Source organism: Nannobrachium achirus (assembly GCF_963921795.1).
Source record: "Nannobrachium achirus genome assembly, chromosome: 11".
NCBI lineage: Eukaryota > Metazoa > Chordata > Actinopteri > Myctophiformes > Myctophidae > Nannobrachium > Nannobrachium achirus.
Window position 1 is genome coordinate 39,165,754 of NC_137820.1, and position 144,179 is coordinate 39,309,932.

Here is a 144,179-nt window from a genome sequence, read left to right on the forward strand (position 1 = left end):
GCGTCATGATGGCTGATTTTACACTTGGTTGCATGCTGAAAATAGACGATCTACAATTCTTTTGGGAAAAAAAATACAAGAAACACGGCATCTTCACATAAATACTAAGAGGGCAGTATGAAATCAACCGAAACAAGGATGGGTGTCTTCAAAGAATCTATCATGGTTAAAATGGAGTTACAATGGGTTTGTATATAAGGGGGCGTGTCTGATAAAATGAATATTAAATACTGTATTTAAATACTGAATCAAGCAACTTAAAAACTGTCTGGGGTGTTCAAAAAGCCTGATTAGATGATAAATTTATACTTTTTTTAAAGTGAAATATCCCTTTAAGAGCAGGGTGTTGGTGATGCTGGGATACATGGAAGTGCATGCTGGGCTGCGCACGCACACGCACACACGCACACACACGCACACACACACACACACACACACACACACACACACACACACACACACACACACACACTGCCAGTGAGAAGTGAGACAAAAATGTATTCGTGTTTTCTTGCTGAATATGCAGTTGTACCGACACAAGTCACTAAACAAGTGAGCACTGCAAACAAATATTTCCTCCCCGACTCTTCTCTAAGAGCATTCGACACAGTCAAAGAAAGCCTTCGGTTTATGCCAATTTAAAGTAATAAATAAAGTTCTCCACATTGTTGTTTGAAGGCCATCTGGTATACCTTTACTTCTGAGGAAAGAAACGCTGCCTCTTGTAATTTGCAAAATGCAGGGTAACATCACAGGATAACAAACATACTGTACATACATATAGCCAAACACAACGCACTCTATATAATTCACTAGAGTTGTGATCCCTTGATGTCAGAAGGAAGCACCATATTACTTTGTTTGTTTATAAAGTGCTACTTGCTAAACTCCCTTTGTATTCTGTCTGTCATAATCTCAAGTCACTGTACCAGATTACAGTTTATTGTATATGTTCCTCCAACTACGCATGTTATTTGGATAGCAAATTTAGATGTAGTTTTAGTCAGACTTTTTAATAAAATGTCATCTAGTTTTAATTTTAGTCATCTGAAATGTTTTAGCTTTAGTCTAGTTTTAGTCGACTGAATGTCATAAGATTTTAGTCTACAGACTTTGATTTTATCGACACAAAGGTATTTTGGCAGGCCTTGATGGCGTCGCAATGGCTGATTTCACAGTAGGTTGCATGCTGAAAACATCCGATCTACAAGCTCACAATGCGTCGCCATTGCAACGTATTGTGAGCTTTGAGATCTTCTATTTTCAGAGCGCAACACTTTACACAAGTAACCAAACATAAACTGGATCACTTCCCCACTATTTCCTCCCTAACATTTTAGTCTATGGTAGTTTATATTTGTAGACATTTTTCTTTTTTTTTTACTTTTACTACAGACTGGCCTGGACACAGAACACCATGTATGGGCATAACGATCTGCCCAACGGGCACTCCAACAACACTTCTGAGACTCCTACATTCAATCCCTCATGTACTGTGCACACCCCCCGGGCACAAGGACGTTGTCACATATACTGGCCAGGACACGGAACACCATACAGTATGGGCACAGAACTTGAACAGTATAATATTATAAAATATACAATAACCACTTTAGCCCTATTTTATACCTAGGATATTTGAAAAGAGCCAATCTACAAGCTCACAACGCGTCACTTTTATAGCTTGCTATTTTCAATAAATATCGAAAATGTTTGGAACATTGGAACATTTTGAGATTCATTTTTACATGGATCCTTGGCAAAACCTTTTCAGATGGGGGGTCCGCGGCCAAGTTACATGGGAGTCCTTGACCTGAAAAAGTTTGGGAACCACAGATTTTAGGCAGCAATCAGAGCGCCCGGGTTTCAAGTTCAAGTTCAGGTCAACCCTTCTGCTCCATGATTTATAACTCCACAGCGTCCACAGGCCAAGTAAACCAACATCATCAACATCAGCATTCTAAAAAAGGGCCTTTCAGCAGTTAAGAGGCACATTTACCCAGAGTGCTCCTCTTTACGAGCGGGTGGTCTTTTAGTGGAACGGCTTCCTGTTTCACACCTTCTGCCTAAAACAACAGAACCGGACCGGTAGAGTCAACACACAGCCGCGCACACTCACTTGCACATTACGAGTAGAGTACACGCATGCACAACACACACACACGCAGGCACAGACAAAACCCATGACAGCGGGCCAAGCCACAACTCACTTGGGCATGTACCCTTCAAAGTACCTCATTGGGTTGGTCGACCCGGCCACCCCTAGAATTCAGAAGAATAGACTTCAATATCTGCTTTAACCACGTGAACTCTGGCATGATCCCTATTTTTTGGTTAGTGTCATTATAACTGTTATAAAATGTTAAAACAGCAGATCTACAAGCTCACTTGTGAGCAACCTTGAGCGAGTACATCGGCAATGCTCGCTATTCGATGCTCGGCAAAGTATAGGAGGCTTAAGTGGTTAACGATAGTAGAAGGCCTTATGATTTGGAATAACATCTTGTTCGCCAAACCGACACCAAGGAAAACACCGCAAATTCCTGGAACTAACGGATTCATGTAAGCATGCATTAACATTGCACGATGAGGGATTTTGGAGTAAACTAGACTTTTTAAATGGTTAATAATAAAAAAACTATTCCCAGTGATGGTGGTGGAGGGGGTTAAGACCCCATGTACTGTATGAACCAGAATGTACTTTATTAGCACTAATAAATGTCAAATATCAAATCCCACCAGAGGCTATTATTCACTCTCTGACTGCAAACTGTGTAAGGTCAGTTCAGATGCTACAGCTTATGAATACAGTATGAATCCTGCCTGTCTGGAATGGCTGGATAAATCTTATATGAATTGATTTGCTTTAGCATTCCATTACAGTATGTGGTTCTCAACCAGTGGTCCGAGGACCACCAGTGGTTCTTGATGGGGTTCCCGGTGGTCCCCAGCTAAATGATGGAGTTGGTAACCAAATGAGCCCTTATAGGTCCATTTGGTTTCAATGTACACTCTAAAGAGTTAGATTATTGTTAAAATTCTGAATGACTTATAGAGCATGAAATTGTGGACAAATTGTATCTAATTATAACAAAATATTAAGTCTTGGGTCTGAGAGGCTAAATCTCATCAAATGGTGGTCCGTGGCTCAAATGCTGAATAAATAAAAGGACCTTGAAAAGGGTTGAAAACCGCTGTCTTAACCATATGAACCCTAGAATCTCTAATCAGGGTATCAACAGGCAAATGTTCTGTGAAAATAGCTCACAAGGCATCCCGTTGCAATACGTGTGCATGTAGTAGGTCGCCTATTTTCGGTGAAGAGATTTGTTGCAGAGGGTAAAAAAGGAGGGGGCCCAAGTATAGACCCCTGGATGACCCCTGTCAATTATAGGCTATTAAGTGGTTTCAAAGCATTAAGTGAACTTTGGCAGAAATTGGGTTGTAATAGCTGTCTGAGCAGCATGATACAGTATAAGTTCCACAAAAAATTGCTACATTGCTTCTGTACACATTATACAATATTACTAGCTATAGAGGTTCTAACAAAGTTCAAATCAATTCAATTCAAACTGTATTGGAGACTTGAATTGATGGATATTTTTTAGTTTTTGTCGCATTCCTAAGCCAATAATTTGAGGAGACTCTTTGGGCCCTATTTTGACCGAGCTCTTGACTGCACTCCCTATCAAATAAGATCAAGCTAATACATGACTTCGGCTCTTAACAAGCGCACATACGGAGAGCACAAAATCATGGTAAGACCACTCGGGCATTATGTGTGTGTTGCAGCAGAGAGGCACAGCTTATCAGACACACAGTAGTTCATTGTTTTCTCTATTGATATCACTGCTGAGCAGTGGTGTGTTCTAGAATTTTTTGGGGGGCATAGTACGCTCCGTGGCTATTCCTGTGGTCATGGCATACGCCAGTGCATAATGCCTCAGATACACTACTCTGAAAGGTTCACGAGGGCATACGCTCTTTCACTGCTGCTGAAACTGTTCATATACTGTAAACAGAGGTACAGTATGTCCCGTATTTGTTTTCCAATTCCCTCAAGGTTGCTGAACTTGCCGTCAGCATAAACCCAGTACTGATAAAGAAAATGCAGCATGTTGTTGATGCACAAGTCATCAGTTTGGTTGTGTTTTCCACAGATATGGGAAGTAACAAAGTACAAATACTTCGTTACTGTAACGAAGTACATTTTCCAGTACTTTGTACTTTACTGAGTATTTATTTTTCTGGGTACTTTTTACTTTTATCCGTTACATTTTAACACAAGTATCTGTACTTTTACTCCGCTACATTTTCAAAACAGGCTCGCTACTTTGGTTTTAAATGAATGTTGCGCCGCTGCACGGCAGATGAAACGAAACAATAAAATACTCAAGTAGAAATACCAGTACGCATTGACGTAAGCGTCGCTTCAGGGAACGCCAGCATGTTATGCTATGTTCTGTCGTAAGACGGTGGTGCGCATCGAAAATAGCCGATCTATAAGCTCACAGCACGGCTAACCGCGACACATTGTGAATTTGTAAGTCTGCTGACACCATTTCCACATGTAACGTCTCACAGCCAATCAATGACTCCTATTTCACGCGTCCCTCTCTGTGATTGGATGGGATACAGCCCGGCTGTTGTTGTTTTTACTCAACGTGGAGAAAGTTGGGTGACTGAAAATAGTTGTTATTTATTACGTTTCTGTTGGGAAATAAAAGCTAATAATCTGATTTAGGAACGCTGTATCTGCCTTTGATTACAATGGCAGCACTGATAAGTTTAACACCAACAAATGGGTTCAGTGGCGATTTATGGAATATTTACAACAATCCTGAAAGGAAAACTGCACACAACACAAGGCAGAAGGAGATGTGCATGATGAAGGCTTACACACGCTATTTCTACAACGGTAAGCTAAAGGCAGTCCTTATAAAGTGGCTTGTTTAAGCCATTGGTTTTCAAAGTGGGGTCCGGGGACCTACAGGCGTCCTTGAGGGAGTTCCAACCCAGGGGGTCCCCAGCTAAATGATAGTTAGGAACCAAATGGACCCTTATGGGTCTGTAGAGTGTACACAATTTGAAATGCACCCCCATGCAGCTAAATGCTACGTTTTTAAACAAATGGACCATGGGTCTGTAACTCTCACAGTGTACACTCTCAGAGTTAAATTAACATTGCTTTTACTCAATAAATGGGGGTCCGTAGCCTAATGCATGTCAAACTGGGGGTCCTTCGAATTAAAATGGTTGAGAATCACTGCTAGAGCAGTGATGCTTGGTGGTCCATGGGCTAATAAGTGTCATTTTGGGGGTCCTTGACATGAAAAAGTGGTGTAACTTGGTGGGCGCTGGTGCCTCGGATCAAGACAGTCTTGTATCGAGGCTGGCTTTGGATTGTTATGAGTAAAACATGATTTTATTAATTTTTTGATGGGAGAACGGATGCTGGTCGTTCTCAGCAAGAGTATGTCAGTGACGCGTGATTTGGAATTGCACACGCGTTCTGGGCAAACCCCGCCCATGGAAGCTTTTGATTGGCTGAACCGGCGCTAGGGAGCGCTCCTTTTTGGTCGCTTGGACCGCACGGAGGTGCGTTTATCGTGGGCTTGCCCAGGCCTTACGGCCTGGGCATAAATATAACGATTGCATTCACCACGGCTTCGTAACTCGCGCGGCGCTCCGCTGGCCTTCGCGGCCAGCGGAGCTGGCCTCCGCTGGCCTTCGCGCCGCTTGCAATGTCGTGGACAATAATCAAACGCCTCCGCCCAGAACTCATGTGCAATTCCAAATTAAGCGTCAGTGACAGAGGTTGGTTGTTTGAATTGAGAGGCGGCCGACGTCACAAGTGAATGCTTGAAATCAACAATACATCTATTTCTTATTATGCCTACAGTACAGTATAATGTATATTATACATTTGGCCATTGCTTAGAAAGTACCAGTCATTTGGATATAAAGCTATTAAGTAATTTTCCTTTATTTTGTTTGTAGGAATACTTTTGCCTTCTGTGTGTACTGTGCCTGTCTATGAATAGGATGGGGAAGATGTACGCTACTGCATTTTAACATCATATGGTGGTACTTGGAGAGACAAATATTTTCTGAGTGGTACTGGTAAAAAAATAAGGTTGAGAAACTGATCTAACCTATTCTATTTTCTGAACATGCAGTAGTTTGTGTTAATTACAGTATGTGTACAAGTGGACTATTGTGTTATCCAGTATGTGAATCTTTAAAATTAGATATTTTATGATAAACTGTTAACGGTCATCATAAATTGACTAACTGAAAGTAACTAGTTACTTTTAAAATTGCAGTAATCGGATTACGTTACTGACTACAATTTTTTGGGGATTGTGGGATATGTATAGGCCTATACATTTTTTATATAAGTGGTACTCAGTCTAAAAAGGTAGAAAACCTTTCACATCATAGTTAGGAAACCAATCCTTGGCCAGTTTTAAGACGTGTGTTTGGTGGGGATCTTTTAAGTTTAATATCCTTCAAATTCTATTGGCTTTGCACAGAAACATACGGTAAAAATACTTTTACTTTTACTTTAAAAGTACTTTTCAAAGCCTGTACTTTTTACTTTTTACTTGAGTAATTATCTGAATTGAGTACTTTTACTTTTACCAAAGTCGTTTTTTTCACAAGTACTTTTACTTAAGTACAGAATGCAAGTACTTTTCCCATCTCTGGTTTTCCACCAGTCATTCTTCATGTAGCCGTCGATTAAAACATGTGAGAATGCCTGCCCTCCAGTGTTAGTGTTAGTGTTTAGTCTTTTGAATAAGAATGATCATTTAGTTTTAGTCATATTTTAGTCATCTGAAATGTTTAGGTTTTGCTCAAGTTTTAGTCAACTAAATATCTTAAGATTTAGTTATAGTCACTAAATCTACAGTCTCCATGGGGTAAGTAATCGATCGAAAATACGTTATTTTCTGGCTGAACTATGCCTTTAAGAGAGCCTCACAGTCACACGTGTGCATTCCACCCGTTATAAACAAGTGACTGGCACCATGCCATCTAGGGACCTTAAGTAGAATCCTCAGGGCATCATTTTGGGCCACTTTAAGCCGCTGCATGCTGCCTTTCTTGTATGTGACCACAAGAAAGCCACATGGGAGTGCAAAATGCTTTTAAAGTGCACACTTGACAGGACCTGAACACATACTGAACCTGCTAAGCAGCACATTAGCCTGGGCATAACGTTTGCGGCACTGTCTAGAGATATGTCTTTATCATCATAGAGATTATCAGTGAAAATGTGGCCAAGGTAGTTTCCTGAGCAACAGAAAGATGACTGTCACATAAACGAAAGCCTGGGAAGGCCAATTTCTTGTCCTCATGGCTTCCCACTTTCATGACACTCTTTTTTTCCACTGTAAATTATGTAATGACCATTGCCATAATTTGAGCACTTTCAATAGCTGCTGTAGCCAGTTGTGTAAAGCCACTACATCTCAGTTCCAAATATTTTACTTTTCGTCCACTACATTATTTGAAAACTTTAGTTACTAGTTACTTTGTAGATAAGGAGTACTTTTACTTTTGGTACTTTAAGTTCATTTTGATGGCAATACTTTTGTACTTTTACTAGTACATTTTGAATTCTGGGCATTTACTTTTAACGCAGTACAGAAGGGTACATTGCAGTATTGATACTTTTACAACATTTGAGTACTTTTTCCACCACTGGCTGTAGCCCTCCACTGTATACTATGGACTCAGTAACGACCAGGTCATCAGTGTGAGTGAGTGAAGTGAGTGAAACGTGAGTGAAGGAGTAGGAAATGGAAAGCAGGGCTGTCCTTCACACGGACAGATGACTTAGGTCAACATTCACATCCACAACATGCACAACTGACATCGTCATCGGAGCAGAACAGGTACAGAAGACCCCTCTCTGGGGTTAAACAACACGGAACATAGAATCTCTACATTTTACACCCAAAACTCTCCCACGGACATGTTAGCAAGGAAGGACCCCTGGCCTGGACCATAATTTCGGAGGGTAGCAGTGTTAATTTTGTCGACTAAAACTATGACGAAAAATGTTCATTCACTTATCTTTTTCCTCTGACAAAAACGTAATAAAAACTTCATCCAGTAGAACTAAAAGGCAAATCATTTTATGTTTGGTTGCGCTCTGAAAGTAGCAGATCTAATAGCTTGAGCTTGTAGATCTGCTATTTTCAGCATGTAGCCAAGTGTAAAATATGCCATTACAACGCCATCAAGGCCCCAAAAATACATATTTGTCAGAAAGATCAACTATAGATTTAGCCGACTAAAGTCTCAGGAGATTTAGTTGAATAAAACTAGACTAAAACTAACACATTTCAGATTACTAAAATATGACTAAAACTTTATTCAAAAGACTAAATCAAAACTTGCCATCAAAATTAACACTGACTGGAGGGCAGGCACTCTCACATTTTGTAATCGCCGGCTACATGAAGTATGACTGGTGGAAACACAACCAAACTGATGACTTGTGCATCAACAACATGCTGCATTTTCTTTATCACTGGCTTTATGCTGACGGCAACTTCAAGGGAATTGGAAAACAAAGACAAGACATACCTCTGTCTATATGAACAGTCTCAGCTGTGATATCAATAAAGAAGACAGTGAACTACCGTGTGACTGATAAGCTGTGCCTCTCTGCTGCACACGCACACTCGCACGCACACAAAGGTGAAGATTTTTCAATATCTCCCCAGCAGCTAAATTGGATTTTTTTTTTTCTTCTTGTTTTCTTCAACTTCAGCAGCCAAGCTCAGCCTGGGAGTGGTTGGTATTCTGTTGTTTATCAGCAATCATATCTTCTTCTGTTTGGGGACTTGGCAAGAAAAAACCATACCCACAAAAAAAAAAAAAAAACGAATCAAATGCAGGTGACACGAAAGTGGGGGTCATAAATCTCTCTTCTCTCTTTGTCACAGAGCAATCTGTACTTGTCATCTTGTGTTACTGGTCCCTACAAAATAGCCTGCTTTCCCTCGCCTCCTGTCGCACAAGATTGGATGTTGATGACACTCGAGTCCTGTATTAGGCTATACTCGCCGCACCCACCCACCCCCAACCACCACCCCTGTCATCCATTAGCAAGGAGGAGCAGTCACGGCTACTGTACTCCCACTCTCAGACAGGTGAAAAGGCCCGATTGTTCCTGTCAATGGGTCCTCCGCTGGAGTAGCATTAGCGTGGCAGACAGTCTGGCCTCTGTAATGTATGAAGACGTTTTAAAACAAAGCATTACTTTTTCTTGACGGTGGTGAAAATCCATCAGACATTTTCAACAGCTCTGGGAATAGCGTGTTGAAAAGAAACTGGCCATTATCAAGTTATGCAAGTGTGCTGTATGTCTGAGGGGGAGAATGTGCTTCACTTTTTCAGCTGACTCCGAGCTAAAGTGCGGGCAGTGGTGGAAAAAGTACTCAAATGATTTACTTAAGTAAAAGTATCAATATTGCAATGTAGAAATACTCTGTAAGGCTGCAGCCACACCAAAGTACCTAAGAGAGTGGATTTCCTATTCCGGTAATGCAGGGGTCTTCAACAGGGGGTCCGGGACCCCTAGGGGGTCCTCAGAGTTACTACAGGGGGTCCTCCAACTCTTTGTGTGATAGAAACCTTTTTTCTCCCTTTTTCATTGCGACCGTAGGGAGCTACTTACTGTAGAAACCTCCACCGGCTGTCCGTGGCTGAGTCAGTCAGTCCGTCCGTCCGTCACACTTTTGCCCTGCTCATATCTCCACAACCGTTGCCCCCATCCATGCCAAATTTTGCACACACACTCCTTGACTGCCAAACTACAACCTCCAAGGACCCCCTCCAAATGACCACCCCAACGGGGCTGCTCACGGGGAATTCCCGGGGACCACCGACTCCTGGTGCTCCAGAACGGATGCAAAAGTGGTGGCGCCCCCAGTGGAGGACCCCCTGCCACTGCAGCGCACATAAAATGCCGTAACTCGGGCTAGGAGCGTCCGGGAGAGCCGGGGCCGGTACCTATTCGTCCGCCAAGGCAACGCGGAGACCCCACCCCTCATTTCTCACATGGCCCTATTGTAGCGCCACCTTCAGGCCGATTTTTAAAACACATTTTTGGACACTGCTCCTACAGTTTTTGCCCTAAAATCACGAATATCACTACACAGCATGTCTACACTCATGTCATCAACATGGATCAGGAAGACTTTGGAAAAACACATTTTTGCCCTATTTGTGGAGATAAGCCACCTACGGTCGCTTATCTCCCGATTAGGGAGTCTTACTGGTATTAACCACTTGAACCCTAACGTCCATATTCTGAGAACTAGCCAAAAATAGCAGATCTACAAGCTCACAATGCCTCACGCTGCGAGGCGTTGTGAGCTATTGTCAGCTATTTTCGGCAAAGAGGCTTGGTTTAGAGGGGAAAAAGAGCAGGCTAAGTGAAAGGTCAAGTTTATTATGTATTGACGGTTCAAGTGGTTAAATATCTGAAAACACAAATTGACATGAATCCAAAATACACTGATGATTGTGCGGTCAAACGATGAAACTATATGGAATCTCTGAAAAGGTTGTGGGGGTCGCTGCTTCATCTCTCTCTCAACTAAGGGATCCTTGGCCTGAAAACATTGAAGACCCCTGCGCCAATGTATTTCAATGGGAGCGGTTTCATGCTCATTCTCATTGAAATGCATTGGCGGAATGGGGAATCCACTCTCATAGTTAGTTTGGTGTGGCTGCAGCCTTACAAGTAAGCGTCCAGAATTAAAATTGTACTTGAGGTATAAAATGTTTGAAAATAGCAAATATACAAGCTCACAACGCGTTGGAGCTTGTAGATCGGCTATTTTCAAATAGCCAAGATATAAAATAGGGCTATTTATGTATGTTTAATAATATTATAATTTATAACTGCAAAGTTATTAGTAACTGAAGTTTTCAAATAAATGTAGTGGAGTGAAAGTACAACATTTGGATCTGAGTAGAAGTAAACGTACTGGAAAATGGAAATACTCAAGTAAAGTACAAATACCTAAAAATTGCAAGTACAGTACTTAAGTAAATGTACTTAGTTACTTTACACCACAGAGTGCGAGGGCTCCATGGGTGCTCTTGGCTCCTCAGAATAGGGAGTGGGAGTGTTTTAAGTTTCACTACAGTTTAATCTGTGTGTTCATCTGGTGTTCAACCAAACACACATGGGGCAAATTCGTGTGGGCAAACTCAGGAGATATTATGTTTTTGCAGCGTAACTATTTTGGTAGCCGTGAATGCGTGAAAAGAAAACAAAGAAGGAAACTTGCCCTGCCACCATTCTTCTTCTTCAACGTAGCAGGACAAGACTGACTGACTCACTGATCAACTGTATTCATTCATTGGGAGACCATGAGGAAAACAGCTGGTTGATGGAAAACATGGCATGAGTCATGTATTAAGAAATACACTGCAGCCTAAGAGTACAGTAAAAGTGTGTGCACGCGCGCGCGCGCACACACACACACACACACACACACACACACACACACACACACACACACACACACACACACACACACACACACACACACACACACACACACACACACACACACACACACACACACACACACACACACACACACACACACACACACACACACACACACACACACAGTTTTACAAGTAGACGTCCGGTTTTGTATGTGTCTATGGAGTTAACATTACTTACTAATAGACCCCAAGCTGTGGTTATAAAATCTGGCAAATTTGTCTTCCTTGTGTATTTTTGGTTACTTCCTGAAAGCTGAAAGCCTCTGAGTCAAAAGGCCCGATCGAAAAATACTGAGTTAATGACATCATAAACTCAGCACCCCTTGAACCGATGCAGGATGAGAGCTGTTTCTCAAAAAAAGGTGGACTTCACAACAACTCTGTTTGTGCAATTCAGCAAGCGGCTTTAGTCTAATTTTAAACAGCAGATTCAACAAGTTCACTGCGCAGACATTAATCTATAGCTTTAATTGTGTTTAAAGACAAGCTATGGTCGCTCCACACAGTCCATTTCACTGAACAAGTCAGCACGCCAATTAGTTTTTGTTTTCCCAAAGCTTACAAAAGGTAATACATTACATGGTGGGAAGACCATAACTGCCTTTAAATGTCAGCCACACAATCCCCTTAATCAGACACTCCATTGGCCCTATATTGTCCTGGCAGACAGAAAGATTACCACTTCTCTGACAAAGTGGATTTCAGCTAAACCTCTAGAACTCTGTTTCATGAAGAGCTAAGCTGCAGCTCTCCAGTATTGGCAAATCCATTTAGGAAATAAAATGAACAAAGAGAGGGAGAGAAAACTATTAAGGACATATTAGAGTGTTTTCGTTTAGTTTTTTTCTTTTTTTTAAGCTGGAGATGAGGTCTGAAAATAGATGCTGTGTCGCTGGCAAAATACCGCTGAACCTGTTAATTAATCAAACAAGCATCTATCGTACTCACAGCCATGCTCTTGGCAATTAAACATATATATATTCGATTTGACCATTAGCATGATTAAAGTCATCCAACCTGACCTCTGGCCAAGCCTGCCTGGGCGAAGAAAAAAAGAGAGAGAGATCAATTACACACAACTTTTGCTCCTTGCGCTCAGGGATAGAAAAGCTATTATTGTTTGGCATTAAAAGCCACAGGGGAGCTTTTAATAATGATTCTCTAGGTCGTCTAGGACAACAATAGCTCAATAGCAGTTAGATACAGACTGAATCAACTTTAGTCCATCAATTACTCATTGACATGCAGACCGTGCTCTGCAATTCAACACCATTTGCATAATAGTCTGCATAGTAGATTGCTCACAACCCTGTGCAATGAAAAGGACAGTGATTACACTTTGGTGTAAAATGTCATGTACAGACACCAATTATTGTGTTGTCCTGGACTTGCATATATAGCAGGGGTCTTCAATGGGGGGTATGGGACCCCTAGGGGGTCCTCTGAGTTACTGCAAGGGGTTCGCCAAATCTCTGTGTGATGGGGAACATAAGCCGAAAATAGCAGATCTATAAGCTCGCAACGCTATTTTCAGAGAGTTGATGTGGAAAAAGAGCATACCCTGCAAGTACAGAGCCAACAGTTACATTGACTAAATATTGAGGGTTTAAAAGGTTAAACATTAACATTAACATGAATCCAACATATTAATACGTAATAGAAAGCATAATGTATGTCGACCCTGACCGCTGGCGTAGCGGTCCATGCACCTAGGCTCCAAAGTAGCCTCTCTCTCAGGTAAGGGGTTCTTGGCCTGAAGAAAACATCTGAAGACCCCTGATGTATAGCATGGATAAAGAAAGACAGGACATAAAGAGGGGCCTCCCAATACACAGGGTGTGAGGTTATATTTATGCCCTTTAAATATATGGGGCGGGTGGGTAGAGGAGCAGGTAACACTGTGTGTACACTACACCGACCACATAACAGCAACATCCCAGGTTCACTTCAAGAGGAGGGACACTTGTATGTCCTTCCTCTTTCTGACCTAGAACAAACATGGGAAAGTTCTCATTCTACTCTACTCCTCTGCCACCAAAATGCGCAATCATCATCATCATAACCTTTACTTTAACTCAAGAGTGCAATTGAGGGGAAAGCTACATACATTTTCAATGTAGCTGAGATGGAACACAATGATCAACAGGAATATACATTTATATATAGTGGACAGAACACTCAAAGAATTCAAAGAACTAAAACAGATATTGACAAGAAAGTATTAAAGCAGTTACAATCTAGAACAAAAGTGTTGGAACCTTTGCCCTGAATTGACCCAAGGAAGGCAGTGGCTCATTCCAAGCAGATGGAGCACTGACATCATCCATTAAAGGACGCGTATCACTGGTTTCTTTCAAAGTTGGCCTGAAAAAACTATCTATCAGGAGACCACAAAGGGCGGTGAATGTAAATTCCAATCGAAAAGGAGCCGTCATTCACTACCGCCGTTTTTCCATTTTCTCCTTTGTACATGTGTTTGTATTTGTTGATGACATGTAGCCTATTATTGTTCAAATGTTTTATGCTAATGTATGTTGGTGAATTGAGCATAGGACCACAATGAAAACAAATCCCCAGGACTTTCTCTTGTGTTATCCTTTTATCCGTAATGTCTGTACCAAGTGCTGTTTTACATTTCTGACTAATAGTAGTATTCAATCAATCAATCAAACCTCCGTTTGCTGTCTGTCTAGTACAACCCTGCCCCGAAACCTGTCCATGCATATAAAGTCACGGTCTACTACTACTGTTAGGATGCAGTGATATTCAGGGTCGAAACGCGATAAGGCATGTTTAACCCCCGGGTTTCCCCAAGGGAGGGCAACACCCAGAAAAACATCCAGGGGAGCCATTGAAGACATTTCGCAGAAAGGACACAAGATCTGCTGTGACCCAAAGACAAGGGGTCAAAGACCACTCTTTAGATGCACCTTTCACCTCCTCACTCCGGACAAAAAACAGAAGGTCAAAAGTCTGTTTTACAGTGGAGGAAAAAGTACTCACATTTCTTGGGTGAAATGGGTTATGGTGCCCACACACCAAAATCTCATTGAAATGCATTGGCGGAACGCGGATTCCACTCTCATAGGTATTTTGGTGCGTGTGCACCCTTACAAGTAAAAGCCCAGAAGTACTTGAGTAAAAGTACAAAGGTATTGGTAACAAAATGTACTTAAAGTAACAAAAGTAAAAGTACTCACTGTGCACAATGTCCCATTTTTTAGTTTTCAAAATCTAAAATACAAGCTCATAATGTGTCGCAGTGCGACACATTATGAGCTTGTAGATCAGCTATTTTCAAATGGTCGAAATGTATATTGGGCTGAAGTGGTTATGTATGTTTTGTAATAATAATCCAAATCTGCAAAGAAACTGGTAACTAAAGTTTTCAAATTCCTCCAATCTCCTTTGTCTTAGTTCTACTTCATCTCCACATCACAAGTTCACGTGTGTATTCTTTCTTTCCCAATGTTTTTGCAGTTTCAAGAATAAAGGCATAGTGGTAAAGAAATACAGGCACAATGTCAGTTAATATACAATGTCGAAATAGAAATAAAATTATACGGAATGTGCACCTCGTGGAGACAACCTTTGCCGTTGCTATAAACAGCAGCCGATACAGAATCACAGTCTCTTGTGGCAGGTGGGAGACATCCTTTGGCAGCAGATATCAAACATGTCAAGTACAGGGTAGCAGCAGTGTATTCATAGTCATGTACAGCAATGTGAGTTCTTTCTGCTAAGTGTATGTGGGCCTCATACCATGTGCATTTTGTGATGCCGTTTTATTGGTATCATACATGACTGTTTCCCAAACATCGGTCAGGATCCATTTGCAGATTGCTTCTTAATTGAGGTAATGGTCTTATTCATGAAGCCAAAGTGCAGTATGAAGTGATTTGGCAGATAATGGCATTTGGTTGATTATTGTTATCTTAACACTTTCGACCTGGTGCCCCTATTTTGGTCTGACATCATAGGTGAAAAAAACAACATTTCAACAGAAAAGCTAAACTAGCACCTATACAAGATCACATTTGTAGATGGGCTATGTGTCTGGATGCCACTGTCTGGCTATTTTAACTATTTATCATATGACAAAGTATATGGTTTAAAGTGGGTAATGGTGTTGAACAAGTGCCTATGGTGATGAAATAGGCTAAACGTACAAACACCTCACAGGCGCACGCACGCACGCACGCACGCACGCACGCACGCACGCACGCACGCACGCACGCACGCACGCACACACACACACACACACACACACACACACACACACACACACACACACACACACACACACACACACACACACACACACACACACACACACACACACACACACACACACACACACACACACACACACACACACACACACACACACACACACACACACACACAGCTTCAGGCACAAACAACAGGGTGTGAGGTGAGATTACCTTCTGTAAGCTTTCTTTAGTCTGGGATTTGCTAACCACTCAATAGTGTACACTGTGCATCCAATCCCAAAGTCAACATTTGCTCAAAAGGTAGTCTGGTAGCTGGGGTTACACCACAGCACTGCTAAATCCCTGCCAACCTGCTGTGCTTGGAAGGTGCTTTGCCCAGCCTTACCGGCCCATATATAAACATCAGTCTGAAGTAAATACCATTGATATTTGGACAATAATGTAAAACAACTTCATCATTCACATTAATAATGTTCCCATTTCGATGGAGGACCAACATGGAAGTCTTTCACAGTTTTTAACCCAGCAAGCACGGTCAAGACCTGGACGAATCAGTGACATCTCGATTGGGGCCAGATCAAGTCAAACCATGACTAGTCGGATCTGGCCTAGAATATCACCTGATTTCAACCAACATAAATCCCCACAAAAACGGACGTAATGGATTAATCAGAGAGGGTCCGATCGAGTTCAGATACATATCATAACTATTCAGTCCCAGAATGTAACCTTATACAGTATGCTCATATTTCAACATTACAAACAATAACAATAATCCTATATCCATATCCATATGACGTCCTGGTAATGACGTCAAGATCATCCCCATATGGGCTGTGATCTGGCCTAGTTCTCAACGTCACCGGAGTCACCGGTGACAAGAGAGAAAGGTACATACTGTAAGAATCTCTGGATGAAATCATTCACAAATAGCATTACAATTCCAGGGACATTTCACGACGAGGAGGCCCAAATGCCAATGTCATTGGGTAAGGCGTGTCTTTTTCAAGTGCTGGAAGATACAGTATATTTGTTTGAACTAATCGGGTCCTTCCAAGACATCAACTCAACAAATTACACAAACTGTAAAATCAGCGTCCGGATTGAGAGGCCCCATTGACCAGACCTGGGGTATTTTGGGTCAATTCCTTGCAGTTTGTTGCTGACACAGTACAGGTCAGACACTTAACAATGGCCAGTACAGTATGACTGTATCTCTCTTACCTCAGGTGTTTTGTTTCGTTGCTTGGGTTCTTGCTCTGCACAAGTTGCTGTCTGTGATGCGTTGCTCTTCCCTTCTTCCGTTTTTCTTGAATCACCCTTAATCAACAGGAAAAAAACAAAAAAACAAAAGCGGTCTTAATTTGACCTCATATTATATTCAGTTCAATTTAACTTAAATCCAGACTCATAGGTCGAAAAACAACAGACTGACACAACACAAGGACACACAATATAGAAATGTACTAAAATATATAATGACATCTGTTCCAGTGATTCGAACAACAAGAGGAATACATTGTGTATCAGATTGTGTAGGTTAAAGCCATTATGATAAGGTTTTTTGAGTCAATTAAAGCCGACATACATTTGTAGCCTACATGAAATTCCTCACCACAACATGAAAGGTGGGAACATAACCGTCACAGACTTGCACTTGTCATTGGGAGCTTAAGCAAGATTCTGAATGATTCATTAAATGGCACCATAAGCTTTTAAATTGTTGCTTTTCTGCATTTTCAGCCTATTATTTTGACTGATGCCAGCACATGTCAACCCAGCTTTAATCTCATTTAGCTAATTATTGTTTATTATAAGATTCAAGATTCAAGAGATTTATTCGCACATAAATTATGTATATGAGTAGGCTACTACATGCATTGTTAAAAACTTAGGTTGGGGGTGGATGCTCCACAACATACAGAAATTTAAACACTATTGTGCAGTGGTTCTCAATCTTTTCAGGCCACAACCCCCTTTACCCCCAGTCCCCAGTTCAAATATGATAATATTTGAACTGGGGACCCCCCACACTGGCGCTTGTTGAAGCATTACATGTTGTTTGACTTGGTTCCACAGATAAAAGTTTTGAATGTGAAAATAGCAGATCTACAAGCTCACAACTCCTCAGATCAGCAATATTCACAATTGCTGCCTCTTTCTCACATGATTGGACAAACTGGCCAATGTTTTTTATAGCCTAGTTTAGTTTGTTGATTACTTTTGATGCGGTAATGGTCTTATATTTCTTTTCATTTCTTATTTTATTTTTGTATTAAAAAGGTCCTTAAATCGACACTTCATTGTCATCTGAGGACCCCCCCTAGAAGATCATGTGGGCACTGGGGACCCCACCCGCACCTGCCCCTGGGGGTCCCGAACCGTAGGTTGAAAACCAAAAAATGGCCAACATAATAAAAGTTGTAGTGAAATGCAACATAACATCTCATCCCTCTCTCTCCTTATTTTGCATTGTGTTTTTACGACTGTTTTTTTTTAGATGATATCTTCTAGTAGTAGTCTGTCATTCAATGTTATACGAGTCCAAAAAAAGGATCTCAATTGAAGCAAGCCATTGAAACAAGCCATAGGCTTTCTTGGGTCAGGGTGTATCCTTTTAGTTGACCTTGTAGGCTACCAGCAAACTGTTGGCCTATGCAAACTTCAATCAATCAATCAATCAATCAATCAATCAATATCTCTCTCACAACACACACACCTTGTAGTAGCCCGTGACCTGCTCTGCGATGCTGCTGATGTTCAACATGTACTGGTGCAGCTTCTGCTGGTACCGCAGGGCGGAGAGCTGCGCTTCTCCCTGCAGAGCCGACACCTGGGCGAGAAGCGCTTGCTCCCTACGGCCCCACCTGAGCCTCGCCATCCGGGCTCGGTGCTCCGCGGCCGCGCTCCTCTCCTCCAGCGCGTCGGCGAGCTGACGGAGCGCGTCCACGCAGCTGTGCTGGGCGATCGTGTCGTCCCGGGGCAGCAAAAGTCCGCAGCCTTTTTGACAAATGCCCACCACGTCTCGGTCTCGCTTACTGTTGTTGTACTTGTCCATGATCTGTTGTTCTTCTGGGTTCAACACAGCCTGGCACACATGCGTCTCCTGGTCCCCGCAGCAAGGATCCGGGCAATCAGCGCACATGTTTTGGCGAGTCGCTCCCTGCCAAATTCTGATGTGCGGCAGCTGGCTGATGGTGCGGTAGCCTACACTAACTTGAGGGGAAAGTTGTTTTTCAAGTCAGATCGTGTGTAAATAAATAGCCTACTGTCTGTATGTAGATAATTTAGCTTAAACGGTCTGCACAGCCCAGGTTTCCCCGTGGACCTCAGCTCAGGCACCAAATGAATGATGTTTGTGTTTCACATTCACAAGGGGAGCGCTGGCTGGCTGGCCAGCAAACTTCTGTCTACTAGGCTACTTGTTCACTTCACTTCAGTTTTGCAGCCTTTCTTCCCTATAGCAGTGGTGGGAAAAGTACTCACATTTTTAAGTAAAAGTATCAATACTGCTATATAGAAACAATTAAAAGTCCGGAATTCATAAAGTAAAAGTACAAAAGTATTGGTATCAAAATAGGCTACTTAAAGTACCAAAAGTTGAAAGTTTAGGCTGCTTTTTATGCAGGAAGTTTTGAAAAATAAATCTTTTGAAAATAGCAGATGCAATGCATTGTGAGCTTGTAGATTGGCTATTTTCAAATGGCCAACATGTATAGGGTTGAGTGATTAATGTGTGTTTTGTAATAATAATAATCCAATTCTACAGTAACTAGTAACTGAAGTTCAAATAAATGTAGTGTAGCTAGTAAAAGCACAGTATATATGATGTAGGTCTATTAGGAGTAGAAGTTACTGGAAATTGGAAATAGGCCTACTCAAAGTGCAAACTATATGCCTCAAGGGGCTCTCAATGCCGATGCGGATAGGGTTAAATTATCACCCTATACACTTATGAAGTATCATATTTTAGGCTTTTGCATCGATGACATATGAGATATGAAACCCAATAAAGCTCCAAATGTGTGTAAAATGAAATGAACTGGGTATAGTCTGTGATGTTCCATAATCACCAGTAGAGGTCGCCTGTGTCCTCACTTATGGACAGTGGCCAGTCTGGCCACAGACCAAAACAAACTTGGGCCTGTAACACATTTGATTTACTTTGCAAATCAGCCCACAATCCCATCACACCTCACAATCATGCACGGATACACTTCAAATAAATATCTCCTGTGTAGGCTACACACTCTCGTTGATTCATTTCTGATCTGTAGGCCTATTTGTGCCTGGCTGCCTGCGTATAACTTCTACAGTGATGAAAAAAATTTGAGCAAGTGGTCTTTGGGGAACTGTCCTTCAATGGATCGCTATGGCTAAGCTCTGTAATACAATACCTTTCACGGAGACTTTCGTTTAGTAAGCCACCCCTGCATGCTGGTCTTACCGCCTGACAGCATGAAGTACTGCAGGCACCTCTGAGACAGCATCACATTTCAGGGCTCTAAGTCGGTTAGTCTGACTCCCCTGTGGTTTTTACATTGAGTTACATCACTCCAAACTGTGTTGTGTGTTGTCTGGGCTGTCAAAGAGAGAGGGCCAGGTGCAGATTTACTAAGAAAATACCATGATCTTAGCTGGTAGCCCTATATGTTCCCACCTGTCAGTAGAAAACATATGGTCACAGAGATTAGAGGAAAAGGCTATTCTTCCTGAACCTGTGCAAAAATAACATAACCTATATGTTACAGGCTATGTTACGGCTAATCAGCTAATGAATATGCCTACCCAATAGGCTACATATAGTTTATAAGCTGTCTGCAAGTAAAATCTGTCTGATGTGATGTCAATGTGTCTCACAGCAGGGGCCAGAGGTTCTTAAACTTTCTTGGCTCATGCGCACCCCTGTAAATAACTTCTTCATTCACGGCATTTATGTCATATTACGGTACATGAATATGTAGGCCTAATGCATCTTTCCCCTTAAGATACAATATGTCTGGAGGACACCTGAGACAATATCTGTTTACCATTACAGGACCGCTTGAAAATAACTTCATGCTGGAAGTAACCACTTGAACCCCAGCATATTCTGGGGGTAACGTTCACCAAAAACAATAGCTTGTAGACCTGTTTTTGGTGAAGAGATTTTGTGTAGGCTAGTAGATCAAAGAGGAACACACCAAGTACAGTGCAACTCAGGTCCATTTTATTAAGGATGGACCTGAGACTGAAGTGACATTGATGAATTCCAAATATTATCAGAGTATTCTGAGGCACCCCTGGACTTGCATCACGGCACCCACTTTGATAAATCCTGCAGGCCTATAGGCTAAGTGTCCTCCTCCTAACTTGAACAGTGAAAACTATACTGTAAACTCGACAGCTGGCTGGGAAATCAGTAGGATAGCGCAGCGTTATCAATGTCACAGATCACCCAGGTCTATGACAAAGGCCATATGTGCGCCCTCGATGTGTTCCCTATGTGAATTCATGTCCGCTAACAACCAAAAAAATCCTTTGATCAAAATTCAGCTGCAATCTGATATATCTGACCCACTTACGTGGGACATATATTGATCTCCTTGTCGTCTGCAGGGCACAAGATAAGGGCAAAATCCTTTTTTCTGGGCTAAAACAAAATAAAACTAGATAGAGCACCGTTCTTATCTGTAGCTGGAGGACAGATTAAAGGGAGAGAGAGGTTTTTTGTTCTTGGGCTGGAGATGATTATTACGATTAATTTGCATTGTGGCTTCCCAGACAAAATCCATTATTTGAGAGGCCTTGTAGACGGCAAAGTTGATAATGGACAGCGTTCATAAATCATAAATGATGCTCTTGTCTCTTGTCATTTGATACTTGGTAGCCTAAACACAGTTATGAATATTTTAGAACTGTGGGCTTTCAAAATCTGAAGTTACTGTTCTGTTGAAGCTGAAGTTGAATGCCAGGGCTGTGTTCATCACAGACAAAGTAATTCAATGTTACTATGATGATGGCGTTTTTTTGTTTGTTTGTTTTTTAAGGGTGATGGCTGGCCAGAACAGGCCATGGTTCTGATCCATGTGACATCCATGTGATATATTGGGCTCTATTTTGATTTTCTTAAAAAGTACCAGCTCTTATGTCCGACCACCAAACTTTTCGTCAGAAAGGTCCGGTTCAACTACAAAATGACATCACGCGCATCTTACGAAAAGCATTACCCTGAATAAGAATTAGAGCTCGGAAAGCTGCACCTCGGAACTCTCCAATGAAATGTTCGGTGTTCGGAGACAGTATGGACAGGCCTTAAAGTTAAGTCATAAGAGCTGGTACTTAAGGCAATCAAAATAGAGCCCAGTAGTACAGTATGTAGGCCTACTACTATCCCTAAGCAGCATTGGGCAGGAATTAAAAGACAAAGTACTGCATCTTGAGGCGAGCTTTCCTTAAATGTGAAAATCTATTTAAATCCAAGGTGGGGAAACCTCTCCATCAGCAATTCTTGAGCCAGACGCCTCAGACCCCCAGCAGTCTCAACTCCACTGGAAGAGTGCTCTGAATTTGATATAGTCAATTCTTTTAGAGCATTTGACCACATCTATTTCTGGCACACGAAATTGCTTTGCATTTAAAAAAAATAAAAATAATTACAGTGTAACTGAGTGTTTGAAACATTCTGCGGTGCGGTCCAACAGGGCTGGACTCTGATGAAGATGCCAGATCCGGCATCGAAACATTAGTCCTCTGTCATGATGATATAGAGCCTAAAGGTCACCCTTGAGACGGTGACTAACACCTGGACTCGCTCTGACTGGCTCCAAGAGTCATAGTAAGACACAATGATACCTTTTTCATTTCAAGGACCCCCCGTTTGACCTGCATTAGACCACAGAGCACAATTTGATACAACTTGTATCTCTGGAAGCTGACTTTACACAGTCAAATCCTCAGCATTAATTGGTGGTGCCGTACTTGCCGTACGTGCCGTACTCTGTTTTGTAAGTGTCTATTACTCTAATAGACCCCCAAGTGTGCTTATAATATGCAAATATGTCTTTCCTGTGAATCTTTGGTTACTTCCTGAAAGCTGAATAAAGCCTCTCAGTCAAAAGGCCCGATTGAAATACACCGATATAATCACATCATAATATCATTCCCTCCCCTTTCTACTATTCAACAACACAGTGGGTGTGGAAAACTTCAGCTGGGTCACTTAAAAACATAATGTTAACACTTTCTGTACACCTTTTTGAAGAAAAACTAAATCTTCCTCCAAGTAAAGTATAATCATAATACCTGATGGTTATGTTGTAGGCGGGGGTAGAAAAATCACGGCACCCCATCTTTAACTCTGAGAATGTACATATAGATCTATGAAACTAATTTGGTTCTATTTAGAGTTTTGTAGAGTTACAGATCCATGGATCCATTTGATTCCTAAAATCAACATTCAGCTGAGGACCCCCTGGAACCCCCTCAAGGACCCCTAGGGGTCGCCAGAGTGGACCCCAAGTTGAGAACCAGTGCTGTACCTTGTGATTGATTGATTGATTGATTTTGATTGATTGAAGACTTTATTAGAAGTTTGCATAGGAAAAGGTACAGTTTCATGACGGTACAGTTCACTGGTACAAGGTCTACTAAAAGGAGATCCATGAAAAGACTAAGCTTTCCTGAACACACACCAAAGCAAAGACTCATGGCAACCACAGTCATTGACCACTACTTTTCAATCTGAATTACATTATGACTAACTGTATACCTTGGGACTTACCCGCAGATGTACTTTTGAAGTACACAAGACTTGCTTCCAAAGTTCATTCAGGGTACCAAAAACATGGATCTCTTAGGCCTACTCATTCCTGCAACACACACATACTGTATATTTGCGCACATTATTTACTAAGAGCCACAATAAACTCAAAAGACTTCCTTGCCAATTCTCACCTGGAATGTCTTAAATACTTTTCTTCTCAGCATTACCACCATTGATTAAGGGACAAACATCTTTATTGAAGGATCTAAAACCTTGTTGATTCTTTCATTATTGATAACAGGATTTTCTTCCCCCCCAAGTATACGGAAAAAAGGAGAATAGACAAGCTTCAATAGTTAACTACACCTTTATTGTTCCTTTATGTCCAGCCAATGAGAGAGTCCAGTTTCATCCCTCTCAACATGTGCTGTTCATTTCCAGTGAACCACTGAAACATCTGCAAACATCTGCAAACAGCCAAACCCGCTGCACCAACACTCCAGTGATGTCGTCATACCCCGACCATCATAATGCATGAGACTGTGGGACTATTTCTGAGCTTGAATGAGTGACACCCCTTTAAGTCAGTCTATGTGGGGTTTCCAAAAACTCCATATTTGAGTTAACTGGCTTAATGAAAGCTGATAACGGAACATATTAAAGGGATATTCCACTTTCAAAAAATGTTTTGGTCATTTTATCGTCTAACCAGGCTCTTATGAACACCCTGAACAGTTTTCAATATTTAGATATTTGATGTAAATGTTATCAGGCCTTCCTCCTACAGGGCCCCTCCCCATACACACCCATTGTAGCTTCAAACTCCATTTTAACCATGACTCATACTAACCTCCTAATACGTGAGCAGGCTGTTTTTTCGATAACTTTTTAATAATCTTTTATTTTATAGTTTTTTCCATTTTCCCAAAGAATTAGGAGGGTATTATGAGTCACCAGAAAAATAATGGGTGTTTTTGATGAATTTATCATGGTTAAAATGGAATTTGAAGCTACAATGGGCCCTGCAGGAGGAAGGCCTGATAACATTTACATCAACTATCTAAATATTGAATCAAGCAAATTAAAAACTGTTCAGGGTGTTCATAAAAGCCTGATTAGACGATAAAATTAGCAAACGTTTTTTTGAAAGTAAAATGTCCCTTTAATGAAGGCTGCTAAAGCAACATATTAAGAGATATCTACATCGTCTCAGTCTCGGCCATCAAGGGATGTCACTCAGGAATGTAATGTAGTTCAAACAGGAAGCTGAGAGGCTGGTATGAGTCGATTTGCAAAATAATGGAGCGTTTACTGAACCACTTTTTATGTCTCCAATGTCATGCATGTTAGAATGTAACGTAAGTGCCATCACTTCCTTCCAAAACGACCGAAGTTCAAGGCGTTCATGCTTTTGGCAACTCTTCCGATGATTTGTCGCATGATGGGAAACTGGGAAAGCACTTTGTGGTGGATGTTTTGATATAATCGCACAATGTAGAAGCATGGCTAGCATCAGTCGCACAAAATATGAAATATATATTCGGAGCAATTCCAAAACGCAGCATTGTTTTTCTTTTCCACTTTGGGAAGGGGAGGGGCGGGGGGGTGATAAACCACTAAAAACCGTGGGTCATGATGACATACAAATATATTAATAAACACAAACAAAAACAACATCAATTCATAATGGTTTTATATATCTCTGATCACATGAAACTCTTGTGTTAATAAAAAGAAGGGAAAAAAAAGAAAAAAATATAGGTGCGACAGTATGAGCTTTGGATGGGTTCTTTACAGTTTACACACGGATGGCTTTGCGTCTCTATCTCCTGTTTTGCACATACTGTATACCAGTTTATGAAAGAAATTATACATCGTATATTCATGTTATAGGAGCTAGGCAGGTTGTGTTAATAGAAAACATTACGTAGCCATCGATGCGCACGGACACTGCACAGTTACGGAGTGTTATGAGCATCGCTACTGTTCACTGTACTGTACTGTGTACTGTTGTTAATAGAGACACTACTGTAGAAGATGGATGAAAAAGAAAAAGGTTTACAGTAAATGAAATGCCGACATTCTTTACAAAGCACCAGCTGGTACAACTGAGGCCCTAATGATACAGTCAAAACAAAAGTATATTCAAATCAGTAAGTAAAATTCTAGCACGGAATATTTTCCCGTTCTCTGAGACAAAACATTTATGTCCATGACTAACACAACACTGAAACAAAAGCTCAGGTTGCAGTCATGATCATCATCTGCACAACTGTAAAAATGTATAACCACTTGTGGCAAAGCGATGCAAATAAACCAGTCACGCCGTTTACGGTATTTTTGCTCTGCGTTCAAAACTATAATGTCGGGTATACTTACGAGCTCATTTCCAGTTTTCGGTTTGCCATACATTCAACTTTACAAAGGTGGATATGGGGGTGCGGAAAATTATAGTTTATTTTTTCTTCACTTTTGTCCACGGAAAACCATTTAAATTATAATTCCAGCTAAAGAGGTCTGCATGCACACACCTATAGTGGTATTCTGTCAATCCAAGCGCATGTTATGATTTGGAAATAAGCTTTGATCTGCATGTAAACTCTATCTCTTACTGAAGAAGTTAAAATGACAATAGTATATTAAGATAGCAAAACCATATAAATTATTGCATATTATATTATATTAGCATGACATACAGTACATTACTCTTTTTGTCTACAATGCTCACTAATAAAACTGAGTGTCTGCAGATATTTGCTTTGACTGTATCTCTAAAAACGGAGTGTGCTTCATTTTGAGAGAGAGAGAGAGAGAGAAAAGAAAAGGAATAAAAAGCCACTGAAATGCTAAATAAGGACAAACACGTAGAAATTTCATAAACTCATATACGCTTATCCTTCACAACTATAACATCTGTTTAGCTTATACTATGGAATGCAATGTACTGGAAGATAGATTATCCAAAACGTCATACATCAAATGAAACCCGACGCTTCCCAACCCGTCTGCATCTTAAAGGAGAGGTTTTGCTTCTTGATATAAGAAACCCTGACCGGCAGACCGGGCCACAGCTGTGTGCACCTATACCAGTGGTGTAAAGTAACTACATAAAGTACATTTACTTAAGTACTGTACCTAAGTACAATTTCAATACTTTTAATTTACTACTCCACCACATCTCGGATCCAAATATTGTACTTTGATTCCACTACATTTATTTGAAAACTTTAGTTACTAGTTACTTTGCAGATATAAATGATACTGTAACATACATGAAACACCTTATGTAGGCTATTTGAAAATAGCCTACATGAAGTTATATAAAAATAGACGATCTACAAGCTCACAATAGTGAGCTTGTAGGTCTGCTATTTTCAAACATTTTGTACTTCTTCCAGACTTTTACTTGTAACCGAGTACTATATTGCAGAATTGATACTTTTACTTAAGTAAAAACTGTGAGTAGTTTTTCCACCACGGATCGATACACACTCACACTCTTTTGTCCATTTCCTAAGAAGGAGACGTTGTGAAAGATAAGAGTAAACGTTTACATAAGGCATATCGAACAAGTTGACAGAACTCCTCCATCACTCTTCCGAGAGATGTTTTTGTAGATATTTAAATAAGGGATATCTTTGTCCGTTTTTTTCCAATTTCTTTTCTTTTTTCTTTTTGTTCTTTGACTGGTCCCCCCCCTCCCAAACAATACATATTCCACAGCTTGGGGGGTTGGTTTTGGAATACGGTTGTTTTTTTCCAGGTTGCAAGGTTGGTGGGGACCGACGACATAATCGCGGAAAGAGTGCGAGTCCTCAAAGGCATGGGCCTTCCAGAGTCTCCCCGATCCAGCTGACCGCCACTACATTCAGAGGTCCAGGCAGAGGAGAGCCACCAGGAACAGGCAGAGCAGGCTGTGTGACGCCACGGTCACCACGCCATTACCTGGTCAGAGACATGAAACAACACAAACACAGTTACTACTCCAAAAAGCTCTGCAATCCATGAAGAGGAACTAGCATGGCTTTCCCCTCTGTAATTGAGAAGGCTTTCAGACAGTTTACACTGGCACCAGAAGAGGGCCATGTGAGAAATCAGGGCTGGAGGTTATGATTTGCCATCCAAGGAGTGTGTGTGCAAAGTTTGGCATCGATAGGGCCAACGGTGCTAGAGATAGGGGCAAAAGTGTGACGTGACGGACAGACAGCTTTTCATAGTAACTTGCGACCACATTCTTATTAATGCTAACCAATCTGACAGTTCAAATGGTTCGCTGACAACTTAAACCCTATAGGCCTATACAAGTACATTTTTGTATAATTGTGAAAATAGAAATCTATAGCCTCAATGTGCGTCGTTGTGACACATTGTGAGCTTGTAGATATCCTATTTTCGCCTCATTTTGACCTATTTTCACAAAAGGTTCACCTATCACAACGTGCCCAGAATAGGAACTAAATAGGAACTAAAAATACAAGATCTCTTGACTTGGACCACCGCAATCCATCACACATGAAGGCCATATCTGGGTGTGAGATGCAATAATATTATACCCCATCTGTGTGGAGAACACCTTAAAATGGCCCTCCATCTGTCAATGCCACGGCACTTGAATTTTGAAACCCCCCAGCGGCTTAAATTCCCGTCCCTGAAAAAAATGAAGCTGTCAGGTGGGTCTGGCCCAAACGATAAGGGATAAGGATACCTCAGGGGGGGTTCCCAAACTCATCAAGATCAATTACAGAGGCTTAAGACCACTCTCTAGACGGCGAGCCCGCCAGTCGGCCCACTGGACAGTGAAGGGATAAAGCCAGTGGGCCATCACTAGGTTTTAGTCATGGACTAGACTAGAGGACCCTCCCCCCCCTTCTTAGCTCTCCAATCTAAGCTATGAAACATAAAGTGACAGCTCTGCTCTGGCCCATGAGGACCCCCTGACAGGGACAAATGACTCCCATCGTCATCTTTAAAACTGGTATAATCCCCCCAGAGAATGACAGAATGTCATGATCAGCTTCATGGCTGTGACCAGTTCCGTTCTGTCTGTCTGTCCTTCATTTTTGTGGTGCCAATAATGTGAAACCAAAATGTTCACATTATGTTCATTTTAGCTTTACGTCGTTTCTGTCGTGTGGAAACATTGTATGTCCAAAACTGGTAGCTAAAGTAGCCGATCTGCAAGCTCAAAATGCGTCGCATCGCTTGTTGGCTGCTACTCTTGGTGCTTTTGTGTGACACTGTACTGTGCAGTAATTATGAAAAAAAAAAAAAAAAGATGAATGGGATTAAAAGTGTTTCAACTTGTCAGCCAAATGAGATATGGGCATATACGTGATATTACACTAATAGTACATGTATACCTGTTCTTGAGGTAATTGTTTAACACCCAAAATCACAAAGGCTAATTTGACCTTTGGGATACATACATAAGTCGGTGTATCCATTGGCTTTGTAGGGCAGTGTAGTATGATTAAGTTGGGCTTTAATTTATGAAGAAAAAAAAGAAACACAAAAGAAAAAAAGTTTCCTGCACAACAGCAACAATATGCTTAATAGCAACAAGGATTTATCAGAAAACATTTTTTTTTTGCAGAATCGGCCTGGGGTCTTAAGCCTGTATCAGAGTCGGGTCTGCGGTGGAAGGCTATCCACCGCGGTGTAGTGCCGTGTAGTCTTTTTGAGCGTTAACGTTGTAGTTTTATGACTCAAAAAGACTACACGGCACTACACCGCGGTGGATAGCCTTCCACCGCAGACCCGACTCTGATACGGGCTTTAATGGGTTAAGATGGGACAAGTGGTGCACCATAATATCTGACCTGTGATGTGTATTTGTGCCACGGCTCCGTCGCCTCCCTCGCTGTGCGCCCGGATCTCCACCACGTAGTTTCCATCTGTGGGCATGGGGAGGTCAATGGACCTCCTGCTGGTGGTGTACAGCATCCCTGTGCTCTTCCCCTTCTCCCTGTAGAGGACCTGCTCACGCACGCACGCACACACAGGACAGGACAGCAAAAATTAGTGCAATTTAAAAATACATTAAAGACTAACCCTGAATCTTGAATTATAAGGTGTGTGTCGGGGTCACACACCAAAAATATAGCCAATCTATGGCCTGGACCACCGGCCTAGAGGTCCGGGCATCTAGGCTCATAAGTAGCTCACATTGCATTGCATGGCAGCATTGTGAGTTTTGCCCAACTAAATATAAATCAACAATAACTTTAAACCTAACCTCTAAATCAGGGGTCTTCAACAGGGGGCCCGGGACCCCTAGGGGGTCCTCAGAGTTACTACAGGGGGTCCTCCAAATCTTTGTGTGATAGGAAAAAAAAATCTCCTTTTTAGCCAGATTCTTAACACATTCCCAGCCAATTTAAAATATGGATGTGCGCTAATATTGCCAGGTAATCTATCTATAAATGCGAGAAGTCTCTGCGTGTCTGTAATCCGCGTATCTCGAGAACCGTTCGTCCCACCGGCTTCAGATTCGGCACGCGCGTTCCCCGCCATGGCACGGAGTGCAGTGCCGGGTCTCGACTCGACCCGACGCGCGGTTTTCCCGAACCGGCGCGAAACGTTCGGAATCTCCTTATGCGGGGTTGATTGTTGACATCAGGCTGTTCCGGAGGAAATCGGCGAAAGCTCTGACTCATTGTGACATCACTTCATAAAAGGCTCTGACATCACGTACGCCACATGAGTCAACAAAAAATCTCTGTGAGTGTGTATGTATGTATGTAATCCGCGTATCTCGAGAACCGTTCGTCCCACGGGCACGCGCGTTCTCCATATATGGGCATAAAATGAATGCCCCCATATATGGGCATAAAATGGATTGCAGACAGACAGATACAGATATCTCCATATATGGACATAAATGGACAGAGGCAAACAGATGGTCAAAGATCTCCATATATGGGCATAAAATGGACGCAGACAGACAGATACAGATATCTCCATATATGGGCATAAATGGACACAGGCAAACAGATGTTCAAAACGGGTCCTATGACAACAGGTATAATGAGGTTTGCATTAAAGGGGGAACCGGCACTGTGTCTGCAACACAGTGCCGCACAGACAGATACTCCATATATGGGCATAAAATGGACGCAGATAGACAGATATCTCCATATATGGGCATAAAATGGACCCAGAACTATAACTGCAGTGATCTCCATATATGGACATAAAATGGACGCCGACAGACAGATACAGATATCTGTCTGTCGGCGAAGGGCGGCCCAGCTTCTAGTATCATTAATTTTTCAGATCAACATTAAGTGGCTTTAAATGGTTAGAGGCTGTGTTGATTGTTATGTGCCAATAGAGTGCGCCAAACGATAAGCCTTTCAACACACATCTATACTCAGTGTTGTATAAAGTACTGGAAACCCATACTTAAGTAAAAGTACCGATATTCCACTTGAAAGTTAATCAAGTAAAAGTAAAAGTCACCGATAATATTATTACTTAAGTAAAAGTATGAAAGTAGCTCTCATTAAATGTACTTAAGTATCAAAAGTACATAGTGTTAAAATGTACTTAAGTATAAAAGTAAAAGTAAAAAGTACAAGTACAAGTACAAGTAAAAGTACAAAAAATAATTTCAAAATGCCTACAAAAAATTAAGACCAAAAATTGACAATTCTCAAAGTGTTTTATTATTAATAGGTTCAGGTTGGAACATTCAGTGACCCCTTGATACCAGGGGCACAAGCACACACCTACAGTAAGAACAAAACATTATAGCACTGGGGCACCAAGTTCCCCAAAGCTATTTGAGATGTTTATAGATTAGACTCTTTACACACCTGCTTCCGAATAATTAATTATATAATTCCAGTTCACTGCGCATATTATGTAGGTGACAGGTCATTTCAATTAAGATCTCACTCCAGTCTGCGCTTTTTCTGAAAAGAGTCAAGCAGCTCCCTATAGTTTAAACTAGGCTATAAAATGACACAATAGGCTATAGAATGGATCTTCAGACAAGAAGTTAATTGTGAATGAAAACGTAGGCCTGTGCTTTCTTATTGTCACCTCAAAGTAAACGCTGGATTATTATTTCTTCAAATTGACTGGATTCAACCTGGATCACACAAGTAATGAGGTAACATCCAGCATATGCGTGTGAGCCATACTTTATGCGTTGGCGCATGCTTAAAAAGAACAGATCTAACTAACAGGATGCTATAGCTTGCAGATCTGTTCTTTTTTAGATCTTTTTTTATCTGTTATCTTTTTTAACCATGAGTTCTGCACCGCACACGATGACATCTTACTGCCGTCCCAAAAACAACGTGAAGAGTTTGACTCATGCATGCACGCCTGACAGCAAGAGAGCGAAAAGAGAGAGAGAAAAAAAATCCTAATCCTTGAAAGAAAAGCCAAGACATTTCTGTGTTGTGGTCGTTTGGATGGAAGATGTGCGCGCAGTTCTCTCATCCTCCTCCCGACCCGTGTTATACACAAGACGGTGACCTTACTTTTATTTGCGACAGTATTTGTGTCAAAACAAACAATGATCACCGTGTTCGGAGAGCGACCCCTGGAGTCACCGCACAAGATGGGTCACCAGTTTCCATGTAGTGCCGCACCGCAGCGCCGGCTCACAGGGAGAAGAGTGATACAGTATGAGACTGCTATGATATTAAGATTTTCGATTTGTAGCGAGTAACGAGGTGTCCAATTTTAATGTAGCGGAGTAAAAGTACGATTTTTTCCTTTTAAATGTAACTAAGTAAAAGTAAAAGTTCAGGGTTGAAAAAATATAAATAAAAGTACAAATTCTCAAAATGTGTACTTAAGTACAGTAACAAAGTACTTGTACTTCGTTACTTTACAACACTGTCTATACTTGTCATGGACGGAGTAAGCATTTGGCCGGATGCAGCCTGTCCATCCGTTAACATTGGGCTAAGCTAACCCATTACCGGGGGTACGTGTGCGCCACGCGCGCGCTTGATGGTCGAAATTGTATGATGGCCCATCGGCTGGGACATGTATCCACGCCACAGACACTTCAAACCGGGTCAAAATCGGCCGTAATGACGCAGCGTTATGTATTGTAGTGTGTATTGGAACCAACGGCTAACAATGGGGATTTTACACAGAGGAGACCTGTGCTAGCGGTGACGTCACGAACCTATCCTTACTTTTCACGGTAACTCGTTACCACCATACAAGGTAGGCAAGACCGTTTATTCATCAAAAAATATCCAATAAATTGCTTAAAAATAGCCGATCGACTTTAAAGGGGAAGACCACCCATTTTCAATATTAAAATATGTCATTAATATACCTTAGAGGAGTTGTGTGGAAATAGAAAAAAAGTTCCCCCCCTTCTGTGTTGCCTAGAACTGGAGGATTGATTTTGGAGTTTGTATTGTAAAGTACAATGTGTGATGTCATCAAGTTGTACTTTACAATACAAACTCCAAAATCAATCCTCCAGTTCTAGGCAACACAGAAGGGGGGGAGCTTTCTTTCTATTTCCACACAACTCCTCTAAGGTATATTAATGACACAGTTCAATATTGAAAATGGGTGGTCTTCCCCTTTAAAAGTCGCTTGGCGTCAAAGTCCCTAGTGAGGAAGTCGATATAAAAGTCGACGGGCGTTGAGTGAGTTAACCAGATTCTGAGAACTTTAGCCAAAAATAGCAGATTGACTATTTTTCGGCAAAGAGGGGCGAGAAAGAAACAGGGCGAGGTCACGCTGAAACAACAGAGACTGACACAATATGTCCATATATGGACATTCCAAGATATGGGCGTAATATTGATGACATCAGGGATCTCCATATATGGGCATAAAAGGGACAAGGACAGTAATTTGCAAGTGTGGTTGCCATGACGCAAGTCACACTTGCAAATGAACAATGTCTTGGCCATATATGGAGCGTGACATGAGGCGTGACTGACTGTCACACATGAGCTGCAGGTTTTCATAGTAAATGTGACTTATGGTTGCAATAACTGCAGACTGGCAGTAGAATGAAGTCGGGAGATCAGTCAGTTGGAAGGTGTGAAATAAAGCTGCTGAAAGCACCCGAGAGCTGACACTGACAGACGGCTGCTATGGTGCTAAAAATAACCGCTGCTATCCAAGGATCGAAAACAGATTCAACACTTTGCAACTGCTGACATGCCTTTATTGATAGGTACTGTATACTGTAGACTAACAGGAAATGGGGACTCGCACCCTCAACACGCTGTCAGGCTGGATTACAAGCCTAGGTGCCCAGACGGCTATGCCTGCCATCCAGGCCAGCTACATCTGTTTTTAATCATACAACTTCCATTTCTCTTTTGAGGACCAGGAAAGTGGTCCGAGGCACCGGTTTTGCAACACCCGAATGTTTGTCTGTCTGTCTGTTTGTCTGTCTGTCTGATGTCTGTCTGATATGTAAACCGCCGCCATGGTAACAGCCGCATGCTGAAACAGTGCCCAGATTTGGAGATGACTGACATCACTGATACATCTTAGATCCTAATATCCTACAAGCCGATACTTTCACCTCAGTCAGTACACACCACAACAACGGGCAAGGACTAGTTCATATATATTCCCTCTTTGTTCTAAATATTTCAGACATTTCATGCCGCACGCACGCACGCACGCACGCACACACGCACACACACACACACACACACACACACACACACACACACACACACACACACACACACACACACACACGCTTGCAGACCAGAAACCACAGTACATTGAACCTACCGTAATTGCCGGACTATAAGCCGCGGCTTTTTCCCCATGTTTTGAACCCTGCGGCTTATACTACAGTGCGGCTTATATAAAGATTTTTACAGCAAACGGCCAGTTAGTTAGTTTTACAATGGTCTTTAACAAGGATTTATATATAGATTTGTACAGCTAACAGCCACCAGGGGCGCTCTAGCGGGAAGCAGGAAGGACACCTGCGGCTTATAGTCAGGTGCGGCTTATATATGTAAACATTTGTTTTTTGTTCTAAATTTAGCTGGTGCGGCTTATATTCAGGTGCGGCTTATAGTCCAGCAATTAGGGTAATACTCTCCAGGGGTTGATAATGAAGTCAGAGGGTAAATGCAATGAACTATACCCACCTTGTAACCATCTATTGATGACTCGTTTGCCAGGGATTCCACATGTTCCCACATGATGTTTACGGACTGACCCTTTAACTTTTTACCAATTATTTTGGGGGGCCGACTTGGAGCTGTCGGGAGAGAAGAAAAAGAAAGACTCATGAAGTACATGTGTCTCAATTTCAATTCAATGTTCCATAATGTAACTGTCTAGCACACCTCTGTTTCTATACATTTATCCTGATTCATACTTACTTGCGGTGCACACGCTAGGGCATTCACCAAATATTCGAATATCAAAGTCACTATTCGACGTTGTTCACCGAAGTCGAATATTCGCTTATTTCTTTTATTTTTTTTGTTTTCTCTTTAAAAAATATATCGTTTATAAAGCTTGGCTAGATAGGAAGTCATAAGAATGAGTTGTCAATGCCCCTGGTGGATGAATTAATACATATTTGAACTGGGGACCCCCACCCTGACAAGCACTTGGAATTGTAGGTATTAATGTGACTCGGTTCCACAGATAAAAATTGTGAAAATAGCAGATCTACGTGCTCACAACGCCGATCTGCTATTTTCACAACGTTTGCCTCTTGCTTACTTAATATTAGTTTGGCCAGTAGAATATTCGACAATTCGAATACTTTGAGGTCGAATAATTCGAATACTAAAAATCACTATTCGTGAATGCCCTAGCACACGCACACACACACGCACACACACTGCTACTTTGAAGGTGACTCACGGGCTTTCTTGGTGTAGATCTGGAGATGCTGGCTGGGCGGCCCGTAGCCGGCAGCGTTGTAGGCCCGGACCTCGATGAGGTACAGGGAGTCTGGCTTCAGGCCCTCCAGCCTGGTGTGGTTGTCCTTCCCTGAGACCACCGTCCTCTGGGCCCCCGCCTCGCCGTCCTCTTGTCCCTTTTTCCAGCACTTCACCTGGATGCACGGGTACAAGCATAGCAGTGGTTTTGAGCTTGTGGCCCAAAAGAGGAATTAGACGTTTGTCCGGGACCCAAACTAGTGAAAATAGCCGATCTACAAGGTCAGCCTGTTTTACCATTCAGACAAGCCCGTTCAGAAAATCACTGAAATGAAAGGCAAGGCTTAGAGTTAATGAATGGGGTTTTATGAAATTTCTTAAGATTATTCTTTTATTTATTAATGAAATTGCTAAGAAAATCATTGCTTCTTTTTAATCATGACATTTTTTTAGGAATGTTTTATGAAAAAAAAAAAAAAAAAAAAAGATACATGGTCTGCTAAGAGGATTTTAGACCCAAGAAAGCCTATGGCTTGTTTCCATTGGAGTCCTTTGTACTCAATTCATCGAATACATACATCGAATACCACACACACAGTATACAGTATATTGTAGGTAAAAATCTTTATTGCAAGACATTCACCAAGACATGGCTCTCTGACAAAAGTCAAAATTGACCTTGAAAGGCAAAACTGTGTCTTAGAAGACCTTCTCAGACCGTCGCACACATCAAGAAAATAAAAGGTTGCGTAATATGATTGATTAGTATGACCAAGCACAGTCTGTTGCCAAGAGACTTTAATTAGTCCCATTTTAAACAATAGACTAAACAAGCTCACTGCGCAGACATTAACCTAAAGCTTTAATCACGTTTAAAGACAAGGTGTAGTCACGTCACGGTCCATTTCACTGAACAAGTCAGCACGCCAATTAGGTTTTGTTTTCCCAAAGCTTACAACGGTAATACATTACACGGTGGGAAAAGATCCTAACTGCCTTTAAATGTTTACTAGGCAGCCACACAATCCCCTTAATCGGACACTCAATCCTCTTGCATCGTCCTGGCAGACAGAAAGATTACCACTTCTCTGACAAAGTCTGGCAATTCTGTTTCAACATTGAAAGCAGTGTCCAAACAAAGCGAATGGATACACTTTGTGTGCGGGGGAAAAATATGGTTTCCAAAAATATGGGTTCCCAATTTATGTTCTACACAGTACTGCAGGGGGTACTTGAGAGAAAATGGAAAATGGAAACTATTTTACTGTTATGTTTAATGATAAAACAATGACAAATGTATGTGAACGTGCTGCTCTGTAAAACTTCAAACCAAAGTAAGTAAGAATTACTGTTACTGAATAGAAAACAGGCTAGTTACTTTTATTTTCAACATATTGACATAAAAACTGGACTTTTGATGTCAATATTTTCACGTCAAAATGTTGTTGTTGATTAAAGGGGGTACTTGGATTCAGCAATCAGGAAAAGGGGGTACTGAAGCCCAAGAAGTTTGAGAACCACTGTTCTACAATATTATATAAACATATTAAGCACATACGTGCCACGCTGTGAGCTTGTATATCTGCTATTTTTCAAAAGCTAAAGTATAAAATAATTAAGGCCCCCTCCACTTTGGGCCCTAACAGTCCCACTTTCCCCCCCCTGTGACGCCCCTGAAGGGGAGGAAACAAACCGAGTTCCAGTTTCTACTCAAAAAAGTGAGGTGGCGCCCCTAGAGGCAAAAAGAAAAGGTTCCCAGATTGGACTGACCTGGTAGCCGTCTATGTTGTTCTGAGGGACGGGCTGCCACCATACGATGGCCTCCGTGGCAGAGAGAGCTCTGCCCTCGACGATGGCAGGGCCTTCAGTAGGAGCTGGAGACACACATGGAAGAAATATGAGCCTTTGGTTTTACTGAAGCAGTGCTCAAAAACACAAAATTCAGAATAACCGTAATCGAGTATATCGTTGTCGGGCGGAAACCTCGTATCTCCAAGTTTCTAATTTGTATGTTTTTTCGTAAAGTAAAGCCCTGCTTCATCACACAAGGCTGTCGCACAAAAGTAGTGAAAATAGCAGATCTAAAAGCACACAATTCGTCTATTTTCACTATTTTAAATCATTTTTAAGATGATAAACATACACTGGTAACATACAAAGTTTCCACCCAACAATGATGATATTTATCATAGAAGTCAGACTGAGACAACTGTTATTGAAGACAGGTCCCTAAGAGGGTGTTGACTGATATACTGTATCAACTCAGTCTTACAAATTACAGTAAATGTGTGAATAATACACAATGCAGTCAGGATGTACTGTATCTAATGGATCCATTAGGCTGACTGTAAAGTAAACAGTCCAGTGTTGTTCTTGGTTTGTGTCTATGTTTGTAGATGCTGCTAATGCACTCATTCCATACACAATGGTGAAAAGATATTTTCAATAATTTACAGCTCAAGAAAATGGTATATACATTGAGGGTGGGTTCCTTTATAAAGGTCTAAATTGACCCATACAAGTCTGTAACTCTAACAGTGTACAAATGAAACCAAATGGACCCTAACAGATCCATTTGGTTTCATTTGTACACTGTCAGAGTTAAGGGACAACCTTGACATGCGACAGTTTGAAAAACACTGCTATACTGTATGTGCATGCACACACAGTTGCACACGTTTTATTTGAAAAGAGACACCACGACCTAGACAGCTAGCTCACGCGCTGTGCCTGTTTTGGTATTTATTATCTCCGCCGTCTGTCAGTGGAAGTTAATAAGTGGGCTAAATGCTCTGCATCCTTGGGCAAATTATCAGCTTTCTGGTTCATGCTACATAGATCATGATAATCCCCTTCCAGCTGAAGGCAGGGGAAGCAGGGGAGGGGAGAGGAGGTCGACGGAGGGGGAAGATGGGTTTGCATTCAGGGGGTATTAAAATTCCTCGCATTTACACAAGGAGAATTGCTATTGAGTGGATGCTACCCTGCAGTGCACGCGCATCGGTTAAGTGACCTGACACTGACAGATGGAATAGCAGAGTGTTGGCATATTGAAGAATCCCTCAATGTCTCCCTTAATAAGACTACGGCGACCAGAAATGCCAATACGAGATCCGTTTTGGCACTCTTTATCTGCTTATGCTTAAATACTGAAAGCACGAGGCATAGCGCCTAGTCGAACAACTGTAAGTGATTGCATGCTGCTAATGCATTAAGTTAATATGTAATGTGTCTCAGACGTACAATAAATGTTTTTTCTTTTAATTGCTTTTAATTCCAGCACTGCACGCCACAGCTTGCACACTTCCAAAGTCGAAATGTCCATTACGGTTTATTACTGTTCAACACAGACTATAAAAAACAAAAAAAACAAAAGACATTTTCAGGTGTCCAAATGGTACTTTTCTTTGCTTCATTTGTATGATTTAGTTAAAATGATCGTTCTGCTTACAGTGTAAGTAGAACGACCATTTTAACAAAATTATACAAACCCACCCACACCTATGGTGAGGGTGGGTCCATACCAGAGGTGGAAAAAGTACTACATTTTTCTTTTTTTTACTTAAGTAAAAGTATCAGCAATATAGAAATACTCCAATACAAGTAAAAGTCCAGAATTAAAAATGTACTTGAGTAAAAGTACAAAAGCATTGCTATCAAAATGTACTTAAAGTACCAAAAGTACAAGTACTCATTAGGCAGAGTGTCCTATTTCAATAAAAATCTTTTGAAAATAGCAGATCTACAAGCTGGGGGTCGCAGCCTGAAAAGGTTGAGAACCACTGCTTTACACCACTGCCACAGTCCTACGTGTGGGAGGGTGGGTCGGTACTCACCGTCCTGTGAAGAGTAGATTAAGGCCGGCTGGCTGTAGGGTCCCTCTCCTTTACTGTTGAAGGCCTTCACTTTGACCTGGAACTCCGTGGAGGGGGGAATGGAGGCGTCCTTGTGGACATAGCGCCTGGCCTGGGGGTCAGCCACCATCACCTTCCTCCACTCAAAGTCGTCGCGGGGCTTGAAGGCCAGGATGTAGCCGAAGTCGCTCCCGTAGTAGTACTGCGGCTGCACAGGCTAATAACAAGATTCAATAACTTTATTGCCATGTCAAGTGTCAACGTAGTTGATAGGAATTTGTCTTGGTTCACTAAAAACAAGGACAGCTAGTGCACCATATACAAACATTAATAAACACAAGAAAAGTAAAACACAAACGGCAAACAATACCAAGCAGCATAGAAAGAGCATACAGTTTGGTTTAAAGTGCTATATCGTCACTGTCTGGCCAAAAACTCTTAACTCCATTTTTGAGGATTTAGATTTTTTGGCATACATCAGGGCTATTGAACACCCTTTACATCTGAGAAGTGCTTAAAATAATACTGAACCAATGGAAAGTAGTAAAAAGTGTTTGGGACAAAACCTCCTAACTCCACACTTTCTGCCAAACCAGCTAACTCCACCCGATTGGCCCTATCTTTTTTTCATAAATATGTGCTATTGAACACCCTAACGTCTGTGTGTTGGTTAAAATAATAGTGAACCAATGAAAAGTAGTAAAAAGCCCTTCGGTCAAAACCTCCTAACTGTACTTGAGCTCATTTTCCCGAAAAGTATCATTTTGGCGTTAGGAGGTTTCGGCCCAACAGCAGAGATATACTGTACATATTGCAACATACAGTACATGCATAATGAGTCAGTGTACGTTCAGATGTCTATTAGCTAAGGTGTAGGTGCTGTCTCTGAGGCGAGATGTTTTGCTCTTGATGCATCTCCTGCCTGATGGGAGGAGATAGAAGAGGTAGTGTGCGGGATGAGAGTTGTCTGCTACAGAACACTATGAATGAACACTGGGGGAACCATCAAGCGATTAGCAAATCCACAAAGTAAGGACTCATTACCACAGTCAGTCGTTTGCATAGACTGGAGCGTGACTCTATACTGCTGAGCGTTGTCTTAACCACACAAACCTTAGAGTCCATGGTAGTCAACGAACATTTTTCATCATAGTTTTAGTCATTTAGACAAAATGAACATTGAAGTACAGTATAAGTGGTTAAAGCACTAGTTCACCTGAAAAATTACTTTTTTTTCCTATTGATTACTCACGCCATGACTTGACAATAAAACTTTTTTTTTCTTTTTTGTCACATTCCTAAGACAATCATTTGATTACAATACATTTACCCCCATTGATTACGGATGGGGACCCAAATGCATTTGGGTGCAGGAATGTGACAAATACAGAAGAATATAATTGAACTCAAGTCTCCATGGCGTGAGCAATCTATAGAAAGAATGTGGGGGTGAACTACTCCTTTAAAACATTATGACACTTGACCCGGCTTTGGTTGGCACCGTCTCTGTCTCTCCCTTTATCGTGTCTCATCCTCTCCTGTGCCGACTACTTTGTGAGCTCATCGTCACTCCATAATGTCCAGGGAGACGTGCCTGCATGCGTCAGGCACCGCCAACCTCTAAAGACACATAGCCTCATCTTCCAGCTGCTAAGGAATTGAGCTGCGGCCGGGCCCTCTGCCAAGCGAAAGAGGCTATTTGACCATGGGCGCTATAGCAATCCATAAAGGGGCGTAAGCGAGGCAGATGGAGGATAACGGCTCAGTTCTATCACTGTTTTGACTGTGTTTATGGCCGTAGGGTGAGAGATTATCCACAGGCATGAAAGCCCTTACAGCTGTTTTTGTGTGTGTTTATTTTTCAGTTGTCATGGACACTCTGTGGTGTGATGGGTTTGAATGTCCGCTGAGGAAAATGATTTGCCATTACAGTAGCTTTTAGCTGCTGCTCTAGACAAGTCTCTAGACACGACATTTTCTCTCTTTTTTTTTTTGGAGCGGTGTGCTAGCACAGCTCCCTTTGTGTGGCTTTGTGTGTCCAAATTGTGTTGGTCAGCACGGCGGCATCTGCGCATGCGCGGACTTTTACCGTGTGTCCAAATTGTGTTGGTCAGCACGGCGGCATCTGCGCATGCGCAGACTTTTACCACACACACACACACACACACACACACACACACACACACACCCGTGATAGCCGCTAGAGTGGAGGCTCACGAAGCATGCAGCCACCGTAGCGAGCCACGGGCAATCAAGAATTGACACATGTCAATATATAAATTGGTGAAAAAAAAGTCAGGGACTATTCTATTCTCTTCCCCCTGCCACGGGAGGTTAATGTTGTCAATCTGTGGGTCAAGACCCGCAGAGAGGTCCCCAAAATATGTATATTCAATATTCAATTATATATATATATATATATATATATTTACCTGGAACTGCTCAAATTCACCGCTCCACTTCGAACCGAGGTTTGATTTTTTTGTATTTGTTTTACTACAAAATTGACCGAAATAAACAATCTAATTAAACCAGAATTTCCGCACTGTCGTGCACGGTGATGATCTTCAGAATTTTCATAATTGTATTTACTTAAAACCTTGAAAAACACAAATCCTTTTTTTTTTTTATCAATTAGAACAAAATAAAAATGCCTATATTAATTATAGCACCATTAGAAAATAACAGCACCAAAGATAAAAGTTGAAGTGCAGGAAATTACAATGCCACAAGAAAATAGATTAATAAAACTATAAGAAAAACCAATGACAGTCAATACAATGTACAATTGACTCAATAGTATCAAAGAAATCAACTTATTTGTATTAATATTTTTATTTATGAAAATAGGCTTATCTTATCTTATATTATTTATTTATTTCATTATCTTAGCCTCTTAACTCCCGGAAGATATAGTACGGGCACTCAACAACATTCACTTTGAAATGAGGCGACCTCAAACTTCAGCTGAAAAGCAGGATAGCGTCTTTTAGAAGCGGGTTTTAGAAGGGGTGAGACATGTCTGGTCAACTAAGTTTGTGGCATTTCCCCCCCCCCCCCCCCCCCCACACACACACACACACACACACACTGTCAGAAAGAGAGAGAGAAAGAGAGAGAGAGAGAGAGAGAGAGAGAGAGAGAGAGAGAGAGAGAGACACACACACACAGACAGACAGACAGGCCAGACACAGAAGGGGAAAAGTGGAAAGAAGAAGAAGTTGCACCAGACGTACCGTCCACGTGATGGTCAGCTCCCTGCTGGTGCCGCCGCCCCCGCCGATGTCCGAAGGAGCCACCACAGGAACTGTACAAACGAGACAGCAAAACGTCAGAAGCTCTGAGCCGCCACATGTTGAGAGTCCACACGAACGACAGCCAAACCACCACACACACATAGGCCCATATACCCCTGAACCCCATGGCAGTGGTGTAAAGCAGTGTTTCTCAAACTTTCAAATGTCAAGGTCTTCCCTTAACTCTGACAGTGTACAAATGGAACCAAATGGACCCGTTAGGGTTCATTTGGTTCCATTTGTATACTGTCAGAGTTACAGACTTGTATGGGTCAATTTAGACCACCATAAAGTAACAGTAAGTACATTTACTCAAGTGCTGTACTTAAGTCAAGTTTTTAGGTATTTGAGGTATTTACTTGAGTATTTCCAATTTCCAATACTTTTACTTCTACTCTACATCTCGGATCCAAATATTGTACTTTTACTTCACTACATTTGAAAACTTTTGTAACTAGTTACTTTGCATATATCAATTATAATATTCTAAAACATACATAAACCACTTTAGTCCTATTTTATACCTTGGCTATTTGAAAATATCTTCAAGCTCACAGCGCGTCGCATGTCTTGTGTGTGAGCTTGTAGATCTGCTCTTTTCAAACATTTTGTACTTTTACATTTGGTACTTAACGGTAAGTACATTTTGATGCCAGCACTTTCATACTTTTAGAGAGAGGGCGAGATCATTTAGCGACCTACAACTGGGTTGCAACCTGGTCGGTAGTTTTCACCGACTAGGTCGCTAAATCTACCGACTGGGTCGCTAAATCTACCGACTGGGTTGCTAAATCTACCGACTGAGTCACTAAATCTACCGACTGGGTCGCAAAATTTACCGACTGGGTCGCTAAATCTACCGACTGGGTCGCTAAATCTACCGACTGGGTCGCTAAATCTACCGACTGGGTCGCTAAATCTACCGACTGGGTCGCTTAATTTACCGACTGGGTCGCTAAATCTACCGACTGGGTCGCTAAATTTACCGACTGGGTCGCTAAATCTACCGACTGGGTCGCTAAATCTACCGACTGGGTCGCTAAATCTACCGACAGGGTCGCTTATCCACCGACCGGGCTGCTAACCCTAACCCTAACCCTAACCCTAACCCTAACCCTAACCCAAACCCTAACCCTAACCCAAACCCTAACCCTAACCGTCGGTAGATTTAGCGACCCAGTCGGTAGATTTAGCAACCCAGTCGGTGATTTAGCGACCCAGTCGGTAGATTTAGCAACCCAGTCGGTGATTTAGCAACCCAGTCGGTAGATTTAGCAACCCCAGTCGGTAGATTTAGCAACCCAGTCGGTAGATTTAGCAACCCAGTCGGTGATTTAGCAACCCAGTCGGTGATTTAGCGACCCAGTCGGTAGATTTAGCGACCCAGTCGGTAGATTTAGCGACCCAGTCGGTAGATTTAGCAACCCAGTCGGTGATTTAGCGACCCAGTCGGTAGATTTAGCAACCCAGTCGGTAGATTTAGCAACCCAGTCGGTGATTTAGCAACCCAGTCGGTAGATTTAGCAACCCAGTCGGTAGATTTAGCAACCCAGTCGGTGATTTAGCAACCCAGTCGGTAGATTTAGCGACCTGGTCGGTATTAGCGACCAGTCGGTAGATTTAGCAACCCAGTCGGTGATTTAGCAACCCAGTCGGTAGATTTAGCGACCCAGTCGGTAGATTTAGCGACCCAGTCGGTAGATTTACCGACCCAGTCCGTAGATTTAGCAACCCAGTCTGTGGATTTAGCGACCCAGTCGGTAGATTTACCGACCCAGTCGGTAGATTTAGCAACCCAGTCTGTGGATTTAGCGACCCAGTCGGTAGATTTAGCAACCCAGTCGGTGGATTTAGCGACCCAGTCGGTAGATTTAGCGACCCAGTCGGTAGATTTAGCAACCCAGTCGGTGAAAACTACCGACCAGGTTGCAACCCAGTTGTAGGTCGCTAAATGATCTCGCTCCTACTGTACTTTTACTCAAGTACATTATGAATTCCGGACTTTTACTTGCGACAGAGTATTTCTATATTGATACTCTACATCAGGGGTTCCCAAACTTTTTTGTCTCAGGGCACCCTATAAATATTGTTTTAATCCGAGGCACCCCTATATTATAATTTTCACTCCCAGCACCTTACATTTATAGAATATCGTCGTTGTTGGGTCGAAACCTTGTATGTCCAAAACCTTTCTTTTTGTATTTATCATCTATAAAATGTACTAAACTAGTGAAAACAGCAGATCTACAAGCACACAACGCCTCGCATCGCGAGGCGATGTGTGCTTGTAGATCGGCTGTTTTCACTAGTTTTGTGCGATAGAGGTTTCTGCCCGACAGTGACGTTATTTTAGTGATTATGTTGTGAGGAAAATGTTGAGATAATAGCCATTTTGGTTAGAACTGACTGAAAATAACTTTGTACTTCAAGTTTAAAATTATACTATTTCTTCAAGTGTCCAAATAAATTCCAAATATTATCAAATGATCTTGTGGCACCCCTGGACTGCCGTCGCGGCACCCCAGGGTGCCCCGTCACCCCAGGGTGCCCCGTCACCCACTTTGAAAACCCCTGCTCTACATTGATACTTTTACTTAAGTAAAGTATTTGAGTACTTTTTCCACCACTGCCCCCTGGCACCGACTACTGCATTTGTTAAATACAATATCAATGTCCCGGGGCCCACGCCAGACACAACACCTTAATGTCCATGTGGGAGGGAGGCTCACCACCACTGAGGGGAGAGCGAGTCAGGTCTCACTCCCTCCTCCCAGATCCTCACATGCTCTCGGTCTCCACTCCTGGCCCAGGATTATTGTTTTAAAAAGAGGTTAAACCGTAAGCCTGTGATTTCCATTTTTATAATTGAATTTCAGTGTACAATTTCAACCAAAAAGTGCTCATTTGTCGAGGCTCATGTGGTGCGTTTGGCTACCGTTGTGTTGTGTGTCGTACCGTAAGGACCTCTCTATGGAATTTCTGCAGACTCATTCAATTCGAAACGGGGATTTCTCATTGAATATTCAAATATTCAAATGGAAAACTAAATCAGAAAACTTTCAGAATTCTGGCAAAATACAATAAAAACATTATTAGAAATAAATGAAAAAAGTTATCGAAAAAACACCAGCTCACGTATTAGGAGGGTAGTATGAGTCACCAGAAAAAAGAACTGGTGTTTTCAATGAACCTATCATGGTTAAAATTTGAAGTTAAAATGGGTTTGTATAGGAAGGTGTCTAATTTATGGAATTTCTTAGATTCTTCTTTTATTTACTAATTAAATGCATTTGCATTTATTTATTTTTTAATTCATGAAAGTTTTTTTGAAAATGTTTTGAAAAAAGGGGCACGGTAGCGCAGTTGGTAGCGCTGTTGCCTCACAGCTAGAAAGTCCTGGGTTCGATTCCCACTGGGGAACGCTGTGGGCGCTGGGTTCCCTCCTCCGCGTCATCAGCGCCCACACCCTAGGTGGGGTTGGCAAAAGGGCCTTTCTGTGTGGAGTTTGCATGTTCTCCCTGTGTCTCCTAGGGTAGACACCCTCACAAAAACATGCAATAATCCTGGTCTCTATAATGCCTCCCCCATGCCTCCCCTCGGAGCGCCTGATGGAGGGGAAAGGAACTGGTTGGAATAACGTGTTCCTTCCACGTGCTACATCCAAACGGGGAAACTCCCCCCTGTCGGGTGAAAAGAAGCGGCCTGCTCACTCCTCATGCACTGAAGGAAGCATGAGCTCTGTTCAGGGCTGTCCCCAGGCATGGCAGAGGGAGAGCAGTGCCCAGGATTACAGTTTAGGCAATTGGCACTGGGTGAAAAAATGGGTTACAAAAATCGAGGGATAAAAACTATTTAAAAAAAGAAAAGAAAATGTTTTGAAAGAATAATATTTTTTTTTTAAATGTAGGAAACAAAAATTAATGAATATACCCACGAATGGGTCGCGACCCAGTGCTTGGGAGCCAGTGCTTTACACCACTGCCATACAGCATATTTAACCCAACTTACCCGCATCCAGGGTTGTGATTTTGGGCGAAGGGGTGCTGGGATCCCCCATGCCCAGGGTGTTGGTGGCCCTCACCCTGAACTCATACTCTGTCCAGGGAATCAGATCCACCACGGTGGCTTCCTCTGCGTTGCCTTCAACGTCCACAGGAGCTACAGCGTACAGAGAGACACGGTCGTCAGTTTTTTTTTACAGCGCCAAGGTTTCAGGGTAGAAATACCACCATGTGTTAAAAAAAGTATACGGTACGAGTTGCAGTGAACCAGAATTCGAGCGGAGAAATATCCCTGAATCAACAATGATTTTTTCTATTTCGGGGAGATAAAGCGCTATATTCTGAGCGACTTGTGGCGTCCCGAAATTACATTTGACCCATCTTTTTTAAGGAACGCCAGCCAACCACGCACTGCAGGGCCTATCTCGTGTTCTGACTCAAGTTATTATAGCACCAGCTGAGCATTAAGGTAGCTGGAGGTTTATTTGAGCAGCCCAGTGGAGCGGAGGAGCACAGGCACGTGCACACATATACATCAAAGGGGGCTTGAGCCCTTTTATCCGCCTGTAAAAAGTGCCCTCTCCAGGCCATGAATGCAGTTTTTACTATGGTGAAAGAAATGCAAATGCCATGTTCATGCCATACCTGAAGGCAGCATTCTAGAGAATTGCCTTGTCAAAACAAGCATCGAAAATAGCCCACCTCCAAGCTCACCTCACTGGAGGTCGGCTATTTTCGATATTTTCACCAAAAGGCCCTTTTTAGAAATGTCAGCCCCTGCCTCTCTAACATTCTCTGCACGTCCCTCGAGGAGCAGCACACTCACATGTCATGGCGTCCCTCCACACCTCCTTGGTAAAGGAGTCCCTCAGCTGGATAGTATATTTGGAGATGGGGCTGTGGTTGTCTGCGCCGCGGCTCCACTGCAGCCTCACGCTCTTCTCTCTCCTCTCGTCCACCCGCACTCCCCCTGGGGGGCCCGGGGGCCCTGTGGGGAGGAGGGCAAGGGGAAAGGGATGTGGGAGGGGGGAGGTGTGAAAGAGTGAGGGGGGAGAGAGGAGAATAAACTGTCAGTTAGGGACACGTTTCTTCCATAAACACTGTCTGATCGACAGCGAGTGTTTACAGTATGTTAGCTGTGGCAGCGGTGCCGTCATATCCCAAAGAAGCTGGTGAGGAATTAAGAGGCTACAAAAGGGCCTGGACCACTGGCGTAGCTGTCCGGGCACCTAGGCTCCAAAGTAGCCTGGCAGCACGCTGCGGGTTCGAGCCCCGATCCCGACGGGCTTTGCTGCGTGAGCCTGCGTGTCACTCTCCATCTCTCTCCCCATTTCCTGTCAAACTACTATCCTATCAATAAAGACCCAAAAAAGATTTCATGCTCAGATGAAAAGTCTCAAATCTTAATCACCTATACATAGTTGACCGGGTTCCTCAAGTCTTTTCCTATTTTCCATTGTACACCAAATCTCTTTGCCGAAAATAGCTGATCTACAAGCTCACAACACATCGCAAAACAACACATGTTGCAAGCTTGTAGATGAGCATTTTTTCTGCAGAATGTTTGCCCCTGAATTAGGACACTCAGGTTTCATGTGGTTAAACTCACTTTATGCCTCAACACACCAAAAAAAAAGACAGCTACTGTACAGTATGTGATGCATATCCAAACACAGCACTTCAAACCTCTGTAGGTTTGACTTTTTAACTCAACCTCTTTAAAAGACATCAGCTGAGATTGATGGATTAAGGCATTAGAACCTGGGTCACATTGACATACAGTATATTAACTGAGCCTGAGGCGTGCAGATTTCCTTTTTTTTTTTTTTATCCAGTGTTTTCCTTGGGAGCTTTCTACTCTTCTCACTTCTTCTTGTGGAGTTAAAACGATGGCCTAATAGAAAACCCAGACGTGTGGGGAGGGTCAGCAGTCTAAACCCACAGCCCCCACTAGAAATCAGCCAAGGATTTCCTTTTTTCTTTTCATTTCTGTCACAGAATACAAATCTGAAGAACTAAGGCGATTAGACATAGAGTCAGAGGGGCTGCCGCTAAGACTCCACTCCGCTTCCCTGAAGAGAAGTTGTAGCAGTAGTAGAAGCACACTAAAGATTTTCTTCCTTCCGAAAAATCCGTCACATCACTGTGACGTATTAAGTATTGTGCAGATGTTCTATGTATCTGTGTGGACTAAACGCTATACGTACCGGTATGCTGACTGGTGGAAAAGGTACTCAAATGTTTTACTTGAGTAAAAGTATCAATACTGCAATTTAGAAATACGCTGTTAGGGCACGGTCACACCGAACTTTTATTCAACCTGAGGGACGATTCTGCCAATGCATTTCAATGGAAATGGATCAGATTTTATTTTATTTCTTTATTTTCAGAAATCCACAAATGGCAGCAAAACGCTCCATTCCCATTGAAATGCATTGGCAGAATCCTCCCTCAGGTTGAATAAAAGTGCGGTGTGACAGTGCCCTTACAAGTAAAAGTCAGGAATTGGTATAACAACAGGGGGTCCTCCAAATCTTCCAATCCTTTTTATATTAACAACTTGAACCCTAGTGTCCATATTCTGAGAACTGTAGCCAAAAATAGCAGATCTACAGCTTGTAGATCGCTATTTTCGGCAAAGAGGTTTGGTGTAAGGGGAAAAAAAGAGCACACTAAGTACATAGTGAAAGGTCAAGTTATTAGGTATTGACAGGTCCAATACCAACATACACTGATGATTGTGCTGTCAGACGATGAAACTATATGGAATCTGGGGGTCCCTCCTTCATCTCTCTCTCAGCTAAGGGGTCCTTGGCCTGAAAACGTTGAAGACCCCTGTAGTAGAAAGTACTCATTATGCAGAATGTCCCATTTCAAGTTTTTAAATGTATAAAAAATTGATTGAAAATGCCGATCTACAAGCTCACAATGCATCGCATTGTGATGCATTGTGAGCTTGTAAATAGGCTATTTTCAAATGGCCGAAATGTATATGGGGCTGAAGTGGTTAATGTATGTTTTGTAATAATAATCAAATCTAGGAAATACTGTAACCAGTAACTAAAAATAACTAATCATTTCAAATAATTGGAAAAGTACAATATTTGGATCTAATTTGTAGTGTAGAAGTAGAAGTAAAGTTTTGTTACTGGAAATTCTCCAGTAAAGTAAAAATACCTCAAAATTGTACTTAAGTACAGTACTCATGTAAATGTACTAATAAGCTGTGCCTGTGGGCTTAAAAATAGACAGACAGAGTGAGACGAGCATCGACTGTCAAGTGCATGCCAGGCTTTTCTTTTTTTGTCAAGAATGGCATCTTGACAAAGCACCGTTTCGCAAATCAAATCAAAATCGCGTGAATATTTCGTGCTATTGACAGACAACCCGGGAAGAGAAGATCACAGAGCACATATGACTCAATCCTTGCACTGGTTCCAGACCGTAACTGTACACTACCATAACAACACGCCCCGGCCATATGAAAACAGCTCTATCCCGCCCTATATCTCAAATCCCCCTTACTAATAATAAGCTACAGGTGCAGGCCGTGTTCTTGGCCGCAGGGGCGTCACAAGGGGGGGGGGGGAGTGGGACTGAGTTACTAGGGCCCAAGGTGGAGGGGCATGTCTTCAGCTATTGAAAAATAGCAGATATACAAGCTCACAGCGCGGCACCGAGTGACGCGCTGCAAGCTTGTAGATCTGCTATTTTTGAAAAAGTCGTGAAAATGAGTGCAAATCTTTGAATATAATGTATTTTTTAAGCGAACATTTATAACTCAAATTTTGCTTCTGGGGGGGTCCCCCACTCCCTGGAACTAAATATTTTGAGATGGTGGTCCGTGGGCAAATACATATCATTTTGAGGGTCCTTCACATGAAAACGTTTGAGCACCACTGACATAGAAACATAGATTTTTCCAAAAAACCTTAGAAGGATTTGAAATATTCAAAGACTCACGATTTTTAAAAAATAGCAGATCTACAAGCTTGCAGCGCTGCACTCGGTGCCGCGCTGTGAGCTTGTATATCTGCTATTTTTCAATAGTCAAAGCACAAAATAATTGAAGTGAATCCCTGTACCCCAGGGCCCAAAATTTGGTGCGACACCCCTGGGTCTGCACGTATCGGATTCGCTTCCTCATCTCGCCTTGTTGATAAATGGCCGTCTTTCATCTCTCCCCTCTTTCCGTTCCCGACTGTTGGCAGTTGGCACTCCATTAGGAGGAACGGCCCTGGGGAGGGAGGGGGGGCCCGTGTTTTGGTTCCACTCTGGGAAAAACGTCACAGCAGCAGCAGCCGCCGCGGAAGCAACGTTCGTTCACCTGGCTGTCTGTCTGTCAGCGCCTGATCTGAAAGCGACAGCGGTTGCCGCGGCGACGAGGGTAGGCGGTACATCGCAAAACTGCAGGGGGCACCGCAGGGATCACCGGCCACCGGATCAGCCAACTAGAGCTCTTAGTCGTGCTTGTCTGAAGAGGTCCATTGTACCGCTAACACTGGGCTACTTTCAGGGCCCGGAGGGAGAGAGGGTTTAAGTCAGGCACTCACTCGTCAGGATGTGTGGAGGGTGAAAAACAGTAGGAGCAATGATGAATCATCCAGGAAGTACAGCATATAACAAGCTGCACGGTGGAGGGGCACGGTGGAGGGAAGGCCTTCGGAGTGTGTGTTGCTGGTGTTGGGTTCATACTTGTCGACATCCGCACGCGCGGTTGCGGGGGGGGGGGGGGGGGGGGGGGAGAGACAAGTAGCGCAATCAATGGCATGCCATGTCAAACGGGCCGTGGTGAGAGATGGAAGATCTCTGGAGGCCTTCCAAGCCTGCTTGAGTTGTCACAGCAGCAGCCAACACATTTCTGCTGAAGAGTAATGTGAAAATGATAGCCGCAGTACGCTGCCCCCAATGGATTTAGTCTTATCTAATCTGACACGATATGTTCAGTAATGTTCAGTCGTTACAATAACATCCCTTTATTAGTGTCAATGTCATGTCTTTTCTTTCTACCACATTATTAACCCTATGACCATGTGTGTCTACATTCCTGTTGAGTGTATACGAATGAATGAGGCTGACATCATTGGTTCATTTCACAGAATTCAGAAAACAATAGGGTTGGCCCAGACCCTGGCTTAGCGGTCCGAGGCACCTAGGCTCTAAAGTAGCCTGACAGTGCACTGCGAGTTCGACTCCCACTCCCGACGATCTTTACTGCATGTCTCTCTGCATACTCTCACCAACTCAGTGGCCTTGTGGTTAGAGTGTCCGTGTCTGCCCTGAGACTGAGAGGATGAGGTTCGATCCCCGGCCCAGGTCATACCAAAGACTCCACCAAAAAAGGGACCCAGTGCCTCCCTGCTTGGCACTCAGCATCAAGGGTTGGATTGGGGGTAATAGTCCATGGGCCATACGAGATGTCGGTATCCGAAAGGTGGCAAAGGTTACCATGCATTTTTGAAAAGCTCTATATCTGTAGATTATATTTTGATAACCCTTTCTGAGCCACAGCTAAATTGGTGTTATCAGCTGCTAGAGTTGGTGTCCCATTAATGTTACAGGAAAAAAGGAAAAAATGTATCTGCTTTAAATAGCATATGAGGGGTCAAAAAACTAGGGGTTGGTCATGATTCTGAATCCATTGCAAGCATTTGTTTTGCACGAAAAACATTCCTTGGGCTAAAAACAGCCCCACAAGACTATGGTTTAGTGATGAAAAGTGAGTCATCACTTTTCACACTTTTGTGTGGGCCGTTTTAACCCAGGGAATGTCTTTCGTGCAAAACAGACGCTTGCAATGGATTCAGAATCATGAAAAAACCCTAGTTTGACCCCTCATATGCTACTTAAAGCAGATTCTTTTCCTTGATAACACCAATTTAGCTGTGTCTCAGAAAGGGTTATCATACGAAAATATAATCTACAGATATAGAGCTTTTCAAAAATGCATGGTAACCTTTGCCACCTTACGGAATACCGACATCTCGTATGGCCCATGGACTTTAAGTCCCTGTGACATACTAGCGTCATGTCCAGGGGGTGTATTTGTACATCAAGCTGCCTCGCGCTAGTAGACGCTACAGAAACAGGAGATAAGCTCCTGCCCTATGGGCCACATGGCTCTGTAGGGCTTACTTACTTACTCTCGCCATCTCTCTCTCCCTGTTTCCTGTCCATCTCCACTTCCCAAAATAGATAAAGGCAGAAAAGCCCCCAAAATATCTCCAAGGTTAACTTAAGGGTGCCAATGCACCCTTAAGTTAAACAAGCTCAAACAAGCTCAAAACGCGCCGCGATGCGACGCGTTTTGAGCTTGTAGATCGGCTATTTCCACTATTTCTGAAATTTTTTCAACATTCACGATTATGACGATTATGACAAAATAATTGCGATAATGTCAAATAATCACGATTAGACGATTATGTAATAATTGTGACAGCCCTACTGACAGTGCACTGCGAGTTCGACTCCCACCCCCGACGATCTTTACTGCATGTCTCTCTGCATACTCTCACCAACTCAGTGGCCTTGTGGTTAGAGTGTCCGTGTCTGCCCTGAGACTGAGAGGATGAGGTTCGATCCCCGGCCCAGGTCATACCAAAGACTCCACCAAAAATGGGACCCAGTGCCTCCCTGCTTGGCACTCAGCATCAAGGGTTGGACTGGGGGTAATAGTCCATGGGCCATACGAGATGTCGGTATCCGAAAGGTGGCAAAGGTTACCATGCATTTTTGAAAAGCTCTATATCTGTAGATTATATTTTTGATAACCCTTTCTGAGCCACAGCTAAATTGGTGTTATCAGCTGCTAGAGTTGGTGTCCCATTAATGTTACAGGAAAAAAAGGAAAAAATGTATCTGCTTTAAATAGCATATGAGGGGTCAAACTAGGGGTTTGTCATGATTCTGAATCCATTGCAAGCATTTGTTTTGCACGAAAAACATTCCTTGGGCTAAAAACAGGACTATGGTTTAGTGATGAAAAGTGAGTCATCACTTTTCACACTTTTGTGTGGGCCGTTTTAACCCAGGGAATGTCTTTCGTGCAAAACAGACGCTTGCAATGGATTCAGAATCATGAAAAAACCCTAGTTTGACCCCTCATATGCTACTTAAAGCAGATTTTTTTCCTTGATAACACCAATTTAGCTGTGTCTCAGAAAGGGTTATCATACGAAAATATAATCTACAGATATAGAGCTTTTCAAAAATGCATGGTAACCTTTGCCACCTTACGGAATACCGACATCTCGTATGGCCCATGGACTTTAAGTCCCTGTGACATACTAGCGTCATGTCCAGGGGGTGTATTTGTACATCAAGCTGCCTCGCGCTAGTAGACGCTACAGAAACAGGAGATAAGCTCCTGCCCTATGGGCCACATGGCTCTGTAGGGCTTACTTACTTACTCTCGCCATCTCTCTCTCCCTGTTTCCTGTCCATCTCCACTTCCCACAATAAATAAAGGCAGAAAAGCCCCCAAAATATCTCCAAGGTTAACTTAAGGGTGCCAATGCACCCTTAAGTTAAACAAGCTCAAACAAGCTCAAAACGCGTCGCGATGCGACGCGTTTTGAGCTTGTAGATCGGCTATTTCCACTATTTCTGAAATTTTTTCAACATTCACGATTATGACGATTATGACAAAATAATTGCGATAATGTCACATAATCACGATTAGACGATTATGTAATAATTGTGACAGCCCTACTGACAGTGCACTGCGAGTTCGACTCCCACCCCCGACGATCTTTACTGCATGTCTCTCTGCATACTCTCACCAACTCAGTGGCCTTGTGGTTAGAGTGTCCGTGTCTGCCCTGAGACTGAGAGGATGAGGTTCGATCCCCGGCCCAGGTCATACCAAAGACTCCACCAAAAATGGGACCCAGTGCCTCCCTGCTTGGCACTCAGCATCAAGGGTTGGACTGGGGGTAATAGTCCATGGGCCATACGAGATGTCGGTATCCGAAAGGTGGCAAAGGTTACCATGCATTTTTGAAAAGCTCTATATCTGTAGATTATATTTTTGATAACCCTTTCTGAGCCACAGCTAAATTGGCGTTATCAGCTGCTAGAGTTGGTGTCCCATTAATGTTACAGGAAAAAAAGGAAAAAATGTATCTGCTTTAAATAGCATATGAGGGGTCAAACTAGGGGTTTGTCATGATTCTGAATCCATTGCAAGCCTTTGTTTTGCACGAAAAACATTCCTTGGGCTAAAAACAGGACTATGGTTTAGTGATGAAAAGTGAGTCATCACTTTTCACACTTTTGTGTGGGCCGTTTTAACCCAGGGAATGTCTTTCGTGCAAAACAGACGCTTGCAATGGATTCAGAATCATGAAAAAACCCTAGTTTGACCCCTCATATGCTACTTAAAGCAGATTTTTTTCCTTGATAACACCAATTTAGCTGTGTCTCAGAAAGGGTTATCATACGAAAATATAATCTACAGATATAGAGCTTTTCAAAAATGCATGGTAACCTTTGCCACCTTACGGAATACCGACATCTCGTATGGCCCATGGACTTTAAGTCCCTGTGACATACTAGCGTCATGTCCAGGGGGTGTATTTGTACATCAAGCTGCCTCGCGCTAGTAGACGCTACAGAAACAGGAGATAAGCTCCTGCCCTATGGGCCACATGGCTCTGTAGGGCTTACTTACTTACTCTCGCCATCTCTCTCTCCCTGTTTCCTGTCCATCTCCACTTCCCACAATAAATAAAGGCAGAAAAGCCCCCAAAATATCTCCAAGGTTAACTTAAGGGTGCCAATGCACGGACCAAATGCTCCTTATGAGTCACGATGACCCGAGTTCAAATCCGTTGTGGATCAAGAGACTAGCAACGGTACGGCGGCCAACAATATCTGTACCATTTTCCATCCCAAACGTATTTATCTTCCAGGCTGTTACAGTTACCAGGACGACATCCAATCTAAAAATGAAACTCATAGAGGCCTACCGTATATAGGCTCATATATACGTGTGTGTGTGTGTGTGTGTGTGTGTGTGTGTGTGTGTGTGTGTGTGTGTGTGTGTGTGTGTGTGTGTGCAGACAGACAGACAGACAGACAGACAGACAGACAGACAGACAGACAGACAGACAGACAGACAGATCGATCAATCTTCATGCTCCCACCCCTGGTCTAGTCCCTTCCTGGGGACGCTAGCAGCCAAGTTGCTAATGCTAATGGGTTAAGTTGAACGTGTGAGGCTGGCCGACATGTGCTTCCTCTGTGTCTGCATCTCCTGTGGTCGAACCTAGCGGCAGGACACGAGGCATTTCCTTCCACAGCGGTTTCTTTTCCAAGGCTTTCTGCCGTCTACTTTCTCCGTCCAAGGCTTCCTCTTGCTCTCGCACGGAGCCTCGGGTTGATAGATTAACCAGCGGCAAAAAAGGCTATGGTCTGGTAAACGCTGGCAAGAAGTACCCCTCCGTCACACACACGCACACACACAGTAACACACGCGTACACAGTTACACAGTGAACTCCAGAGAGCGCACAAACGACAGAGCCAAATGGAACCGTAAGGGTCCATTTGGCTTCATAAACACAACGGATTTGACTGTGTATTGGAGAACATAGCCGTGTGCTTTACTTCTCTCCGTCTCTCTCTCACGCACTGACACGAGCACTCACCGAGCGCACGCACATGCACGCACACACACACAGAGCACACACAAAACCACCACTTTCAAACAATATTCAAGGTCAGACACCATAACAAGGAATATTATGAGTATATTCACTGCACAGGATATCATAGCAGTGTTTGTTGAATAAAACGCTAGTGCTCGTGTTAGGAGTGTAATTTAATGCTTGACATACCTTTACAAAAAGAGACTGTTTTCTTTTGGAGAGTTTATACTACTTCTTATTCTAAATATATGATGACTGACATGAGATTGGATTAATATTTAATGGAGCACTTTTGATGGCATGAAAATGTCAATCATTTCCCACTCATTCCTGTGATTTGCAGAATTAGTGATGTAGCGTAGTGAGCGCCCCCCATTCAGTTATTACACTGGCCCGGGGCGCAGTCCGCAGAAAGAGAAAAGAAAGATAAAAAGGTAGGATAAAGGCAAAGAAGTCAGTCACAACTAAACGACACACACACACACACACACACACACACACACACACACACACACACACACACACACACACACACACACACACACACACACACACACACACACACACACACACACACACACACAACAACACGTGAATCTGGGAGTCCTCTAGGTGCGTGCAGGTGCGTGTATGACTCACCCCTGACCACCAGGTCGGCGGAGGCGGTGACGTTGTCGACGGGGGTCTGGGCGGAGCAGGTGTAACGACCTGCGTGGTTCAGCTGGGAGTTCTTGATCAGTAGCTCTCCACTGGAGCCTCCGTTCTGGACACAGACAACACACAGGAGGACAACAGACGACCCCTTCAATGAGCAGCCTCCCATACAGACAGACAACACACAGGAGGACAACAGAGTACCCCTTCAATGAGCAGCCTCCCATACAGACAGTAGTTTCTCTCAACACAGACGTCAACAGTGCACATTGGCTACTGGGGCCAGTAGCATTAGACAACGGCCACATCACTCTGACTCAGACACATAAACACAAACCATAAACAAACGCCATATGCCCATATGGGCCCACATAGACATGTCACTATATGACTCGAAATAACGTGAAATAATGCAACATAACGCTCAATTACTCTCAATCATAATCTATTGCATCGATTCATTCAATTAACTTTTGCAGCTCTGTTGTGATGGATATTATTTCATCACTTTCATCACCCCTAAAACCTGACATGATCATAAATTGCGAAACGCTCACAGCGATCGAACTTAAGCTAGTTTAGCTTACAGCCCAGCAGGCATACAGTACACGTACGGCTGTAGCAGGACTTCAACAACTCATTCCAAGGCAGAAGGGATTGAGATATCAGCCTCAGTTCTTCCAATTAAAGTGAACTGGAGGGAGCTTTTTACCCGTCGGGCTTTAGGCCCAATGCTTCATTAAGAGCTGACAGGCGAGGGACAGAATTTGTCATGGGAGAAGGAGAACGCTCGCATGCTGACCGCCAAAACCAAGGTCAATCCTTTACGAGAACAACATCTTCTCCGTGACACTCATGGTACAGTTAACTAGTACACATGCGGCATGAGTCATACTGGCTTCGCTGATACCACATAAGTGGCATTAAAACTGGAACATACCAACCTTTTTGTGACAGGGGGGAAAAATAATATGAGTGTTGAACTTGTGTACTAGAAACGTGCCGTCATCAATCATAATCACAATATGGCGCTTGGCCAGTATAGTTGGAGAGGGACAAATGAGAAACGCTAAGCACTGCTTACGGTTTTAGGGGGGCTGCACCGGGAGAGAGAGTGCATGCAGGGGCGAGGGGCCATGTCAACCATAATGGATGTGAGCGGATATTGCTATTAAACTGATATACGGAGCGCAGGCAACATCAGTCTGAGGTAGTTGGGGAAGGCATGCTAAATGGCTGCTGTAGTCACATTCATTTAAAAAAAAATGGGGTCCAATTCCATTCCAGGTAACAGTGGTGGAAAGTAAAGTACATGTAATCAAGTACTGTACTTAAGTAGAATAATGAGGTAGGTCTATTACTTGACTGGATATTTCCAATTTTCGATACTTTTACTTCTACATCTCAGAGGCAAATACTTTAGTAACTAGTTACTTGTAGATTTTGATTATTACAAAAAAAAAAACTTAAGGGGCGCCCGTCCATGCGCATACCACTTAGGCATTGCCTCATAGGCATCGCCGGTTCGATTCCCAATCCGGACGACCTTTGCCACGTGTCACTCCCCATCTCTTCCCCCATTTCCAGTCAGTCTACTGTCCTATCAATAAAGGCCCAAAAACTAATCTTTAAAAAAAAATATATATATATTATAATTAAAAAAAATAATAATAATTCTGGACTTTTACTTGTAACAGTATTTCTGTATTGTTACTTTTACTCAAGGAGAAAATGTGAGTACTGTTTCCACCACTGCAGGTATTCCAATGAAAACATCATGGAACTGGGATCAGTGTGACCTCAAATGTTTCCTTAATTATACCATATGACCTGGAAGGTCTCCATGACCACGTTTAGAACCCGAGTCCTGATATGTTGTGGTCGGGGTCAAAAAAAGAAAAAAAAAGAAAGAAACTAAATCAGGCAAAGCACTCAAAAAGCTTCTGGAACACAACAGCTTATTCGTTGTCTGAAACCTCCAGTTGAACCGTAGAGCTGTGTACAGTACATGTGTACACAATTCTTATATAATGCCAATTCACAATTATTTGAGATAATTGTAATATTTCTTTTGCATAAGAATGTTCATATATTTTCAAAAAATATCCAAAATTGTGGAAATAGCAGATCTACAAGCTCAAAATGTGTCATAGTATAGATACTATAGGTACTTTTACTCCACTACAATTATTTGAAAACCTTACTTTGTATATTTTTATTATTATTACAAAACATACATTTAACCACTTATATACATTTCAGCCATTTTGAGTACTTTTTCCACCACTGATCATTTCATGATCGTGACAGGTTCTCACCGCGCTGCGCTCGTAGTGCTGGCTCTCCTTGTCCAGGTCGATGACCCTGCCGTCCATCGACCAGACGAAGGTGATGTCCAGGGAGGGGTCGTGAGACGCCGCACACTGCATGCGCGTGTCCTCGCCCACAGTCACGTCCGCGCTGGACGGAGCCAGCGTGATCTTGGTTGCGTCTGTGTGGGGGGGGGAGGAAAGGGAGCGGTCATCAAAATCAGTGGAAAGTTTCATCTCAAGCACCCCCAAATTGACAAATATGAGCCCACCGCAGACTAGAGATGAGACGATAAGCGATATTATCGTTTATCGTGATGAAAAACACTCACAATAATTGTATCCTGAAGATTTAATTTATCGTGATATCGTCCTCTGTCATGCACTGGGATAAATTCAACTTTTATTTGCAGAGCTGCATATCCGCTACCACTTAAACCCTCTATAATTGGTAAAAGGTACTTATAATATACGTACTTGAAAGTCTTTTTTTTCACTCTCTATCAAATGTCTTTGCCAAAAAGTAGCAGATCTACAAGCTCACAATGCGTTGCGACGCGTTGTGAGCATGTAGATCTGCTATTTTTTGGCAAATGTTGCTCCCCAGGATAATGGATTTTGATTATTGCGATAATATCGTAAATCGCGATAATCGTGCCATCCCTACCCTAGACCCCCCCGTTTTGAAAAGATATCCCAGGCACCCCCATTTCGCAGCAATAGCGGTGATGCCATTCTAATACCCTCAGTTTGACATGCATTAGACCACGGACCACCAGTTGATAACATCTACACTGTAAAATGGATTAATTAATTTAACTCTTGAGAGTGTAGAAATGGAACCAAATGGACAATCTCAGAGTTACAGACCTGTAAGGGTCCATGTGGTTCCTAACTAGCTCTCGTTTAGCTGGGGACCCCCTGGAACCCCCTCAAGGAGGTCCTTGAGGGGTTCTTCGAGAAACATTGATCAAAATGTCCGTAGCAAGGACCTCCTTAGGCAAAACTTGACCATTATACAGTAATGTTCTTATTATACAGTAATGTTAAGACCCAATTATTGAAATCCCAAACACGGAATAGGCTTTGACCATGATGCATTGCTGCCTGGATACACTATACAGACAGTATATTGTTGCTGTCAGGCAGAAACCTTGTATCACCATTTTTTAACTTTTGTTCTTTCGTAAATTAATGTCCTATTTTACTACAGCATCACACAAAAGTATCAAAAGTATCAGATCTGCAAGCTTGAAACGAGGTTCTTTGAACTTCTGCTATTTTTGCCATTTCTGATTTTGAATCCTGAAAAGCAGCTGTTTTGGACATAATGTGTTTTCCAACCGACAGAGACGACAGAGTGGCATACTTGCAAGTCTCCAGGTTTTCTTCAGAATAGGAAACAGATTTAATGAATACAGAAATGCCATCACCACCTATGTGTTTCTGGTTGTATAATTGACCGCTGACCGCTCATTTTGTATGTTTGTGGAAAAAAAAGGGAAAAAAAGGATCGGAAGGATGAAAGAGACTCGGCTTTGAGGATTAGGTGGGCTTTGATGCTGAGGAACAACAACAGATGGCGATGCGATATTCATGCAGGTGATTTGAAATTCGACACAGAATGTGTTGGCCTGCGTTTGGACGAGAAACACGCAGCTTATATAACTCGCGAGGCACGCCTGGAAATAACGTTTTCATCCACGGCACCCCTGAATGACATAGTTCATTTAGAACCTTACATTTATGTCAGATTATGGTACGTACATAATGTAAATCTTTCCCCCTGAGTATACAGTATTCCACGAGGAAAACTTGAAAGAATATGCCCTAACCCTAACCCGTTTCCATTATAGAACAAATATGAATGAAAATAACTTAAATAAATAAGTGTAATAAAAAATGTAAGAACATTACCAGGGGTAGGGCCCGACAAGCCTTGTTGCTTCTCTCTACCCCCTTTTCAGGGACTTGGGCAAGTACTGTGAAATGTTTGTACAGAAATCTTTTGTATGCATATTTATACTGTTACTTCTATTTTTCTATTTTTTCAATGTATGCTTGTACAATGCACCAAAGAACTGAAAATAAACTGAACTGAACTGAACTGAACTTCCTCTTTAGATGTTTTACCCCAGCATCCCTATTCTGGGGGGGGTGGGTCCATTCACTAAAAAAGCAGATCTACAAACTCACAACTCGTCAACGTGATGCGTTGTGAGTTTGTAGATTCACTTTTGGAGCTTGTAGATATGCTATTTTTGTCAAAGACATTTGGTGAAAATGGAAAGAGAGCTCATCAAGTAGTACCACTTTGAGAAACCCTGATCTAAAGTAGTCACAAGCCATCTTTAAACTACTAGAACCCGGAAGTCCGGGTTGAAAATAGTACGTAAGTGTGGAGAGAACCTAGTATAGATACTTGTGAGACTCCACTATGAGTATAGCGGTGTATAGGGTTCAATTAATTAGTTGATCAATCTCTATCGTTGCTTATAAGAAAAGGGTGGAGCAGCTCAATGCTCTCATGTGGACAGAAGGGGGCATTAAAGAGCTTTAAAGCTCAAAAGATAGAAAGACAAAGATAATGTAGTCAGTGGTACTTCATACCAGCAGGGTATCTGCTATTACTGTACATTGCATGATCCTATCGCAGATATTTTCAGAATGCAACCATGTGTAAAATCAGACATTATGACACCATCAAGGCCCGCCAATATATATTTATGTTGTCAACGAAATCAACTGTACATTTAGACCAAACAGACCAATTAATCGATCCTTTCACTATGATGAGGTGACAGCACTACTGTAAAATATCTTATCAACAGACTTCGAGATCGTTAGCTCTCAAGCAGTGTTGCAGTGGTGATTTTATCTTTGGTGGCGCGCTATTTTAATGGCGTAGGCCGCTTAACACCTAATAATACAGGATTTAGCAGATCACCTAATGGACCTTTGATATGCATCCAGGCTCATTACTACAGATCTAATTCAAAACTTCACACGTCCTTCCATTGGCAAGACAGTAGATTTTCTGTGGATTGGCAGAACATTGAGCTTGTAGATCAGCTATTTTTGCTAACTTCTCTGACTTCAAAGATTAAGTCTATGTATGAAGGTGGATTCTGCTTTGCAATGGGAATGGAGTGGTTTCTTGACATTTGCGAGTTTTTGCAAAAATACGCTCCAGTCTCCATAAAAATTGAAGAGTGGATAAATTGCATTTGCAGCAAATGTTCAGGAAAATAGCAGTAAACACTGAAGAGTTGAAACGGCACATATGTATGTTAATTCACTCCGGTCACACTCGGCAGTCGACATCTTTAGGTGTGAAATTAAGGGTTGCTTTTTGATCGATGCAAGCGCGTGCTCCTGAAAAAAATATCTTTGGCTGTACGCTGTGGTACCGCGTGCAATGAGCAAAGCTAGCCTGGCATGGCCAGACTAATATCACTGTGTAGATATTAGTCTGGATTTCTCTGTGTGGAACCTGCATTTCCAAGGAAAAATAAAAGCCTCTGGTGATAAGCCCGCCCCATATTTGCATACTGGACCCTGATTGGTGCCCCACATCTCCGGGAGCAGTGAAATCCAATCAAAACCGAGCCGTCTCAGACCAAACCTGCAGAGGGCTTTTTTTTTTTTGTACTGGCAGATTTGTCTCGGTTAAGAAAAAGAAACCTGTCTCTTCACGTTTGATCAAAGGTTGTCACCCGTGCCCTTGGTCACTTGACTAATAGCCCCACCAGTGTCCATGTGAGGCCTGCAGAGGGTCCATAGCTCAGACACCCAGAGGACAGCTGGAGGTCTTGGAGGCCGCGGATGAAGACGGATGGTGACAGCAACAGCTGTCCCGCTAATGTCCACAACAGCTGGACTATCAGTAACCATAGCAACAGCATTTGTCGGGCCAAGAGCAACACCATAGGGCATGGGCTATTTGCACGTGTAGCCTGTGCTTGAATGGCCATTTCAATGTGACGCATAGTGAGCTTGTAGATCTATTTTCAAAAGATTTTTATACATTTTGTGAACTTGGGGGAAATGGGGCATTCTGCACAATGAGTACTTTCTACTTTTGGTACATTTTGGTACCAATACTTTTGTCCTTTTACTCAAGTACATTTTGAATACTGGACTTCTACTTGTAACAGTATTTCTACAGTACATCGCAGTATTGATACTTTTACGTAAGTAAAAAAGAAAACATGTGAATACGACAGCTTCCTCCACCACCGGTACTCTACCTGTGACAGATAGAGAGCCTGTGCTGTTAGCCTTGCCCCGGTCGTTCTCGGCGAAGCATGTGTACCTCCCCTCGTCAGCCCGCGTCACGTTGACAATCTCCAGGCTGCCGTCCTCCCAGATGAAGACTCTGGGCAGTGGAGAGAGAGAGAGAGAGAGAGAGAGAGAGAGAGAGAGAGAGAGAGAGAGAGAGAGAGAGAGGAGAGGAGAGGAAGAGAGTGCTGAGGTTTCACCACCACATGCTGACATGCAGAGATACAGCGTGAAGGATGAAAGGTAGAAGTACCCAAGGTCAGGAGGCCAACATGTTTTATGGATGTGGTGCGAGATGACGAAAGCTTGTGAAAGTGTGCTCTGAGCGCTCGGCTTTCTCTCCTACGTGGGAATGTAGAATACAGTACTTGAGCCTTATTCTCAAAAGAAATTATTATATGTAGGCCACACTTCAGAGCCCGGACAAAGCCAGATGTTGGCGCTTAGCTCCTTCCAGGAGCACAGCAATGTGGAAAAAGCCAAGCCCATTGGTTTCTACAGACCGTTTTGAAAGTGTTACCGACACTTTTTTCAGTGATTTCAAATCCGCCATCTTTGAACTTCCGGTACCGAAAAGGAACCAGAATTGACTGCTAATCGGCTGCAAATGCAGTGTGAGGGCGGGTCTTCAAAAGGCACATGAGGGCTTGTTTCCATTGTGGTCCTGTGTACTGTATTCAATTCATCAAGAGCAATATAAAGACATACAATATACAAGAAATACTAGGAGCAGTAAAAGTATATTCACATAGAAACAGTGTGGGGTCATTTATTTTGGCAATCTAGATGACTTGTCTAGGTCCAGTTGCAAATTGTTCTTTTATGGCGGTTTGGAAGGAGGGTAGGGAGTCACACTTTTTGATGGCTGGTGGCAGAGAGGAGTATATCGTCACTGTCGGGCAGAAACCTTGTATCTCCAAGTTTTTCATAAAGTAAAGCCCTGCTTCATCATACAAGACTGTCGCACAAAATTAGTGAAAATAGCAGATCTAAAAGTACACGTTGTGTGCCTGTAGATCGGATATTTCCACTATTTTAAATCATTTATAAAATTATACATACAAAACGAACGGTTTTGGACATACAGTACGAGGTTTCCAACCCGACAACAATGAAAGTCTTCAATTCAAATTAGAGTTAACTTGCCAGCGAGGAGCACCAGGCTGGCTGGGGTGGGGGAGCTTACCAACTCACTCTGTCTGCCCTAATGCTGAGGAGCTTTAGGTGGGGTTTAACGTCAAGGCTGTGACAGAGCACAGCATGTCACAGCACTCACACTGCTAAACAAAACCACTTTGCAGATTTTCAGGGCGCTGAGAGCGGCTGATCGTGTGCAAGACAGAAAGATGTTTTTCTTTTTCTTTTTTTGCTAACGGGGATTTCCCAGACGAATACTCTTATGTGTTACATCCTTGTGAAGTTGTGACCCAGTTGTGTCACATGCCTAAAAAGAAAATTAGAAGCAGAGGAGACGTGTAACTATGATAAACTGTGTCCTCGAGCCCTAAAAAAGGTAGGCCAACAGATAAGGGACAACCTCTGGTATGTACAGTATGTACTGTACTGTACTGTACATACCAGTCCATATCTAGACAACAATAACAAAAAAAACATTGCATGGATACACCTGGGACAAAGTATCCTCAGTGATGTAGCCCAAGCTCATCGGGGTTTTGGGTCTCGCAACATCATACCCATCACTTGGGTGACCCATCCGGGTTTGATCAAGTCCCGACTTACGTCCCAGTAGCTACCCACGATCAGTCCCATTAGGGAAAGACAGGACCATTCACTCCACTGCTCCAGAACTACTCTGCCGAGACTGGGAGAGGAAATATGGCGCATGGAAGGACTAGGCTCTGTGGATTGACTCCTGTCCGGGCCCCTCCTACGTCTCACCAGTTCCCCTCCTGCTCTCACCAGGTCCAAGACCTGTGCATTGCACCAGACTCCAGCCCCAGACATTTCACTCAGGAGTGGTGGATTCTTGAGCCGCAATGGTACTGCAGGCTCCACCTAGGCAACGGTGGTGCTGCAGGCTCCGCTTGCGGCTTAAATGGCCCTCCTAAAAGCCTAACCCTGGGTTTGTTGGGCTTCTTCCTGTCGGAAGACACAGGCTGGGGCGCTAACCCAACCTGCTCCCGGGTGCCGTCTACAGTCCGGCTGTCAACTGTCTCTCCGGTGGTCAGCCTATATACAGTTTATATAGGCTGTATTTGACTATCCTGATACAATACTGGCCTATACATTTGTAAATAACTAGCACTTAAAACTAAATGTATTTGTAATGCTCTTTAAGCATTTCTACTGTTATGAAATTAAACACAATGACTTTTATTTGTTTATAGGGATAATGGGTGATATCACAAAACTACTCAACTGGATGATTATGTCACAGTCACAGTTCATTAAATGTTGGTAAAGAGCAGATTTATCGCGCAGATATCCTCCACTGACATGAAAACGCCCCCTTCCCATTGAAATGCATTGGCGGAACGCAGATTCCACTCTCATAGGTATTTTGGTGTGTGTGCACCCTTACAAGTAAAAGTCCGGAATTCAAAATGTACTAAAAGTATCTTCAGGCATGTAGAAGGTCTGTGAAATAAATGTGTTCTTTTTTGCAAGTGTATATGGTGTGCAGGTCATTGGATTAATGTATGTTTTCAAATAGTAGTGGAGTAGTGGAGTAAAAGTACAGAACTTAAGTAAAAGTACTTTGTTACTTTACAGCACTACTAACCTGGTTGAGTTGAAGATGAGCTCAGTGCCTTTGCTCCAGGTGATGGTGGGCTTGGGGGCCGCCTTGGGTCGACACTCCATAATGACCCGGCTGTTCTTGGCCCCGAGGACCCTCCTCACTGGGTTGTGTTCAAACGTAGGAGAACATTCTGGGGTGGGACACAGCTCATGTTATTCATCACAATCCTTGCTAGTGTCATTTACATAAACAGATGTTTCTACTGTGTGATCCAGCATGTAATTGCAATATTGTGTTCTACGGATGTGCCATTTCAAAACTTCGCACGTCCTGCCATTGACAAGGCAGTGAATTGGCAGAACATTGAGCTTGTAAATCAGCTATTTTTGCTATTTTTAAGACCTTTTCTGACTTTGTTTAAAGTGTGTGGGCCTGAACGTGTGCTGCTTTCTTCTGCTACTTGTTGCGTTTTTATTAGATGCCCATGAAAGTTAAAATATTCTCAATTTTTTCAGTGCAAGACGTTTTGATGGCAGTAGATATAGAAGGAATGGAGATGGAAATGCAGACGAAAGGTTGATACTTTGTCAAGACTCAACGTTGGCTTGAATCCATTTTTCCCTTGTGATTCATAATCTGAAAGTACAGTACTTGAGAAAATGTACTTTGTTGCTCTACACCAGTGGTTCTCAAAAGTGGATTCCAGGGACTCTGTGGGTTCCTTCAGGGGGGTCTAAATTGACCCATACAAGTCTGTAACTCTGTGTCAGAGTTAACTCCTTGAAATTTGAAAGTTTGAGAAACACTGCATCACACCACTGGTTTTCTGTGATCACCCCCATATTCCCCTGACTCAGCCAGTCAGTGGCCGCGCTGTTTTACTCACCAATGACACGCAGCTCTGCGGTGGCATAGATGACTCCGTGGTGATTCTCTGCCGTGCACTGGTATATCCCCGAGTCTTGAAACGTCAAGCCTCTGAGCTGCAATCTTTTTTTGTCGTACTGCAGGGGAAACAAAACAAAACGGGACGACAACGCATATGTAACATGGCATCAAAGTCCTGCTACTTCGCTCTTTACTTTTTTTCTGCCTAAAACGTATTATTTTTTACCCCCTCTTTTTTACCCAATAGAAATAGAAACCGTTGGAAAAAATGCATTTGCAGTACATCTTCAGGAAAAGAGCACTAAATACTGAAGAGTTGAAACAGTACATCTGTAAGTCCTGAGTTGCAAAATCCCAGCCTTCGATCGCCATCGTGGTCATGTGTTTTAGATAACGTTGCTGTCGGGCAGAAACCTTGTATCTCTCAGTTTCAAATTTGTATGTTTTCTTCGTAAATTAAAGCCTTTCTTCTTCGTACATGAGTGTCACACAAAAGTAGTGAAAATAGCAGATCTACAAGCGCACAGGTGTTTGCGCCGCGAGCCGTTGTGCACTCGTAGATCTGCTATTTTCACTATTTTAAATCGTTTTTAAAACAGTAATGAAAAAGGAACGGTTTTGGACATACAAGGTTTCCACCCGTTTGCAGAATTCAATTGTCATGTGTTCCGATGTAGTGTTTTTTGCACCCGCAGCGACAGAATATGACAGCTGTGTGAGAATGACAGTGACTTGATTTGACCAGGGAGCGCAACCTCATTAATGCATAATTTAGCTCTCTTAGCAGGAGAGAGTGACATGAAACAGGCCTCCCCAGTCCCTGCACACCCAGTGGTGGAAAAAGTACTCCAATGTTTAACTTAAGTAAAAGTATCAATAATGCAATGTAGAAATACTCTGTTACAAGTAAAAGTCCGGAATTCTAAATTTACTGGAGTAAAAGTATAAACGTATTGGCATCAATATTTACTTAAAGTACCAAAAGTAAAAGTACTCATTATGCAGAATGTCCTGTTCAAAGTTTTCAAATGTATAAAAATATTTTGAAAATAGCAGATCTACAAGCTCACAATGCGTCGCATCGCAGCACTTTGTGAGCTTGTAGATTGGCTATTTTAAATGGCCGAAATGTATATAGGGCTGAAGTGGTTAATGTATGTTCTGTAATTATAATCAAAATCTACAAAGTAACTAGTAACTATCCACAACTTTCCAACATCCCATCGTGCATTGCGCAGAATGTGCAGGCTAGCTTCCGGCGCCGCAGCCGAGACTAGAGTGATCTACAAGCTCACAACGGTTGCATCTGCGACGTGACGTGAGCTTGTATGTCTGCTGTTAACCGGAAGTGTCCCGTAAATAATGCTACAGTAAATTCTCACGGAAACAGGTGGATAAATCTCCACAAAATTGTAGTGGAGTAAAAGTACAATGTTTTCCTTTGAAATGTAGCAGAGTAGAAGTAAAAGTACTGACAATTAGAAGTACTCCAGTAAAGTAAAAACACCTCAAAATTGTACTTAAGTACAGGTACTTGAGTACATGTACTTAGTTGCTTTACACCACTGTGCACACCGCTGCCAGCGACAGGCTGCTCCCCTGGGACTCTTTTCTTTTTGTTCTTTTTCAGGGCCCTGGCAGGGGCTTGTTGTTACTATGGCGAGCTTTACACAACCCTACGTTGGCAACCCTCTCAGAAAACAAGATGTACTTTCCTGTCCTGGCAGTGCCAGTGGTCTGTCGGGAGGGTTGTGCCACCCTGACTACTCTCTGGCTGGTGCCCACCGAGTCGGGCGTGCAGGTTCTTAAGTGGCGCTCTATGTTTTAGTTTTTTTTCTTAGTATTTTGATTTCTTTTTCTTTTTTTCTACAACAACTGCAGCCGAAACGTCTCTGTCATCATGGGACAATATAAACGTCTATGAATATTACCGGTGTGCCGTCCTTCAGCCAGCTGATGCGCGGCTTTGGTTTGCCGCTGGCGACGCAGGACAACGTGTAGTCGCTGTTGATGTCTCTCTCTGTGCTGTTGATGTGTTCCACCCACTCTGGAAAGGCTGCAGAGGAGAAAGAGACGATCGCCGTTAAACTGGGGTTGGTTTTTGTAGAAAGGGGAAGAACGGCAAGGTATGGCATTCATAAAATATTCGAATATTCGAATATCAAAGTCACTATTCGACGTTGTTCACCGAAGTTGAATATTCGCTTATTTTTCTTTTTTTATTGTTTACTCTTTAACAAATATATAGTTTATAAAGCTTGGCTAGATAGGAAGTCATAAGAATGAGTTGTCAATGCCCCTGGTGGATGAATTTGTTAATGCTCTATACCAGGGCTTCTCAAACCTTTTTAGGCCGTGACCCCCAAAATAAACATATTTGAGCTGGGGACCCCCAACCCTGACAAGCACTTGGAATTGTAGGTATTTAATGTGACTCGGTTTTGCAGATAAATATTGTGAAAATAGCAGATCTACATGCTCACAACGCCTCGCGTTGCGAGGCGTTGTGAGCATGTAGATCTGCTATTTTCACAATGTTCTCCTCTTGCTTACTTAATATTTGACAGTTTGGCCAGTCCTGTCGAATATTCGACTATTCGAATACTTTGAGGTCGAATAATTCGAATACTAAAAATCTCTATTCGTGAATGCCCTATGGCGAGGCAGGCAGAAACCTCCCATCTCCATATTTTAACTTTGTGTGTGTGTGTGTGTGTGTGTGTGTGTGTGTGTGTGTTGTTGTTTTTGTAGCACCGTAACCAACGTCCATAAGTATATCATGCACAGTATGCATTATGCTGCTATGCTCACACCCAGGTACTACCTATCAATATGTAGCTAATTTGTCATTTGGTTTCTAGTTTGATCTCCCCCTTCTTCTTCCCTTAACTTTTTTTCCTATGGAAATAACAATATGATGCTCAATACTATGCACGGAAATTAATTTCACCCACTTTTTTACTTACTGATTTTTATTCTGAAAAGTAGCAGATCTGCGAACTCGAAACGAGCTTGTAGATCTGCTACTTTTGCTATTTCTGAATTAGAATCCTGAAAAGTAACAGTTTTTGACATATGAGGTTTAGACCCAACAGAGACAATATAATCTGCGGGAATATTGCAGGCATAACAAAAACTACTATAGATCCTACTGTAGATCTGTAGACAACATGCAGAGCAAGATCAGACCTGAGACTGAACATACGGTACTGTCGCTGTGTTTGGCATGGTCGGCTGGTCAAACATCAGGTGACTGGTGAGAAGAAAAACCCATGCAGTGCACAGTCTAGTCCTGCTCCACTGCATAGGGCCATTACAGCTGATATTGATCTCAAAGTGTGAGGGGTTATTGATTGTGTGTGTTAAGAGAAAGCTGCACATGAAGTATTGATGTAAACAGCAGGAAAGCAGTGGTTGAAAGTAACCAAGTGCATTTACTCCAAGTACTGTACTTAAATAATTTGAAGACCAGACTCCTGCTGAGTCTCCTATCCAAGACTTGAAAATACGTAATTTTTGGGGGTGAACTACTCCTTTAAGTACACTTGTAAGGTTGTTTTCTGGGGGGGGGGGGGGGGGGGGGGTGTCTATAAGTATGTACAGAGATTCCAATAGTTTTGTAATTAAAGGCCTTTTACAAGCATTGTAGTAGTAACAGTGTTACTGCAACTTTTACTTGAGTACAAAAATAGATAGTTTACCTTTTCCACCCCTGGTTTTTAAAGGGGTACTGTCACCTAAAGGGGTACTGTCACTTTAAAAAGTAATCTTAAAATAATGAGTAAATATTTTTATGATGTCATTGTGGGAATGCGCAATTATAAGCCAATCAAATGAATTGACTGTACTTAGACTACTTACTGTACTGGTCATCTGTTGTTGGGGGGCGAGGGGCAGATTACACTGTGACATGAGTTTCACACTATTTCAGACCGTTTTCAGAGAGACCACGTGACCTACTGTATCATACTATTATGATTTTGGGGCGTGTCAGCGAGCCTTTAAGATAAAGCTGCACACAAACTGACATCAACACCAGGTAAAAAGGCCATAAACCACCATACCACCATACCTTCCACGGTCACTCGTGCGCGGTGGTAGTCCTTCCCCTTGGAGTTGAAGGCTTCACACTCGTAGGCTCCCCCGTCCTCGAACTGCACGTCGTAAAGGTGCAGGTGGGCCCCCGCCATGCTCACCTTGTGATTGGTGGGAAGCTCGCCGTCCACCTTCCTCCAGCGGATCTGAGGGATAGGGCTGGGAGGGGGTCATAAAATATGAATGCAGCCATCATCACAGAAGACCCATGATTCATGGCATGCTGTGTGAAGTACCGATGCACTCTGACGCTTGATTTAAATGTCTTTGTTCGACGGACTCGCGCAGATGAATGCCATGAATAGCGGATGTGACGTGTTGTGCGCTTGGAGATCTGCTATTCTTTTTGCGTGCACCACTGTTTTGAGCAAAGTGGGAACACGAGCTACAAACAAAAGCACATTTTGCTCCCTTTTATTTTCAACTACTACTACCACTCACTACTACTGTATAGTGAGTTGATGTGCACATGAGTTTAATGTTAGGCGATATGAACTTTAGTTTTCTACTACTTTTCTACTAGCACTAAGGAGACAACTGCTTTTTGTACCGGTTAAAGTATGAGCATCAGTCAGCAACAGACCCTATTTGTCATTCATCGAATGTAAGCAGAAAGCAAAGAGGGAGTTGGAAGTTTACAGTAGAGTTGCATATTATGCATAAGCAGCAAACTTGCACAATGTAGTATCAATTAACCACAAAACCATTTTTTATTATCCGAAAGTAGCACAAGCTTGCAGATCACTTACTTCAGCTATTTGTCGTACAACACAACCACATGAACCCTAGCATCTCTATTCTGGGGCGATAACTCTCTGCTCACATTATTGTGAGCCTCTAGAACTGCTATGAGAAAAAAGGAGTGGAAGTATAGAGAAGTATTAAGTGGTAACGGTTTAGACTGAAGTCTCACAGTTTGCTTTTATCATGCATTATTTAGAGAGTCCACTTTATTCACTGATAGTCAGTGCTCTCTGTGCATGCTTACTTCACCAGGCAGTGATAGTCAGTGCTCTCTGTGCATGCTTACTTCCCCAGCGCGAAGCATTCCAGGGTGACGTTCTGTCCCACGAGAGCCGTGGTGTCAGGGAACTTGACTGTGATGTCAGCGGGGTACTTCCTGACAGAACCTGGAAGTTGAAACACACACAAATGCACACTTATCAGACCTGAGGCAACAAGTAGCTGCAAAAAAAAAGAAAAAAAGTTAATTTGCCAACAAAACCACGGCTCCATGGACTTTTTAACACGTAACCACTTCAAGCATCCATATTCTGGAGGTCAGTTGATTTTGGCGAAGAGATTTGGTGTTGACGGATTAAGTGGTCAAGGAACACAGTTGTAAAACATTTACAGTATATTAGACAGTATATTAATAATGTGTTTTTCTGGAGGCAGAAAATACATGACTCAGGTAAAAGCCATGTCTTCATCTCTCTCTCTCTCTCTCACACACACACACACGCACACGCTCGCACACACACACACACACACACACACACACACACACACACACACACACACACACGCACACGTACACGCACACGCACACACGCCACTGCAGTGGTGGGAAAAGTACTCCAATTTTGTACATAAGTAAAAGTATCAATACTGCAATTTAGAAATACTCTGTAGAAATACTCTGCATGTTACACATGTAAAATCTCCAAGCTCACAATGCGTCTTGTGAGCTTGTATTCTCAAATGGCCGAAATCTATTGCGTTGAAGTGGTCAATGTATGTTTTGTAATAATAATCTAAAACAAAAAAGTAACTAGTAACAAAAGTTTTCAAATACTTTTAGTGGAGTAAAAGATTAAAACATTAGCCTCTGAAATGAGGTTTACACCACTGACACACAGGCATGTTAAAATGGACCACATCACAGCCAGAGGGCGCTATGCTCCAGTCAGTTCATGTAGACAGCACGGCAGTCATAACACATGCATGCATGAGAGACTGACTGACCTCTCTAATGGAATGGAACATTCTAGCTTGTGTCCTGACCACCATTCAGGATGTGTTTGCCACAGGTGATGCTTTAGCCAAACTCAAGAATAACACAAACAATGGAATAATTGATGGGACTCCGGGAAGGGCCCCAAGGAAAACACTGTAACAGCTGCCCGGTTTGGCTCTCCTTTCCCCTCAGACACGGCCAGACAGGGGTGTCGCACCAAATTCTGGGCCCTGGGTACAAGGATTCACTTTGGACCCCCCATGAACACATTATTACGCATTATTTTGTGCTTTTGAAACTATTGAAAAATAGCAGATATAAGTTCACAGCACGTCACCGAGTGCCGCGCTGCGAGCTTGTAGATCTGTTGTTTTCTTTTTCTTTTTTTTTTATCGTGAAAATTTGTGTCTTCGAATATTTAAAATCCTTCTAAGTTTTTTGGAAAAACCTATGTTTTTAATGTCAGTGGTGCTCAAACCTTTTCATGTGAAGGACCCCCAAAATGATATGTATTTGGCCCATCTCAAAATATTTAGTTCCAGGAACCCCCCAGAAGCAAAATTTGAGTTACAAATGTTTGCTTGAAAATACATATAGGTCTATTCAAAGATTTGCACACATTTTAATGACTTTTCAAAAACAGAAGATCTACAAGCTCGCAGCGTGGCACTCGGTGCCGCGCTATGAGCTTGTATATCTGCTATTTTTCAAGAGCTAAAGTATAAAATAATTAAGGCCCCTCCACCTTGGGTCCTAGTAACTCAGTCCCACTTCCCCCCCAATGTGACGCTCCTGCGGCCAGACACACACACAAAACCAGTAAGAATCATAATGGTCAGCACTTCAAGTTTTGTGGTCCTTCAGGCTCTTTGGGCTCTGGAGACCAAATGCTTTCTGATTCTCGTCAGCGAAAGCTGCGGAGTCGTCCAACACACCAAACATGGGAGTGTTGGTTTAAATGGTGGATGTGTCAAAATGAACTGCCACCACGGGTACATCTATCAGTGGCGGAAAGCAACTAAAGTACATTTTACTTAAGTACAACGTTGAGGTACTTTTACTTTACTGGAGTTAAAGTACAATTTGTTTTATACTTTTACTCCACTACAATTATTTTAAAAAGTTTATAGTTACTAGTTTGAAGATTTTGAATACTATTACAAAACCACTTCAACCTTATTCATACTTTGGCCATTTGAAAATATCCGGCCTACAAGCTCACTGCGTTATGTGTGGTGAGCTTGTAGATCTGCCATTTTCAAAGTCTTTTTTGTACATGATGAACTTGTGAACTGGGACACACTGCATAATCACTTCTTTTACTTTTGGTACTTTAGGTATATTTTTATGCCAATACTTGTGTAATTTTACCCAAGTACATTTTGAACACCGTACTTTGACTTGCAACAGAATATTTCCTTTGGGGTATTGATACATTTACTTGAGTAAAAAAGGAAAAGGATCTGTACTTCTTCCACCACTCAACTGAACTGTGGAAGTGTTCAAATGAACTGTCATGGGTTCCATTTCAAGTTAATCACTTCAACCTTCAACCTCTTCTAGGGCTAAGGGCCGATGACTACTCCACTTTTAAGCTCACAAGGCGTCCCCAGCGCAACGCGTTGAGAACTTGTGGATTGGGCTGATCTCGACAATGATAAGAAAAACAGCAAGGCACCTAGTACAGAACCCTGGGGGACGAAAGTACAGTATATAGGGCTTAAGTGATTAAATGGTTCAAGCAGTCCAGATTTTGCCACCACGAATTAATGGCAGAGTTTTGGGAGCCTGGCTGTCTACCATATGGGGGGGGATTAGCCTATCCAATCCTCTAGATCGAATTAAAGCGTCAATAACACCGGGAAGGTTCTTATCTTACAAAACAATATCGGCTTTAGGATCAAAGAGAGGTCTTTAGGGGTGGGAGAAAAGCGATCAATACATCTACCTCTGCAATACTGCAGAGTCACATCCTGCCTGTCCGCCAGCAAGAACCCAAAAAACCTCCTCCTGTCCTGCCTTCTGCCACAACCTCTAGCACCTCATCTTGGTCGTATCTTTAAAGGCGCTGTAGTGTAAGTCAGGGGTCTTCAACAGGGGGTCCGGGACCCCTCTGGGGTCCTCAGAGTTACTACAGGGGGTCCTCCAAATCTTTGTTTGATAAGAACTATATTTTGTTCTACATTAAACACTTGAACCCTAGTAACCCTATTCTGTGTGGAACATTAGCCAATAACAGCCGATCTGCTATTCTTGGCAAAGAGATTTGGTGTAGAGTGAAAAGAAAAGTAAGTATTGACGGTTCAAGTCGTTCAATGTCTAAAAATACACAATAAACCAATAACCTACACTGATGATATTGCTTTCAAACAAGTCTAAGCTGTCTCAGAAATCTATGAAAATGTTTAATCTGCAACACAATTTTATATCCTTTGATCCTTATGTATTCTTTCCTGTAGAATCAATTTCTGCAATGTATATTGTTGTATTGTGCATCATTAATTAATTAGTCAAATATGCTAATTATCTCATTAATTATGCACAACACAAAGATGTACATTGCAGAAATGGATTCTACAGGAAAGAAATACATAAGAATCAACTGAGAAAACGTGGTACACCCTTTAATCAGGTTTTTACAGTTTGTCCCTGTCTATTAATGAAACAAGAAACACTACAGTGCCTATGGAACAAGCAGCATTTCTTTGCTGTCGGGCAGAAACCTCCTATCTCCATATTCAAACTTCTTTGTGTTTTTCAGTGAATCAACGCCCGACTTGATCACACTACAGCGTTACACAAAAACATCAAAAGTAGCAGCGTTTTGAGCTTGTAGATTTGCTACCTTTGCGGATTTGAATCCTGAAAGGTAAGAGTTTTGGACCTAACAAGGAGGTTTCCACCCGACGGAGACGACACCTTCCATAAAAAATCAAACCTCGGTTCGAAGTGGAGCGGTGAATCTGAGCAGCTATACCTGAATCTGAGCAGCTATACCCTGTGTGTGTGTGTGTGTGTGTGTGTGTGTGTGTGTGTGTGTGTGTGTGTGTGTGTGTGTGTGTGTGTGTGTGCTGTGTGTGTGTGTGTTCGTGTGTGTGTGTGTGTGTGTGTGTGTGTGTGTGTGTGTGAGTCTGTTTTTGATTCTATGTGTTCTATATCTATGTTTTTAATTCTATATGTTCTATATCTATGTTTTTGATTCTATGTGTTCTATATCTATGTTTTTAATTCTATATGTTCTATATCTATGTTTTTGATTCTGTGTTCTAGATCTATGTTTTTGATTCTATGTGTTCTAGATCTATGTTTTTGATTCTATGTGTTCTAGATCTATGTTTTTGATTCTATATGGTGTTTTTGATTCTATATGTTCTAGATCTATGTTTTTGATTTTATGTGTTCTAGATCTATGTTTTTAATTCTGTGTTCTAGATCTATGTTTTTGATTCTATGTGTTCTAGATCTATGTTTTTGATTCTATATGTTCTATATCTATGTTTTTGATTCTGTGTTCTAGATCTATGTTTTTGATTCTATGTGTTCTAGATCTATGTTTTTGATTCTATATGTTTTAGATCTATGTTTTTGATTCTATATGTTCTAGATCTGTTTTTGATTCTGTGTTCTAGGTCTATGTTTTTACATTTTGTGTGTGTGTGCGTGCATGCGTGTGTGTGTGTGTGTGTGAGTGTTGAGTGTGCCTGGCCTGCACGAAACAGCGCCCCTCCTTTAACTAGTGTGTTGTGTGTGGCCACTCAAGGTATTGCCAGGCTACGGACACGGCCAGCCAGCCAGCCACCCAGCCACCCAGCCACCCACCCACGGACATACCCACGGACATACCTGTCTATTGGGAGCGCTTTCACCGCTCCAAAAATAACAGAGAGGCTAAGAGAAGCTGAACATGACGTGAGGAACAGGGAGGAAGAAGAGCAGGTACTGACGTTCGGCCAGGGGCACGAGAGGGATGAACTTGGAGAAGACGCTCTTGGAGATGGACTGGCTGGAGACGAAGCAGGAGTAGTTGCCGCTGTCCTGAAGGTTAGGGAAGGGACCATGTGAAAATGACGTGTCACGATTAATGTGGCAAAAAACATAATAACAATTTTAACAATATTATCGCGATAGTCAAAATGTGTTTACTACTTAATTGTCTAAGTCCCGATAGTCCAGAGAAAGTCCCTATGTAGCTCACTGCCTTTCTTCTCTTACCTTTTAACGTGGTCGCGAGAATATCCATCGTGCATGATCGGACCCCAACCATGTTCGTGCGTGTTTAAGTTGTCCACAGCTTCAAAATAAATAAAAAAAACTTTGAAAAACGGACCATCCGTTCAAGAACTAGCTCCTGTCTTGTATAAACAGTGAGTGAATGAAACCATTCCATGGCTCGGAAGAAATCTGCTTCCGGTTGCCATGGTAATAGTGCAGCGATCAAATGGGTCCGTGAAGAAAGGTTCAGAGAGGTTTAGTTCCGCTTTTTTAGTGCCGGTTTTCGATAAAAAAATATACTGTATCCACCTGTTTCAGCGGGAGTTTACTGGAGATTATTTGGACCTGTTTGGACCACACTTCCAGTTTAACAGCAGATATACAAGCTCACGTCGTGTCGCAGATGCAACCCGTGGTGGGGCGTTGGAAAGTCGTGGATATATTTTAACCAAAGCTTATTAAATTCTCTGGATTATCGGCCCTGGCAGGGAGCTACATAGACAGGGTTATTTTTGGCAGGGACTGTGTTAACTCATACTGTGCCGGGCCACTTGGGGGCGCCAAAGTCTGTTGAGTGGCCAGGGTCCCTCTCATAGAGGAGCGTTGCAACATACAGGGACTCACGTAGCAGTGACGTGCATGGTCACGTTTGTGCATGTGATGAAAAAGCCCCGGATGAAAATGGCTACAGGATTGCTATAGGCTAACACTCATTTAGAAGATCGATTTTCGGTGATTTAGCCGTAAATAAAACTTTCCCGCTAACATAAGAACACAGTTCAGAGAAAATGAGCTCCAAAGATGTGAGTTTGTATTGGATTCGGCGGCGCGATGCGGCGGCGTTACCCTCTCGCGGGCCGATGTAAACAGAATTGTGGCCCCCGGGCCTGGATGGAAAATTAGACCGGGGCTTCGTTGAGGCCTCCGATTAATTAATTCATTTTATTAAAAAAGCCGGACTAGATCGGGATCGGCACCCCGGAATACGTCGCGCCGCCGACACTATAGATTGAGGTTTTTTTGGGGACCAAATGCACTCTTTTACAGGTCTGTTAGTATGGAGAGCTGTAAGTGGTACTGAATTTGCAGCTCGACAAAAGCCGATTCCTAGTGTATGACAGTGGAAAATCACAACAAAAATTTAAATATGTAATAATCGTTATTATAATCGCAATAATAACGATTATCCTCCCATCCCCTACCTGCAGGTCCACCTTGGAGATGTACAGGTTGCCCGTCCTCTGCGAGACGAAGCGCCTCTTGTCCAGCGGGATGAAGATGGGGAACTCGTTCAGCATCCACCGGAACGACAGCACGGCTGCAACGGGAACAATGCTAATACTGAAGGCACATTTTAACATGCGACCTGACGGTCGCTTATCTCCCGATTAGGGAGTCTTACTGGTTAGATTAATCGAAAAGGTAATGGATAGAATAATCACTTAGAAAATAATTGATAGTTGCAGCCCGACCTGACGAAACCTGTGCATCAAGGTCATGGCGTGAACACAGATTCAACAGCTTGGTAGAGTAATGAGAAATTGCTCGCCATCTCTCTCTCCCTATTTCCTGTTCATTTCCACTACTATCAATGAATGAAACATATCAACAAAAAAATAAAATAATAATAAATGATGCCTTTGTTTGGTGTCGAGGGGGATTTGTCATTCAAGCAGTCGTTGACCTTTCAAATAAAAACTAATGTGATGAGGAGAAGTGACGCAGTGGCATCTGTAAACACTTTAACTTGCTAATTCTGGAACGGTGGCAGAGAGGGAGGTAACCATGGTTTCCACTTGGCTGCGCTTTTTGATGGATTCATTTGCATGAGCCTGAATATGAAACATTTCTGGAGCTGTGCTGCCATATTAATAGAAACGCGTTTGATAGTAGATTGAAATGCGCAATACAGAGACGGACAAGTTACGGCAAAACAAGGCCACAACAAAAGTACAGACGTGTGTGCGCAACATACCTAACGCACATTTTTATACTCTCAGTTAAGTAAACACTGACGATTTTATGGTGTAGGGAAAGTAAAAGTGTCCACCCCAGCTCAAGCCATAATATAGAATAGAAGAGGAGCACAAATACCCTGACATGTTAGAAATAAAATACTCTTATTTATATGGCCATTACAGTAGATCTCAGACCATTAAAAAGGGACAATTCAGTCCTTTGCCAGTAGAGGGCATACTTTCATTGGATTTCAACCTCAAGAGACAAGAGGACAGCAGCTCTAGAATAACAAGCCTTTACTGTATGCTATGGGATATTTTTGGTGTTAAATGTGATGCTATTATATAACTAATTAGATGCTAATGCTATAACTTTAGGCTACAGGTCTGCCCAGCATCATAGCACTAGTGTATCATTACGGTGTCCAGGAGAGTACATACCTGGGTAATGAGGTGGAGGGGCGCAAAGCAGCACGGCCCCCTGTCCCTCTTTCACGTAAACTGCCTCCCTCTCCTCTGACGAGAAGAAATCAAGGTCTGTGAGAGAGAAAGGGATATGGAATCATTAGAGATGAACCGTCAAACAGAGGTGGTTCCGCCATGCTGTGGAAGAAGTTCTTTACATAATCGTTGCTGTCTTTCAAAGCTGATGCATTCGATAACTGGTTCCCACAACGTGAGAGTCCTCGAGGGCACCTTTATATCTACAGCTTTGACAATGGCACAGGCTTTCTGTGTATAAGGATGGTCTGGTCTCTCATTGGTTTAGAGAACTACTTTACCACCCGACCAATGTGTTGACTGTACTTCTTCAGTGAGTTCATGCAATAAAGTTTTAACTTACAAAATACAAAGTGACTCGATTTGCCTCAACATGATGGAGAATTCTGCTCAGAATTCCTTCGATAATACTCTCCCAAGCCTAATTTCAACACAATGTCCTCAAAACCTTACACAAACCTTACAAAAGAAAGGAAACCATGGCTCATTTGTACTGGTTTAGCGCAGCAATTCTCTTCATTGAAAACTACTATTAGCCCAAAATGGCTTAACAGAGTTGGACCATTCAAATTCCCACTTTGCAACGCCAGTTATGATTAAACTGTAGTCCCCCGCTTCCCCGCGCAATCACAGTTCTCCTAACATGCGTGAAAGTGCCAACTGTGGGGCAACACATTGTTGGAAGGGCACGGTGCATTTACGGATTAGAGGAGGTCACTGCCAGTGGTGGAAAAAGTACTCACATTACTTACTTAAGTAAAAGAAGCAACAGTGCAATGTAGAAATACAATAGGCTACAATACAAGTAATAGTCCGGAATTCTAAATGTACTTGAGTTACAAGTACAAAAGTATTGCCATCAACATGTATGCAACGTACCAAAAGGAGAAAGTGTTCACTTATGCAGAATGTCACATTTCACAAGTTTTCAAATGTATAAAATGTATGAAAATCAGACGATCTACAAACTCACAATGTGTCGCATCGCGGCACATTGTGAGACTATAGATCTTCTTGGCTATTTTCAACTTGTGTTGTAATGATAATCAAAATCTACAAAGTCACTAGTACTAACTAAAGTTTTTTAATAATTGTAATGGAGCAAAAAGTCCAATATTTGCCTCTAAGATGTAGTCGTAGAAGTAAAAGTACTGAAAATTGGAAATACTCCAGTGAAGTAAAAACTGTATTTAAGTACAGTACTTGAGTTAAATGTACTTAGTTACTTTACACCAGTGGTTCTCAACCTTTTCTGGCTGTGACCCCCAAAATATTTTAACTGGGGGACCCCCCACCCTGACGAGCACTAAGAGTTGAGGCATTGCATTTTGTATAAGACGGTTCTATTGTGAAAATTGCAGATCTACATGCTCACAAGCATGTAGATCAGCTATTTTCACAATGTCAGCATCAAATATTTGACAATTTGGCCAATGTTTAATTTGTCATTTTAGAGTAATTAAAAAGCCCTTAAATTGTCACTTTAGAAATGTGCAGATACCCTCTAAACACTGAAACTTAATGTTGGTTTCTTTACTGTTAAGTGAGAAAACAATGTTGCACATTAAGTCAATCATCCCAATTTGGGAACCCTAACCCACAGGTTGAGAACCACTGCTTTACACCACTGGGGGGGGGGTCAAACTCGTGACACTCACATCCGAACTGGACAGAGGCTTCTCGGCTGATGGCCGTGCCGTAGATGTTCTGGGCCATGCAGGAGTACTTCCCCACGTGCTTGCTCTTCACTGGGTTGGTGATGACCAGGTTGCCTACCACCAGGCTGTAGTGGTCGTCCGCGGACATGTCGATGTCCGAGTCGTCCAGCCTCCACCTGAGTAGAAACAAAAAGGTGTGGAATCATGGGATTATACACGGCTGATTTATGCTGGGTTATGTGCACCATGACGTCCACAGAATAAAACAGATCTACAAGCTCACAACAACGCAACGTGCTTACAGTATACTAGTAAGACGTCTCAGGGCGTCATGTGACCTCGCCCCAAAAGGGCCATCTGGCCAGTCATGTATATCGGACCAGTTACCCATATATGGAGACCCCTGCATGATAGTCAACAATGTGATGTCAGAACATGCCCATATATGAGCATTTCCAAATATGGGCATTCCCAGATATGCCATAATATCGATGACATCGGGACAGGGATCTCCATATATGGGCATAAAACGGACAAGGACTTAATTAATTTGCAAATGTGACTCGTGATGACATCAGCGATCTCCATATATGGGCATAAAAGGGACATTAAGCCAGAGCGTGATGCAAGTGTGACTTGTGATGACATCAGCGATCTCCATGTATGGGCATAAAAGGGACATCAAGCCAGAGTGTGATATCAGAGCGGCAAACCCATTCTGTTAAGAGTGGTTCCCCTGACATCAGAGCATGATGTCAGAGCGACAAACCCATAGAACCACAGACAAAACCCATAGAACCACAGTGTCAGGTGTGACGGAGGTACCGGTACGTGCAAGATGTGCCGGTTTTCATAGTGGTCGCAATGACGAACTGTGAGCATATAGATCTGCCCAGGGAAGAGCTGACCACTGAGAAATGTGGGACAACTCCCGAACGGCCGGGCCATTCCAGGTTGGGGGGGGGGGTTATTACTAACTCTTACAGTGCCAATCCCGAACTAGTTCGGCTTTATTTGTCCTTATCAGAGTGCCGATCCCGAACTATTTTTTTTCGTCATCCGTTTACACGGCCCGCGAGAGCGTCGCACCGCCGATATTTACCATCCACTCCAATGCAATCCAGGATCTTTAGAGCTCATTTTCTCTGTTCCATGCATATCCATATTCCATGCATGAGGTGTGCAAGGTTTAATCATGGCTAAATTGCCGAAAATAGGGCTTCTAAAATGCTTGGTAGCCAATAGCTAACTTCAAGCTAACTTCATCCTCTTCCTGTACATGCACAAAGGAAAGTGTTCAGGCAAGTCATGGCTGCAGGGCTTGTGCATATACCAGCACTTGACTATGTAGCATTCTATGGCCATTGGGCGTCCTCTAGTGGTGAAAAGGTGGCATTGAAAGAGCTAAGTACTGCGTTCGGCTGCGTATGTATGTTGTGTGTCTGTTTAAGCCAGTAGCCCGATCAGGGACCAGCAGTTCTGGCAACGTCATCATTAACAGTCAATGAGGGACCAGCATTCCTGGTGATGCCAGTGGTCATGCCAGTGGTGATCGCACCATGGCGTTTCCTTCTTCTTCTTTTTTTACTCAAATCTTTGCTTCTGGGGGTCCCTGGAACAAAAGATATTTTGAGATGGGGGTTGGCGGCCAAATACACATCATTTTGGGGGTCCTTGACATGAAAAGGTTTGAGCACCACTGATACAGAAACATAGGTTTTTCAGAAAACTGTAGAATCGTCCTCATATCTTAACACTTATGTTGCAATGATTTTTTCCGGCCAATGTCCCGCGTTGCCATGGTTACCATAGACTTCCATGAAATTGTGCAAGTGTGTAAAAAGTGCACGCCCATGCCTAGATGATGCACCACGTGTTTAGATGCTGTTCACAGCTTTCAAACAAAAAAATCCGCTTGGAAATCCGTTCAGGCATTCATGATTTATGGGCCATTATGTTTTCTTCAGATGTAAACAAACATGGCTGCCATGTTTGAAAGAATGGGTTGGTATGGGGGTTAAACATGCAATTTCGCGATCGCGATCATGCCTAATACATTTCTGGAGGTCCAAAAAAAAAATTTGAATTTTTTTTTTTTTTTTTTTTTTTCAAAAACGGCCCAAACTCGGGAAACTCGGGGTTGGCACAGCACTAGTACCAATACAAACTCGGGAAACTCGGGGTTGGCACCATATGTGTTAAATGGCTGGTGCCAATTGATCTCAACTGCATATGAATGTCTGAAAGCGGCGCTTGCTGATCTTGAGAGTAGACGCAATAACAAGGTCCTTTTCGGCATCTCATTCAAGACCTCAAGAGGCTTAGCTGACAGCACTGTAAATGAATGCATATGTAGCCAACACCAGCGACGGTCAAAACTAATTCCCTCTCCCCCGACACCCAAATCATGGGCTCCGCGACAGTCAAACTGATTTGGATGATGTGGTGGAGAAGCAGCTATTTATAGGGTGACCATATTCTGAAAATCCAAAAAGAGGACACTCTACCCGGCATATATATATATATATATATATAATTTTTCCCCCATTTTTTTTTTCTATTACTAGTTTACCGCTCAATTATGCCCTATACCACTAATAGCCTATTATGTATTCAATTTTGAGGGGGTTCCAATTGGACCCTTTACAAATCTAGAGATCCACTGATAAAGTATGCCTTTTGGCTCCTGTATGAACGTTCAGCTTTGTAACTAAATAAAAGAGAGGTAGCCCATTATTCAAACCGCCGTATCTTCTGCTTTACAAGGTTGTAGAAAAGATTCTGTCAATTTAGTTAGCAGAAGAGCTCTCACCTCGCACAGACTGTCTTGTAAGCTACTTTGCAGTGTTATGGGCTTGAAGCAGAACTTTTATAATTGTAAATGCCTAAATGGACACAGAAGACTACCAAGCTTTGCTGACAGAACGCTCTGCTTCTCAATGTTGGTCACTCGCACTTTTTGTGCATTTCATCAGTGATTGAAAGCCGCGGTCGTCGCGAGCACCTTCGCCTCGCCGATACGCATCCGTAGAGCCGTCTCCCGTCATTTTTAGACCAGGATTGAGGGAATAGCAGGCAAGACTTCACCAATGTAAACACAGTTGCTGAGGGAGTGAGCATTAATAGCGTTTGCAGTTCGTTTGGCTCTGCGCTGCGCGATCTGCTGCAGAGCTCTGCTCTGCTCTGCCTCTGATCTGAAAGCGATACAGGCTGAGGGAGGGAGGGATCGCAGGCAGAGAGTAGTATGAATAATACACGTTCCGGGGTTAGCGCCTCTCACAGTGTGTTTCCAAAAGAACCATTGAACGTGCATTGTAAATGTCCGTGCTTAAACCCCGGACATTTGAAGGGATTTATAAAACCCCCCCGGACCGGCCGGACAGCCCCCTAAAAGAGGACATGTCCGGGCAAAAGAGGACGTATGGTCACCCTAGCTATTTACATACATTTACATTTAAATTGAAATGGATCGTCTAAAAAAGATTTTTAATTTTCAGCAGCGCTGAGTGAAATGAGACGGAGGCACCGGTGGCGATGTTGTTGCTGACTGTCGCTGAACTGTGCCAACATCATGGCTTTGTTGGCGTGTCGTAATTTAACGTTTTAAACTCTTGTTAGCGGACTGTTGGGGAAACTAACAAACACCTGCTGTGGGTGATATGAGTTGTGACAGGTTCTTTGACAATGACAAAAACAATATAGCAAACTATTCGAGATTTAAAAAAATATGCTCACTTTGATCGAGCATTGTTGGAAAGAAGCGGCCAAAACAGCTACACAATGTAAGAGTCGCGCACGCACGCACGCACGCACACACACACACACACACACACACACACACACACACACACACACACACACACACACACACACACACACACACACACACACACACACACACACACACACACACACACACACACACACACACACACACACACACACACACACACACACCATCAATGCCAAAACAAACAAAATACATACAGGGTGGCAGTTCCGGCATCACAGCCGAGTGTGATCTACATTCTCACAACGGTTGCATCTGCGATGCGACGTGAGCTTGTATGTCAGCTGTTCTCCGGATGTGTCCCACACATAATTCTACAGTAAATTCCCACGGAAACAGGTGGACAGTAAACCTATATTACTTGTATGTGGCAGGTGGGTTGGCCCTGGGACAGTATATAGTAAACATATCGTCGTTGTCGGGTGGAAACCTTGTATGTCCGAAACCATTCATTTCGTATTTATCATTTAAAAAATTAACTAAACTAGTGAAAACAGCCAATCTACAAGCACACAACGACTCGCACCGCAAGGCGTTGTGTGCTTGCAGATCTGCTGTTTTCACTACTTTTGTGCGACGGCCTTGTATGATGAAGCAGGGCTTTGCTTTGCGAAAAAAATTACAAATTTGAAACTTGGAGATACGAGGTTTCTGCCCGACAGTGACGATATATTACTTGTATGTGGCAGGTGGGTTGGCCCTGGTACAGTATATAGTAAACATATATTACTTGTATGTGGCAGGTGGGTTGGCCCTGGTACAGTATATAGTAAACATATATTACTTGTATGTGGCAGGAGGGTTGGCTCTGGTACAGTATATAGTAAACATATATTACTTGTATGTGGCAGGAGGGTTGGCTCTGGCCCGGCAGGTCATGGTGATCTTGGCCTCAGGCGACTCCTCAGGGTAGATGGTGTCCACCGGCTGCTCCTCGAACACCGGCCCGTAGCCTGGGGCGTCATCTGGGGCGACAACACAAAACAAACAGGGTCGTGGGTTAAAATGGCCAACAAACAACCCGGGTCAAAGTTCCAGGTTGAAAAGGTGGTGCTTTACTGTTATAACTTGTGGACAGGTACATAAGAGTGAAACTTATTTTAGTTTGGCTTCCTTCAGACGATGCAGCAGTTAAAAAGGATCCCTGACTAATCCCTAACACCTTAAATATTTCATTTATTTCAGAAATAGTTCATCTTTCACTCAATAGGGACAACTCCTGTCGCATTTTGATGATGTCATTTGTCCATGTGTGGTCCAGCCCTATGAAATGCATGGAATTCATGTGCAATAAAAGTATTTAAAATATTGTTTTGATGCTCATATTAACCGTAGGAAGCATTACGTTTGTTTTTATTGCACATGCATTGCATACATTCCATAGGGCTGGACCACCACACATGGACATATGACATCATCAACTTCTGACGGGAGTTGTTATATCTTATTAGCCAAGGATCCTTTTAATAATCTTGTTAATAATGTATTCAAACAATCAACTAATCAACTAATCCATCAATCATCCATCAACTTTTTTCCACCTATTGATTACTCACGCAATGGAGATCTAGACTTGAGTTCAATAACATTTTTTTGTATTTGTCGCATTCCTAAGACAAAACTTTTATTACAATAAATGTACCCCCATTGATTCCGGATGGGGACCCAAATGCATTCGGGTCCCCATCCGGAATCAATGTGAGTAAATTTACTATAATAATTTTTTTGTCTTAGTAATGAGACAAACACAAAAAAATATTATTGAACCCAAGTCTCCATGGCGTGAGTAATCAATAGAAAAAATACATTTTGGGGGTGAACTACTCCTTTAATAAGTAACAAATGTGAGTACTTTTTCCACCACTAGTTGCGTGCCAGTGTCATGCACCTAACATAGCTGTTCTACAAGCAGTACAAACACAGAACAATGCTACTGTATGCACAACTACGTAAGTATATAAACCAGGCGTACGGTAGACAAGGAATTACGCTGGCTAGACTCTGGCTAGACCAGGCGTCTGTGAGGACATGCCCCTGTAGGGGTACGTTACCTAGTACAGTATCTGGGATTTCACACACAAGTGCACACAATCACACACACAAACATACCCACATGCTCATGCACAGCACGCACGCACACACAAGTACACACACACACACACACACACACACATGTGTGCGTGCGCGCACACACACGCACGTACAATGCTTTGTAGTTGGTGCCAAATAATGGCCTGAACTGTAACTAATCTAATCCTTAAATCCATACAAACTCTTTTTCAGCCACAGATTAAAATAAATAAGCCCCTGCTTTGTTCCACACCTTCTTCAGCATCGTGCTAGTCATAACACTACTGTGCTCACTCATAAATAAATGAGTATGGTTCATAACACAGTTCTCACATATTGTACTGTAGTGCTCGTCTCTCATGTCATTGGATCTGACACCGTCAGAATTAAGCTAATGCAAACTGGAAATGATAACTTTGCTCAGTGTAATCCCGTTCCAAATGTTCATCAATGGTGGAAAGTAACTAAGCAACTCAGTACTGTACCTATACAATGTTGAGGTTCTTTAACTTTCTTGAGTATTTCATGAGTGTTTACTTCTACTTAACTATACGTCTCAGAGACAAATTATTGTCCTTTTTCGCACTACAATTATTTGACAGCTTTAGTTACTAGTTATTTTGGTAACTTTTAGATTATTAATCCAAAACACACAACGAATCCCTATGTTATACTTCCGTTATTCTAAAAAAGTTGATCTATAAACTCACCACGCGTCGCAGCGCGAGAATGTAGATCAGCTATTATCTGAAAGGTTTGACAAATTTAGAAAAATGTACTCTTCGGTACTACTTTAGTTATTATGTTTTTCAATATAGGACTAAATACATAGTATACTTTAGTAAGAGTATTTTTATATTGTTGTATTGACTTTCAATTTGCATAATCATCTCTGTCGGGTCAGGGTGGAAACCTCTTTATGTTTAAACAGGATTCAAATTCAAAAACAGCAAAAGTAGCAGATCTACAAGCTCAAAACGAGTTGCTTCGCGCCGCACTTTGAGCTTGTATATCTGCTACTTTTGATGCTTTTGTGTGACACTGCAGTGTGATCATGTGGGGCGTTCAACTAAAAACTTAAAATATGGACATTTAAGTGGTTTCTGCCCAGCAGCAACGATACACTGCATCATGACACAAACACACACAAACAACACGTTCAATAAGCCTCAATTAGTCATTAGAACAACAGACAGCCAGATCATGAGCTGTGTCATGAATAAGATATACACATAATGAACACACAATGTACACACAATGTACACACCATGCAAGGTCATGAATAATCAATGAGGTGATGTTCCTGAGCTTTGATTATTCTCCCAGATCAAGTGTGTGCACGCGCGTGTGTGTGTGTGTGGGTGAGAGAGAGAGAGAGAGAGAGAGAGAGAGAGAGAGAGTGTATGTGCAGGCATGAAAGTGCACTTTGTATATTCGTGAGCATGTCCTGTACTAACTGGGCAGTATACATGGGTACATACTGTATACACTCCTATACCTCGGGAGGTAGAGTGGCCGCCTGGGAACTGGAGTGTTCGATTTGTGGCTTTGTGTTGGAAGTGCCCTTGAGCAAGACACTGAACCCCTGTAACTGCTCCTGATGAGCAGCGCCTCATGGTAACCTCTGGGATCGGTGTGTGAATGTAATGCAATAATTGTTTTGTTCCCAGGTAGCTCAGTCAGTAGAGCACCCGCCATTCGACTGCAATGACCGTCATACAGTACGTACGATCCCGGGCACCGCAAACTCAGTGTATGAGTAGCCCGGCTTGGGTGTGGCAAGTCGTGCGGTAAGTGCTTTGAGCTGATGTCAGGTGTTGCGCTCCACATCAGCAATCCATCTCCCAGGGGTCTAAAGCATTCTAACGGAGATAGACTCCTGCGTTCTGGCTGATAAAGCCTCTCTGACCTACAGTACTTATACGAAATGCACATTATGAAGTGCTTTGGATAAAGTAGCTAATGCAATGTATGTATGCATACAGTACAAGAAATCTCTGAGTTCTACGGAAGCACCGCCGCCAACTCGAGTGCAAAGATCTTGCTCTTCAAAGCAGCATTATTGTGCTCTTGAGACATTCATCCAAGTTAGGCGCGCAGCAACGCTTAAAGACGCCGACATGCAAACTGCCACCTTGAAAACCCAGGAACAAAGGAGTCTATTCTTCCAATATCCTGCCAGCTGAGATCAGATATACGTACCTTATTCACTCCCATTGAAAGAGCCAGATATCCTGCTATAACAAAGACATGCACAGCTTATCTGAAACGCATTGACCCGGGAGGTAATGGAGGCGCTACGAGACAGAAGCCATCCTTCAGCAGTTAACCATGCGAGCGCTTGACACTAATGCAAAATGCTAATTCCACTGAGATGGCATTGAGCTATTAGACACACTAAGCGAGGAAAAACGATTTCCGACCAAAATCTGTATTTGGAGTCTGTTCAACCAAACCTCTGTGCTCTATTTTGACCTAACATGTTTATATAATAATAAAATGTTAATTCCAAAAACAACTTTGGAATATCAACAGGCATAAGTGACCCAAGGACTGCGGTTGCACACAGAGACGATAGTAGGCTATCACTGATGGCATATAGCAAGTTAGCTCTATCTGCTCCAGCATGACTGACTCCCCTTCTCAGTGGTTCTCAGTAAAAATAACAATTGATATGTATTTGGTCACAAACTCCAAACTACCAGGGACCCCCGTACAGAATATTTGAGTAATAGCAAAAAGTTTGTAGATCGGACATTTTTGAATTATAAGGTTAAAGTAGTTAAACTGATTGTGATAATATACAAATATGTTTGCTGGGAACCCTCTGGAACCCCTTCAAGGACCCCTGGGGGTCCACAGAACCCATTTTGACCCCCTAGTGCTCCACATAAACAGCCTTAACAAAGGCAAACTGGTAATTATTGAGACAAATAAAATCGAAAGACAACAACGGTGCGATATAAAATAAAAAGGCTCTCTCTCTCACTGTGGTCAAGTCAGCCACGTGTGAACAACACTCTCGGCATTGATGTGAATCCCAGGGCCTCATGCATTACTGCTGCCTGGGAGGAAATTAAACATGCACCTCATCCATGAAATGGGGCATTGAGGACCTCACATGAGCACGAGCATGTTAAGTGAGAAAATGTGTTCCGCAAATTGAGGGAAGGAGACGGAGGGAGGGAGGGAGAGGGAAAGAGAGAGCGAAAAAGACAAAAGAGACAGCAGTAGAAGCACATGTAGGTTCTGTCATTGATGGAAGTACTTGGTAACAGAAAGCCAAATTTCACAATTGGTCATGCATTAAGTATTAATCACTGTAAATGCTGCAGCTGGTAAAGAGTATCTTAAAGGACAAGTCTGCCCTAAATCACTTCTAGTCTCATTTTCCTACTTATATTGATCCCAAATGACTGTCCTTGGGGTCTATTAGGCCCTGTTGTCCAGTTTCCCCAGCAGAACGCAGCAGCTGTCATAGCATAGAGTGGAGCCTATAAGCTTATCACTTTTACACTATTATTGTTGTGGTCAAAAGTGATTTTCTTTTTCATGAATGTGTTACTAGTTGTCATTAACACATCCATGCCTTGGTTGTCCCACAAAAGCCACCACAATCTCATAAATAATGTTTTGGGGTGAGCATTCGGCCAATCAAAGTGACTATACTGGCTAATCACAGGGCATCTTTTCCAGGACTTGGCAAAACACAAAAAAGCATAACATCTGTTTAGCAGAGTGTGATGGCTTGTGTGGGACAACGATGACATGGATCTGTTTGTATGACAACTAGTACCACATTCATGAAAAATAAAAACACCTTTGACCACAACAAATAGTGTAAAAGCGATAGGCTTATAGGCTCCACTCTATGCTATAAGGGCTGCTGGGTTCTGCAGGGGAAACAGGACAACAGGGACATTTCTGCCTAAAAGACCCCATGGACTTTTTGGATCAATATAAGTAGGAAAATGAGACTAGAAGTGATTTAGGGCGAAGTTGTCCTTTAACCGATAATAATATTAATTGTGTACTCGCATGCATAATCCTTGTGAATGTTTTGTATTAATAATCAGTCAGCAAAGTAACTGGTAGTAACTAAAGTTGTCAAATGTCTTGCAGTGAAAAGAACAATAATTACCACCTGAAATGTACAGTAGTTTGGTAAAGTATAAACAAAACACTAAAGCACTGTAACTAGACTACGTCAGAACTAAAAAACACTAAAGCACTGTAACTAGACTACGCCAGAACTGTACCCAAGTACAGTACTTATTAGAAAATGTGCTTTGTTACTTTCCATCCCTGCAAGTGGGAGACGGATGGCGACAGCGAGGAGATTTGGGCAGTGGTTTTCAACCAGTGGTCCGGGAACCACTGGTCCTTGAGGGGGTTCTAGGTGATCCCCAGCTAAATAATGGAGAGTTGGTAACCAAATCGACCCGTATAGATCTTTAATTCTTGAGAGTGTAAAATGAAAGTGTTAAATTATTGTTAAACACATTAGAGAAAGTAGAAGAATTGTTATCTTGATCAACGTTTGCCTGTTATCTCAACTATCCCATATCAATACAGCATGGAATTGTGGACAAAATCTTATCTAATGATAACGAAAAGGTTTTGGGGTCTGCCTGAGTGGCTAAATCTCTTCAAATGGTGGTGTGTAGATCAAATGCTGAATAAATAGTGTGCCTTGATATGAAAAGGGTTGATAACCACTGGGGATAAGGGAGGGGACCCAGTACAAACCCTTGGGTGACCCAGGTCAATGAAATATAGGGCAGAAGTGGATAAAGTTTTTCTAGAAAGGTGCTATATGAATGCATTCCATTACATTCTTCAAGCGACCTTCTTCGACTTAGAAAATACAGCACAGTGGCATTTAGTTTAAACTCTTTACAAGATCAAAACAATCTCAATTTGCTACTTGAGGTCCTCTGAATTGCATTCAGCTCTCATGGTCACGCTGTGCTTGTGAATGGAGGATGGGTGAAATGAGTCACTGTAAGCACTGTTTCTCTAGGATCAGGGACATGCAGAGAATGTTAGAGAGTCGCAGTCGGTACTTGATACCACACTGAACTAAGCATAATCAAGTCAATACTGGAGATGTGGCGTAACGACATGGATTTCTACAAAGAGAGGGCAATTCTTTCAACATAATATGCTGCATTCCAGTTCAGGAGAGTTTGGACAAGGCAAGGCAAAACATGCATTCGTGGTCTGGAAAGGGCACTTTTTACAGACGGGTAAAAGGGCAGGAGCTCAAGCCCCCTTTGATGTCTATGTGTACACGTGCCTGTCTAGGAACGAGGGCGTCAACAGCAATGCCGAACATGTTCAAAGTAAAATATGAATGTGACACACGGTGCGGAGGGAGCGAGTCGAGGAGTGTTGGCACAGCGATTCTACACAGTTAAAATCCTCAGTGTTAATTTCAATCTTGAGTGTGAAAGAAACAGACTCATAAGGCCCATTTGGGTTAATTTTTTGTCTCTGCAGTTAAAATGGACCCTTGGGGGGTCTAATAAGAGATATGACAGATGGCAAAAGTGAGTTTTAAAACGGGCCACAGAAGCCACTGCCTGGAGATGCAGACACCTCTCTCTCCCTCTTTCTCCCCCCGCCACCCCTCTCTCTCCCCCTCTCTCTCTCACTCTCACTGCCTATCCGTCTATCTCACCAGCAGTTATTCTATCGCTTCCTCTGAAATGACTTTCCCTCCGTTTCTGTCTCTCTGCCATCACCTCACTTTCCCTGTCAATGTCTCTCTATCTTTTCCTGCCATCGTATCACTTTCCCTTTCCGTGATGGAAGTACATGTAAAAGTAAAACTATCAATACAGCAATGTAGATGTAGCTACTCTGTTACACTTACAAGTAAAAGTCCCGTATTCAAAATGTACAAAGGTATGGACATCAAAATATACTTAAAGTAGCAAAAGCTTTTAACAGAATGTCCCATTTCTGAAGTTCAAAATGTATAAAAAGTGTTTAGAAAATAGACGATCTACAAGCTGTGTCGTACCGCGATACATTGTGTTTGTAGATTTTCAAATTGCCGAAATGTACTCTATATTAGAGCTGAAGTGGTTAATGTATGATTTGTAATAATAATCAAAGTAGCTAGTAACTAAATTTTTCAAATAATTGTAGTGGAGTAAAAAGTACAATATCTGGCTTTGAGATGTAGTGGAGTAGAAGTATAAGTATTGAAAATTGGAAATACTCCACTAAAGTACCTAAAATACCTCAAAAGTAGTACTACTTAGTTACTTTACACATCTGCTCTCTTTTAGGCATTGCCACATAGGCGTTGATGCCTGGCGGTGTCGCTGGTTCGATTCCCGATCCGGACAACCTTTGCCGCATGTCACTCCCCATCTCTCCCCTCATTCCCTGTCAGTCTACTGTCCTATCAATAAAGGCATAAAAGCCCCCCCCCCCAAAAAAAAAGTATTACTTCTACTACACAGGTTCTTCTTTTGTTTTTCTTCTGAAAAGTAAAGTTTAAACTTTTGGACATACAGTACATGGCTTCCAATCCGACAGTGATGATAATACCATTTTGACAATACAAGTTTCACCACCAGAAGAAAACAGCGAAGCATGCATGGAGAAAAGAGAGAACAGCACTTGTATCCCATAGGGATGTTCTATTATGGTTTCCTCCCCCAGCCTCCATCTCTCTCTCCCTCGGTGTCATCTTTAACAAGAAACCTCTCAATCTCTTGCTTTCCATTCATTTCCTCTCCTGCACTCACCTCTTCCAACTGTCAAGCTGCACCCTGTACACTTTCTGCACAAATACAGAGGATCTTGTTGTTTCCATCTCACCTCCATGTCTCTGCCGAGTCGCCCTGACTCTCCCTCCTCAAAACATCAAATTCCTCAACACTTTTCCCCACTCATCAACAACTTAAACCCTATCGATGGCCAAAATGCAAAACCTCCTATCTGAAAAATTGACTTTGGGAAAATGAAAAAGAAAAATGTGTATTCAACAGCAAAACCTCCCATCTACTATTTCTACAATTTCTGCAGTCAACAACAACATACAGATAGAAGGTTTTTACCAAGAAATAGTTAGGCTATTATTTTGTTAAAGTGCACAGCACTGCAACTATTATCCAACAAGGTGGTAAATGACTCGTAAAAGGCACGTTGAGGTGAGTAAAATGCAACACACTCACACACGCACACGCGCACACGCACGCACACACACACACACACACACACACACACACACACACACACACACACACACACACACACACACACACACACACACACACACACACACACACACACACACACACACACACACACACACACACACACACACACACACACAGACCTACCTAATCAGAGACCCTGCTGGAAGTGTCCATCCCATTATTACACATCCCGTTCAACATTAAAAAAAAAAATAAGAAAAAAGAAGAAGAACACCTCTGCCTCTCATTTGAATATAAAATACCATAGTGTTCTATTCTAGGAGCAGTCATATCTTCCCCTGCTATCGACCTAGAATGAAACATCAATTATTCATCAAGGTAGCCTATATTAGGTGTCATTTTAGGCGTGTGACTATTACTTGTTTTGCAATACCATACAAACATCAAACAGCTCACTATTTCCGGCTTGTCTATTCCTTTATTTATTTATTTTTGTACAGTAGCGTATTTGATTGTACAGTATTTCATGCACATGTTCGTGTCACGAACCATTTGAACCCTACCGTCCCTATTCTGGGCAAGTCATAACATTACACAAAAATAGGAGATCCCCAGTCAGTGAAGTATAGGGTTAAAAAACAAGCCCCAGAACCACTGGTGCCTAAACGTTTTTTTTCCATGTTTTACTATTTTATTTTTAATTCAAATAGCTGATCTACAAGCTCACAACATGTTGATGTAGATTGGCTATTTGAAGTTTTTTTTTTTGTTTTTTTTTTTTCAAAATAAGCTTAAAAGATAAGGGATAAGGGGTTAAAGACATTAAGACCTGAGTTCGACTCTGCAAAATGCCTTTAGTTCTCACACTTTCAAGATTTTTCAAAAACTGTTCAAAAACAGCAACTGGTCAAAATCTGTAGGAGCAGTGTCCAAAAATGTGTTTTGCAAGAATCTGCCTCATGGTGGCGCTAGAAGAGGGCCATGTGAGAAATGGGTGTTGTGGTTTGGCAGCCAAGGAGTGTGTGTGCAAATTTTGGCATGAATCGGGGCAACGGTGGCGGAGATATGAGAAGGGCAAAAGTGTGACGTGTGACGTGTGACTGACAGACTGACAGCCGGTGGAGGTTTTGATAGTAACTGCGACCTGACGGTCGCAACAATGACACAGATGCATGCCTTCCCATTTTAAATGGGTTGAGTGGTTAATTACTGTAGCAACATTTCTATGCCAACATTTCAATTCAAACGAACTTCCTCTAGACTGTGTTGCTTATTTGGGCATCTGTCCCCATCTGCACATTTGTTTAGCAAATTGTTATGTGTCTCCAAGTGGGACAGAGAACATTATCCATCCTGGAGGCTCTGTCAGCCGCCATGTGGAGATGATTAGCCCCAAAGTCCCAGAGCTACATCAAGGCTGCTGCACAGACTCAACGGGAAACAGACAAGTTTCACAAACATTTGTATTGCTGTGCTCCACAACCGTGATGCAAAGCAGGGGTTGTGGAGCACATCAATGCTCCCACCGGTCCGCAGACCGGCACATGTACCACTGGTCCACGAGAAGGTGGCCGGGAATTCCACGTTTATGGATTGTATATACAAATATATGTCAGTGACATCAATGACGAATCCTTAAAGAGGTAGTCCCATAGTGTTGTACTTTTTCTGTTTTGTATGTGTCTATGGAGTTAACATTACTCTAATAGAACCCCAGGTGTGGTTATAATATGCAAATATGTCTTCCCTCAAGTCAAAAGGCCCAATTGAAATACACTGATTTATTGACATCATAGAATCATCCCCTCCTCTTTTTACCATACAACAACACTGTGGGTGTGGCTAACTCCAGCTGGGTCACCACCCACCTGAAAACCAGGCATACTTAAAGAACAGGTGGGTGTAGCGGCTGTGGCCACATCATTTTAACACTTTCTGTACACTTTTTTGAGTGTATAATCATAATACCGTACCTAATGATTATGTTGTGGGGGGTGAATCACAGCACAATTTATTTAAACACAATAGCCTACTACGTCTGTCCTACTTCCTTGGTATCTTTATCGTAGCCTTTCAGTGCGTGTTGATCAGCGGCACCACAAGCTGTATTTTGTCACGCTCACGCTAATGAAACACTAAACAGGATTATTATTTCATGTCAACATTCAAGTACAACTATTAGAAGATGTAAACCAGGTAAAGTTATGTGTCACTCTGCAAGTTTAACTAATGTTTTCCACCTGTTCAAAGTCATTTCTATTCTGATACAGACATAACCTTTTTTTTTAAACCATGTCCTTGTTGATAAAACGGCATTCAGGTCATTTATTTAACATTATGTAGTGATATAATATAGATAGGAGCTACCCACTGAGCAAAGGTCTAAAAGTGTACATTTAGACGTCTAATCAACTTCTAGTCTAGGTTTAGACGTCTAAAAAACTTTCAAATCTATACCTCTGGTAGACCAATTTTAGACGGCTCGGGGGGTTGTCATTGCCTGCCAGTCAACTGTCTTGTTTTGGTGCTATATGATGCACCATCAACCTGCATAGCCAGTACTTTTACTTTTGGTACTGTATTATTTTGAAGCAATACTTTTATACATTTACTCAAGTGCATTTTGAATATCAGAATGTTATACTTCTGACAGATTATTTCTAGATTGCAGCATTGATACTTGTCCAATGAGTAGTTCACCCCCAAATGAATTTGGGTCCCCATACGGATTTTTATTTTATTTATTTTGTTAGAAATGCGACACATATTCCTTTAAACAAATGTAAGTAGTTCAATATGTAGTACTACTTGAATACACCCATCACTGTCCACAACCATAGCTCGACTCCTATTCTGCTGCTGCACTATGAATTTCAAAAGGTCTCTAAAAGAACTGAAGAGGCTGCAGAACAACAGCCCCACGGAAAGACTTTTGGCAAGGTGTGATGATGATGATGATGATGATGTAAGCACAGACGCCGTGCCAACTCTGCCATCCTCACAGCCGCTGTCAGCTGGCGTTATGCTCCAACCTGACAGCTGTGATATAGAGCAGACCCATTTGAAATAGGATAGGCCAATTCTGAAAGCATGACAGCTTTTTCATCTGAACGACTGGATTTAACCCCGCGAGCCCTTACAACAGAGATACACAATGTCAAGGCGTGCACAACGGAGGTTTCTTTTAGTGCTGAATGTGCTGATGAAATAGCATCAGATGTTACAGTGTTTTGGGGGAATGACATTGCTACGGGCTAAATGCTAAGCACTTGGGCTGGCTGGCTAAAGAAGGAAAAGTCTTGCTACGGGCTAAATGCTAAGCACTTGGGCTGGCTGGCTAAAGAAGAAAAAGTCTGCATTGTGTCCCCAGCTAGTGTATGAGCTCGCCCACATTTGCTCCACTACAATTATTTAGAAACTTTCGTTACTAGTTACTCTGTAGATTTTGTTGTTATTACTGCAAAACATATATTACCCACTTCATCCCTATAATATACTTCAGCAAGTCTATTTGAAAATAGCCGAACTTGTAGATCTGCTATTTCCAAAATATTTGTAATACATTTTAGACATTGAAAACGTGTGAAATGGGACATCTACATTGCAGTATTGACACTTTTACTTAAGTAAAACATGTGAGTACTTTTCCCACCACTGCCCACACATGGTGCCGTGCTATGGAAGTGCATCATGGTACAGTGTGTGTGTGTGTGTGTGTGTGTGTGTGTGTGTGCGTGCGTGCGTGCGTGCGTGCGTGCGTGCGTGTGTGGTGCATAGCAGTGGTGGAAAAAGTACTCACATGTTTTACTTAACTAAAAGCATCAATACTGCAATGAAGAAATACTCGGTTACAAGTAGAAGCCCGGAATTCAAAATGTTACTTGAGTTAAAGTACAAAAGTATTGGTATCAAAATGTACTTAAAGCACGAAAAGTAGAAAGTACTCATTATGCAGAATGTCCCATTTCACATCTTTTCAAATGTATAAAATAGCAGATCTACAAGCTCACAATGCGTCGCATCGATTCGAGACACATTGTGAATTATAGCTAAGTGGTTAATGTATGTTTTGTAATGATAATCAAAATGTGCAAAGTAACTAGTAACTACAGTTTTCAAATACATGTATAGTGGAGTAAAAGTACAATATTTGGATCCAAGATATAGAGTAGAAGTAAAAGTATTGGAAATCGGAAATGCTCAAGTAAAGTACAAATACCTCAAAACTGTACTTAAGTACAGTACTTGAGTAAATGTTACTTTACACCACTGGTGCATAGGCTGTTGAATGTCTTCTCAGCCCCACATGCTTGCTTTATAAGCCACAGTAGCATCTGCTCACAAATTCAATAAACAGCAACACATCTTGGGCACATAAGCTTGCAGCCCTACCGCGCATCTGTGTCATTATGTAAACCAGTGGTTCTCAAGATGTTTTGGCTTCACTACCCTCTTTTCCTGATTTCTGGATCAAAGTACCCCCTTTACCCGCCTACAACATGTTGCTCAGAAATAGAGAAAACTATGTCTAGCATATCGATGCTGTCGGGCAGAAACCTCATGTCTCCCTATTTTTTGGGGCTAAATTAAAGCCCTATTTTTCCATACTACAAGCTTCATGTAGATCTGCTATTTTTGCTTTGGACATGATGAGGTATCCTATCCACCTGAGGCTATGAATGAACGATAACCCCCCTTTTAAAGAATATTGAAGAATATAACATTACAAATGAGAAAAGAAGTGAAAGACTTGAAATTAAAGAATTCTGAACACATTTACTCTAAAACCTTTGTCCAGTTTTTCCACTTTACGTTCTCTCACGTACACCCTGTAGTACCTCTGTGTACCCCTAAGGGTGCACGTACCCCATTTGGAGCAAGGGCGATCTCTGTTCGCGTCCCCGTCCCCACCCATAGGGGACGCAGGTTAGCATTTCACCAGGTTAACTTTCACCAGCATCGTTAGGTTAGCCACTCGCCAGGTTAACTTTCACCAGCGTCGGAAGGTTAGCATTTCACCCGCGGGGGATGAAACCTCGGCAGGTTCGCATTTCACCAGCGTTAGTTTTACTGAGGTAGGGTTAGGGTTAAAGGTTTGGTTTAGGTCCTACCTGGCGGCGCTCCGTCCTCCCGTCCCGTGGGGAGGGGATGGGCACACAATTCTCCCGTGCGGACGCGACTTGTGTTCCCACGGGAGCATCGCGTCCCCGTCTCCAGGTGCTATCTGACGGGACAGGTCCCCACTGTTGTTGGGACGCATCTCCGTGACTGGGACGCCAAAAGAGATCGCCCTCCCTCCATTTGTATTATCTCTGGCAGTCTTGGTCCCCTCCCCCCACCCAGCCATACATGTACAAATCTAAAATATAAAGTGCAAACCCTCAAGCCACGGATGTTACCCGTCCGTTAAATGGGGTAACTTCTGAAATATTACTTACTGTACTTACTAACTTAATATGTCAGAACACAATAAGTGGCCCGATCAGGAAAAGAGGGGGAGAGGATGGGGAGAGACACGCAGCAAAGGTCGTTGGGAACGGGACTCAAACCCGCAACGCACTGTCACACTATAGCCTAGGTGCCCGTCCGGGCCACATTTGTGCACTCTAAGACATTGGTTCTCAAAGTGGGGTCCGGGGGCCCCCAGGGGTCCTTGAGGGAGTTCCAGGGGGTCCCCAGCTAAATGATAGTTAGGAACCAAATGGACCCTTATGGGTCTGTAACTCAGAGAGTGTACAACGGGTCCATTTGGTTCCATTTGAGTTAAATTAACATTGATTTTACAACACTGGGGTCTCAGAGATAGAAATACCATTAAATGGGGTTCCGTAGCCTAATGCATGTCAAACTGGGTGTCCTTGAAATTAAAATGATTGAGAATCACTGTTAGAGCAGTAAAAATCTTCTCTACTGGGGGTCCCTGGCATTTATTTCTAAATGGGGGTCCGTGGGCTAACAAGTGTCAATTGGGGGGGTCCTTGATATGAAAACGTTTGAGAACCACTGCTCCAAGAGTTAAATAAACAATGAGGATTTTACAGTATAGATTGGGGTACCAGAAATGAAATAATAATAATACCAAATCATTATAATAAATAGCATGAAATGGGAATCCGTGGCCTAATGCATATCAAACTGGGACTCCATGAAATTAAAGAGGTTGAGAATCATTAACAACCATATTATGCTGCCCAGGAGCATAAGCAATAAATCCTCCAATTCTAAGTCTCGCAGGAGGACTGCCTCTTTATTATATTCCTCTCTTGGAGAACATTATGTCCAGACATAATGTCATTCTCATGCAGGTAGTGTACGCCACGATGACAAAACACTCCACAGAAACATTTCCCTGGCTGTGGGCCCTGTCGAGGAATAATTAGGGGTCATCTGCAGTGAAGACAGGCTTCTACTACTGTGGCAGTGTGCATCCCTCTTTGTGGATGCACACTGTCCTCACTGAACGTTTCCCAACGTGTGACAAACGTGATTGGGTTTGCAATGCGTTCCAGAATATGCACAACAACACAGAGTTGAATTTGTTTCAATTTGATTCACTCGCATAACCAGTAACTTCTTGAGGTCCCACCAACAAAGCTGAAGACCCGGGAAGATACTGGATCATTTTCCGCTGTAGTGGTCAAACTGTGGAACAAGCTTTCACCCCATGTTAGAGGGGTCTCTAACACTGAAAGCTCACTTTCAGACTGAGCGTTGCCGTTTCCACTAGGCAATGTGTCTACAGTATAATGTTGCACCCGCTACTACGTGTTTTTTCACCCTGTTTATTGTGTATTATTATTTAGCTCTTGGTATTTGAATATGTTTTTGTTACTGAGTGTACAGCACTTTGGTTCAACACTGTCGTTTTAAATGTGCTCTATAAATAAAGTGGATTGGATTGGATAACAGACGCCCCCGGCTGCTAATGCGCATCCTGTCCGATCAGGCCCCGACTCTAGAGGTAATCAGCCTAATTACCATTCATCCAGCATCCATATGCACATTGTAGTATAATGTCTTTGGACAATTAACCACTTAAACCCTATATACGTCACTGACCGGGGGTCGCCCCCAGGGGTCTGTACTTGGCCACCTCCTTGCCAAATCTCGACCAAAATGGCAACTTAATCGGTGACAGATGAGCTTGTAGGTCTGCCATTTTCTTCAATTAAGTTCACCCACTTTTCTATTACCCAACTCCGTTAGGATTAATGTGTGATTCTGCGAATAGCCTCAGTAGACACATGACCCGCAGACAGATTTTCATTAGGCCGCTTGTCATCGGGAGTCCCGCGAGAGAGAGAGAGAGAGAGAGAGAGAGGGGGGAGCCGTCCGTCAGTGCCACTCCCCCCCAAACTAATCCTGACAGGTCAGATACTGCTGCTGCTTTCTAACACCCCGGGGAAAACGAGTGGTGGACGGCCGGGCGCAAGCAGAGCCGGAGAACTGAGGCGCCCCGACTTGGACTTCCCCTTCTTTCAGTGTTGCGTTACAGTTACTTTTTTTGCAGCTGCACAAAGCAAACGGCTGAACAACTGGAATGAAGTGTGTGTGTGTGTGTGTGTGTGTGTGTGTGTGTGTGTGTGTGTGTGTGTGTGTGTGTGTGTGTGTGTCTAAAAGAGAACTTTTGTTCCGGGTCAGTGAATACTAGAGGAAGATGGTTTTGTCAGGACCTTTCTTTTCTTTTTCCGCCCAAGTTATTTTTGGGGGTGCTTTTCGGAAGCCTTTATTTGACAGTTACCGTGGAAGGAGAGACAGGAAAGACATATGAGGAAGCAGGGGAGTAAACATGCAGAAAATGGCCAACCCCGGGAATCGAACAAATGTTGTCAAACTTTTCTTTTTTTAAAGGGGGATACAAAAAAAACAAATCGCAATGGAACACTTGACATGGGGGTGTTATCATGGGTGAACCATCATGCACAGGAGCTCTGTTAAGACCAAAGTCTGACTGTCTGACTAGAGAGGGGTCACCTAAAACAGTGGTTCTCAAAGTGAATTCCAGGGACTCTGTGCGTTCCTTTAGGGGGGTCTAAATTGACCCATACAAGTCTGTAACTCTGACAGTGTACAAATGGAACCAAATTAATCCATTTGGTTCCATTTGTACACAGTCAGAGTTAAGGGGAGACCTTGAAATTTGAAAGTTTGAGAAACACTGACCTAAAATGTTTTTCTCATGATCCGGTCAAATAGTTGAAACCCCATGTTTTAATTGGCACTAAAAGTCATTGAGAAATGTCCTCCGGAAGGCTTGTGGTAGCAATGTCATGGAAATGAAATAATGCTTTGGAACATTCAAAAGTGAGTCGCAAGCCTCCGCTTTGTTAAACATAATGTGCATGACATACGTGCATGTCAAAATACTCTACTGTATAAATAAACATGAACTAGAACTTTTATACAGCCTGTCACAGACAACTCTAAAATAACGTAAAACTTATTTCCCACACTCTCTCTCTCAAAGCCACAGCAAGCCATGAGTCTAAACACTGGGGATTCATCGGTGGCTCTTCTGAGATCCAAAGTGTTTTCAGATCACTGCTAAAGGGAACCTTGAAGAGCCGCTTGATCTTGTAGACTCCACACCACTTGAGAGGGTTTTGGGGGGGTTCTCAGTTGCAGTTTTCCAGAAAAGTCTTTGAAAAACCTTTTCATCCAGTTCACAACACATCAAGAACCTCTAGTTTAATTGATGCTTCACAAAACATTTTTTGAAAAGTTTTTTAAAAACCGCAATGGTTCACTGATGTTTCGTGAAACTTTATGTTAAGGTTTTTCAAATAAAATGAGGGAAAATGTTCAGAAAATTCCCCCAAAACTCCTCTCACAAGCTTTTATAGATTTGTTTGTCAGGGACAGGGAAGGTTGGGTTGTACTCTCACCAAGTTAAATTGTTGTATGGTGGAGCATAAATAATGCTTTACGGTAAAGTAACTGATCTTACCTCCATAGAAGTCAGGTAAATCCCCATACATGGATGCATCTGAAACAGAGTCAAAGGTATCGAACTGTAAGGCACCGTACATAATAAGCACCTACATGTAGTGTCAACATCATTTTTTTATGTTCTCCAGTGGATGTCTCAGCCCCGATTTAGAGTTCTGCAGTTCAAAGGGTTATTGAGAGGAACTAGATCACAGATTCACATACTGTACAGTACGAAAACATGCCTTCTCTGAGTCGAGGCACCTCTTTGATCAAAACTCTTCTCAGACTATTTGAATAGCTGCGAAATGCAGCCGGCATGCTGACAAGCTGCCTTGGGGCCTGAGGTCAGAAACACAAGGGAATCCGATGCCCTTCGCGAGAGCCAGCAGTGCAAAGATCAGAAACATTCCAGGCTGCCCTTTGATGGAAAAGTTCGATCTCTGCAATGTGCCAACCCTCGCAGGACAGACACATCAACGCGGTACTGACAGCAGTGGGAGAAAAGCTCTCTTAAGTCGCACTTTTCATGTTACAGTCTCTGTACTGCAAAATGGTAATTCATATCTGTGTAATGCCAATAGGCATAAGGACACAAGGGTAGTAACACTGATAGTTCACACATTACTATGCCCTGGATCTATGGCGGTGTCTGTTGAACTGTTGTACTGCTGTCTCTTCATTAATAGCTGTGTAATGCTAATAATTTAGATAGGGATATCCGATATTTACTTTTTTAACCGATATACCGATATTGTCTTAATTTCCGATATCAATATTGACCGATATTAACCGATACCGATATATGCTGGCTTTTTCACCAAAAGTAAACTAATTGTCAACATTACATATCTAATAAAATAGCTATAGTATCAATATAATATCTAATAAATCTAATATAATACAGTGATGTTGTTAGGTTTTCAATGAAGTGAGTCCCGGGACTCTGGTGGTCATTTGAGTCCCGGCAGTGTCTGCTGAACTGTTGTACTGCTGTCTTGGCATTAATAATATCATATCAATCAATCATCCAGTGTTGTCCCGGTCGGCCCTAAAATGTGTTACAGCCAATGTCCCCTAGCCACGGGGATGAGGATGACCTAATTCTGCTGGCTGGCTGGCTGCTGTCTGTTTTAGATAAAAAATGTTGAAATGTAATCTCCACCCTCCATGAGTCTATCTGAAACCAAAACATCACTTTTTAGGGGGGGTTTAATCAAAATCAGTTCCAGAAGAGGACATTTTTGACTAGGGCTGATATCAATGTCATATCAAAATCATGGTATGAGACTAGATATTGTCTGTGACTTTGGATATTTTAAGTAATATTATGATTTGAAGTGTCTTTTCCTGTTTTAATCGCTTATGCCCTAGTTTAAACATTATACAACAAATATCAAGCTCATGACACGTTGTGAACCTGTAGATCTGCTACTTTTGAAAATCTTTGAGGGGAAAAAAAGATGTAACAATCTATCCAGGTATTTCATCAAAGACATGGTCATATTTGATATGGTCCGTAATTATGCTGGCCAGGTCATTTTCTGCCGTACCAATTACTTTGACTGCTCTGACTGCTGGGTATCTGTCTGTCTCAATAAAAGGTCAAATATAAAAAGGGATATTGAATGCCCACTCAACTTTTTATCAGCTGCAACCACACAGCTAGTATACAAAAATGGACAAAACCTTGAAACTAATGGCTTTTGTAGAGTGATATAGGCTGTGTACTAATTACTTTCAGCATTGTACCACTTTTACATCCTTAGGGAGACCTGCGTTTTACCATGGAGAACATATTGTTCTCAAGCACCCAGTAAGTATAGTCGTAAATCTTAGCGCTAAAGTTGTAATGCTTCTTCTATAATTATGGATGTTGTCGGGCAAACACCTCCTAGCCTGCAGTAGATCCGTCTCCCTGAGCTGATAAAATGTTTAGAAGCATTGGGCTTAAGAGACTCCCTAGGAACATTGCATGTCTGTCGGTCTAAAAAAACTCTGCTGTTTTATTAATAATTCCTGAAATTCCCAATATATATATTGTCGTTGTCGGATGGAAACCTTGTATGTCCAAGACCGTTCGTTTTGTATTCATCATTTTAAAAATGAACTAAACTAGTGAAAACAGCAGATCTACAAGCACACAACGCCGCTTTGCTTGGTGAAAAAAGTACAAATTTGAAACTTGGAGATGCGGTTTCTGCAGTGACGATATATTATATATATATATATTTCTGTTTTCCCATGTAATTCCGGGCCCATTTTTGCAAGGCCACGTCCACATCTCAGTGTCCATAGATGGGGGTTGGTGCGCATGGGGAACACCAGGAAATACAAGGAAACACAGAAAACGATTGGATAAAAAGGCAAGCTTCTTAATTAAAGGCCCACTTCCCCTCTGGGAAAACCAGATCTTATTTTAGGGACAGTTTGGGACAAGATCAACACAATCCTCATAATCATATGATGCAGCATGATGCATCATATGATGCATCATGCTGCATCATATGATTATGAATGAACACAAAAAAAATAACTCAGGATTGTGTTGATCGTGTCCCAAACAACAATAAAATAAGATCTGGTTGTCCCAGAGGTGAAGTGGGCCTTTAAAGAACACGGACGACCCAGGTAATTGCTGTACCGTATTTAGACAGGTGTGAGACTTTATTAAGCACTTTGTTTGTGAAATCTGAATGTTGGTGTAGTTGTAGGGGGCTAAATAAGTCGCTCTGCCCGAATCCATGTAACCCGGGAACATGACGGTCAGGGCTCGGTCTCTACGACCATGAGTGAGCTACGAAGGGCTAAAATCGCTTTGGGAAACCCGGCCAATAATATATCGTCACTGTCTGGCAGAAATCTCGTATCTCCAAGTTTCAAAATGTGTAAGTCTTTTCGAAAAAAGCTAAGCCCTGCTTCATCATCATACACAAGACTGTCGCACAAAACGAGTGAAAATAGCCGATCTTGTAGATCGGCTATTTTCACTACTTGTCTGAACTAGTGTACTGACTGACCTGTGGATGTGAGCCAGACGGCCAGGAGCAGCAGCAGCAGGCTGGGGGGATGCAGCAGCAGCATGGTGGTGACCTGATGAGAACAACCTCCCAGCGCAGAGGGGTGACGGCTAGACGCTCAGCTGATGGGACATTAGCAGGACTGCCTGCTCTTCCTGGATGGAAAGGGGGGAGAGAGAGAGGGAGAGAGGGAGAGAGGGAGAGAGAGAGAGGGAGAGAGAGAGGAGAGAGAGATTTTTCAATGTGGGGCATCGACCACAAAAAAAAGTGAGAATGATGAATTGCAAATCCGAGAACTCCAGAAGCTGTGTTGCTGCTGTTATAATGTGACAGTTGCAGCTGCCATGTGACAGCATCCACGTTAGTTTTTTTTTTAAAGCACTACCTAGCATTACTTTGATTAATTTTTCATAATCTACAACACAAAATATTTACTTGATGTGTCATCCGTGAGCCAAATCAAACATCTTGCTCGACAACAGAAGAACAGGCCCCGGTATCAATGCACGGCGGCACCTTTACAGCGTACTTATGTTTATGGGGGAGTTTTCTTTTAGATTTGTTTTTCAGCGTTCCTGCTTTAGTTCTGATAGTGACAATTAGAAAGCCAAGGAGACAGAGAGGGGATGATATACAGCAAAGAGAGCGTCGGGTCGGATTTGAACCAGGGATGGAACGATATACATTTTTCATGTCACAATTATCGTGACCAAGATAACTGCGATTCACGATATTATCGCGATAATCAAAATATCCCCAGTAGCATCCATTATTCTGGGGCAGAACGTTTGCCCAAAAATAGCAGATCTACAAGCTCTTTAACGCGTTGCGTAGCGACAATTTCATTTGTAGCGACAATCAATTCAATTTTAATATACAATTTCATTGCATATTAAAATGTAAACTAATCTTTTGAAAAAAGCAGATCTACAAGCTCACAATGAGTCGCACAGCAACACATTGTGAGCTTATTTTCAAAAAATGATAAAGGGGTTTTGTCATAATAATCCAAATCTACAAAGTAACTACTAACTAAAGTTTTCAAATGATTGCAGTGGAGCAGAAGTATAACATTTCCCTCTGAGATGTAGTAGAGTTAGAAGTAAAGGTACTGAAAATACTCCAGTTCGATTCAGTTACTATATTGTTACACCTCTAGTATGTGCTCTTACAAGGTGTGCCACTTGGGGCAGGCGTGCTTCAGGCTACAGTACATGTTTTACATCCTGTCAAATATAGTTATGCCTCAACTAAACACACAACCACAGCAGAAGCTCCAGACATAAAACATGGCAGGAAACACATCATGCACACAAACGCAATTTGTGCGGTATGTTAACGATACACTACTGCGGGGACATACACACTGCACACGGCAAGCCTCCGTATCACAATCTACTGGGTGTCACAGCACATGACAAGCATGTCGCGTCAATCCCTTGCATGCCTGCAGGCGACCAGGCCGCGGCATCCACCAGTTAACAGCGACGGCGGCGGCCTCTGCTTCGTGTCAACCTCCGAGGCACCTTAACGTGCTTTGCCTCCATGACGGACGCTCGAAAGATTGACAGGCGAACGAACGGCTGCCAGTGCCATGGCGTGTGAGCGACCCCTTGGCATTTGTGTGGCTAAAGCCCCCCCCCCCCTCCCTCCCCGAGAGTCGCACCACAGAGAGTCGCTCGCCATCATCACTACCATGAGTACCATCGCTACTGTAGCCTACCAGACAGAAACAGGCAAAGAGCCTCGCTAGTACAAGCACATTTTGATTGCACTGCAACCCGAATGTTTCCCTTAAAACATGTAGTTCACTGGATTGAGTGGATTCCTTCAAAATTGCTATGACAATTCGCCTTTCAGGAGGCCAAAGGCAGAGGTAGTTATCGGAGGTAGATTAAATATTCAATTGGTCAATTTAGGTTTAGTCATAGTCTTTTGAATATAATGTATTCATATTTCAGTCATCTGAAAAGTTTTAGTTTGAGTCTAGTTTTAGTTGACTAAATAGTTATCATAAGGTTATCTAAATCTACAGCTGATTTTGTCAAAATAAATGTATTTTATGGTGGACCTTGATGGCGTTGTAATGACTGATTTTACAAAAAATTGGCTGAAAACAGCAGATCTACAAGCTCACAACGCATCGTAGATGTGCTATTTTCAGAGAGCGCAGCTCCAAACTTAAAATTACGTGTCTTTTAATTCTACTGAAGTCGATGAAAATTAGTCGATGAAATTAACACCGGCTACCATCACTACCAGAGAGTAACAAGAAAATCTTGTGAAACAAATGATGCCACCCAATCAATTCAAGGGCAATGATACACGACAGAAGAAGATCACTACCAGTCAGAAACGGGCTCTCTGAACAGCGTGCTGAGCGGCAGCCAGCATGGTGACATGCAACAGCTGTCTGAGCAAGGAAGACTCACTGGACCCCGCTGTCACAGACGAGGAGAGGAGGGGGAGAGGCAGACGAGCCCCTCAGCGTCTCCCAGGGGAACGGAGCCACTGGGGGAGATAAACATACAGCAGGTAACACACGTGTTCCCCTCGCTGCGTTTACACGGTTCACCCTAAACCCAACTGTTTATGACCGGCTGCCGGCACGCGAAGAACAATTAAGCAATTTTCAGCGGAGCTTCCCGGAACTACAATCATGTAAATGAAATCCTGTAATACTTTGATTCCCTTCCCCAATTAAGAGAGGATAGAAGTCTGAACCCGATCCAAGTCTACGGGTAGTGCTTCATCCCGTTCCATCCATACTGGCAATTAAAAACGTAATTGAAGTGTTAACATCTCTTTAAAAACGCGAGTGACGGTGGGTTCTATGCCTGTCCAACATTTTGGTCCGTATCTCGAAAATTGCCATAGAGTTCACCTTCATGTTCCCCGGAGGATGACCCCTGATGATTTTCGTGACCCCATGAACTCTTCTCTAGCCCCAGCCTTTAGGCAGAAATGTCCACATGCACACAAGAGCGGGTTGGCAGGAAGCACAGCTCAACAAAATAGCAACAGCTACAGCATTATTTTTGGTCAATATCGCGCAGCTCTGGTCTATATAATTGTTTCTCTTTCGGTGAACATTGGCAAAACTCGTACCCAGACCAAAAATATAATAACTCATCGCTCACATCGCAGCGCCGAGCATCAATCTACGTCAGTAAAAGCGGTCTATTCAGACGCAGGTCACGCTGAACCTGTGCTGTTTGATTAGAGCGTAATTGAACAAGAGGGACACGCATCGATTCTTTGTGCAGTCGCCTGCCTGGGGGGCATCAGCTGGCGGAGGCCTAAAAGAGGCGTGACATCTGGATTGAGATCTCAGCGCGCTCCACACACCAATGGAGTTCTATCACAGTAAATAAATGGATTATGATGCCGGCTGCGCATCCAACACACATGATCTCACACAAGTAGGGAAAAAAGCACATACTGGACACACACACGTTGGAGACAGCACATGTGTGCAGAAGCAATTGCATTTAAAAAGTAGAGCATTCATTGCACATGCAGTCTGGTAATCAGGTGCAGAACGGAAGAAACACTGATCTTTCAATCAACATAAGTGAGAGCAAAATATAGCATTGTTTGGCTCTTTCATTATTCTTGATTTCATCTCTGTCTCTGTCGGGTGGAAACATCATGTCCAACACAGTTACCTTTCAGGATTCAAATCAAAATAGCAAAAGTAGCAGAACTACAAGCTCAAAACGCTTTGATGCATTTCAAGCTTGCATGTTTTCTACTTTTGTGTGACACTGTAGCATGATCAAGTAGGATGTTAATTTACGAAAAAACAAAAAAACCTAGGGTATGGATATAGGAGGTTTCTGCCTGACATCAACTATAGAAGACCACATACAACAAGTTGATCATTATGTCTGGGGCTACAGTATGCAGCCGGCCCGGGCGGAGCACAATGCAGCGAGGAGGATTACATCTTCACACTGCCCGGTATCCTAGCAACACCATTCAAAAAGGAGTAGTTTGTGTGCTGCGTGCTGCGGGGTGCCTTGCAGTGACCAAACAATTAAAACTATGCAAACACTCATTCTAATCTTCAGCAAGGGTGTTGGTGTGCAACGGCATATCCACAGGGGGCAACTGGTCATTTTCATCAAGACAAAAGCTCTTCTAAAACAAGCTATAAATCTGCTCCCCTCACTCTCTCATCTTCGCTCTTCATCTCAGAGCGCGTGTTCGTGTGTGACTGTGTGCGCGCCTCTTTTCATACTGTACACAGCCATGCTGTAGATATAAATTATCCCTTTTCTGTAAGTCATCATGAATCATAAATGATCATAAGAGAGGCACTTAGGGGATTAGTGAAGACGATAAGATGAGTCTTGTAGAAGCGTCGTAGCAGAGAGCCATTAGGAACGGCCTCTGAATTGACATACTATAAAAATGCACCGTACATACAGACAGACGGAGAGAGCATAGTATAATGGGGCCTCATCCTCTCCCAGCACTCAAATACTTAAAGGTGTTATGACATGCCTAAAAAAATAACATTATGATACTGTATGTCACATGGTTTCTCTCAAAAACTGTCTGAAAACGGGATGGGACGCATCATAGATTGATTGACGTTTGCTCTGAATTCGCCTCTCGCACTGCCGCCATCAAACAGACCAGGCAAACGAGGAAGTGCACTCAACATAAATTGCCATTTATTTGTAAATCTGTTCATGTAAAATATATATCCCCGTTCAGATATCTTAATTACATCAATATCGTTCAAGTGAAGTAGTCTGTTTATGCTTATTTGTTGAAATGATGAGAATCGCTATGTTGATTTAGCGCTCTGGGTCCGGGAAACTGAATTATGTCCGTCTATACGACCTCTCTGCACTGACAGAGCATGCTCGCAGAGAGGAGGAGAGCTTAGATCACGTAGTTCTTCAACATAGATCAGTGGTCTTCAACGTTTTCAGGCCAAGGACCCCTTAGTTGAGAGAGAGATGAAGCAGGGACCCCCACAACCTGTTCATAGATTCAAGCTCACAACGCCTCGCGTATCACGAGATAAGTGCGTACTCATCCAGGGGGGTAATTCACCATAGCGAGTTTCATCATTTCAACAAATAAGCATAAACAAACTACTTCATATGAACGATATTGATGTAACTAAGAGATCTGAATGGGTACATAAGCCCATTTCCTGGTTGAGTAGTGCGAGCGAGGCGACCAGGGAGGGGCAGACGAAACGAAACTTCTCTCTGTGGTGGGAGGAGCCGTAGGGACAGCACAGTACGGTAGATAAGATTTACATTATATCAATCATATTACAGTAGTTAATTATAATATATTTTTTGCATGTCATAACCACTTTAAGTAAGTGTTAAAGTAAGTTAAAAGTAAAAGTCCAGACCAGAATTCAACATTAAAAGTAAAAGCACAAGTACAAAAGTATTGGCATCAAAATGTACGTAGGAAGTACTCATTATGTTGACTGCCTGCTTTCACAAGGTATCATTTGTCTAAAATGTCTAAAAATCTTTTGAAAATAGCAGATCTACGAGCTCTCAACGTGTCGGCTATTTTCAAATAGCCAAAGTTTAAATAGGGCTGAAGTGGTTAAAGTAAGTTTTGTAATAATAATGTAAATCTACAAAGTAACCAGTAACTAAAGTTTGCATATAGCTTATTGTAGTGGAGCGAAAAGTACAATATTTGTCTCTGAGATGTACTGGAGTTGAAGTAAAAGTATAAGAGAAATACTCTACTAAAGTAAAAAAAATAAAAAAAAATTGTAGCCTACAGTACTTGAGTAAATGTCCTTAGTTATTTCCACCACAGCAGCCTGAGTGAGCATCACAGCCTATAATGTGTATTATGTACGACACCATTGCTTGCCAAAAAGAAATCATCTACTGATCTTCTTGGCAAGCGACACGGCTGCAGCACAATGGACCTCCACGCAAGGTTTTGGCTCAGCAAATGTTAGCCTGTTGTTTTTAGATGCGCGTATGTGTCGCACAGCGCACTCTTTAAGTGATATATAAGCTCACAACGCATCACAGTTTTAGTGTGCGACACCAGTGTGCAACTAGGTATAATTCACTCTTTAGTAACGTGTTGCTCCTTGTGAAAGCATTACATGCAGAAGAAGCGTCAGGCAGAGATGACAGGGCTATAAATCCTCCCTCATAAATCACACCCTGGACATTTCCCGGAGCCATTACAGCTTCTGGTCTGATTTGCTACTTTGTTTTTTCGCTCCACTCCTTCAAAAGCCCTGCCGTGTATCATTTATATACTTTGACGTACAACAAATACGGAAAATAATCTAACAGCTCACAACATGTTTCACTGTGTCACATTGTTAAATTTGGAAAGAAATATATGTGCCTAAAATATATTATATGCAATGCACCCACTGCACACAAAATGTTGTGGAGACAGAGCTACATTTCTAACCAGCTGCCCACTAGGCACTATACCAAGACATCAGAGACACATACTTCCCACAGATTACACACACCCAAAGTGAGTTTGAAAACTACTGGGAGAAATACAACAATGTGCGAACACAGCAGCAAGATTTGTGAAAGAAGGCCAGCGAATGGAACCACCCTAAGGACCACACACCATTGAGTGACCTCTAGACCTGCTGCACATATAAACAGAGCTGCTACCTTTAAACACATTTTAAATATGAGGCCTTTTTGTATACCATTTAAAATCGTTTTGAGAAAAAAATGCTGCGATTTGTCCCAAAGCGACTACAAAATATTTCTATTTGTTTCAAAAAATGCTTTATACCCTGTGTATTTATAACATGTATATAATAACGAAATGTGACATAGCTCTGTTCACATGCCACAGCCTGATTAGACTTAAACGATTTAAACGTCTAATATCTCCACAAGTCCATTGGGATATCCTTTTGGACTAGCAGTCAAAATATTAGCCTTTCACGGGGGACCCCCTTTGTGTCTGTCTGCCTGTCTCGCTCTCTCCCAGGGCTGTGAAATCAGCTCAAAGACTAATATTACATGAGGGTTGCTGGAGGGGCAGATCCACAGATAGTCCCGTTGCACTCCAATAACCCATAGCTCCAGACAGTGTGCGGCTTAACACCACCCTGCAGGTCCCCCGTAGGTCACCTAGACAATATCCTCGCTGTCGCGTGGAAACCTTGTATGTCCAAACCAGAGGCGTCACAAGGGGGGGAAAAGTGGGACTGAGTTACTAGGGCCCAACGTGGAGGCGGGCCTTATTTATTTTATACTTTAACTATTGAAAAATAGCAGATGTACAAGTTCGTGCCGCGCTGCGAGCTTGTAGATTTGCTATTTTGGAAAAGTCGTGAAAATCTGTGCAAATCTTTGAATATATGATTTTTTTTTACATTTGTAACTAAAATTTTGCTTCTGGGGTGGTCCCTGGAACTAAATATTTTGAGATGAAGGTCTGTGGCCAAATACATATCATTTTGGGGGTCCTTCACATGAAAAAGTTTGAGCACCACTGACATAGAAACATTTGAAAGGATTTGAAATTTTCAAAGATTTTTCAAAAAAAAATAGCAGATCTATGAGCTCGCATCGCGGCAGTCAGTGCCGCGCTGTGAGCTTGTATATCTGCTATTTTTCAATAGTTAAAGCACAAAATACTGCGTAATAATGCGTTCCCAGTTGCCCCAAAGAAGAATACTCATGCAGTGAATCCTTGAATCCAGGGCCCAGAATTTGGTGCGACACCCCTGTGTCCAAAACAGTTACTTTTCCGGGAAATGAAGCATTGCGTTAGTTCATGCAGGGCACAGGAGTCATACATGCCTCGGCTGTAATCAGCTGTCAGGTCTGCTGATTGCGTTCAATCAGACACGCTTTTCTACACACCAATTACACCTCATTCCGTCAACAAAGTGGCCCGTTTAAATACGGCTCCCTCCTACACTGAATCTCTGCTTTTCAATCACTGCCACAACTCCTGCTGCTAGGCAAAGCTTTCCTCCACCACCCTAATCTGGGTTCCCAGACGTTTTCTCTTTTTCACCACTAGGGGAGGGTTTATGCGGACCACCCCAGCCCCCACCTTATAGTTCAGAATCTTGCATTTCTCAAATGTTTAAACTGAATGTTGAATTGAAATTCACGTGTGCATGGCTCTAAAGTAAACTGAAATGCAATGTTTGCATGCGTGCCCTAAACCAAATTCAATATGTTCTATGCCAGGGGTCTTCAACGTTTTCAGGCCAAGGACCCCTTTGTTGAGAGAGAGAGATGAAGCAGGGACCCCCACAACCTTTTCATAGATTCCATATTGTTTCATTGTTTGACAGCACAATCATTAGGGTTTTTTGGATTCATGTCAATTTGTGTTTTCAGATATTTAACCACTTGAACTGCCAATACTTCTAAACCTCTTTGCCGAAAATTCCAATGGAAGTTCCAATGGATCGAATGGAGTCATAATTTAGTCAAAAGCTCTTGTTAATACTTTTTTATTGGTTGAATATTTATAAAATCCAGTGATGACAACTCTTAACCCATGACAACCAGGAAAGATTTTTTTTTGAAAAATGTAGTTCAGAGGTCTTCAACAGGGAGTCCGGGACGCCTAGGGGGTCCTCAGAGTTACTACAGGGGGTCCGCCAAATCTTTGTGTGATCATGTTTGATCACTTGAACCCTAGCATCCCTATTCTTAGTGGAACATTAGCCAAAAAGGCGTAGTGAGCTTGTAGATCAGCTATTTTTTGGCAGAGAGGTTTGGTGTAGAGAGAAAATAAGAGCAGACTAGTATGTATTGACAGTTCAAGTGGTTAAATATATGAAAATACAACACAGATGATAGTGCTGTCAAATCTAAACAAACTGTATAAGAAATAATCCATGTACATTTTTTAATCTGCAACACAATTTTTTACGATATGGAGTGGGGGTCCCTGCTTCATCTTTCTCAGAACTAAGGGGTCCTTGGCCTGAAAACGTTGAAGACCACTGATGTAGTTTGTAGAACCAGCCTCAGGTTGTAATGGGTATAAATTCATAAAAGAAAAGAAAAAAAATACTAATAACCATCCAAAAAATATGGACATACAAGGTTCCAGCCCGACAGCAACAAGCCCCCCCCCCCAACTGGATCTTCTACGGCTGGTCTGATGCAAGCTGCATAAAGTGAGCAGGGGGGGCTTCATGCCTCATCGTCTGGGTCACGTCCAGAGAGGAGGGGGGGGGGGGGGGGGGGGGGGGGGGCAGAGAGATGGAGAGAAGGAGGGGATGAAGAGGGTGAAAACATGGAAGGGAGGAAGGAATGAAGAAAGATGGGAGGGAGGGGCGGAATTCATGGGGCAGACTTCAAACGCAAGATGCAGACGATATTCCTCTAGCCAGATGCACACACACACACACATGCACACGCACGCACGCACAGTGCATGCACACACACACACACACACACACACACACACACACACACACACACTTGCAAGCACGCACGCAGACACACACACACGCACGCACTCACACACACACACACACACACACACCAACACACATAAAGCACACTCATACACAGAGACACACACACGCTTGTTTGAATGCATGCACGCATGTGCATGTGCACACGCGCACACACACGCACAAGCACCACCACAGACATACGCATACACACAGCCACAGCCACACACACACACACACACACACACACACACACACACACACACACACACACACACACACACACACACACACACACACACACACACACACACACACACACACACACACACCATCAGCCTCATCACTCATTAGAAGCAGAATTACAATAATCCTGCAAGGGAAAGCTAAAATGAGCTTAACTCGATACCAGCTTTAATGAGTGCGAATGCATTCTCCCCACAAGAAGAACACACGGCCACGTCCATCTCTATAATAATGAAGTCATCTTTCTAGGCAAAAGCAGCAGAGATAGATTACACAGTAATCTGTGTTTCCCCCGCTAAAAAAACATGTTTTCGGGAAGTTTGTAATGAACAGCGTGTGTCACGGCTCAATGAGGAAAGAGATACGGAGATCACTGTTTATTCCAGCGGTACTTTGGGAGATGACACTTGAAACTTGAGAGGCATCAGTAGATCATATCCTGAAATGACAGTTGTTGTTGTGGCCTGCCGGAGAGCATGCGGTGGGTGTCATCTCCCAAAGTATAGCTGGAATAAACAGTGACGTTCAATATTAATTCATTCTGACTGCGAGTGGAATGGTCAAGACGGTGTTTCTGTTCTGAGATAGCGAAGATATTCTTTCACTAGTCTTTATTAGTCCCATTATGATAACCTACTTACTTTTTTACACTAATCACTTAAACCCTAAGGGCCCTAAAGGGCGAGGTCCGTAGATCCCTGATACCCATATATGGAGATCCACACGCACACAATTTTTCTAATGAATAATCAAAGTTTTAGCTATAGGAGCTGTCTGGCAGAATCACCGTTTCCTGTTGTTGGCCACCAAGAAGCGTGCTGGAATAATGTTATGTTGCCCAAGGGCACCTCAACAGAAGCTGTTTTTGATGCCAGTCGAAGGATTAAAAAATCCAGACAACTTGCAGGCAGCTTCACTCCCCTTCAGGCTTGCCCCCGCCATGCCATAGCCTCGATTTGCTCTCTCTCTCTCTCTCTCTCTCTCTCTCTCTCTCTCTCTCTCTCTCTCTCTCGCTCTCTAAGTAGGACAGCATGCCATGTCAAACGGTCACAGAAAGGCGCCGCGCGTACTTGCTTGGCACCACCAACAGTTTTACTAAAACATGCAATTTTTATTGAATGTCTAAGTGCTGCGTGGTAGAAGAAGGTTCAGCAAGGGTACAGTATCTTTGCAGGGAAATATTAAACTGACAAAATATTGCATGCAGTTTTTTGATGGGATATTCTCTCAAAACACGAACAAAAATCAAGTTACCCCAGACATACCTTCGGGTCATATGATAGCACAGTACTTGTAAATAAATCCCAGTATGCCAGTATGCTGCATCACTTTTATTATATGAGAAGTCTTGCCTATGAATTATTTATATCAGAATATGTCCAAAATGAACCGAGCAAGACCATGTTGCATCTTTTCAGCCCCAGGTCTGAAAGAGGCACTTATTAAGTTATTTCCGCCTACACATACTGTAAGGACACACTGTTCCATATATTTCTTGACATATGGGAAAAGGAAATTGGGTACGGCTACAGTGACGTACAGTACAGCGGCTTGTAAATCCCAGCAGGCAAAGACAATGATTCTATTAAATCAGAGATACAGACATATCTGTTAAATGGTACATAGAACACAGCCAGCAACCCCAAGCCTCGAGCAGCACCTAAAGATAGAGATGCTCTGTACATGATGGGTCTGGAATGAACTGGTTCACCCCCGCAAGAAATGCTGAATAAAACAACTGTGGGTTGTTGTTTTGGGGTCAGTGTGTTTGCATGCTCCAAATATATATATTTTTAATAAGGGGAGAAAAGAGAAAGAACCAATCTGCTTGAAGAAATGACACTAAATCAATCTTCCGCCGTAATCTGAAGACTTAGATTCCACCTTAGCCCGTTGCACTTGCCGTAGCCTCCAGCCTTATGTAGAAAGATGCCAGGTCATTTGAAGACCTGACATCCTATCGTGTGTATAGTTATACTGTATTACAGTTTTCTCTATTTTATTCAAATGTTGACCCCTTTTGCCCGTAATAGAGATGCCAGGTTAAGTGGAAAATTAACAACAAGAGCTTGTGACTAAATAATAATGGCATTGGAGGCACTGGAACACATTTTAGTTTCTTCTTTTTTTTTATTCCTTAAAAGTAAAAGGCGGCAGCGTACTCCAACCAGTCACAAACTCTGTTCAGCCTTGGCAGGTCAATAAGCATAAATCAAATGATGTCATAAGAACTTTGGCAGTGACTAAATGGTGCATTTATTTCACAAGATTTCTTGTTACCACCTCATGGCCTTGAGGTGGCTGTCGTCTTCGCCCCCTTGCTGACGTCAGCCTAGGCAGGGTTTGAACCACTCAACCTTCCGCATGAAGGGCATATGCACTAAGCACTACACCAACGTGTAGTGGTTAGTTCCGTTCAGTAGTTCCTGCACCACCTCCAAGATTTTCTCACTAGCCGAACACCTCCGCTAGCCTAACATCATACTGAATGGTATGTCACTGGTCAGAAGTTCGATGTTGATGTGACTTATTTTGTTTTGTTTTCTGCGTTGTACCCAAAGCTTCTGTCAGCAGCGAATAAAGGATGGTTTTGAAGAGAGGTTGACTGAGGTTAGGAAGGCACAAACAAACACCGCTGTAATACCTCTCCGAGGGACCATGAGCATAAACTGTCGCAAGAAATGGCAAAACACATCACCCTCTGTGACAAATTTGCCAGAGCACATCGGTGGGTGATGAATAAAACAAGTGGAGATCCGCTGTTCCAGCGCTGTACACAATGCTTCAGTGGGTAATAGTGGCTCCTGCGAGCCGCAGTGTTGCTAGGCAGACTACATGCGAACACAGCAGCAACATTTGTGAACTGTAGCGATAACAGGTTAGCCAATGGAATACAACCACCCTAAGGACCATCTGCGCTTTATGTACCGAGTAGACCTCTCGACCTACTGCACATAACAGAGCTGCTACCTTTAAAAGCATTTTAAATCTGAAGCTTTTTTGTATACTATTTAATTCCAAATAGCTTTCAAAAAGCTTTACACACGGGGTGCCCACTGGCCTACCGGTCCAGGCATATACCACATTAGGCTTGGTGTAGCCTGACAGCGTGTCGCTGGTACTATTCCCGATCCCGACCATCTTTGCGGTGTGTCACTCCCCTTCTCTCTCCCCATCTCCTATCAGTCTACTGTCCTATCATAAAAGCACAAAAACATATATTTGGAAAAAAAATGAAAAAAGCTTCACACACACATTCATACACCGACGGCAGAGGAAACCAACCTGCTCATCGGTAGCAATTAGGGGTTCAGTGTCTTGCTCAAGTACACTTAGTCGCTAACTCTGGGGGAGTCCGGGATCGATGACATATAAGGACGCAATGTGACAGCTCTGTTTACACAATGCTGTATCCCCTCCAACTGTATATATACGTTCCCCATTTTTACCTGTTTTTATTATATTTTGACACTTGCTTTGGCAATGTAAACGTATGTTTTCTCATGCTAATGAAGCTCCTTTTAATTGAATTGAGTGGTTAGCAGGTTTCAACAGGTACTTCATCTCAGGTATTTAAGTCCTCCAACAATAAGAACTTTGTTTGGCTTAGTTTGGAGTAAGCTTTTTGATTTACTGAATACTTTATTTGTTAGAAATCAATGTAAACAGCATGGTAGAGTGAGAGTCAGACATCAAGGCTAAAAGGATAACACCAAAAAGTCCTGGGGATTTGTTTCCATTGTTGTCCACCATCCAACAGCGACGCTATGCTTCTGTTGGCAAAACAACATCTAAAAACCTGCTTTTTTTGTTTGTTTGTTTTTTTATAGGGGAAAAAAATAGAAAGAATCAAAGCTGCTGGAAGAAATGACCCAATAAAACGTTTAAAAATGACAGATTTGTATCTTTTATGGAACACAACAATGGCTTTCAAACGGCCACCACCAACACAATACCTGCCCATCTCACGAGGCAGTGAATGCAGGGCAGATAATGCTTCTCCGAGGCATTATTTATGATATAACCCAGAAACAGACACTCCATGTCTGTCTCTCATCTCCCTCTCCCTCTCTCCCTCTCTCCCTCTCTCTGTCTCTCTCTTATCAGTCACAGAGTTCAATGGCAGCAGTCACCCTAACGTAAAGCTATTCATCCCGGCTCCAGTCAACACATTGCCCCAGGGTCACACAGGCTGACCCTGAATATCAATAGCATATACGTATACAAAACTAGCATACCCACATCCTATCTTTTTCGTTATTTAGCGCCCTCACTTAATCATACGACAGCGTCACACAAAATCATCAAAAGTAGCAGATCCGCAAGCTCGAAACGCGACATGTTTCGACCTTGCAGATCTGCTACTTTTGCTACTTTTGAATTTGAAACCTTAAAAGTAACAGTTTAGGATATTATGAGGTCTCCACCCGACAGAGACAAAATTAACAACACAGTATCTGTTTTTCTATGGGGACTATATCTCAAATTTATTACAGCTAATATAATAATGACTATGACATAATAATGACAAATACGACTGAGCTAGGTTTGTCAGTACACTATTACTACTACAAAATTGGCCTAGGGTTTCATGTCTCTTTAACCACATGAACCCAAGCGTACCTATTCTGGGTGGGAATAGCAGAGCTACAAGCTCACAATGCGCCACAAGCCAATGCATTGTGAGCTTGTACTGTAGATCGCCGGTAGGGCATGGTTTTCTGTTGCCACTAAAAAAAACTGTTCTATAGTCATGATTCACCAGGATCCTGGATGGCTTGATTCTAGGCTTAAAATAATTGATCTAAATCTCTATGAGAAAAATGAATGGTTTGACGGTTTTTGGCACCAGAAAACTAACAGCCACTGCTATGCCCTATATTGGATTGGATGGGATATAATGCCGAGCGATAACAGCTACAGTAAGTATGGGGTTTAAGTGGTTTTAAAAGAGGACTTTACTCTGTATAAGTATACCATAGTAGGCGGTATGTGCATGCATGAATGATTGTAATCATTGGCTCCAATTCCAGGGATGTGATTCATACCAGGAGTACTGAAAGACCAATCAATACCGGGATCTGCACCCTGTTTACGGAGAAAGATCCCCATGAGTGATTCCTCGAGTTACTGATGATTTACACCTGCAGCTCCACGCTCCATCTCTGTTATGCAGCATTAAACGCCACTCTGCAGCGGAGATATGGCGTCTTTATTCATCTGACCTTTCTCCAGCGATGATTCCTATTGGATGGTAAAATGGACTGCATTTCTATAGTGCTCTTTATCCAAAGCGCTTTCCACTCGCCCCTATCACACACTGGGGTGTCGCACCAAATTCTGGGCCCTGGGTACAAGGATTCACTGTGGGCCCCACACGAATGTTCTTCACAGGGGAACCCCCTTGTGCTTTAACTATTGAAATATAGCAGATATACAAGCTCGCAGTGCGCACTGCTAGCTTGCCTTGTAGATCTGCAATTTTTTTTTAAATCGTGAAAAAGTCTTTGAATATTTTTGACCCGATTCTATAGATGTCTTCTAAATCCTTCTAAAAAGGTTTATTGAAAAACCTATGTTTCTATGTCAGTGCTGCTCAAACTTTTTCATGTGAAGGACCCCCAAAATGGCAATGATATGTATTTGGCCATGGACCTCCATCTCAAAATATTCAGTTCCAGGGACCTTCCAGAAGCAACATTTGAGTTACAAATGTTCGCTTAAAAAATACATTATGTTTCAAGATTTGCACACATTTTCACGACTTTTCAAAAATAGCAGATCTACAAGCTCGCAGCTTGTATATCTGCTATTTTTCAATAGCTAAGGTATAAAATAATGAAGGCCCCTCCACCTTGGGCCCTAGTAACTCAGTCCCACTTTCCCCCCCTTTGTGACGCTCCTGATCACACACAACCTGACGGTGGAGGCAACCATGCATGCAAGGTACTACCAACCAGTAGTGGGAAAGGTACTCACATCTTTTACTGAGGAAGTAAAAGTATCAATACCGCAATTTGGATTTTGGACTTGTTACAAGTAAAAGTCTGGAATTCAAAAGTTACTTGAGTAAACGTACAAAAGTATTGGTATCAATGTTAAAGTACCAAAAGTAGAAACTCATTATGCAGAATGTTTCAAAATCGAAATATATACAGAGCAGAAGTGGTTAATGTACCGTATGTTTTGTTATAATAATAATCAAAATCTAGTTTCTAGTATCTAGTAAATAATGTTGTCATATAGTGGAGTAAAAGTAAAATATTTGCCTCTGTAGTGGAATAGAAGTAAAAGTACAGGAGATTGGAAATACTCTTGTAAAGTAAAAACACCTCAACACTGTACTTAAGTACAGTACTTGAGTAAATGTACTTTACACCACTGGTACCAACCATCCTGCTCATCGAGAGCAGTTGGGGTTCAGACTAGGGATGGTCCGATCAGGTTTTTTGGAACCGATCACCGAGCACCGATCACAAAAGTTTGAACACCCGATACCGATCAATCACCGATCCGATCAAGTTATTATTTATATATTATTTATATTTTCTAAATGTTAATGTTTTAACTTTAATTAATTAATTCACTCATGAATTCATTTATATATTTGCCTTATAGTTATTTACCAGCATTACTATGTATTTATTATCATAGCAGTAACTAATTATTCCTTCAGCACTGTGGAAATCAATACCCCAAAATGGCCTCAAGTAGGCATACTGAACGGCTGGTTGATCGGATGCACCGATCGGATCGGATCGGTGAATTTACCTTTTGATCTAAACCACCGATTATCGCCGATCACGCTTTGATCGGCCCGATCCGATCAACATCTCTAGTTCAGAGTCTTGCTCAAGGACACTTCGACATGAAGTTTGGAGTCAAGAATCACACCAGGAACCTCCCAGTCCAAAACGCCCACTCTACCTCCTGAGCCACTGCTGCACCCCATGTTATCATCCCAACAACTGGAATACGGAACCCCCCCCCCCCCCCCCCCCCCGTCTATTTAACCGTGGCGATGAAATCATCAAGGGAAACGGGGACTGCAGATATGTTTTAGTGCTCACTGATATACTGTAACACAAAAAGAAGATTTCAACTTGATAAAGACTATGCCCCATTCCGTGTTTGGGTGCTGTAATACACTAACATGGAATACTATACTTACAAATCCAGATTCAATATCTATAAATTATGTTTAAGCATGTCACACCAGGTATATGATATGAAGCAAATTGAGCTATAGAACACCGAAGTCTGCCGTAATTTACACATCCTACCTGGGTTGCGTTGTTTTTCTCCATTCTGAATTCCTATAAACTTTTTTTTATATATCGCGTCAAATAAGAACTGTGTTCCAAAAAACAGACAAATCATCCCAGCGGTTTGACTCATATGGATATGAAGCATCAACTGACGGCGAGAAAACGCTAATGTAACTGACAAATTAGTTACATTTTCACCAGAAACAGACTGACAGACAAATATGAGTGACTGACTATAGTAAACGATACAGAGCCACCTCCCAGACAATATCGCCAACGCAGAGACAGCATATTTATTTTTGGACCACAATGCTTGATGAGATGCAATATGAGACGATTTTAAGATGACAATCTATATTCTCCATAGAGAACTTCCGCGACCCAGGGGATGAACGAGTGATGTCAGGATCTTCGTTACTCTATTGGCAAAGGTCAGAAGAGGACTTCCCCTTGTTAAGGTAGTGCGCTCATCTCAATTACCTCATGCCACATCTGTCCTATATAAAAGTATATCAGCTAAGTGGTTTCTATAGGAGAGCAATGACACGCAAGGACCTTCATATCTAAGCCCCCGCAGAGAGCGTATGGCTAAATGCCATACGCTCTCTCTAGCGCAACGCAAATGATGATAATTACTAGCTGACAGACTTGCTACGCACACTCAGTGTCACCAGCGCCAGAACAGGAAGCTGGATTAAATAGCAAGCAATCCAATACAATTAAACATGAGGTGTTTTCTGAAGTTCATTGAAAGACGATCAATATCTCCAGGATATGACTGAGATAAAGAGAGAGAAAGAGAGAGAGAGTCTTGATTCCTGACCAGCTCTACATTGGTTATAGAAATATAATGAAAAAACAATAGGACCATTAATCTGAGTCGAGTCTTATTCCCCCGGCACCTTCTCCACATTATCCCCTTATGGGATTATAGCGTTAGGCCACAGATTAACTCAACAAAGAGAATATTTTTTTTGTATGTAATCATAAAATATGCCACAATCAACATGCTTAATTGCACTTTGTTTACCGGGGGATGTTACACCTTTTACTCATAAAACTGCAATTATTACCCCTCACACTTCCGGTCAAGTACAGTATCTGCCACCACAGGTACAGTATATAGCCTAGAGCAGGTGCAGTGTCATTCTGCTTACCTTTCCGTGCATCATGTTGGTGGAGCGCTATCGCCACACTAGTGGCTGCATGCGTGAAGGGATGAGCTACTTAGCAGCCTGTGTCGCTGTCCCTCTCTCTCCCCGACGCAGCCTGCCCTGCCAACTGCCCTAAATCCTCCACTCCATTGTCTGTCACACAAATGAGCTGCAATGCTGCTGGATGCACTCTCTCTCTCTCTCTCTCTCCAAGGTGCACGGGGGAGGGAGGGAGGGAGGGAGGAAGGGAGGGTGTAAAGCCTAATTCCCCGAGCAGGACGGGGAAGCATGCAAATGGGGCACCGCAGGAGAAGGCTCCCTACCGAGAGAGCACTCTTGCAGTAGGGGTTGTCTCTCCTCGGCGTGGTCTGGGCCTGGGTTTGAGCTCTTAAGCTCTCATTTCTCATTCACAGGTGCACGCACACGCACGCACGCTCCCTCCATCCTCCTCACACCCCACCAGACCAACCCATCCACCCTTGAGTTGAACCCCCCCCCCCCCCCCCTTCCCCTCTCCACCCTAGAAGATTACACTCACATTATTTGCCTGGCCGTGGGCCCTAGACCTTGAGCAGCGGTAACCTTTAAAACACTCTCATTCTCTTGTCAAGAACATTTCAGTGACTATCCAGCATGAATAGCAAACATGCCCCTTGTTGAGGATGCAAAACTGCTTTCCTAACACCCCACCAGACCAACCCATCCACGCTTGATTTGAAACCCCCCAGCTCTCCACCCTTGAAAATTACACTCGCAGTATTTGCCTGGCTGTGGGCCCATAGAGCTCACAACGCAGACAAACCTTATGAACACTCCACTCTGTCATCACACTCAGTGGCCTTGTGGTTAGAGTGTCCACCAGGCGGTCGGGGTTCGATCCCCGGCCGGGACATACAAAAGACTCCCTGCGACATACTATAGTCATGTCCAGGGGTGTAATTGTACATCATGTCCATGGGGTGTACTTGTACATGAAGCTGCCTCACGCTACACAAACAGGAGCTAGGCTCCTGCCCTATGCTGTAGCTCGGCAAGGCTTACTTACTACTCTGTCATCGTGAACATTTCAGTGACTAGCCAGCTTACATGGTGAAGATTCCTCTTGTTGAGGCATAACTGATTCCCTAACAAGTGACTTGTAAACATAAAAAAAAAAACATCCAGTGTGTATAGAGACTGTTCTGTAGTGAATCTCTCACTAGGAGCTATAAGATAAATCCTACTCGAGGGAGAGTCAAACAAACCCGCCAGCTCTGTGTTTTCTTTTGTCTGGCTCTAGAATCCCCTTTCTCCCATTCTGTTTGTCTTACTGAAGAGAGTCCACAAACAGTAATTGAGCTGTTTTCTGCTCCCACTGAATAAGATACGTCAGGGGATATGAAGTTAGCCTCCGTTTCTGAAACATAGGCTAAAACACACACACACACACACACACACACACACACACACACACACACACACACACACACACACACACACACACACACACACACACACACACACACACACACACACACACACACACACACACACACACACACACACACGCACACAGAGGGAGAGAGAGAGAGAGAGAGAGAGTAGGGCTGCATCACAAAGTGTTCCCTGACAAACACAATGGGGGCTAGCAGTAGCCAGGAGGTTACATATTCAGATAAGTGGTCTTTTGGAGTTGGGAGGATGCCAGTGTGAAGCCACAAATTGGAGCGTATTAATGCTCACGCCTCCCTTAACAAGTCTTCTTCATCGCGTGAACCCTAGCACTCCCTGTTCTGGGAACGATATAATAGAACATTTGGGGAGAATCCGAGAATATTCACTGAAAATATAACATATCAGCTAAGTCTTACTGGTTAATACTGAATTATTGACTCATTCTTTGGTTTTTTATTATTATTAAATGTCTACTTTAATATACTTGTATTATAATTGGCAGCCTGCAGTGTAATAAGATGTAAGGGCAAATGGAGTTTTCATTGACACTGGGTGATCATCACACCAGCCTTGGAAAAAGACCAAGTGAGCGAAAAGGTTGCTCACCCGTAGTTTATGTGGTTAAGGTGCCCCTGAGCAAAGCACTGAAACCTTAATCAGTCAGGCACGAGCACACATAGACATCAAAGGGGGCTTGAGCCCCTGCCCTTTTTATCCGTCTGTAAAAAGTGCCCTCTCCAGACCATGAATGCAGTTCTTACTATGGTGAAAGAAATGCAAATGCCCTCTTTCCATGCCATACCTGAAGGCAGCATTCAAGAAAATTGCCTTGTCCAAACTCTCCTGAACTTGAATGCAGCATCTTATGTTGAAATAATTGTTATTTCTGTGTAGAAAACCATGCCGTTACGGCTACGCCATATCTCCAACATGAAAATAGCAGCCTCTCTAACATTCTCTGCACGCCCCTGTTATCAGTGGAGTCACTCAACTGATAGAAGTGGATAGCTCGCAGCCAGGTATATGAATGTGTTTAACCCTCTCACCGGCAACTCCCCCCAGGCTTTTGCGGTGCATAACAATGTGCATCTTAGACAACCTTCTAGGTTAAATAAGAGCTATAAGGCTGTGTGCTCTCAAGCGGGGGACAGAAGGCAGCAAACCGTTATACAAATTCTCACTCAATGACTTTGTGGCTGCCGTGACAGCAAACTGCTGAGCTAAGTGTTGCAGGGATTTGGTAGAGAGGAGACTAGAGCAGATTTGGGAGGGTTTAGAGCTCGCAGAATGCGAGCGACTATAACTCAATTGCACTTTGTAGTTCTGCGTCACTGTATTATCATGGCGCTTAGCATTCTTAGCAATACGTCAAACACCCACCCGACACCATGATATTGACACCATGATAAATAGTGTAATTACCCTTAAAAAAAGGACCACGCCTAGACGCCTTGTGCTAGGAGAACAAAAGCAAGCAGTAGATTGATTAGATTTATTGGATTTCATGGGGTGTAATCATCCCAGAGTCCCAAATGCTCCCAGTTACAACGTTGATGCCTCTGAACATTCCATCACCATCCATCTTACTGGGGAGAATTTATGCTGCTTGCTGCTACGCTCTGAGCAAAGGAAACAGGCTTTAATTGCTCTGGATTCATTCCAGGTGCCTTACAGCTTGTCAACAGGGGATTGGGGAAGACACAGAAAACTATTATCTATTATCTGCGATTATAGTTGTTAATTTAAGGTTAACCCGATGTTGCGACCCGATGTGAGCTTGCACATCCACTATTTTCGGTGAAGAGCACACTCAGTCCCTTGCCAATTCAGGTCGAGTTGAATAAGTAAGGGTTTAAGACATACCTGAGCAAGATCAACTGTCGGCCAGGGGCCACATGCGGCCCCCACCTTCACTTAATACGGCCCGTAGGTTAATATACTAATTATTATGATTGATTTCAGTTGTTACAATTCCAAACATGCAAACATGACTTGCTTCAGTCTATATTAGTAGCTAAATGACTAATGTTTTTGTATTTAAGTTGATAACATTAAAAAAAAAGAAAAAAATACAAAAAAATTAAATGTTCCTTTTCATTATTCCAATTCATAAATAGCAAAAAAGAAAAAGAAAATCTGGATTCCAATTAAAAAATAGCAGATCTACAAGCTCAAAACGCATCGCAGCGTGACACATTTTGAGCTTGTAGATCAACTATCTTTGCTACTTTTGTGTGACATACTGTAGAGTGACAAAGTAGGGCATTAATTAAAGTTAAAATACGAAGATAAGAGTTTTCTGCCTGACGGCTATGCAATGTGGCCCTCTGGAATGGTCCTCGCCATCATTTAAGTTACCCAAAGGTTAAGAAAATGACATGCACGAGGTCCACAGGTCTGCGGATGAAGCTTACTATACTGCAAAGGCTCTCGTGAGTGACGTCACGTCACCATTCTGTCAGAAAAGAGAATTGAGCAAAAATGAAAAGAATTCTCTCTCTCTCTTTTCATTAGACGCTCTGCTGCTACTATTCTTAAACCACACGCTCTTCAGTTCATCAAAGAGCTGCAAATCTGAAATCTCTTAGAGAAGCATAATTGTGTGTGAAGCAAGCAAGCCTGAAAGCAACAACAGAGCATGGGTTCTGTGTGTCTGGCTGGCTTTCTTCTCCTATGCGATTTACAGAGGAGTTCTGACTCAGCACAAATCCACCCAGTAACAGGAATAAAACAGGATGCTCCCCCCTCCCCATCCTCTGTCTATGTCTATGTTACACAACTTACACCGTTTTCCCTTACACTCTCTCCACAGCAGTGCAGCTCTTCACTGCAACGACCATCATGAAAACAATATTTCAGTGGTTCTCAAAGAGGAGTTCCAGGGGGTCCCCAGCTAAGTGATAGATAGCGTCCATTTGGTTCCATTGTGTATGGTATAAAATAAAAAGAAAGCAGAAGAATATAATCTAGTTAGTCTAGATCGCTAGAATCTAGTACTATGAATGAGAAGGAAAATAAAGTGCAATGTTGTTTTATCCTGGAATTATCCTTTAAAGGGGAGAACCACCCATTTTCAATATTGAACTACACTATGTCATTAATCTGAGTTCCCAGAAGTTCTTTTTTTTCACCACTAGGGGGGCAAGAAGAAATTCTGGGAAGAACCATTATATCTCTGGGCCGGAAGTCAGCCCAGCTCAGAATATCTGAGTAGCAGGAAGTTGCACAAGTACGGGTAACCAGAGGCAAATATGGAGAAGGTTACCTATGTCTCAAAAAGCCCACGTATCGAGGCAAATCCTCCAAGACTACTATGTCATTAATATACCTTTGAGTACACCGGTGTACTTTACAATACAAACCCCCAAATCAATCCTCCAGTTCTAGGAAACACAGAAGGGGGGGGGAGATTTTTCTTATTTCCACATAACAACTCAAAGGTATATTAATGACATAGTTCAATATTGAAAATGGGTGGTTCTCCCCTTTAACTACAGTACTTAAAGGGCCACTTCACCTCTGGGACAACCAGATCTTATTTTATTGTTGTTTGGGACACGATCAACACAATCCCGAGTTATTTTTTGTGTTCAATCTGTGTTTTGAGATATTTTAGTATTTTAGCATGACTAGTGATGCATTTTGCATCATATGATGCATTTTGCATCATCATGCTGCATCATATGATGCAAAATGCATCACTAGTCATGTATCGGTACATCTCCACACCACATGGAAGGTAATGAATGCAATTCCCTGTTGTATAACAAGACTAAAGTCTAACTAGCAACTATCAGTTGGGTTCATCCTCCGGATGATTGTCCATTCTATGGCAATTCCATGGCAATCTAGATTTTCTTTTTTTTACATATCTTTGGACCAAAGCATTGAAGGGACAGATTGCCTGGACGGACCGACTTTCCATCCTTAAGACGCCTGTGTTTAGCAGGGCTAAAAAGGCAGCCAGGTAAAGCTCAATGCAACCCATGGGTATCAATTTGAATCACAGATATAAAACTCATATAATTGCCATATTTGTGCCATTGATTTCCCCATTTACTTAACATCTAACCTATTACTGCTATGCAACTTTCCCTCCACAGAAATCACACAATAATACAGAACCTCACAGATACCTTGAGCTGCCCAGTGACACTGTAAATCACAAATAATATTAAAGAATAGAAAATTGTAAAAAGAAAATGGGAGATTATCCATGCATATAATGCAACAGTGCAATGAGTCCAACATATTGCACATGCAGGGAGAACATGGCTGTAAGCTGAGTTTGTCAAATTGATTTGTTTTAGCTGTGTCTAGTGCCCTGCTTTCTGTTCTCTGTAATCCTGTCTGATGTGGTTTCAGCATCCTGATGATTATGAGACATGACTAAGAGCCCCACTAGCGACCCCTAGAGGCAGTGTCGCTTGCTTCTTACAAAGGGACAGAGTTCGCCTTTCCACATATTCAAGATTTATGATTTTTTTTTTTTATTCACTTTACATTTTTTATATACAGTATTTTGTATTATTCGGTCGTTATTTACACGGGTAAATCATGTTGCGATATAATACAGTACGCTGTTGGCATTGCCCTGGCCTGTCCAAAGCAGGAATAAGAAAAGTACAACGCAAATTCTTTGGTTTTGGTTCCTCAATATTGCAGCAGCAATAATAATGACAAGAATTAATAAAATCTAGATCATTATTAGGGAAATTGGTCTTCAGCCAGCCAAAAATGTCACACGTCTCCCCCCTTCTCTGCTTCCTCCACTGGCTCCTGGTTGCTGCCCGCACAGAATACAAAAAAATACTGATGCTGGCTTTCAAAGCCACCAAAGGTATGACACCTCCATACGTTCAAAGCCTGATTGAACTCTACAACCTCACCCGTGCAGGCGTGCACTCAGATCAGCTAACACAGGGATGCTGACAGAACCTTCACTAAAAACCCCAGGACAACGATCCATTCGTCCTAGAATCTTCACCCTCCAGGCCCCCAAACTGTGGAATAAACTCCCAGTTGCACTTAGAACTGCAGACTCACTCCCTAGCTTCCGCTGTGGTCTGAAGACTCACTTCAGACTCCACCTTAGCCCATAGCACTTACCTACCCTCAATGACCATACATGTAATTTAGATTTATATGTTTTATTTTTTATGAAGTTATTACTGAATAGGTCTACCTGTTCTCTTATAGCCTACTATTTCTTTCCATTTGATGTATTGATGTTAATGTATTACTGCTGATGTATTACCTTGCTTATTATAACTTTGTAAGTCGCTCTGGATTAAGAGCGTCTGCTAAATGCTTAAATTGGAAATAGAGCTGACAGTAGGCCTGGTATTTTGCCACAATTTGGCTTATTTAAATAAGAACAAAACCAAATACCCTAAAGTCTAAATATTTTACAAATCCACACCAAGCCCACAAAATGTATTATTAGAAATATAATTTTTACATAATCATTTTTACATATAAAACATATAAGCAACTTTGTCTTGATTCGGTTACATCTCTTTCCTTAAAAACAGTTATATAGTGCCTTTATCAAAAGTGCTTTACAATTTGCAGTAACATTCATCCATTAATTCACACACCGATGGAGGAGGCAACCATGCAAGGCACCAATCTGCTCATCAGGAGGGTTAAGTGTCTTGCACAAGGACACTTTCCAGATAAAGCCATTACCAGGGAATGAACTGGCCTGGGACCTTCCAGATCCCAGACCACCATCCTATCTATCTACAGTACCTAGGCAATGCCACCTGACAGCCACAGTCAAGTGCGGTAATATTTCTTTTAGTCTAAAAAAGTCTTCTAAATCCTAACAGTTTCATGAAAAACGCATGTTTCTATGTTAGTGGTTCTCAAACCTTTTCATGTCAAGGATCCCCAAACAATATGTGTTTGGCCACGGACTCCCATCTCAAACTATTTAGTTCCAGGGACCCCCAGAAGAAAAGGTTTGAGTTAAAAATGTTTGTTTTAAAATAATATATATTCAAAGATTGGCACAAATTGTCAAGATTTTTCCAAAAATAGCAGATCTACAAGCTCATAGCTTGTACAGCTACTATTTTTGAATAGCCAGAGGTATAAAATCTTTTAGCTCAAATCTAAAATGACACAGATCCCAGTTTTAATTGGTTAAGCAAGGCGCCTTCAACGTTCTTTCAGGCCAAGGACCCTTAGCTGAAGCAGATACCCACAAATATAGTTTAAAATTGTGTCAATTGTGATTTCATGGACAGCTTCGTAAACTTGCTTTATCCATCAGTGTTGGATTCATGTTAATGTGTACATAGCTAGAGGATGCAAGGGTCCAAGTGTTTGTTTTTTAGTTCCTATCGCAGAAACATTTGACGGCCCCCGCTGTAGTACCTCTGAGGACCTCCTAAGGGGTCCCGGACCCCCTGTTGAAGACCTCTGTTTTAAGCAGTTTAAAATGCCCTGTGCAGTGTTGCGTGGGAGTCATCTTGTAAAACTGTGAGATTGTTACAGTAGTGTATCTCCACAGAGGCCAGCACTGTGGTAGAGCAGCATGCTGATCAGAGAGAACGCATGCTGAACCTCCCCTGCTTAAAACTGTCTCAATCGTGGTCTAAAGGGTGGATATCTTGTTTGGGATCAAAGTGTGGGTGGATACACGAGACAAGCACTCAAGCATATTTAAAAAGAAAACGTAATATAAACGAAAGGGTATCATCTGATGATAATGATACATAACGCATGGTTGCACCTATTAAAGGCTTTTGAACTTTTCTAATTCCACTTGGGTTTTTTTGACTTTTCTGACACTTTTCACCCATATTGGTGTTATGATTGTTCCTGTTTCTTTCAAGTTCTATGGTGGGATTGAGGGACAGCATGCTCAGCATACTTAATCGGGTAATGAGACCCTGCTATTGTATGGATCAGTGTTTCAGGGACTAAAACTATGATGAAAATTGGCCATCGACCACCCTTTTTCACTGACGAAAACTAAATGATGACTCAAACTAAAGGCCTGTCCATACTTTAACTGAAACCGAACTTTCCGGTCAAAAGGTTCGGTTCGACTACAAAATTCTGAAAACCATTACACCGAATGAGAGTTCGGAAATTTGCATGTCGGAAATCGCATCGAGACAGCGAGAGACATCGGGAATATCCGGGGATGTGGCAGACAGTCAATGAGTTGAATGAGAAAGATCAATCACCAATTGAAAAATCCAGATTCTAAGACAAGACAAAATGTGCATCCGAGTGCCCAGACTTGAGTGCCCTGAACAATGCTTCATTGTCTGTTTTAAGCAATTCTTCTGTTTGGGGGTAGTGAGCGTAGTGAGCTTGTAGATCAGCTATTTTTTGGCAACGAGTTTTGGTGCAGAGTGAAAAAATACTGTATCAAGTACGTATATTCTAAGTACCTTTTACCTTATAGAGTGTTTAATTGCTCTGCAAATAAGCAGCTCGGCAAATAAAAGGTGAATTGATCCCAGTGCATGACGGAGGACGCTATCACAATAAATTATATCTCCACGATACGATTAGTGTGAGTGTTTTTTTATCACGGTAAACGATAATATCGCGTATCGTCCCATCCCTATTTGGGGGTCAAACAAACATTACATAACTGTGTAAAATGTGCCTCAAGAGACGAGTCCAATAAGCCCCCTGACCCACTCAATCAAACAGCTTTGTGTCCTCATGTTTATGGAAGGGGTGTTCAGAGGGTTTGGGTTGACTGAAGGTGAGGACTGTCAGCATTCATTGGCCAAGTGCCAAGTTTGTGCTTTATTGAGCACATCAGAGAGGGCATGAGGTAAGCAGTGCCGTGTAATTGGATTAGCAGTTCCTCAGATGGCCAGAAAATAACAATGCACCGCTTTCAACCTTGCATTGTAGAGGGTTTTTCTTTATTGTCTCCACCAGCCGAAGGCTGAGGGAGAGTATGTTTTCCCCTCCGTCCATCCGTCCGTCCGTGCCTCCGTCCGTGCCTCCGTCCGTCCGTGCGTCCGTCCGTCCGTCCGTCCGTGCGTGCGTGCGTCCTCGCAGTTTGTGAGCAGCTAATCTCAGTCACCGTTGGCCCGATCGCTGCCAAACTGAGCACACACACTCCCTGGATGCCAATCTAGAACCTCTGCCCCACATTTTTTAAATCAGCCTCATGGTGGCGCTATAACAGGCCGATTTGTGTGGCCTGGTTGTTACCAGCTAATCTCCGGCGCCGTTTGCCCGATCGCTGCCAAACTGAGCACACACACTCCCTGGATGCTAATTCAGAACCTCTGCCCCACATTTTTTAAATCAGCCTCATGGTGGCGCTATAACAGGCCGATTTGTGTGGCCTGGTGGAGACCTGTGCTCGGAAGAGCACTGCTTCTAGTTTTTTATGTAATTACTTTTTATAAGTAACGAGTGGATCGGCTATTTTTGTTGTTTGTTGTACAACAAAGTGTGCATAGGGCTTAAGTCAAGGGTCTTCAACAGGGGGTCCGGGACCCCTAGGGGGTCCTCAGAGTTACCACAGGGGGTCCTCCAAATCTTCGTGTGATAGAAGCTTTTTTCCCACCTTTTTTATATTAACCACTTGAACCCTAGTGTCCATATTCTGAGAACTTTAGCCAAAAATAGCAGATCTACAAGCGTGTGAGCTTGTAGATCGGCTATTTTCGGCAAGGAAAAGAGCAGACTAAGTGAAAGTCAAGTTTATTAAGTATTGACGGTTCAAGTGGTTAAATATCTGAAAACACAAATTGACATGAATCCAAAATACACTGATGATGATTGTGCCGTCAAACGATGAAACTATATGGTATCTATGGGTTGTGGGTCCCTGCTTCATCTCTCTCTCGACTAAGGGGTCCTTTGCCTGAAAACGTTGAAGACCCCTGGCTTAAATTAATAGAAACGCATCTGGTCGTGCAAACCCTGCCCACCGCCAGTGTCTTGTTCCATCCTGAGATATGACCGGTTATGTAACGTCCACCTGGACATTCATTGCGACCTTGATCCGTGACCATGTCGAGTCAATCTGATCTTTCCTACCAATTTCTCATCCAAATCTGCTCGTCCGTTCTCAAGTTCTATTGTTCACAGGCACACATTGCAGACGGACAGGGTAGTAATTTATACACTACACTTTACAATAAAACAAGGTCCATTACCGGGCAACATTTCAATGACCTTTTGTTAGCTTATTCAATCCTTCTGCGTAATAGTATTCCGAAATCACAACAGCTGTGGATGCAGGTGTCTGGTTTACTATAAGGGAAACTGTCCTCCCAGGGAACAGGACACGTCACCGTGGCCTACTAACCAAAACACTTTTTTTGCAGACGTTTCGTGAATTTCTCTCGACGTGCAAAAAGACAGAGAACCTGCTGCGTACTCGGGCGCAGAGGGGGGGGAAGCGTTTTTCACCCTGCTGTTGATAGTACTACATGCCTAATGAAATACAAGCACTTTATTCATGCATACAAAACTCATTATGCAAAGGTCACAGAAACGCATCGCGGCGGCTCCGCAGTGACACGGGAGCCCTCGGAGTGGAAAAACAGTCACCGCGAGTGACATTTCCAGCCCCGTTCACACAGCTCAGCCGTATGCATGTTCACATACTTTACATACATGGATGAACATTTCATATATGGAGCACACACAACGCAACACACTTATAATAGCACGTGCAGTATACTACATTGAATGATGAGGTGTGGCAGCCCCATTTAAGCACAGCCGGCTACCCTGAATGTAGGGCAACAAAAGGCCTCAGACACAATAAAAACACACATTTGTACCGCACAAATCCCACCCAAAAACAGAAAGGCAATGAATATTTGATGAAGTGTGCTGCCTCGGTGGATCAAATGTGTACGCGACGCCTGGAGTGAGAAAGAATAGTGTGTAAACATGGCCACGGATGACTTCAAACATACGCGTACAATCACACATAGCCTACAGTACACATGTGTACTGTGTGTCTGTGTGTGTGTGCGTGCGTGCGCCCCCCAATTGTGCGCACGCACACAGACACATACACACACACACACACGCGCACACACACACACACACACACACACACACACACAGAGCGATCACAACATAGGGCTCCCCAGCTGTGTGACCTGATGAAGCAAAGGATAGGAGAGAGACAGAACTGGGCTGGGTTGATGGGCAAGAGAACGGAAGAGAGAGCATGACTTCACTGAATTTCCCCCTTGGGATAATAAAGGTATCTATCTACATGGATAGATGGAGAATGACAGAGAGAGAGAGAGAGAGAGAGAGAGAGAGAGAGAGAGAGAGAGAGAGAGAGATAGAGACAGAGAGAGAGAGAGAGAGAGAGAGAGAGAGAGAGACAGAGAGAGAGACAGACAGAGAGACAGACAGAGACACAGGGGGGAGTTTCCCCAGCTGGACGTAGCGCGTGGACGGAACACATCATTCCAACCAGTTCCTTTCCCCTCCATCAGGCGCCCCAGCTGGCCAGGGGGAGGCAGTATAAAGATTACTGCATGTTTACTGTGAGGGTACCACCTACCCTAGGGGACATGGGAAGAACATGCAAACTCCACACAGAAAGACCCTTTTGCCAACCCCACCTAGGGTATGGGCACTGATGACACGGAGGAGAGAACACGGCCCTAGCACCCACAGCGTCCCCACTTACTTACTTCTTCCCCAGCGGGACGCTTAAACCCTCAATACTTAGGCGGCATTCAGACGGCGCCGTTTCCACGAGAAATCCGCAAAATGAAATATGAGATATGCCTTCCGTTCAGACGACATTGCATTTTCGGGGGTTGGAAACAGGCCGCTGTCGTCTAAGCGTGGCCTTAGTAAACTTGACCTATCACTCTGTTGGCCAACATTCTCCTCAGAACAGGGATAATAGGGTCCAAGCGGTTCATGTAAAACAATAAAATCCAATCACACAAGGATTTGGCAGCCCATCTGTAGTAACTCTGAGGGTCCTGGAACTCTGATGTAAGAGGACAGGAGGGATGCTAGAAGAGAAGAATATCTGTTCCTGGTAGAGATGGAGAGGAGGAGGTAAGGAGAGCGGGAGAGATTTGGATTCTTCAAATAGCTGAAACGGAGCAGCACTCCACTCTACACAGCATGCTGAGCCAAAACATCACCTCGCCTTCCTACACAGTAACATCCTGGGTGATGTAGTTTAAAAATAGCACCCAGGACCCTTCACAACCTCCTAGGGCTGTCACAGTTATTACATAATCGTCTAATCGCAATTATTTGACATTTATTTGACATGACAAAGTCAAAAATAGTGGAAATAGCAGATCTACAAGCTTGTACAGTAGGTCGGCTATTTCCACTATCAATGTTATTTTAAAGTATAAAGTTGTAAATCTGTAAAATCAGTAATCTCTTTTTATATTTAGGTTATGTGTCTTATCTACCATGTGCAACTTCAAAGCCTAAAAGCCTGACAGAAATGTAATTGTCAACGACAAAAACACAATTAAATCGTTAATCGCATTATTTGTGTCAATTAATGACACAATTAATAATGACAATTCATCGTCATGTAAAATGTCATAATCATGACACCCCTACAGTACATCCTCCACTCTTCATCTGTACTCTCCTCGTCTACCCTTCGTCTCTGTCGGGCAGAAAATCCCTTCATCGTCATCATCATCCACACAGGAGCATCACACAAAACAGCAGATCTACAAACTCGGTTTGACGCGTCATGAGCTCGTAGATCAGGCTATTTTCACTGTTCTATTTTTGAGCAGTGCTAACCGGTGTCTTTGGCAACAGGACTCTGCCAAAGACACCAGGAGCTGCCAGCCAGCAAACTGGTGCTGTGGAAACCAACAAATGGGCACCGGTCACGAGGACGTCCCACACTAACATATGTGGATGTACTCAAGAAAGACGCAGAAGCGCAAAGCACAAACGAGCTGGCCACTTGGCTATATGTATGGAGAACCGGGATGACTGGAAGCAACGATGGAGGGCTCGTCTGAGGACGACCTAGAGAGAGAGAGAGTGCTAACCGCTCCAACTTTGTGTGTATGTCCATGTTGTCCAAATACAGATGGCGTGTGTTTTCCAGGGGGTTTTGTATGAAATACTGATCAGTACACTAATCAAATAATCAGTATTTGACACCCCATGTGACGTCATGTGGGTCTGTCGATCATCATCAGCAGCAGCAGCAGCACCGCTCACTTCACACGGGTGTGATTTTTCATGTTAGATTTTTGTGTAGGCTATTCAAAAATAGCAGACATACAAGCTCGCTGCCATTTTTGAACATTTTTGAGAAGTACCGATTTAGATGGTTTTGGACTTACAAGGTTTCCACCCGACAGTCTTCCAGATGGGTCGTTAATTTCATCTCCTCCTTCTCAAGGGGAGCACACACCGGACACGGAGGCAGCACGGACGCGGGGCTTCAAAACATACGCTACGCTCCCATTATTTTCAATGAACTAACCCACACAGGCGGTGGCAGACGTGCGGAACTGCCGCCCTGCCGGCCGCGCCAATACGCCGCTGTTCTATTTTTCCAGCGTTACCACGCGGTGAAAATGTTCTCCCCACCGGGGGAAGTGGATGCGCCGCGCATCCAGTTGGTGTGACCACGCGGCACTTCACACGATTCAATACTGCGCAGACAGACTGCTCCTCTACACACACACCCCCCCCTTTCGCTCTCTCTCTCTCTCTGTCAATCCATCACTTCCTGTGCTCTTTCTTCCTCCTCCTCCTCGAGACCTCCACCACACATCCATTTGGCCTCTCCTCCTTTCCACGCTTCAATCATTCCTTCCCTGACTTCCTGCCTCACCCCCCATCCCCATCTCCTCTATTGTGCTCATCTCCGCTTGGTTCCTTCTACTCTCATCCATAATGGATGCTCTCTGGGTCTCCGCAGAGCGAGGTGGAGGTCCTGGTAGAGTGCCCAGTGCCACAGGAGCCGGGGCAGGGCAGCTCCTATTGATCCTCCCCTGTCGCAGTGGATCATGGGGGGGGCAGCAGCAGTAATGTGCTTTAGAGTCGTACTGAAGGAGGACTCTTTTCACTGACCGGGGTCCAATCTTCTCTTGTCGTCTCTCATCTGGTCCAGTTCTATGTTTCTGTGCAATCACATGCTTCTTCAGCCCCCCCAGTCGAAAGCCCCCTTACACACAATATCTAATCTATTGACAGGACTCTTTTCACCAGTAGAATGACATGAAACCAGTGGATCTTCAATACAGAGGTTTATTTCATGCAGTTGGGTTACAAGTAGCAGAGCATAAGCAAGCCGTGGTCGAATTCAGATCTCCAGGTTACAACACATCAGTGATATTTATACCAATAGATTTCAGCCACCTCCTCTTCTCCACTCTTTCTCAATATAGGCAAAGCTAACCATGTTATGTGCTACATTGCTATGCTCATAACCAAGTACTTTCCATAAAAACATAATTTTCCCAGAAACCGTATTCCCTGCTCACAGTGAAGCTCATCTGTCTCTTTTCCGGCAACGGTGCGTTATTTCGGATGCGTTAAAAACTGACTGGCCAATAAAAAAATTGCATTTGACTCATTATATGCAAAGACTTGAGTCTAAAACCACCACTAGTGGCCCCTAGAGGCTGTCCTGTTTCTTACACTGAACCAGAACAAAGTCATTTGAACACTCACCTACCACTTTCACTAGGGGGGGTTAAAAAAGGAGAAAAAATAGCAGGATTGCAGGGGCATATACTGTATATCGTCGTTGTCGGGTGCAAACCTAGTATCTCCAAGTTTCAAATTTGTATGTTTTTTTGCAAAGTAAAGCTCTGCTTCATCATACAAGGCCGTCGCACAAAAGTAGTGAAAACAGCAGATCTACAAGCTCACAACGCCTCGCGGTGCGAGGGGTTGTGTGCTTGTAGATCGTCTGTTTCCACTAGTTTAAATCATTTTTAAAATGATAAATGAAAAACTAACGTTTTGGTTTTCACCCGACAACGACGATATTGTACTTTAAATTCACTGAGTAAAAAGCTAATGCCATGGGGTCACCAAAACCAGGAGGGCTCATCCACCAGGGAGCATGAATGAATGTCAATCCAAGCCATTAGATTTTGATAAATCGTGTGCGCAAGTCGACAATTTATAGCCTGAGGGCGATACTAGAGGAAAGGCCATGGGGGTCACCACATTCAGTGGGGTTCATCCTCCAGGGAGTGAAAAGCCTTGGACAGATGTTCCCAGAACTTCCCACAACCATCCTCGGAGCCCCGCCCCCAGACTTGGCAAAAGAAAAATAAGAATCATCAAATTCAGAAGGGCAAACGTGCAGCTTGTCTGGCAGCGTATTTGTGAGTGTGCACACATTACAGCAGGGTTCCCCAATAGGCGGCCCGCAGGCCATTTGCGGCCCGCGGGGGGCTACTGTCTGGCCCACACCAACCCCAGTAATAATGGTGGTATAAGAGCAGCAACAACACTAGTATATCGTCATTGTCGGGTGAAAATCTCGTATCTCCAAATTTGTACGTTCTTTCGCAAATCATACAAGGCCATCGCACAAGAGTAGTGAAAACAGCAGATCTACAAGCTTGCAGATCGGCTGTTTTCACTAGTTTAAATTATTTTTAAAATGATAAATTCAAAACGAACGGTTTTGGACATACAAGATTTTCACCCGACAACGACGAAAACTGTCGTTGGAGTAGTGGGAACGCCACCATCGCCCCCTGCAATGTTGTGGCCCTCGGCTTGGTACCCTAGACATAATTCGGCCCTTGGGGAAAACTAATTGGGGAACACTGCATTACAGTATGTGTACATGCTCTTGGCCAAACACAATTGTCTTTATTTAACCACAATTCATGATAATATACTATATTTTTTCTTTTCCCTGTTTTTTTCTTCTTTTTTTTTCAAGGGAGTAACAAACTAGAAGGGTTACGTTTCAGACACTATAAACACAACATCAAACATATTAAAACACAAATAAATCATTGACAGTTGAATTTTAGGGTCAAGTCATGCTCAAGGTCTTTCAAAAACATGTTCATTACCCATGAGAGACCAACTGTGAGGGTTTTAACTTGCTCAGAACAGCGCGTCTCATGCAGAGGCGGCAGCTGTTTAGATTTATCTTGTTATCCGAGTTTTAGGAAAAAGGAAGGTTGTTTGTGAGGATCAGCAAAAAAGTAGTTTGCTGTTCTTGGCCTATTGACCACACACACACACACACACACACACACACACACACACACACACACACACACACACACACACACACACACACACACACACACACACACACACACACACACACACACACACACACACACAAAAACATGTTTTCAAAACATAATTATCAGAAGAATGTGCAATTGGCAGCTACTCTACAGCTACTCTACTGTATTTATACGCTTTCTCTGGGCTCTTGTGTTTATAGAAAGTATTTCTGTGCTGAAATTATTATGACCCAACTAATTTCACTGTAATACCAGGATGACAACTCAGAATACACAGTGTACAATGCACGCACACACAACTGTAGTACTGTTAACAATACGTATTTTCCGGACTATAAGGCGCACTTAAAAGCCTTTAATTTTCTCAAAAAACTACAGTGCGCCTTATAGTCCAGTGCGCCTTATATATGGATCATTCATTGACATTGACATTCCCTTCAGCACAGCTCCATCTGTTGGATGCATAACGCAACGGTAGCGTCTATTATGTGCGCCTTATAGTCCGGTGCGCCTTACATATGAAAACAGTTCGAAAATAGACCATTCATTGACAGTGCGCCTTATAGTCCGGTGCGCCTTATAGTCCGGAAAATACTGTACTTGTTTGCACTTGGACACACAAGCGCACACACACATATAGGAAAACATTCAATGTTACGTAGTAAGTGTGCCCAGCATGGCCCTCGGGCAGCAAGTTACTGTAGATATGAGCTCTTTTCTCGAGTGGAAAAATAGGTTTGACACTTAATTAGAAAACAAGGTCACAACGCGAAACCCTGGCCTTGTGTTTGTAGCTTCTTCTGTTCCAGAGATAACTGGCAAACACGCATGCACACACGCACACACACACACACACACACACACACACACACACACACATTCTCTCTCCCTATCTCAGTCTAGGAATAGACATGCACTGTCAATACTGAATAATATTAAGCCTAATTTATACTATGTCGCGTGACGGTAACGCTCTCCGAAGATAACTTTCTTCTCAAGCTAACAAAATGTACACTCAGCTTGAACATTTTCTTCAACTTGCACAGTTCCTCATGCAGCAGTCTGTTTGAGGAAGATGAACAGAACACTGTAATCTTTTAGCTTAACAGATTCAGTCAAACCTATATACTGTAGCTCTTTCTTGAGCTTTGTAAGAGAAAGACAGATGTGTGTGCGTGTGGGTGTGCGTGTGTGTACGGTACGTAGCCAATATACTGTAAGTCTTAGCCAGAAGTCAAGTCGTTTCTCACCCACACACTCAAGTGGACCGTTCCACCACCAGCCTCTCTCTCTGCTGGCCAAGCAGAGAGACTGTACATCATCTGCAACGATAAGTACAGAATATCCCAGCGATACACCATCTACAAGCATAAAGCCAGAGTTTTATACCTAGTTGTGCTCACACAGCATCACTGTAGATCTGCTATTTTCAGTGCATGGCACCGGCACACAACAAAGTATAAATCAGGCTAGAATATCCTAGAGAAACACCATCCACAAGTTTAAGTATAGAATATCCTACTAACTACTGTATGTGACATCACTGGTCAAACAACATAGACCACAGGGAGACTATAGGGATGGGATTGGGACAATTTGAAAATTACACGCGACAGTCAAACACGGTATGCTTAAAACTTAAAGAGAATTCTGGAATAGCCTTTTTATTATGTTAATCTGATGTTATGATATCACAGAATGATTATTACGGTTTTATTTGTATTTATTTTTTCATCTCGAGTACTCAGCAGCTTCCGAGCGTGAGCGGTGGGATTTTCTTGTTCAAATCTCTCTTTCATAATGGATATAATAACGGGCTGCCGTAAAAAAGCCGAACGGCCGCTAGATCCCACCTCCTCCAGTCAGAGCTAACATGCACTAGAAATAGATTTTCCCACCTCTGAATAAAAAGGCACTCGTCCAGAATTCTCCTTTAAAATGACACTTTTGTTAATCACCAACGCGTAGTGAGCTTGTTTTTATAATTATAATTACATAGACCGGTTCAATTAACTGTTGCGCCCCTAAATTCATAGCAACGCACTGCAAGGCTTCAAAACACTTTTGAAGTCAAACTGCCTAGTGGCCTTCGTCTGCTTGTTACAGACTCAAGTGTATGAACTATGAATGAATCAACAAGTGCATTTTGAATAGACAGGTCAATCTGTGAGGAGACAGAACGCATCAAAGGATTAGTGGATAAAATATGTCTGGGTATTTCTGTGTTTGATATTAGTCAAAGAGGCTGTAATTGCGCTGCATTGATTCATTTCGTCGTTGTCGGGCGGAAACCTGGTATCTCCAAGTTTCAAATGTGTACGTTCTTTCGTAAAGTAAAGCCCTGCTTCATCATACAAGGCCGTCGCACAAAACTAGTGAAAACAGCCGATCTACAAGCACAGAAGAGAACGCCTCGCGGTGCGAGGCGTTGTGTGCTTGTAGATCGTCTGTTTTCAGTAGTTTAAAACATTCTTAAAATGATAAATGCAAAACCAACGGTTTTGGACATACAAGGTTTCCACCCGACAACAACGATTTGGGTCTTGCAGAATGTGGTTGTGGATGTCTGCCTATGCGCATGTCAACTAGTTTGGTGGTGACGCTCTACGTCAAATGGAAATATTGATCTATATAAAATACTGCAATTCTAAGTAGCAAAGTGCTTCACAAGAACAATGTTTGCGTAATGAAGAGATTCACTTAAAGATACTGTATGTTTTATATGCATGATGGATTACAACTATAGTTGTCCACAACGTGTCAGTTTGGCATTTCCTTACACAGGCTGTTATTGCTGGGTTCCTTTGTGGCCCCAAAGGGGTTCTCTTTGTGATGCCATGCATGTATTAGTAATGCCATAAGCGTTGATTGGTCAACTATTGAAGGAACAAACATGTAGACACACAAACCCTGTTGTTGTAGATCGCCTGGCCAAAAACTAAAACTACACATTGCAGTGATTTTCCGTATTCTGATGCAAAACACAACTGCACAAAAATCAGTAGGGTTAACCAGGGGTTGACACTAAGGTCTAAGAGGCACTTGCCCATCGGGCAAG

The 144,179-nt window shown here is 42.6% G+C and overlaps 1 protein-coding gene across 1 annotated transcript; it reads right to left on the reverse strand.

Moving 5' to 3' along the window:
- Positions 1-27,394: 27,394 nt before the first annotated feature.
- On the reverse strand, positions 27,395-106,450 carry cntn1a (contactin 1a; the record flags this gene model as incomplete). The annotated part of the gene is made up of 23 exons (XM_080737064.1): positions 27,395-27,471; positions 29,346-29,502; positions 34,638-34,750; positions 35,368-35,560; positions 37,155-37,258; positions 39,221-39,455; positions 42,475-42,545; positions 46,543-46,692; positions 47,362-47,523; positions 56,823-56,946; positions 59,156-59,328; positions 63,397-63,524; positions 66,171-66,318; positions 67,015-67,132; positions 68,948-69,072; positions 71,089-71,270; positions 72,142-72,241; positions 77,016-77,106; positions 78,486-78,601; positions 79,683-79,778; positions 81,401-81,576; positions 86,029-86,155; positions 106,387-106,450. The coding sequence occupies 23 exons, from the start codon at positions 106,448-106,450 to the stop codon at positions 27,395-27,397; spliced, it is 3,030 nt and encodes a 1,009-aa protein (XP_080593190.1).
- Between the last annotated feature and the right edge of the window lie 37,729 nt (positions 106,451-144,179).